The following is a 144179-nucleotide window of genomic DNA, read 5'->3' as shown; positions in this document are numbered from 1 at the left end:
GCTTATCTAACTTTCCTTGGGCCAGAGTTTCCATATATATTGTGCTAACACACATTATGAGTACTTTTGTCATCAAATTTTCAGTTTCCTAAAAAAAGTAGATTATAAACCATGCATGCATCTGGATCTAAATTATGCCATGTAATGTAAAATTGTCATTCTACAGTAAAATGAGAAGATTTTAGTGTTTTAGCTCAACTTTAATGTGTTTGATTGTTTACTCAAATATGAGTGAATTGTCCAACTATTCTATTTCTATCTATGCATGAATGAGTGGAGTATAGGACCTCCTCACTGTGTCGTAGATCAACAATAGATGTAATGAGTAGCTTGCCGCCTTGCCCTTTTAAAACTAGACCTGTTTCCAAAAGCTTTGGCTCTAACACTTGAATATGTCTAAAGCATGCTGTCCACTACTGAAGCTCTTTTTGTCAGTGGCTTGAACACTTGTGTACAAAAGTTTCTTGAAATAAGCCTAGCTCTCCTTGCACTAAGCTGTGGGAGACACAGAATGAGCTATATGGAATCTCACTGGGGTTGCCTAATTATGGTTCTTGAATTTTGCATAATTTATTTTTAGCCTTGTTTGATCATGTTTCAATTTTTTTATTTAGACCACGGCGCACTAAATAGTCACTTCATAAAAAGTGCTTGCGGAGTGTTGTAGGGTGTGGAGGGTAAGGGTCAGGTTCAAATCTCTAAAAGGAAACTTCACACATATATGTACTTAACTTAAATTGTGCTAAAGTAGAATTTTTATCTTGTATAAAAAAAAAAATCTTATTTAGCCCTATTTTTTGGTTCATGAATTTTGAATAATTTTATTCCTTAGACCTTTTTTTGATGTCCTTCTACAAGTTTTTCTAACAGGTATCAATGAAATTTCAGGGAGTGTTTGGTACATGATTTCAAATAACAATTTTTAGTTTTTAAACAACATTATACGTATTTTCAAACATTTTTTCACTCACACGTATTTCTTAAAAAACCTTTTAAACTTGAAAACTTGTTTAAACACACGTACCAAACAGACCCTCAATCTTTCATTTATTAAAATTAAAAAATTAAAAAAAAAAAAAAACTTCTCGTATAATAAAACCTTAAAGGGAAATGGAAGGATCACATTCCCATCAATAGAATATTGAAAAGTTAAAACAATTGATCCATACGCAAGCCCAAAAATTTTGGGCCAAGTGTTTAATCTGAAGGTCCAATCAGAAAAATTTAGGCTTGATTATGGTAATGCTGCATTATGGGCTTGGCCATTTTCAAGGCCAGGGAGACCATAAATAAGCCAGACGTGAAGAAATTGCTTATGGCCATTTGGGCTTTAGTTATAGAGAAAAAGTCTATTTCCCGTTTATAGCTATTTAATTGATATTATATATGATAATTTACATGATACTTTAATTGGAATAATTAGTACATGTTAAAGGCTTAATTAGCATTTAACAGTCTTGCCATTAGCATGCATAAATAGAACCATGAGATTAGACCATCGCGCACTCTTAGTGTGGTGGTCACTCCACAAGTATAAGTGTTTATGGAGTAAAAACTAGGGTTCAAATATCTAGGAGGAAACTTTATACATATATACACTTAGATTAGGTTAGAGTAGAAATTCTATCTTGTATTAAAAAAAAACCAAGCGATTAAAAATGAATGCAAGCTTTAAGGATAAAAACCCAAAATTTTAAACATAAGAAGCAAAATCAAATTGACCCCAAATTTAGTGAATGCAACTTGCAAAAGAGATATGCGGGTGATTTTTTTTTCTTTTCTTGTTTTTTTTTTAATTTAAAATGTACAAGGTATGTTTTTGATTTTAGGGAAATGTGCAAGGTATGTTGGTTGCCTAATTGTTTCTTTTTTCTTTTTTCCTTATTGAGAAGATGGTTGCCTAATTATGGCTCTTGAATTTTGCATAATTCTTTTTTTTTTTGGCCTTATTTGATCATGTTTCGTTTTTATTATTTAGCCCCATTTTGGTTCATGAGTTTTTATTAATTAATTTTATTCCTTAAACCTTTTTTTTATGTCCTTGTTTGCCTTAGATAGTAATTCTTAATTCTACAAGTTTCAACAAGTACCAATAAAATTGTCGTCTTTCATTTATTTATTTTAAAAAAAATTCTCGTATGATAATAAAAGTATAAAACTCAAAAGTGAGATGGGGGGGGGGGGGGGGGGTTTACATTTCCATTAATGGAATACTTAAAATAATTGATCCGTACGCAAGCCCAATAATTTTGGGCCAAGTGTTTAATCTAGAGGTCCAATCAGAAAAATTTAGGCTTGGAACGTAAACCTTGGTGGGTAAAATTTATCCCTGAGCGTCTTTTCATTTGCTAAAATTTAAGCTTGGTTCGGAATTGGAAGCACTCCACTCCATCAGCTGCATCATGGGCTTGGGCTGGGCATTTTCAAGGCCAGGGAGACCAAAAATAAACTAGTACACTTTGTGAGTTTGTGATTATGGTGGGAAAAATAAATGTGGGTATTTGGAAAGGTATGAATAAGAAATTTAGGTTTGAATTTCTTCTACAAAATAATAATAATAATAATAATAATAATATTTAAATACTTAAGTTATTTTAAAAATTTTATTATATATATATGGCTATTTAATTGATAAAATATATGTTAAATTACATGATACTTTAATGGATTCAGATCCTCTAGAGTTCCTAGGGTACTCTACCAGTAGAGTTCATTAAATCCTAACCACTCTTTAATGATTTAATGGTTTAGATTCTGCCATGTCAGTATTTCATTAATAATATTCTTAAAGTAATAAAATAATGTTGTAAACAAAACAATTAAGATGATTATTAATGAAATGCTGATATGGCAGAATCTAGACCATTAAATCATTAAAGAATGGTTAGGATTTAATGAACTCTACTTGGTAGAGTACCCTAGGAACTCTAGAGGATCTGAATCCTACTTTAATGGGATGAATTAGTACATGTTAAAGGCTTAATTAGCACTTAAAAGTCTTTCCATTAACGTGCAGGGATAGAAGGATAAGAATAAAAATGGATGCAAGTTTTAAGGATGAAAACCCAAAATTTTACACATAAAAAGAAAAATTAAATTGACCCTAAATTTAGTGGATGCAATTTGCAAAAGAGATATGTGCTGATTCTTTTTCTTTTCTTTTCTTTTTTAAATGTGCAAGGTATGTTGGGTGAAATATTATTCATGACAATGATAAGACAGTGTCTCAAAATAAATTTCTTTGAAAAATTTTGAGGTTCGAGTACCTTCTTAACATTTTCAATATGCAATTTGTTTTTAAATAAAAAAAAGTCATTATATTTGATGGAGATAATAACATAATTGCTCGTGCATTTTATGAAATAACCAATGTAAATAAGACATCTTAGCTATATTCCTCTATTTGATGGCAATGTGCAATTTAAAAATTTAGAATGAGGCAAGTATAACATATGTTGGGTATTTATCATTCACAGATGCGCTTTAGTAATAGGAAGTCTTCAAACCCTTCACATTGTGTGTGGTTGAGAGTTCAAGTATTGGCATGCTCCATTAATTGTATGAATGATCTCATGTCATTTACGAGTAAGACTTAATGTATCAATGATCTCATGTCATTTACGAGTAAGATTCAAGTACTTGAATCTTACTCGTAAATGACATGAGATCATTCATACAATTAATGGAGCATGCCAATACTTGAACTCACCTATGAGCTCTCTTTTTATAATTACTTGTATATATAGAGGGCATTTTAGTATTTTACTCATTGGAAAAGGCAAAAAAGAGAAAAAAAAAATTACGTGATTGGTCTAAGTAGATGATGTGGTGATAAGATTTGGTTGGGATGAGTAGGTTGGCTATAGCTGTATGAAATTTTGATGTTACTGATTATTGAAAGGTTGATTCTCAATATTGAAAGGTCATTGCAATGTACTAACATTGTTTGTATTGTTGTTCATATTTGTTTGTTTGTTTGTTTTTTTTTTTTTTGAGGAAAGTATTGTTGTTGATGTTTTTATTAAAAATATTACAATAAAAACACTACTTTAATAGCATTAAATAAAATAAATAATATTGAATAATATAATAATATGCATGTAGTATATAATTTTTTTTTAAAGCATTTTTTTTCTTAGAGAGAGTTTCAATTTACAGTATCTACTTCTGATAATAACTCTTTATCATCAGACCAAAACATTAATCGGTTTTTGGTGTAGGCGACGATTGAACTCCAGATCTTTTATTCAAGTATCAGAGATTTTACTAATTGAGCTAAATGAAACCCACTTAGAAAAACATATAGTATATAATTGATTGTTGGGTTTTTTTTTTTTATTTTATTTGAGGGGGATTGTTGAGTTAAATAAACTATTTTCTTCATACAATACTAATAATAATATAATTTATTTGAGGAAACTAATTATGGACCATTAGTATTTTTTTTTTTTCATTCTTTTATGATATTTTTAAGTAGGATTATTTTACTTTTCACTCCTTTATTCGCAAACCTCCAAACAAGAAAAAGATTAATGTTTTATTCATTTTCATTTTATATTTCATTCATTTCATTTTATGACTTCCCATATAGGCTATATGTAAGTGGAATGAATATGAAATGAATGTATTGTATATTATCTAAAATATTAGAGAGTTTATAAAAAAACGAATGCTAAATAATAAACTTTTCCATAATATATCTTACTTATCATGTATTAAAATAAAGATAAATCTATATTTCACAAATAGAATCAGTGTTCCTTCCAAATATCTACGAAAATGCGACCAATGCTAATAGTTTTTTTTTGGGGGGGGGGGAATTCAACAATTTCATTAAGAAACATAACAAGATATAAAGTTTTGACAAAGCCTCCACATTGCAGAAACTAGACACCATCACACAATTGGAACAACAAAGCCTATAGACTCAATGTATTCAACTAAGCCATAACAGCTTCACAAAGTCACACGCTTGGAACAACATAGCCTACAAACCCTGTCTAGATAACTCTATTTAGGATTCACTTATTTTACTCTGAAAACTTTTTGCTAAAAGTACTGTAAATAAAGGTAAAAGTTAGCTGAAATAGTACAGTGTGACCTATGAATAGTACCAAAAAGTGCAGTGAGACCTATAAATAGTATAAAAAATAAAATAAATAATACAATAAATTGGCAAAATTGAGCTAGCTAAATGGACACTCCATTTAGGATAAACTTATTTTGTTAAAACTGAAAACTTTTTTAAAGTACAGTAGATAAAGGTAAAAATGAACTAAAATAGTACAATGAGACCCATAAATAGTACCAAAAAGTACAGTAGGACCCATGAATAGTAGTTAAAATAAGCTGAATAATAAAATAAATTGACAAAAATAATTCATCTCAAATGCACACTTAGCCTCCGTTTTGATACTGATAAAAAATGAAAATTATTTCACTATTCAGTTTATTTTTGCCACTATTCATGGGTTTCACTGCATTTTTTGATACTATTTATGGGCCTCACTATACTATTTCAGCTAACTTTTACTTTTAATTACAGTATTTTCAGCAATAAGTTTTCAAGTTCAGCAAAATAAGCGGTATCCAAACAGATCCTTAGTCATATCAACTTTATAACACATCCAACATCTACCAGTTTAAAATGGAATGGAATGAACATTAGTTCAACTCAATTTTTTTAATATGTATATATATGTGTGTGTTGGGCATTTTACTCATTGAGAGAGAGAGAGAGAGAGAGAGAGAGAGAGAGAGAGAGCTAAATAGATGATCTGTGGTGATACGGTTTGGTTGAGTTGAGTAGATTGGCTATATTGTATCAATTTGATGTTACTGATTATTGAAAGGTCTTCAAAAACTTATCCCACACGTAATCCTTGTACTAACATTGTTTGTATTTTTGTTAATGTCCTTATCAAAATTATTACATTAAAAACCTGACTTTGATTGCAATAAATAAAATAAATATCATATGATAACATTAAAAAATATATAGTAATATCATCAAACGAAAACACTAATTCTTTCTATAAAAAAAACACTAATTAGTTTTTGGTATATGCGGGGATTGAATCTCAGATATTTTACTTAGTCATTAGAGACTTTAGGATTTAGATCATTTAGATTTCCTAGGGTACTCTACCAATAAATTTCCTTAAATCCTAATTATTCTTTTATGATTTAAGAGTCTAAATCATGTCATGTCAGTATTCCACTAATAATATTTTTAAAATAATATAATAATGTTGCAAATAAAACAATTAAGATTATTATTAGTGGAATGCTGACATGTCAAAATCTAGACCATTAAATCATTAAAGAATGGTTAAGATTTAAGAAAATCCATTTGGTAGAGTACTCTAGGAGTATGTTTGGATACCGCTTATTTTGCTAAAAACTGAAAATATTGTAGCAAAATAATTTTAAAATGTGTAAATAGTGTTGAGGGACCCATTTTTAATAAAACTTTTGGTAAAAAAGAGGTTTGTGGGTCCCGTGAACAGTGCACGGGACCCACTAGAAAAGACAGAAACACGCTTCTAAAAATAAAAACGAAAAAACACCAAAACATGAAACACACGTGAAACTCAGTATCCAAATGGATACTAAGAAATCCAGAGAATCTGAATCTGAGATGTTACCAGTTAGAATTGATTGTTGAGTTTTTTTTAAAAAACAAACTTATTCTTAAAATACTACCAATAATATATATATTCATTCCTTTTTAAGATATTTCTAAGTAGGATTATTTTACTTTTCATTCCTTTATTCTCAAACCCTTAAACAAGAAAAAGATGAATTTTTTTTTTATTCATTTCCATTTCCATTTCCATTTTAATATTGCATTCATTTATGGCTTCCCATATAGGCTATAGGTAAGTAGAACGAAAATGAATGTCTTATATTTTCTCTAAATTATTTGAGAGTTTATAAAAAAAATTAATGCAAAGTAAATAAATAAATAAATAATTTTTTCATAATATCATTTACTTTTCATTTCTTAAAATAAAGATAAATCTATATTTTGCTAAAAGAATATGTGTTCATCCCAAATCCTTACAAAAGATGCAATGAATTCTAAGGGTTTTTTTTCCCCCCTTAAAGGTAATTCAACAATTTTCATTAAGAAACGTAATCCAACAATTTCGTTCAAAAATGTAACAAGATATAAAGTTTTGACAAGGCCTCTACATTGTAGAAACTGGACACCATCACACAATTGGAACAACAAATTCTCTAAACTCAATCTATTCAACTAAGCCACTTCACCATCACAAAATCACACTTAGAACAACATAAATATAGTCTACAAATCCTATATAGACAGCTAAGTCATATCAATTTTACAACACATCCAACAGCTACCGGTTTGGAATGGAATGGAATGAACATTTCCTTTTAGATACCCCATTCTTTCTCACTAAACTTTTTTTTTTTTGGGAGAAGTTTCTCACTAAACTCTTAAGTATGAAAAAAAAAATGTAAAATACCCCTAAAAATTAATATTGTCATTTTTTTTTTCATTCTAGCTAAAATAGTCGAAATATCTTGTTCTAGTTACTAAACCAATACACTTAATAATCATATTCAATTTTTACTATGTTTTAGCCAGTTGTTGATGCTCATTTCGGAAAAAGCCCAATAATATGGGTAGGAAAAGAGTTAGTGGATTGAGAGAAAAACCTATCAAGCTCAAATGATAGGAATAATGGGTCACAGGCCCATAAAGTAAACAAATGGGCCTTGGGAAAAGCAAATGGGCCCAAAGGAGCCCAAAGGAAGAAGCAGTAAACTTATGGGCATTATGTGATGTAGAAAAGTGAGAAAGGGCTACAGCCAGCCTGAAGTAATGAAGTAAGGAAGTAAGGGGTTGATAGGAAGCCCATAAACCCCAAGGATGAAAGATATGGTGATTGGGCCAAGGAAGCCCAAAAGAGTTAGTAAAAGCCTATGAGAATGTAGAGTTAAAAATGGGCCAAGGATGCCTAAGGGAAGAAAATGGGTCGAGGATGCCCAAGGAGGGATAAATAGGCCAAAGAAGCCCACAAGCAATATAATGGGTCAAGAAAGCCCAAAGTGATATGAGTATAAACTCAATGATAATATTGGGACATTGTAACTAATTGAGGGAAGAGCATATATAGTAGGCCCAAAAGAGGCCCAGTAAGCATGGATCAAATAGCACAATAGCAAGAATAACAGAATGACATGATAGAAATACTTGCAAGCTAACAGAAGGAACAAATAGCGGACTAAAAGAGAGAAAAGCCCACAATCAAGTAAGGCCTAGCTCTTGGGGGAAGCAAGCTATAAAGAATAGAGGATCAAAAAACAATTCACGCTACAAAAGGTCAATAATGAGCGGCAAAATGCACAAGTAAGCCTTTAGTCCATGGCAAACGCATGAGCAGCAGATAAGCTTTAGACATACACGGAAGTGGAGCATGCACAAAGCCCATATACCACTAATTTGTACCCAGCCAATACAAGAGTGGAGGGTCATGGGTCAGAGGTAAAAAGAGCGTATGGTCCGGTGGTAGGGAGAATGGAAAGCCTATTCCTGGGTTCTCGCTCACACAGTGGTGGATAAGAATGCCACGGTGAACAAGAAAACAAAAGTAGTTAAAGGATAAAAGAAAAGGAAGGACACCCACATCCAGACAAAAGTAGTGGGGAGTGGTACAGCCAACACAGGTAAGTGGTGGTGGCTAGGCAGTTGACAAACTAGTGGGCGGTGAGGAAGAACACCCACATCCAGACAAAAGTAGTTAAAGGGTAAAATGGTAAAAACAGGTCACGGCAGGCAATATATAAAGGGCTCTCACCGTGCACAATATTATCATCGCAATAGTAGCAACCACTAGGGGAGAATTACAATACCACCATCACCATAACACTACACGAGTAAGCACTAAGAGAGAAAGAAAAGGAGTGGGAGAGAATCAAAGTAACAAAAAAAAAAAAAAAAAATCAAGAAGAGAGATAGAGAGTGTATAATGGCAGGTATGTACTAATAGACTAATCCCTTCTCTCCCTCTAAAACCTACCCTCTATCAAGGATAAATCATTCGTTTGGGCATTAGCTATTTAGGTCCGTTCCCTCAAAGTGGATAATTTCTACATCAGGATCCTCTTGCGAGGTTACCTATATTGAAGAAGTGGTTCTCTCTTTGGTCTTAGTCTCGTAACACGACTGAACACGGCAGACTAACCTTTTCCTTTTGATTTTATTATTTATCGTAATTATATCCTTTCTTGCCTTTGCAATTTCACTTATAACGTTTTTTTTTATTGCTATATCGTTCTTTTTTCTTAAGGATTCCTTATTTCATCTCTTATGTAACAGCTTCGCATGGGTATGTGACCAAAGTTTCAGCAAAATGGGCATAGTTTGTGCACAAGCCGGCCCAAGGTGGGTTGCAATTGGACTGGTCCCGATTTTCCTATCCAGAACACTTGGGCCTCAGTACAGCAGGAGGTAGTCCAGCCCAAAATCACAAAAGGCCCACCACACTGGTATAAAAAAAAAAATTATAGTTTAACCACCATTTTATCTTAATTCCCCCGTTTCTTTTTTCTTTCTTGTGTTTTTTTTCTTCTATTTGACTTGGAGACTTTTTTTTCATATTTATGTTGAGTAATGTTTATATCACAATATTCTATATTTTCTTCATTTGGAGTTTTGGGTTATGTAAAATATCTTATACTGTCTTATTGTGTACTTGGGATTTTATAAACTTCATTGTCATGTAATAATACTGTTAATGATGCTTATTGTTGGGATTCCAATTTTTTTAAGGGATTGAATTTAAATTATTGATATGATATGATATAAAATCATATATAATGGGATAAAATATTGAAAATGTATTTAAAAAAATATAGTGATAATTCAAAAATGGTTAAGCGGTAATAAATTGATAATGAAATATTTTGCTCTAGTAATAGACAAATTAAAATGGTAAAAATGTTTGTTAAAAATTTATTCTATTAGTCTTTATATCTGATGAGCCATCAACGCTATGGCATGTGATGGTAAGGTAATACCAAGTATGACATTTTAACAAATATGTTGTGCTCAATATAAGCCTAACATATTTTTTATGATTTGTTAGAATGCTAGCATCAGTGTATAAAATGTCAAACCAAACAAAAAACCTCCCACATCCGATCTTCTAAATGCTAAAAATTAACATATATGAAAGAGTACAAATTCATATTTGAAACTTAGCAGGCATAAAATGTTATATGTGCTTAACATATTTTGGTATTTTTTCTTGGTGTATAATTTTTTATTCTCATCAGTACTAACCAAAAAATAAAAGCCTCATTCATTATGTGGCCCACAAAAATCGTTTGCACCTGAACCTGACCAGTTCTAAAGCTAGATTCAGTCTCTGCCACTTAAATTATACACACTCTATAAATTAACCTCTCCTACTTGTCAAACCAAAGATAAGAAGAGCTTTTTTATTATTTGAAGATAATGGCTGACAACAACAACAAAAACCCAGCTCTGGACCTGGATACGGATACTCCGAACGACCCGGGTCACGAGTTTGCTCAATTCGGAGCCGGGTGTTTCTGGGGCGTGGAGCTTGCGTTTCAGCGAGTGGCTGGAGTGGTGAAGACTGAGGTTGGGTATTCTCAAGGTCACGTGCCGGATCCAAATTACAAGCTGGTGTGCACCGGAACCACGAACCACGTGGAGGTGGTGCGGGTCCAGTTTGACCCGAAAGTTTGCCCGTACACCAATCTCCTCTCTCTCTTTTGGTCTCGCCATGATCCGACAACCCCCAATCGCCAGGTACAACGTTATATCGTTCGATTCATTTCTCTTTATCTTTTTGTGGTGTTTTTTTGGACAGTTGACTTTGGTGGCCCCATTTTGGTTTTTAAGTGGGCTCCACATTTTCACTATTCTATTTTTTAGTATTGTTTTAAATCAAATGTTATTATGAATTAAATTTAAATGTGAAATTCTATCATATGTGAAAAAAAAAAATGAAAAAAAAAGTTGGTTTTAACTTTTAAACAAATTTTTAGAATTTTTTTTATGAGAAATTTTTTTTTAATGGTTCCAAAATTTTCAGAATTTATTTTTTCACTAACTGATTGTGATATTGTATAGTTGGTTGTGGGTGATGCTTACTAAAGGTGTTTTTTGGTTCATGAGAAAATAATATTGCTCTAATTATAAGATATTAAATTGACAAGTTTTAAAAAAATATTATATGAAAAAAAGGTGATAAAATATTAAAAATTGTGTCCTTTGTATTTATCTTCTTTTATTATTTCATTTATTAATTTGAGAGTATTTGAATGAGGAGGTTAAAAGATGTCCAATTTATTATTACTTTTAAGTCCAATATTGTGTTTGGAAGTCCTCAATTGAGTAAGTGGCGAGTTGTCCAGTGTCACAACAATTTCCACTACCACTCATGAGTCGCCATGTGGCAAAATTGTGGCAAAGTTGAAAAATTAGTTGTGGTACCAGATTTACTCCCTCCGATTTGGAGCAATAGATGTGACGATAGTGAATTTTTTGGACATTGTTGTATGTAGTTTGGTGCAACATTGCATAATGCTGGGTGAGATTATGAATGAGGATTATATTTATATACAAGGTAGGAAATTAGGACCAGAATTGAGAGAGCTCATAGTACTGAAACTTGGTGGCCAACTGGCCATTGGTTTTCTTGTAGGCTTTTTAGTTAATCATATGAAAGGTGGTCCTCTTAATCGTTCGGAGAAGTAATAAAAAAAATAAATAAATAAAAAAGAAGAAGAAGAAGAGAGAATTAAGGAGGTACTAGAGAGAGTGATTTTGGATATAATAGAATGGCGAAAAATAATACATATAGTCAACTATGACTAGTTTGCTTGAGGATCTATTCTTGATCCCAAAATTTGGGATTAAGGCATGGTTGGTGTTGTTATTATTGATTATTGTATAAGAAAGGTAATTCAAATGGCTTTTCAAAAAAAAAGAAAGGTCACTGTGCAACTTTGGTGCGGTGGTTGCTCTACAAATATAAGTGTTTGTGAGTTATGGGGGGTAAAGATCGGGATTCAAGTCTCCAGGAGGGAGTTTCACACATATATACATTTAGATTAGGCTAGAATAGAATTTCTATCTTGTATAAAAAAAATTATTAAAAAAAAAAAAGTAATTCAAATGGATATTGATAATAGTTGGATAAACGTAGTGGGAACACAGTTTTGGTGTGAAGAGTGAAATGTCAAAATAAAAAACATTTTTTTGTTAAATGCTTACAATCTGTAGCTTGCTCAACTAAATGGTTAAAGAATGCTTATTCATGGAAATATTATAATAGTCATATTTAACTAAGAGTGATGAACATGACAATGAGGAGGTTTGATTTGGTCTAAGTTGAATGTTCTAGATAGATGAGGGAGGTCAAAAGAACGTGTATTGAATTTCAAATTCTAGAGAAAAGACTAATTCCTAGCACAAAATAGAGCAATTGGATTTAATTTATGCAGTAGATTCAATCTTGTTGGATATATGATTCAGTCAACTGTCAAGTTGTGTTCCTTGAATTAAGAATCTTATTTTTAGTGTTTGATTGTTTCACTATGAGCTCACTTAGTCACCAACTTAATATTTAATTTAAACATAGTTGCAAAGATCTTGGGGTTGTAAACAATGAGATGTGGAATTACAAACCCAAAGGTTAAGAATCTTGATTCGATTTTTGAGGATTCACAGCCGACCCCCAAGTTTTGAGACTAAGGCTTGGTTGTTGCTGAGGGACCATGAGGCTTCGAGTAAACATGATAATGAAGGGTTTTCCTATACTCAGGCTTGTAATCAGGTTCCTGATAATTTTCCTACTACTCATTGGAGAAAGTAGAACAATTCAACTCTGCAAAACAGCCCTTTTGCTCTAATTATTGCAATTCTGAGGTTCTATTACCTTGCCAACCAACATGCCCTAGCTAGGCTCAGTTTTGGAGCCTTGCAACAGCCCATCCAACCAAAGTCATTTTGAGATTTCATTTCTCTTGCTTAAGATGGACCAAATGATAAAGGCTTAGACAGTTAGACATGGTTGTTTACCTGATATTTTAAGGACATTTTTTTTCTGGATGTAATTATAAAATATGTACTGAAGAAGTAACCAAGCATTTCAAGTTTTCAACATGAATCACATGTGTCAGGGTGGTGATGTGGGCTCACAATATCGGTCTGGAATATACTACTACAATGAGACCCAGGCTCGTTTAGCTCAGGAATCGAAGGAAGCTAAGCAGTTGGAATTGAAGGACAAGACGATTGTAACAGAAATTCTTCCCGCAAAGAAGTTTTACAGAGCTGAGGAGTATCATCAACAATATCTGGAGAAGGGAGGAGGCAGAGGCGCAAAACAGTCTGCTGAAAAGGGCTGCAATGATCCCATCAGATGCTATGGTTGACAAATAATGTTTGATGCTATGGTCGAAATCCTATGTTGGAGTTCTTGCTTCGAACATCTGGTTTGGTTTTTAAAATGCTGCTAGATATTGGTATTGTACTTACGCTTTTTATATATTGAACACATTATGTTATATTTTGAATGCATTATAGTTTACCAATAAAAAACAGATTCTAGTAATATTAGTATTTGTGTTTTCTTGGAGTGTTGTTATGTCAATTAATGATTACTCATTTAAGTATTGAATTTGATAATCAATTTATTTGTATGGATGTGCTGTATTGTTTGCCTATATTAATGATTCTAATTTTCCCCTCAGCTGGAGACTCCTGGCCTTGTTGCAAGTAGATATTTTTGGATTGCTAGAAAATATAATTTGAAAGATATACTTTTATTCACACGCCCAAACAGGTCTTAATTTTTGTATTAACATCTAATCTTTAAAACATTATTTGTTTCTGAAACCATGAAGCATGCAACTTCTAACACACTAGAAGAGAGGAAACCACAGCTGAAGGCGAGCAAAGTTGAAGTGAACGGTGAATATTGTTTAGAGTTCGTCTTTAGGATATGATGAAGGTCCTAGCGGGTTAGTTGAGGAGTTCTTGATGGGATATGAAGCCTCCATTGCTATACCACAGAGTCCCTCCTTATCAGAGATGTCACGCTCCATCCGAATGTAACCCTTCTCCCCCCATTTAGGTCCCCAAGAATTCTTCACTATCCAGTACTTGGTTCCATCTAGGGTTGTTCCATAGCCCACAATAGCAACTCCATGATCAAGCTCTGTGCCACATTTTCCATTAAACACCCCCTGTGTTCATGCACAACCAAATTAAGATAAAAACTCAGTAAATTCTCTAATAATTAGCAAGTTATTGCCTTGAGCTCAAGAAAGTATTTTATTTTGATCTTGCTTTTCCCTTTTACTATCTTGAAAACACATTTGGTGGCTGCAACATTAAGGTCCTAGCTACTTGCCACAAATTTTATGTCACATTAGATTATCATATGGTATTACCTCTGAGTAGAATTGGAAATCAGAACCCCCAGCATCTATGGCAACAGACACAGGTTGATTTGCGACTGCTTTAAGTAATGCGTCCTCATCATTAGCAGGCACATGTTCATGTCCATCTATTGAGACTGATGGAGAATTTACCTGTCAAAGAAATAGGCTTTATCTGCATGGTTCTCAATCCATAGTGAAGGACAGTATAAACTCATAAACAGAATTTAATTCAAGTTGAGCACAACTTTATATATACCTTGGCTGTATCACAAGTTCCATCTTTTGCATGGTAAGGGTAGTTATTTTCTGTTGATATGCCCCCCTTTCGCTTGATGAATTCGAAAGCATAATGCATTAGCCCTCCATTACAGCCATGATTGTGTTTAGTGTCACAGTCTACCAACTCTTGCTCAGACAAAGAAACTAGCTCATTGGTCTTGATTTGATTAATACCCTCAACTGCTACAATGGTTGAAAATGCCCAGCAACTACCTGTATAACCAACAACCAGTCAGATCAAAGTATTATGTCACTAGAAGCAAAGGTCACTATGTTATCCCATTTAAATGTTCTGTGCATGCATGCATCTACATGGAATTAATGAATTTGACAAGAATTGCACTTCAAGGTTGATGTGGATTATGGTGTGGCGTAATTGGCAAAAGAATGAACTTGAAAAGATTAAACAACGTAGTTTTGAATAGAAAAACTATATTTAAGTTGAGGTGATATCTAATGGTTGCCTTAGTAATGGGCATAGAAGGATTCATTTTAAACGCCATATAACATGAAGGAGAAAAATCTAAAATTTTATACTTAAAAAGGAATAAAATCAATATGACTCCAAGCTTAAATGGTGTAATTTAAGAAAAAATAATAAAATGAACAATTTGGGTAAGGCTCGTAACAAATGAACAAGATTTTCCTTACCACAATGGCGTTGATTCTTCACACTAGTCACAGCCCCTTTCAACCTCCAATCAACAGAAGCTGGAACACTGTCCTTCCTCTCATACATGAAGCTCCCACTTCCATGTGGCGTTCCTCGGAACATCCTGTGGTGCTTAATCTTTGAGCCAGCATAAATGCTCCTAAACTCATGGTTAGTCATGTCAGCAAAGCTGTTCAGTTTCAACTTGTACGGCTTATCCATCTTGTTGGTGTTATGAACATGCATTACATTTTCCTTGAACACATTGAAGCGCTTGTGCTTCTCATCAAGACTCCTGGAGATTGTGTGGTGGCTCCTCCACCTCTCATACAAATCCCATAAACTTTCCTCAGACGCCAAATCGTTCTCATGAAAATCAAAACCCTTAGTGACCCCAAGAAGCAAAGCAAGTAAGACAGCAACACAAAAGAACCTCATTTTCATTTGCTAGCTAGGATTCAACACAAGATGGGAAATGGAGACCTTGGAACTGCTTTATATAGAGTAATGAAATAAATTAAAGAAACAATGTATAATAAATGGAGAAGTTACAGGTTGCTTATGGGCATCAACAATTTCTAATAATGAAGAAGAAGAACAAAATGGGGTTTGAGTGTTATTGAGAAGATGATGACTGGGATTGGTTTATCTTATATAAGAAAGATCTTATATAAGTGAGCTATTTCACACATGCCTTTAGGAGAAGGAGGGAAGGTTTTTCTGGTAATTAGGGGTTAAATGGAAAAAGCTGTGTGCGCTTGTTAGCTTTACATGCCATACAAGTTATAATGTAAAGATGTGAGAGAGAGAGAGAGAGAGAGAGGATGAACCACGATTTATTACAAGTGCGAATTAAAGTCCATATAACTGCTTTGCTTTTTATCTTTAACTGAAATCCAATTGCTCTTAAATGGTTTTGATAGAATTATAGATCTTAAAAGTAACTGAATGAAAATGTGCAAGTGCAACTATGCAAGTAATCCTATTGTTAGACCATTCCTTTTGCAGTTTGATCTTTGAATTGATAATAAACATTTAAAAAAAAAAAAAAAAAAAAAGAAAGAAAAGGGGGGGGGGGGGGGAATTTTAGAACATGAATTACATTATATCACATGCTCCACATTATATCACATGCTCCTTTGCTTATGTGATGAGCTTAACTCTTTTTTTTTTTTTTTTTTCCAGATCATTACAATATACTGTAAACTTCGCAACTCGAACCCTTTCTCTATAGATCTACAAACGCATTTTATGCTAGTGATAAGCTTAACTAAAGTTGAAAAGTTAATCTACCCACCATATAGCATTAATGGAATACTTAATAAATAATTATTGCATTCCTAATATTGTTGTTAGTACTTCTTTTTGTTAAAAAAAAAAAAAACTTGTTCTTCCGATTAATGGGTTACTGCTTTGCTTGTTGTTACCCATTTGAGTGAGGCATTTGAGAGATGGCTAATAATTAAGTTGCATTGGTTTTATTTTGTATATATTTATCTACATATATCATTTGTCGCATTTCAGAAAGTTCGATTTTTGTTGCATAGTCAATTATTTCCTTGTCTAGATTGTCATGATTTTCTGGTAAGCCGAAATGAATGGCAAGAATCTAAAATTTTAGAAGGCCATAAAATAATCGTTTATGGAGTTTTCGATTAGCTAAAGCATTGCAGAATCTAAGGTTTTGCTTGCAGGACACAATAACGTGGTGTGTTGGGCATTGTTCACTTCTATAGTTAGAACACAAATGGGATAGATCTTATATTACCTATATGACATAGAGTACTTGTTTCTTGCAAGTGACAAAATGACCTTCAATTGGAGAGAATACGAGTAAGTAGCATATAATATCTTTGGGTGGGGTAAAAAAAAAAAAAACTTGTAATTGCTACATATTAAGAAAACAAGAATATGGGTGTTTTCACTGTTTTACACTGAACAGCATAGCCAACATGGTAGATATCAAGCTAAATACTCCAACATAAAAGGGAAAGGACGTCACTCCATGTGTTTTTCTGGTGATTTACAATAACGTGGGCCGGTGATGTGACTTATTTGCCTTCATGAAGCTTTGGCTAAAGCCAATCAGCTGGTTATTGAAATCCAAATACACTAATTGTATCGAACCTATAATAAATGTGCGTTTACATCTCGCCTATTTTGCTAAAAATTAAAAACTGAAAATAATAAAAAATTATTTTTTGGTTATTGTTTACTTTTAAAATTACTGTTCATAAGCCTAAATGCACTGTTCATGTCCTAAGAACAGTGCACCAAGCGCTGAAAAAAAAAAAAAAAAAAAGTAGCCAAAAACGCGTCTACGTGCAATCCAAACAAAGCTTAAGTGTGAGTTTAGATAGTGCGTTTTGCGCGTTTCAATGTGGCTTCATTTTTTTTAGTGGGTCCATGGACACTGTTCATGGACCCACAAGTATGAAAAATGCAAATCTAACTTTAAAACTGCGTTACACGATACTATTCATACATTTAAAAATTATTTTGCTACAGTATTTTCAATTTTTAGCAATAAGCGGTATTTAAACAGATCCTAAGTAGAGTATAGTCCAAATTAATAATCCATTCTGCAGTTTGAACTTTGAACAATGACATGGGGTATTTTTTTCATTTTAATAAATAATATCACTTACATAATTAGATCAGGTAATAAAATTCACTCCTCTCCCATACTGTGATACTCACAACACTAATTATTGTTTTTTTTTTTTTGTTGAGAGAATAACACTAATTATTGTTAGTGTTACTAGGCTAGTGATTCATAAGACCATTTAGATTTATATCTTATAGCTAATCTGGTGATTTGGAATAATTATTGTGTATTATTTGTATTGACTTTAGAGCGAAGTATCTCAACTATGGGGATTAGAAAGTGGAGGAGAAAATCAAGACAATGGTACTTTGGCATTAGATGAGAAGTATTTACCATTCTTTGTAATCTTTTGGCTTGTAATTGTTGATTAGTAAGTAGTTGTATTGTGTTCTCAGGAAAAAAATATATAAAAAGATATGAAGTTGCCTTTGTTAGAGAATTATAAAGGGGAATGGGTGAAAGGGTATGCCAGATCGCTCGGCACCACCAACAGTTTCATTGCAGAACTATGGACCTTAAGAGATGAGCTAACATTGGCTAAAGAGCTTGAGCTGAATAATCTAATTTTTGAGCTTGATGCTTTAAGTGTTGTAATGCTCATGATCAATAACACTACAAACTTGTTAATAGAACCTTTGTTAACTGATTGCAAGAACCTGTTGAAGACAATCCCCAACAGACGAATAACTCACACCTACCGTGAAGCTAACCAATGCGCTGATGCATTGGTCAGATTGGGGGCAAGCTCCCTGTCATCTTTTACTGTTTTTTTGAGTCCATCCCCTGTGGTGGAAAGTATTATGGCTTTTGATAAAGCTAATCTGTATTGTAATAGACTGGTCAATTCTTAGTTTTATGCATTAATCATGGTTTACCAAAAAAAGAAAAAGAAAAGATGAAATCAGTTAGTATGTGCAAAACTGTATTACTCTTTCGACTTTTTATAGCTGCTCACTACTAGAATTATTTGACACAATGTTGTAGGCTGATTAGGTTGTGAATAGAGGCATGAGGTGCCAAAAAGTATTAGATTATGTACTCAAATTATAGTTGAGTGGTTTTGTGCAAACATGTGATCTACTTTTTTTTCCCAAATGGTTTTTGCCCTTTTCAGCCATTTTTTGATCTGTTAAAGACCCAACAAACAAACCCAACTTTTTTGATTCTGAGTCTGACTGACTTTTGATAATGAGAAAATTATCTTTTTACTAAAGGTATTAAAAATTTAAAAGCCCTTTCACTAAGGATTATATGGGCAAAGCCTAACGTAGGCTTGTCACTAAGTAAGGTAATAAAAGTAATTGGATCTATGTTAGATTTATCAAGATGGAGCTTTATCATTGGCCGAAGACCCGTAGCCCATGGGTTAATGAGCCAAACCCCATTCTCCATGGTTTGGTAGCCAACAATATAAATATTGAAAAAAAAAAAAAAGGGATTATTTGGTCTATTTCTAAAAATATAGTAACTTTTAGAAAGGTACACAGCTTATACTGCTAAAGCACCTGAAAATTTGCACCACTAAAGATATCATGCCTCAAGGCTTCAGAGGTGCCTTGCCTCGCCCATGCGCCAATGTGAGCACCTGGCTCGCATTTTAATTTTTACAACGCTGGTTGCATTAGCACATGTATGTGATATAGCTTGATTTTGTGTGATTTTGAAATGATTCCAACTTATCTTCATATAAATCGTCATTTTTTGGGTGTAAATTAGGCCAAACAAAGAGTGGATGAGATACAAGGTCTAAAAATGTGGCTAGGATTTTGAGAAGCTGCAAGGAGGCTAGATGTAATCATAAGCAGCTGAAGGCTTGCTGTTAGCTTTATGAAGCTTGAAATTTTCTGTTTCATTCAACATTTTATTTGTTCTTCACTTTTAATTCATTACATTTTCAAGACTAGAGTCATAGACTCATAGAAACCAGAGAAAAAATAAATAAATAGAGAAGAAGAAGAAGAAGAAAGAATCGTTGTCTAGGAGAATTGAAATATGTATGGATAGAGAAAGCACTCACTGAGATTAACATGGTTTTAAAAATCGAAACGATCAAATAACGGAAATTAAGTCCGGTCCTCAATTTTGTCGGGCCCGTTTAAGATTAGTCTGATCTGATTTTTAAAATAATGGAGATTGGCGCTATCGTTCATTATGATATAACATCTTAAGTTTATTAATGAAACTCCAATCAGTTTTTCATAAAATAAAAATAAATAAATAAATAAAAAAGACCAAACCACTCATTCATCATCTCTTGTTGCTAACATTAACCATGGTATGGTTGTTACTCTAGCATTTTTTCCTTTTTTTTTTTTTTTTGAATACTAAGTATTTTAATACACAAACACGAGAAAATGAGAGAATGTCTTAAAGGAACTAACAATGGTGTATATCTTAAAGAAACTATTAGCATTTTTCCTATTTCTTTTATTGAGCGCGATATGTCTTATGTGTACTTTATACGGATTAGTGTTTATAAATGCAAGATATTTTTCATTAAAAAAAAAAGTTGTCAAGAAGGGTAAAATCAAGTTTTAAAAATTCCTTTCATGTAGATAGGGTAATATCCCTTCCCATGAAACCAATATTCTGGTAGGGTAAGACATATGATATTTAAAAATTAAATATATGTCAAGAAAATCTAACTAAAAATGAAAAAGGAATTGAAAGATTTAATTGAAGAAGATTATTTTTCCCGGGGAATACAGCCAAACATAGTGTTTATCTCACCATATAGTACACATAATAAGATAAATTAAAATACAAATATGATCATCTACTCTACTTATTGGATAAAGTTTAATTTGGTGTTAAATTATTAATTGTGTCAATTTATTCCACAACTTCGAAATCAAGTCAACTTTATCTCCCGATTAAATTTTAGGGTAATTAATTAGTATGGCAAGTGGAGCAAACATTGAAATGCTAATGGAAATTGTAAAATTTTCAAAATAAGTGAATTTCAAGTATTAATTCTATTTAAATTCAAATGGAAAGGAGAGAACTCAAAAGTTGATGAATTGAATTGACATAATTAATAGTTGAGGGACCAAATTGAACTGACTATGTTTTTGAAACTTGCATGAGTTTATTATTTTTGTTGTAATTTTTAAAAAGTTGATTTATCCTAAGTTTGCTATATTGATTCCCTATTATGGTTCATACGGTAAAGACCAGTAGATTTCATTTTTTTAATTTTATTTTATGAAAAGAAGATTTTATGTTGATATTGGCATAGTTTTTTTTTTTTTTTTTGGGCATTTAACTGATGTTAATAGAAGAATAATGTTTTTTTTTTTCCTTTCTGTGATAGATATGGTAATATTTTAACATCTAGCTATCATTTTATGAAAAATTCTTAGGTAGTCCCGAAGTATAGTGAAATAGTGCTCTCTCCTCTCATATTCATGGTGAACCCCACCATGAATTTAATGAGCGGACCCCACCATGAATGTAATGAGCGGACCCCACCATGAATGTTAGAGAAGAGAGCACTATTCTCTGTGCTCTGGGAGTACCTAAGAATTACTCTCACTTTATAATGATTTCTTTTATCATAGGTTAAGATATCAGTTGGTTTTTGGTGTAGGAATAGTTAAAACTTAAAACTCTAGAATTCATATTACATCATAATTTGTTTGTTGAGCCAATTGGAACCAAGAAGAATCATGTTAAATTTTTAAATCCAAATTTAATTGGGTTCTAGTTAACTTAACTGGTTAGATAAGAGATTTGGAGTTCAATCCTTACCTATACCAAAAACTGACTAATGTCTTAGTCTGATAATAAAATATCATTAGGAGCGGACGCAAACTCTCAAAAAATTTTAAATCCAAATTTTGATACCCGAGGTCCTGAGTAGCAAAATGGTAGTAATTTAAAAGTTAAATGGACCAAAAAGGTATCTGTGTCTAAGAAAACTTAATGGCTTTATTATCAAATGGCTAGTGGGCTGGGCTGGCAACCTCCTATACAGCAGACTAGACGTATTCGGTTTATTTAATTGGGCTGGGCCGACCATCTCTCGACGAAATTAAGATCGGTTGTTCTGTTCATGAATCATGCGAGTTCTAGTTCGACTCTGCAAAGGATTCAACTTTAAACCCCAACTCCGAATTTGAATAGGATTTGTCAAAAATGCCAAGTATAAAAATATAGGTTTGCTCAGCCAAAAGCCAAAAATTTCAAACTCAAAAATAACAATTCGTTAGCATTACCATTCAGTTTTTTTTTTTTCTCTCTCTCTGTGCGAAAACTAAGTAAAGTTTTAGATCTTTACCTTGCGTTGGCTATTTGGGTGAGAAGGCCAAAACAGTGAAACCCGGATTTTTGTCTGTATTTCTTCAAGTTCTGTCCTTTTGTTATTAGATTGCTCAATTTTTTTTTTTTTTTTTCAAATGTAGTCACTTTACTTATTTTTGTTTAATCAGTTCTGGTATAATTATCTGAGATTTACTCGCTGAAAATTACATAATAGAGTAGGAAGTTAAAGTCTTTGCTAATATATGTTAAAAACTTTGTCACGCTGATTTAGTAAAGATTTTAGTGTTCCATCTTTTGTAATGTTGGTCTCACATGCTAGGTTGTAATGTTAGTGCTTGGTTAGAACTTAGAAGACTTACCTTCATGTGTTTACTGCTGTTTTAGCAGATGGTGTACAATCTGTTTAGTTTATGAATTAAATTTCTAATCTTTTCTTCAAAAAAAATAAAAAAAATAAAGCTCCGTTTTGGTATAGTTTTCTAAGATTTATTATCTAAAAGTTACCTGAAAAAGTTATATAGTCTTTGCTAACATGTGTTTACATTGTCATGCTCAGTGTGACGAGACAAACAGTTTCTGCAGCATGGATCGGTTAAGTGAATTGCCAGATGAAATTATTATCTACATTCTGTCATTTTTGAAGTTGAAAGAAGCAGCAAGGACTAGTGTCCTCTCTAAAAGGTACCGGGGACATCTGTGGAAATTTGTGACCAGTAGCTTGGACTTTGATGATACATCGTTACAATATATCAGGAAGAAGAGCTTTTTTAAAACTTTACCTGGAATTGACAGGGATAGGTATGTCGGTTGGGTACATCTCGTATTGCGATTGCATTAAGCTCATACCATAGATGAGTTTAAAGTTTGTTTTCCTCTGGATGAGGAGTATAACAAATTGGATATTGACAATTGGATACTTTTTTCACTGAGAAAGAATGTGAAAAGGCTTTCATTGGATTTCAACCCTATAATTTTCAGAAGGTCGCTAGGGGATATTACACTCTTCCTACTCAGATTCCTCATGGTTATAGCCTTGATTCCCTAACAAACCTCTGTTTGAGTTATGTGGAAGTGACCGGAAAAGTTCTTAATTATATTTTATCTAATTGTCCATATATTGAAGCATTACATGTGGAATCCTCAGCATCTTTGGTGAATTTAAAGCTGTCTAGGCCTTTGCTCAAACTAAAGCATTTAGAGATATTACGTTGCATCTTTCTAAAAGAGATTGAGATTTCCACTGTAAATCTTGTTTCATTCAAATATTTAGGGCATGAGATAAGGTTGCGTCTTGGGGATGTTCCCAATCTTGTTGATGTGTATGTGGAAGGTCCGTATGCTAGCTAGCCATTTAGTGAAGAAATGTTGCCCTATTTCAAGTTATCTCTCTCGGCTGCAGACAATTGTACTAGACGTGTATATTGAGGTTAGTGATAAAAACACTTACAAACAAACACTCATGATTGTTAACTCCATTGTGCTTTTTTCTTCTTCTTTTTTCCCAAACATCAATGTTTATTTATATGAATGTGCTCATTTTTCTTGGTTTAATTTTTCAGAGTTTCCCCAAATTTCCAGAGTTAAGAAACCTCAGGCAATTAACATTGATTGTTTCTTCATATCGTGCCAACAGTCTCCTTTGTTGCACTTCCATGCTGAAGGCATCTCCCCTTTTGCATAAATTTACACTTGAGGTAAATATTGTTATTATTTTATTGTTTATAATTTTAGAGTTATGGAATTTATTGTTCATAGATTTTTATAAAGTTTATTTGGCCTTGAGCTTAGCACTTCGCTGTCTTTTTCTTCACATTTTGTAAAGCATATTTGCAAATGTTTTTGTAGTTGGACAAGCTTAGCTATTAGATGGTAAATAACTTCCAATTAAAAAAAAAAAGAGTATGATGGATCTTTAAAATATTAATCTAATAAAAATTTGTTTAGTGGTGTAACTTAGCCAAAGAGTCTAGTGGTAGCTTGATACAGATCTTATATGCGTTTGTGTGTGTGTGTTCTTCCACCCTTATTGTGTCTATTGTGATGCATCCCAGGTTGAAGTACGATTATTTAACTCTGTCTACCTGTTGGAGTAAGTCATGAATTTGGAGTGGAATTGTTGAGGCTCAGTTGATTATCGCTCCTTTCTTACTTATTAGCCCTTTAATTATTATATAATGGTAAGAATCTTTCTTTATCTTTATCTTTTATTTCTTTAAATATTTCTAACTTTGAATTTCCCCCCAAGTCAAACTGGTGCTTGTTGTAGACTAAATTTCTTTGTGATGTAAGATATATTTTTCATTATTTGAAAACAAGTTAAATGTTCTAATGTTTTCTGCAAAACTAATTGAGTACTCAATGAATTTGCTAGTTGTGGATCACATAATCTCTCTCCCTTGTATTTTTTGAGCATTCACTGCAAATAAAATCAGTCCATTCTTTATTGGATAGAATTCAGTATAAAAGATAAACATTATAACCCTATTTTACTTGTATAAAAATAATAATTAAAAAAAATCATGATAAACCTACTGCAAGTGCGGTTTTGTTTTCAGTTTTTTTGTTACTTTCGTTGGGTGGAATGCAATTTAGAAAAGCTAGTTTTATCGATATGAGTAGCTCTAGCACTTGGCTTTCCAGATTGAAGCTACAACTGGTCGGCTCTTTAGACATTGGTAGAATGGGTTTTAATGAGAAAGAAGCCCATTTCAAGCGTTACAGAACCTACAAGGCTACAACAGTCTCAGCACAGGAGACACCCTACTCTTTTTTTTTTTTTTTTTTTTTTTAAGTAGGAGACAACCTGCTTCTTTTAAACAAACAAGGAAAAATAATAAAATAGTGGACCTATAGCAAGTGCCAAGTCATTATTTCTCTGCTGCTTTTAGCTATTGGTGATAACATGGTTAATGATGTTGCTAAGTTTTTTTTTTAACATTCTATCTTTTAACTAGCATAACACTACTATTTCTTCCTTGTGACAGTTGATAGGGCTAGATAATGCCCTTGGCACAATAAAGGAGAAGAAGGCTAAATATCCACACCAATGCCTCAAGATGGTTGAATTGGTTGGTTTTGTTGGTGGTACACTTGACATGGAGCTTGCCCTAGATGTACTCAACAATGCTTTGTCATTGGAGACAATAATTATTGATACGCGAATTCCATTTGGGAAGCATATTAGTGATCCTGAAAAGAAATTAACTGCAATAGCTAGAGCCAGGCAACTAGAAACGACATTACCACCAGGGATTAAAATGGTGATAATGTAAATGTATTGCGAAATATAAACCTTTACACCAAGTGGAAAATGTGCCACTGTGCAAGTAAATCCTATTATTACACCATCCATGATAAGTAACTCCTTTGTCCGCCAACAAATAACGCTTCTCCACAGAGAAAAGCAGAACACTCCTCTTCTTAAGAAACCCCAAATTCTTCACCCACCCCTTCTTAGGCCTTATCTCCTATGAAGCATGGGTGCATTTTCGGATTCGGGTGCATGTGCGGGTGTGGGTGTGGGTGCGGGACTTAGTAATTTTTGAAAAAGTAGAGTTAGGGTGCGGGTGCGGCAATTAAAAAATTGTTAAAAACATTTTTATTTATATTTTTATATATTTTTACTATTAAAATATTTTTAAAAAACACATTAGACTTACAAAACAAAGAAAGAAGAAGGCAAGAAACACAAAACAAAAAAGAAAAATCATTAAAGGAAAATTATTTTTAGTCAACATAAAAAGTATGACTTATTTTAAGAGATTGTCTTCCACTAATTTAAAAAAAAAAAAAATTTATTTTACAGTAAGCTAAATAAAGGAAATTAGAAGATTGTTTTTCAACTAATTTAAGGTTTCTACCAAACATAAGAAAATGAGATAGTTTTATAGAAAATATTTTTTGAAAAATAACTTATTTTCTAGAAAACATTATCGTTGAAACAAATATAGTCTTAATAATGATGTATACTCCTTAATTCATTTCTTTTCTCAAATGAAATACTCGGGCATCTTTTCTAAATGTAATTACCACCTACATTTGCTGCTTTGGTAGTAGAATTGGTAAATCAGAATGGAAAGTAGTATTTTCCAATTTTACTGGTTCCCTTGCTTTTCAACAAGGATGGAATTCTTTTTCATTAGCGTACCAAACAAAGACTATGCTTTTTTTCTTTTTTCTTTTTTTCCTAGAAAATTAGAAGTTGCTCGAATTTCATATATTTTTATTTCAGTGTTCATACTTCATAGCCAACTTACTTTCCAAAATTAAATGCATGTTTGTGATTAAAAATAAATAAAAAATGCGGTTTCTTGAAGCACTCAATTGGAAAGTTGAATCAGATCCCTCAGTAATTCAGGTTATTTCCAAGCTTTGTCATGAAATCTTAATGTGATTTTGTTATGGAAAGTTTTTTTTTTTTTGGATGGAATGTGGAAAGTTTTTTGTTTACCTAATTTCACGAAATCTTTTATACTATAGAAAGCTAATTCAGTTGTGGTTATGGAAGAAGTTTAGGTTGGTGGTAATAGATAGATATCCATCCAATTAGGTGAGAGATCCAGGTTCATCATGTTCATCCACCAATTTTGTTCAATAGCTAACTTTTCTTGCTGTTGTGAAATTTTAAAATACTCACAAGTGTACGAACCGTACCGAAGTATAGTTTGACAAGAACGAGGTCGAACCTACAGGGACTTGAATGAACGTAATAAAAATCTTAACCAATTAATTAAATCTTAACCAAATTAATCCTAATCTAATTTAATAAAAATTGGATGTTTTGAAATTAAATAAACTAAGCAAATAATAAAATTAAGCAAATAGTTAAACTAAGCAAAAGATATAAAACAATAAAAAGATGTAAACAATCAAGGGAAATGAATTAAGGTTTTGGAATCCGCCTTGTAAGTCATATCAGCATATATTTATGATCATTAATTTTTCCCAACTCACTACATGATAATCTAGAAATCAATCTTGCTATCATGGAAAATATTCTCATTAAAATCCTTATTTTAAAAATCAAAAGCATGTTCTTCTTCGCTTCTTAAGTATAAAATCAAATCATCAATTGTATCCGTAGTCAAACAACTCACAAGATATATCCAATTCTAAAAATAAAATCATAAATTATATCCATTGACAGACAAATCACAAGCGATATCCAATTTTATAATCAAGAATTAATAAACCAAGCATTCAATTAATTAAGACAAATCTTAAATCATGAGAAAAACATGATTGAACTCATATCTAGAATCTCATCTTAGTCAATTGATATGAAGCAAGAACAATTTAAGTCATTAAAGAACAGCTATTGTGGGAAAAATCAAATCACATAAATATTACTGATAATCCTTAACAAGGTTTCATCCTCAACCCTAATTATAAATTTAGCTACTCATAGTAATTAAAATAAAACACAAGAATAAAATACTAAACATTAAACTAGACAAATAAAATAGAACTAACTGTCATGGAAGAAAACCAAAAAAGTAGCCGCACTCTCTATGTTCAGCCCTCAGCCCTAGCACTAGCCTCCTTGAATTTTGCCCTAAAGAGCCTTTAAATAGGTCAAAGAATCCTATTACAAGTTGAATTCCCGTTTGGGGAAAATCCTAGATTCTTAGGTTTTACTTAACCGACAATTTTGGACCATTTAACGTCAGAATTTGGACTTTTGGTAAATTACAAAATTGTAACCCTTTAAGTTAACTTTCCAGCCCAACTTGAATCATCTCGATTGGACATCTGAGCTGAAAGTTATGCCAAAAATACTAATTGATGTGCAGGCTGGAATCCCAATCCGAATTGGACTTGAATTTGATGCAAATTTCCTTTGATTCCCTGCTCCAATTGGACTGAAATTTAATTGGGTTGACCTTCTTTAACTTCATCATGGCCCTTGCAAAATTAAAGTTCATTAGCTTTCTTCTTTGCACAAATCCACTTATTTAATTTCATGCTTCTACAAAAGACAAATTCATGTTATAAAATCCAATTAAGCACAAAATTGATTATTTAGCATTATTTCAAAACCAAATATAAAATGCATGAATTACCTCAAAATAAGTATGATAATGCTTTTTAACAATGATATGAGTATGCAAAATTAAGCTATTATCAATGCACATCACCTGCTTATATGTTTGGAATACTAATTACCATTATTATAAGCTTTTTACCAGAGAGAGACTAGTGTGTGTGTGTGTGCTTGTTGAGAGACAGAGAAATTGCTATGACTTCCAATGTGTGACTCTGAGTCTGTGAGTTTTTTTTTTTTTTTTGGTTGCATTAATTTTTGTCCATTTTGTTGGTTTATTTTCAATATTTCTGTTGGATTTTGTTCATGCTTTGTGTTGGGTTTGTTCCAAAGCACCATGGACAAAGGTATGACCGTATGAGTATTGTGGGTGAGTCGAGTCCGAGCGGCCCTGTTTGCCTACTTGATCAAAACCCAACATAAAGCTGAGGCCCATCCGACGAATTGAACTTGGTACGCAAGGAGAGAGTTAGCCTTGAGTCTTATCCCAAGGGGCTCAACCCCGAGATCGGGACTGTGGTTGAGAGGAAGACAACTTGAGAGACTCTTAAGTGGTCGGTTAGATGTTGACCGATAACGAAGGTAGTCAAGGTGAAACACGGATCTAGCAAGATCGGTAGCCAAGGACAGATAGTGCCATCAGGGAATCACCTTCGAACACTATTCAGCGTCTAGAACAAGTTCCAAAGGAATCCTGTAAAATCGTGAGGATCCCTTGAGATTCCGATGAACTTAGGAATATATGTGAAGTGGAGAGATAATGATTATGACCCCACTAATAAGAGACTATAAGAAGAGAAAGAAGGTAGAGGAGAGGGCGATGGAAAATCTGGGGAGTAAGAGAGAGTAATAGAGAGGAGAAACACCAGGAAACACTTGGGAATTAAGAGGAACCAAGGGAAGTTTGAGGTCTAATCTGTAGGATTAAGTTTTAACCCATGTATAAATAAATTGTGACCCAAACAGTCTGGTCTAAACAGCTTTGGGCAACCACAAGTATGATATGACATGACAATTTTTAAAAAAAATAGGACATGGATATTATGAGACACGTTTATTAAATATATTTAAATAAGTTTTTTATCTTAATTGAAATACTATGGGACACTTTTACTAAGTTTTTGATCTTAATTAAATAAATTTTTAAAAAGAAAAAGAAAAAAAAGAGAAGGCGAAATAGGTAAATTGCAAAGTACACCCTAAAGTTTGAAGTTGCTTGAGTTTTATATTCTAAAATTTGAGTAAAATTTATTCCATTAGCAAAATGGCCCCCTTCATTTGTGGCCTTGCTTACATACATGGCCGTTAATGGCCGTTAAGTGACACGCCAGCATTTGATGTGTAATTTTTTTGCCACATCTACCAGCCCTAACACGACACTATTTCACATAAGGTTGAATTCCATAGGACCCAGCCCACTGAACGATGCCGTTTTGGCTGAAATCAAAACACAAAATATGCAACGATGTCGTTTCACCAGAACTCAAAAAACCCATTCCCATTTCCCAAATAACATCAATATCCAAACGGCTACGGCTCAACACCCAGCCCTCAACCCTCAGCTCCACCTCCACCAGATCAGGTCAAAGGCGACGACAACGGCGACGGTGAGTTTCTTTGGTCTCTCTCTCTCTCTCTCTTTATCTTTTACTTTCATTCCTTTAGTGAAAATGGGTTTCTCTTTATTGGTCTCTAATCCTTTTATGTTGTTCACATTTCAGTTTTTCTTTTTCTGGGTAAAAAATATTAGTCTTATGATTATGGCTTAGAGTTTTGTGTAATACCCTTTGACAATTTTGTTAGAATGGAGAGAATTGTTTGGTTGAGAAAAATAAAAATGGGTTTTGGAGTTTATTGAAAACTTAGGCCAAAATGGGCAATTAGCCACAGTTGCTGAAGAATATAGTTAGTAGGCATTGGTGCGAAAGTAAATATAATTCTAACATCTCGAGTGTAAGAGAGTCGATTTTGGGGGTCAAAATCGAGTCTCAAAGACTCGATTTCCAAGGGCTATCACGTCTGATATGGCATTTTATCCACGTGGTGACCACTTGGAAATCGAGTCTTAGAGACTCGATTTACAAACCACCCAAAAAAAAAAAATCCCAGAAATCTCTGGGTCGCGCCACCTAGGTCACGATCTGGGTCGCGACCCAGGCGCGCAACCCAGGTCGTGACCTGCGTGACCTGGGTTACGACCCCTACGAGACCTGGGTCGCGACCCAGGCGCGCAAGTCGCGACCTAGGTCGCAATATGGGTCGCTCGGCCTAGGTCGCGACCCCTGCGCGACCTGGGTCGCGACCCAGGCGCGCAGGTCGCAACCTGGGTCGCGATCTAGGTCACGACCTGGGTCGTGATTTGGGTCGCGACCTAGGTTGCGCGGCCTCCTGCGAGACCTGGGTTGCGCGGCCTGGGTCGCGACCCCTGCGCGACCTGGGTCGCGACCCAGGCGCAAGACCCAGGCGCGTGACCCAGGTGCGACCCAGGCGCGCAGGGGGCGGCGCTGCTGGTCGGCGGCGATAGGCCTGTGGTGGCTGACCTTGTGCCGGAAGACAGATGCAATGAGGAAATGAAACTCAGAAAAAAAAAAAGAGAAGGAAAATAAGAAAAAACAAGTGAAAGTTGTAAATTGAGTGTCAGATACTCGATTTTTAGGTAGAGTTCACGTGGAAAAAAATGCCACATCAAACTTGATCTGACCATGAAAATCAAGTCTTTAAGACTCGATTTATAGCCTAAAATCGACTCTCTTAGACTCGAGATGTTAGTAAAAAATATAGTTTAGAAACAGTACCTAGTAATTATAATGTTTAAAAATTAATGCTAATGGGCCATTTTGGCCGAAAACTTATACTTGTTTTCTAGGTAATGGCTTTTTGTTACTTTCAGAAAAAAGATATAGTACAAGCAAGCTCCAGTACTACTCTACTATTTTTACAAGCTTCTTCATAGTCTCATAGTTGATAGTTAATCTATTTGGTTCAAGTTACACATGGTCTAGATTTTATCAATGTTAAATCACTGAATAACTTTTTATTGGATACATTTTTTTTTTCAAGCGCTAAATTGTTATTAGTTTTTTTATTTTTGGTGGTAAACGTTGTTTCGCTGAATATGGTATAAATATAATAGTAGATGCCCCTAGATTAGGAAAACTACTGTTGTTCATAAGAATAGATCTCAGCACTTGTCTTTGCAGATGTAAGATGCAACTGTTTGTCTTAGTATGCTTATATTTTCCTTCTATTGTAATGATGTTCTAAAGTTCATTTTGAAATAAGCCGATTACAAGCCTTTGAACCTTTAAGTGGTCTCAATTGACACCGGAGATAATCTACTTCTTTTGACTAGCATAACGCCTTTACCTCTTCCCCGTGACAGTTGATAGGGCTTGAGGATGTACCTGCGGAAGGAAACAAAATGGTGTCGAGGGTTGAATATCCACACCAATGCCTCAAGGTGTTTGAATTGATTGGTTTTGTTGGTTGTGCAATTGACATGGAGCTTGCCATGTACATAATCAACAATGTTGTGTCGTTGGAGAAAATTATTATTGATACACGAAGTCCAGATGTGGAGGAAATGCTACTTGATTCTAGGGATCATGAGAAGAATTTAGCAGCTATTGCTTGTGCGAGGCAATTAGAAACAAGATTACCTCTAGGGGTGGAATTGGTAATATTGTCGTAGTTTTGTAAAATAACCTTTTTAGTGACTGAGTTCAGGTTCAACTTGGCAAGGTTATGCACATCAATGCATGTATAGGTGCAGATCACGCCATGCATTTTGGTTGGTGGTATATGTTATTTTGCACATCTGTGATGAGATTATAGATATGCAATGCAAATTGATATTGAAGAATTAGTAAAAAGCACAAATGCTAGGGAATGTTTCTCATATATCCAAGTTGAGATTATAGACTACAAATTTATGTAAATGTATATTTAAGATCCTACAACTAAGCCGTAAGTGTAGGTTCAGATTAAATGGCTGCAAGTACAAGTTGGTTGAAGCAAATGAAGTAGTTAATAAATGATGTCTTGAAGTCGAGTGCATGACCTATAAGTTATCAATAAGGCAAGAGACAAAAATTTTCAATATACTTGCAAGAATGCCATCATGCTTTGTGTCTATGAGGAAGGAAAATTCCATGAAACCAAAAAAATAAAGTGCAGCACTACTTCTACACATACGGTAAAACACTAGCTAGCTACAGAATTGTTTCACAATACAATGTGCAAGACCTGAATCATAAAGTTTAACACTAACCTCATAATAGCAAATCTTCAACCGCATAATGTGAACTACAGAACCAAAAATATCTCTACTTGCATTGATCAGTCAAGGCATCTCACTCTCATCCTAGCCCTCCCTGCAACAAAGATGAGCTTTATGACTCAAAGTAATGTGAGTTTTTAGTGCAAACTATTTGGACTAAAGTCTGAAGGACCCTCCTATCAACAAAAAAAAAAAAAGTCTGGAGGCACTCCTAGTTGCTGGGACGGAATGCTATCCTAGGACTAACATAATATTATATAAACTCATATCACAAAATGATATACACATACAACGGGTTGAGGGTGAAAATGACATGCTCATATTGAAAAAAAAAAGTCTTGGGATTTTTTGTTTTACTGGTTCAATAGCATAAGTGATCAAAATTAAACAGCCAAATCTTTTCAAGTAACAATTCACTAGGTTACCGATCTAATCAGCTAGGTAGGTTGATATATTGCTAAACATGATCGAAAAATTATTCTTCAAGGGAAAAAAAAAATTATTAATATAACTAGCTACTCCATGATACTGACACAATCTAATTCGATCAATATGTACTACAAATTTGGTTCGGTGATCTAAGTCCTAAATCCGGTCCAAGAAAATTGGGGTGAACTGATGGTGTCTGATCTGATCAATCCGGAATTGAATACATGGAGAAAGGAAGACATTATGGCTATATTTCATAGGGAAGAAGCTGAAGTAATATGCCAAATTCCATTGGGCCGAAAGAATGTCTCTGATACTGTATTTTGGCTGCATAATTCAAGGGGTGTATTCACTGTCAAGTCCGCTTATCATGTGACTAGGAGGCTCTTAACTGAAGGGAATCGGGCTGGGATATCTACGGGCTGTGTGGCAAAAAATGTATGGGCTGCAATATGGAAGCTTCGGCTTCCAAATAAAATCAAAATATTCGGATGGAGAGCTTGCCATGTTTCTAGGATGCACACATTTATGACCGCAAGTTACACCCTGTTCCCCACGTTCAACGGTGAGATGAACATCCAACGGTCCTCATCACCTCTTGAAAATTTGGGCGGGAAGAATCCAATTTCGAGGCCGCCTCCCGCACGTCATGATGTTTGGAAATCTGCGCCCTCATTCATTTCTTCAGAATTCAATCACATCAGAGCGTCAAACATCATCTTTTCTCTCTAGAAACCCGTGGAAACTCGCATAACTACAAACTCGTAAGTCTTTACTTTCTCTACTTTTTTCTCCTCGGATTCTGTCCTCGGCTTCCTTCTTAACCACATTCCTTTTTGAAGCTTGCCCTTTCCTTTCTCTTAGATGGGTAGATTTAAGTGTTTAGTTGATACCGCCGTTGGGATGAAGGCTTTATGGCCAAATACCATATTCCCAGTGACGTGGGTTTGAAATACTGCCCGACAGAAGCCGTAGGTGGTTCTAGGAAGACGAGAGAGGTCATTATCCCCATGATTGCCTTCATAGAAGGTGGGATGACCCTCCCTATGAGAAGCGTAACTAGGGAATACCTTTGCAACCACAGGTTGTGCCCAGACCAATGTGCACCCAATGTTTTTAGGGTCTTAGGAAGTGTCGACGCTCTAAATGAGCAGATGGGCCTGAACCTCACTTGGCATGATGTTGTCTTCATGTACGAATGCCACAAACTTAGGAACATAGGCTATTACATTAAATCCCGGTCTAGTGTAGTTAGGTTAATTTCCTGTCTGCCCAAGTCTAATAAAGGCATGAAGGACGATTACTTCATCGCCTCAGGCAACTGGCACGACGGCCCTCACTGCCCAGTCGTATGGGGAGACCCAGGTGTGGCTCTTTAGGAGTTAACTTCTCTACCCTGACCTTTAATCTAAAAATCTTTTGATATTTATTTCCTTTTACACATTGTCCATTTCGATTTCTCATATGCATTGCAAATCTGACCATACTTGGCTTCTTTGGTATTCTTTCTTGTAGATAAACAACTTGTGCGCCCCCGTCTGAGCCACTGCAACGTTGCTGATCTGAACCGCATACTGCTCAGAAGTGTTTGTGAGTGAAGACCTGCAACTTAGAACAGCTCACCTGATACTAGGGTATGACCTAATATCCTCGGATTTTCAAGAGATAGAGAACGCGATTATTGCGGGGGATAGGAGGCGTAAGAGAATAAACGTAGCAAGGCCGTACTTTCTTGCCGACCACGACATCCCCGATGACCTCAAAACCATCCTATACACGCGACCCATCGCGGCGATCCCTCTCTTGACGCACTCTTAAGCAACTGCTGTTCCGGAGGAGCAAGTATCCTCTTCGCACACGTTGGACGACGAGATAGACCAGTTTCAGCTCAAGGACGTCGAAAGACCCCAAGGAAATCAGTTTGTCGTGCTCTCTGACGAAGAAGAAGAGCCCGCCGAGGCCTCCGGAGTTGCAGGCTTAATAGTTGCCCATCCCGACGACGATTCCGAGGAGGAGGATATGGACGTGCTCCAAGGCCTTTTGACCAAGAGAGGCGAGAAAGTCGCCCAAAAAAGAGCAGGAGGGACCCAAGCTCCTCCGTCCTTGCCACCACCTCCACCTCCATCCGATCCTAAACCTCCGGTTGAGGAGCCCAAGAAGAAAAGAAAGGGGGAGGCCGAGGAGGCTGTTGGCGAAAAGCAGAAGAAGCCAAGACAGCAGCCTCAGCAAGCTCAGCAGTAGAAGCTGGACAAAGGCAAGGGACGTGCTCGTTCAGTTGAAAGTGGGGAAATTAGGGACATGGCCGAAGTGCGTCGAGCACCGGCTACCTGGTCTCCCGACTTGAGATTGGACGGAGCACCAATATCTTGTCAGTCCAGCATCAGGGCATTCCAACAAGGCCACACCCACCACCTGGCCAAAGCGTTGGAACGTTCCCTTCTGCTGCCCAAGGATATGGACGCCTTGGAAAAAATGAGACAGCCTCAGCTGTTTCTTTCTTTGAAAAGGGACTTAGCCCTGGTAAGTTTCACTTCTTACGAATATTTCATTTTTAATGATATCGGATTATTAGTAAGTGTTTTCCTGCGTCTAACTCTCTGATACTTTGCCACAGGCCATTCAAGAGGTCTTTACTGCCGAGAAATTTGTGGAGGATTCTCGAAAGAAGGCCGGAATGGAGCAGGAGATACGACTGGAGACTGAGAAGTCCTTGGGCCAAGCCCTCGCAGAAAACGAGAAACTCACCTCTCAGCTGGCCAACCTAAAAAGGGAGAGAGACGGCGCCGAGGCCAGCCTGAGAACGATGAGGACTCAAGTGGAGGGCCAGCACAAGCTTCTTCATCAAAAGGACGATGAACTCTCCAAAGCACAGAAAGAACGCTCTGACTTGGAGAAGGAGCTTGCGCATATGAAGAAGGAAGCTCGCACCTTCAAAGGTTTACTAGAGACCGAGAAGAAAGCTAGCTACGAAGAAGGGGTGACGGCGGCACAAGACCAGCTGACAGAGGCGTTCGCGGCCTTGTGCCGAGAATATTGTCAGCAGGTCTAAGGCGAAGCCCTAAACGTAGCAGGGTTTCCTTCAACTTCCGAGCTGAGGAAGCCCGAGAACGTTTGGCTTCCCCTTGACATACAGGAGATAGAAGAGGCTCCTGGTGTCCCACCTGCCCCTGAGACAGCTCCTTCTGCTCTCCCTCCTGTGATCCCAGAACCCATTCCGGATCCTATAGAACCTTCGGGTTCCAATAAAGAGAAGGAAGGGTGCGGAGGTGCCGAGAAAGACCCAAGCCAAAGTGTGGAGCCCACTGTCCCTCCAACAACTACAGTAGGCAAAGGGAAGCAAGTTCTGTCTTCCTTTGAGTTGGAGCTAAGAAACACTAAGGCAACCAGTACTTCTCAGCAAGACCCCCCTCCAAAAGTTTAGGGCCGAGCCTAGGACTTCTCTTTCTTTGTAATTAAAATTTAGCATGTAATGTATGTCAGAATAATTAATGAAAGACAGTTTCGTTTGATTTTCATTTGGCTTGTATTTATTTAATCTTTGTGTTTGCCATAAGAATTCCTCTCAAACTATATTTCATGAGTATATCAAGCACGAAGTAATAACGAACGCCTAACAGACTAACTTAACTATTTGCAAACATTTGAAAAGTAAAGCGTTCAAGAACCTACCAAAAACAAACATGGTTTAGATGATAAGTAGTGCCACATTTGCAAACCCATGTGATACTTAGAATTTGTAACTTAAACGCTAATAATAGTAAAGTGTGGGGTCAGACAATCCTACCTTACCAACGTTATGCTTAATACTTAAAAATGTATGACTTAAAATTCTATTTAAACATGATATGTGGTCCGAGGACAATACTTAACCAAATTTCTGTTTGATATTTTAAAACATATCAATTTCCACAAGGTATGTGGTCCGAGGAACATATATTACCAAGTTTCTGTTCGATATTTTAAGAACATATCAATTTCCACAAGGTATGTGGTCTGAGGACCATGCATTACCAAGTTTCTGTTCGATATTTTAAGAACATATCAATTTCCACAAGGTATGTGGTCCGAGGATCATGCATTACCAAGTTTCTGTTTAATACTTAGGAACATATCAATTTCCACAAGGTATGTGGTCTGAGGACCATGCATTACCAAGTTTATGTTTGATATTTTAGAACATATCAATTTCCACAAGGTATGTGATCCGAGGACCATGCATTACCAAGTTTCTATTTGATATTTTAGAACATATCAATTTTCACAAGGTATGTGGTCCGAGGACCATGCGTTACCAAGTTTCTGTTTGATATGTTAGAACATATCAATTTCCACAAGGTATGTGGTCCGAGGACCATGCGTTACCAAGTTTCTGTTTGATATTTCGAGAGTTGTAATTGATAAGTCCATATACATCTATAATTTTAACCACAAATGACAAAAGTGCCTTTTATTAATAATAATACCTTCGAAGGTTGTTTACATTCCACGGACGTTGTACAACTTTTTCATTTAGATCAGCTAGTCGATATGACCCTATGCCTGCTTTAGAAATAATTCGATATGGTCCTTCCCAGTTCGGTCCTAATTTACCCTAGGTTGGGTTTCTAGTAGTACCTACAACCTTTCTCAGAACCAGATCCCCAGGCGCGAGTGGCTTGAGCTTTACATGGGCATCATACCCTTGTTTAAGCTTCTGCTGATAATAAGCCATTTGGACCATAGCTGTCTCTCGCCGTTCCTCAACTAAATCTAGGCTATTCTCCAAGAGGCTGTTGTTATTTTCTGGGCTAAAAGTACTCGTCCTCAATGTGGGGAAGCCAGACTCTAAAGGTATCACTGCCTTGGCCCCATAAGTCATAGAGAATGGTGTTTCTCCTGTGGATCTGCGTGGCGTAGTTCGATACGTCCATAGAACGTGTGGTAGTTCTTCTACCCATCTGCCCTTCGCATCGTCCAGCCTTTTCTTGAGTCCACTAACTATAACCTTGTTAACGGCCTCGGCTTGCCCGTTTCCCTGAGGATAAGCTGGAGTGGAGTATCTATTTATGATGCCCATGTCACCACAATATTTCCTAAAAGCTCTGCTATCAAATTGAACGCCATTGTCCGAAATGAGTGTATGTGGTACTCCAAATCTAGTGATGATGTTTTTCCAAATGAACTTCTTGGAATCGACATCCCTAATATTTGCCAAGGGCTCAGCCTCTACCCATTTGGTGAAGTAGTCGGTCCCTACAAGCAGCCACTTTTTGTTTCCTACAGCCCTCGGGAATGGTCCTACTATGTCCAATCCCTATTGAACGAAAGGCCAAGGACTGGAGAGAGGGTTAAGGACTCCTCTAGGCTGATGGATGTTAGGAGCGAACCTCTGGCATTGGTCACACTTTCTTGCATAGTCCTGAGCTTCCCTTTGCATATTCGGCTACTAATATCCTTGAGTCAGCGCCCTATGAGCTAGGGACCTTCCCCCAGTATGGCTCCCACAAATTCTCTCGTGCAGTTCTTCCAAAAGCGCCTCCGTTGATTCAGGGTGCACGCATAATAAATATGGTCCAGAGAAGGATTGTTTGTACAATTTTCGATCCTCGGACAACTAGAAACGTGGTGCCTTTCGACGGATCTTGTCAGCTTCAGACTTGTCCTCTGGGAGAACGTCATTTTTCAGAAAAGATATCACGGGGTCGATCCAACTAGGTCCAGGCCTTATTAAGTGGATGCGGGCTGTACGAGCAGTGGTAAGAGCTGGCTCTAGCAAATCTTTGACAAGGATAATCCTAGGCAAACTTTGAGCCGAGGATGTCGCTAAGGTAGCCAGGGAGTCTGCATGCGTATTTCCACTTCTAGAAACGTGAGATAGGATAAAGGAATCGAAGCTAGATTGTAAACGTTTGACCTGGGTCAAGTATTCTTGCATTCTTGGGTCCCTAGCTTCCATGGTCTCCGTCACTTAGCCGACCACCAACTGAGAATCTGAGAGCATGTGAATTTCCTTTCTGCCCATCTTATGTACCATGTTTATGCCGACCAAGACTGCTTCGTACTCGGCCTCATTATTAGTAGCCGAGAACGCCAACCTCAGGGATTTTTCGAAGACAATTCCCTCGGGGGATACCAGGACGAGTCCAATGCCAGACTCTCTCTGGTTAGCTGCCCCATCAACAGATACGTTCCAAGTTAAAGGTCTTGCGTTCGTAATCATGCCAACTGATTTCTCATCCATGTGTGATTCCTTCAAAGTTTCTTCCAATAATGGTTCGGCAAACTCTGCCACCAAATCTGCAAGAACCTGGCCCTTGACCGAGGTACGTGGCATGAATTTGATGTCAAAGGCTCCCAAAATAGTCCCCCATTTAGCCACCCTTCCAGAGTAGTCGGCACTACGCAATACTGACTTGAGAGGCAGTTGGGTCAGAACTACAACGGTGTGGGACTGGAAATAATGAGGAAGCCTCCGCGTGGCATGAACTACGGCTAGAAGTGCTTTCTCCAAAAGTAGGTAACGCACCTCGGCGTCATTCAGCGTCTTGCTGACGTAGTAGACCGGTCTTTGCACCCCACCGTCGTCCCTTATGAAGACTAGGCTGACCGCATGGACGGCCACTGCCAAATACGCAAATAGGACCTCATCTACTTCAGGCCGAGACATAATGGGTGGCCGAGAAAGATATTCCTTAAGTTGTTGGAATGCCACAACGCACTCCTCGGACCATTGGATCCCCCTCCACTTATTCAACAGTTGGAAGAAAGGCCTGTATCGATCAGCTGACCGCGAGATGAACCTGCTGAGAGCAGCGATCATTCCGGTTGAACTTCCTTTGGATTCCGAGGTGGCTGTAAGGTTTGAATGGCTCTGACCTGTGCCGGATTCACCTCTATCCCTCTATGAGTGACCATATAACCCAAGAACTTCCTAGAACTCACACCAAAAGAACACTTCGAGGCATTAAGACGTAACCTGTACTTTCTAAGTACTTGAAAAGTGTCGTCCAAATTTTTCACGTGCACAGATATCGCCTTGCTCTTTACTACCATGTCATCCACATATATTTCAATGGTCTTTCCAAGCTGCAATTCAAACATTCTGGTCATCATCCTTTGGTAAGTAGCCCCAGCATTCTTCAACCCGAACGACATCACTTTATAGTGATAATTCCCTGTTGGAGTAATAAAGGCAGTTTTCTCCTGATCTTCTGCTGCTAGTGGAATTTGGTGATAACCCTAGAAGGCATCAAAAAAACTCATCCGAGGATGTCCGACGGTGGCGTCCATTAGCTGGTCGATGCATGGCATCGGGAACGAATCCTTTGGGCAGGCTTTGTTTAAATCTGTGAAGTTTACACATACTCGCCATTTTCCATTCTTCTTTTTGACCACAACCGTATGCACCAACCACTCCGGATAAAAAACTTCTTTAATAGCCCCAGCCTTCTTGAGCTTGAGCACCTCCTCCTTAACGGCTTCGGAATGCTCCTTGGAGGAACGCCGAAGGGGCTGCCTTCTAGGAGGAATAGCAGGATTGATGTTCAAATGATGACAAATGAAACTTGGGTCAACACCCGGAGCCTCATAGGGGTCTCAGGCAAAAACATCGATGTTGTTCTTTAGAAACTCCACCAATTCCATCTTCTCCTGGTGGGGTAAACATACCCCAACCTGGAAGAACCTTTCGGGATCATCCGATATCAAAAACTTCTCAAGATCTTTGCATATGGCTTCCTCTGCTGTCACCACATCGGGCGCATCTAGAGTCGTTAATTGCTATAAGTCTTTCACAGCCGAGGTCGAGGACTGCGCTTCGGTCTGATGCAGCACTGCGGCCGATATGCATTGCCTGGCCATCAATTAGCTGCCGAGAATCTCTTCAATGCACTTCCCCGAAGGGAACTTAACCTTGACATGCAAGGTGGAGGAAACAGCCCCCAGAGCGTGCAACCAGGGCCGGGCAAGGATGGCTGTGTATGGGGAATATGCATCGACCACGATAAAATCCACCTCAACCGTCTCGGAGCCAGATTGCACGGGCAACCGAATCTGTCCCTTTGGTATAACGGCCTTCCCTTCAAAACTTATTAACAGTGAGTCGTAAGGGGTGAGGTCCTCCAATTTCAACTTCAATCCCTTGAACAAATCAGGATACATGATATCTGCGCCGCTGCCTTGATCAATCATCACCCTTTTTACGTCATAATTCCCTATCCTCAGAGTGACCACTAGGGCGTCGTCATGGGGTTGGATGGTCCCAGCCTTATCCTCCTCAGAAAATCCCAAGACGGGCACATTCAACTTCAATCTCTTCGGCTTAGAGCCCCACTCCTCGGCTTGGGAGTGTGAAACTGCCATCACCTTGGTGGGACATGAGCCAGTCCTGCCAGGAGCAGCGAAGATAACGTTGATCGTTCCCAAAGGAGGCCGAGATGAATTATTCCTCTGATTATTCGAGCCAGACTGACTGCCCTGTTCGCTAGGTTGGTACAGGTGCTGCTTTAATTTTCCTTCACTGACGAGCTGCTCCAAGTGGTTCCAAAGGGTCCGACAGTTCTCGGTAGTATGACCCACGTCTTGATGGTACTGACAAAAGAGATTCTGATTCCTCTTGGCAGGATCCCCCGCCATCTTACTAGGCCATCTGAAGTAGGGTTCCTTAGGGACCTTCTCCAGTAGCTGGTGCACTGGTTCTCGGAATACAGTATTAACGGTCTGAGGTGCCGCCGAGCCAGACTGTCCGGAGTAATCTCTTCTCGGCTTGTTGTTGTGATATCTGTCCGACCTGAAATCCCTTCTCTCCTGCGGGATAACCTTCGCCTTACCTTTCTCCTGCTGTTGGTCTTCCTCGACCCTTTTGTATTCGTCAATACGGTCCATGAGGCAACGTACACTCCGTACGGTTTTCTTAGTCAAGGACTTCCTCAAGTCATGATCGGTTGGAAGACCTACTTTAAAAGTATTGATCGCCACCTCGTCAAAATCACTGTCTATCTCGTTAAACATCTCCCAATACCTGTCGAAGTATGCTTTCAACGTCTCGCCCTCCTTCATAGCCATAGATAACAGCGAGTCCAACGGTCGAGGAACTCTGCTGCATGTAATAAACCGTGACGCGAATGCTCTAGTCAGTTCCTCGAACGAACTTACAGACCCTGATTTTAGACCGTTGAACCACCTCATAGCAACAGCTCCCAAGCTAGAAGGGAAGACTTTGCACATCAGGGTCTCATTGTGAGAATGCACTGCCATTCTCTGGTTAAAGTGGCTCACATGCTCCACCGGGTCCGTCCGGCCGTTATAAATGGTAAAGGTGGGCTGGGTGAACCTTCTGGGGAGTCTTCCATTCTCAATCCTACGTGAAAATGGTGATTTGGAGAGTTGGTGCAATGCCCGGCTCATAGCATCGTTTCCCAAGCCCCTGGAGGGGAGCTTCTTATGCCTGTGACCTGGTGAGCCATTCTCTTCATAAGTGGATGTTTTGCTGCGGGGCGACCATGACCTTGAACTATAACTACTTTTCTGGGATCTCTCTGAAGAAAGACTAGATGAGGATGGCGAATACCTCCGTCTGATGCGGCGTAACTTCCTCTTAAGATGATTGATCTCCTTCTGCATGGCTTTGGCATCATTTTCATGGGTGGTACTGTTTCTTCCACCGTGAGTACAACTCGCCCTAGGATATTCGGTGTGAACGCTACCCTCTCGATCCCTCCGGCGCTCAAGACGCTCGAAAAGATCCTCAGGTTGCGATCTCTGAGATTCTGCATGGTGTGAGCCTAAGGCTGCCATGGTGTTCCAGTTCTTTCAGCACTAGATTTCCCATAAACGGCGCCAATTGTAAGTGCACAATTGCGCCTGGACCCAAAAACACACGTGGGCTCAGGCCCAATGAGCCTTAAACAATGAAATTTGTAGAGTGTGGGCTCGCAATCTAGTTTAGTGATATTCGAAACTTGACGAACAGACTAAAATATTACAGTATTTGCAAATAATAGACAAACGGGGCAAAATGAACCTCCTCGGACGTAAGCCGAGGACGACTTCCCTTTCTTAATATATTATTTCTCTTTCTTCTTTCAAAGGTTACAGTCTTTAATATTTTTCTCCCCCCTCCTTTCTTTACTCTCTTCCCTCCTTAAATACTTCTTCTTCTTCCCTTTTTATCCACGTGTAACGCAAATCACCCTATTAGACACCTGTCCCATCCACCACCCTCTGGAAGTCTTTAAATGATAGCAAGAAGGCTGACTTCTACTATTCAGGGGTCATTCCCCCATTAATGCAGCCAGGGAGGTAGGTGCAGGGTCTTTAATGTGGAGGTAGCAGCCTTTTTCTGAGATATTTCTCTCACACCGTTGCGTCCGGAGGGTACTTAAATCGCCCTCTTAACCAACGATTTTTCCAGAACTCTGCCTTGATCTTTTTGGCGAATCCCAGGATTATCGTGGGTCTGTCCGAGGAGATATTCGTCCTCGGACGAATCCTCGGACTCCCAACTCATGGGCCGACCTATAGTTCTAGGGGACTTTTAGTCTAAAACAAACTAGCGCCCATCAACAAAGCCCAAGGCCCAAATACTTACTTAGGTCCTTTTAGTCCCCACAAGAGCAACAACATGATTTCGTCGGGAAACCAGAATCAGATTCCACCTCCCTTGACCCTTTTGGAGATCTACTCAAAGTCCTCATGTTCCTTTCGAACTTGAACGGTTTCAATTCTTCCCCCTCACCACCGATTCAAGGGTTTGCTCAAAGGAAAGGTTCCTCCAAAGTATGGAGGGAAAAAGGCTCCAAGTGATTCTGTCACTTTTTCTCCTTCTCTCCATCTTTTTGTTGTGTTTGCATTATTTGTGTGTTTTACTTTCTTATTTTGAGACAGTCTAGTTTTTATGCATTACTTTATTTGACATGTTTTTGTTTTGTTCTTTTTCAATTTTGTTTTTATTTTGTTTTTCTTTCATAAAAATAATAAAAATTGAAAAATCAGAAAAAATACAAAAACAGTGTGTGTTTGTGTACATTGGTACTTGTGTACCTTGAATGGCCAATGAAACAAAGTTTTCTAAACTTTGTGTTTTTTGTAACTTAGATGAACATCTTTACGCACAACTAAGCAAGTGAGCTTTGTAGCTCGTGTTTGTGATGAGTAAGATTAAATGATCTCTTGTACTTAACACTCGTATCACTCTTTTTGACGGGAAGGACTAGAAAATCCTAAGAGAAAGGCATAAATAACCATCTCACCATTGTTGCCCGCCAAACATGAACTGACATCTGTATACTTCGACATAGTAAAAGTGCAATGTCAAAAAACTTAACATAATTGGGTATTTCTTTTCTCTCTCTTGTATGCTCATGCATGATATGCTTAATAAAAGAAAAATAAAAGAAAAAAGATCAAAATGTTTTATATATGATTGCAAACATGTATTCTAGGAGATGTGGGAGTTATAGGATGTACCTTGAAGGTGATAGTCCTCATTAAACAATTATGATTGTGTGTGAATTAAATTAATTTACTCAGATCTCAAATCGTCATAACATAAAGACACTTATGCAATTTTGCGATGTTTTTACACATAACACACAATATTCTTTGCTACTTTTGATACATGTGCAAGTACAATGTAATTTGGCCATCACAAGATTTACTTGTGTAATTGTATGCTCACTAAATTGTCTTAACTTGTTTTTTAAATATAAAATTGGTTAGACTTGTTTAGTGTGTGTGTGTGTGTGTGTGTTTTGGATCTAAATGCATGACATTTATCTTGGTTGAGAGATGATGTTGAGAGTTTAAAATTCTGTTTGGATATTTGGTTGAGTAGTATGCTTGATTGCATTCATATTTGTGTTTTTCTCTTCCTTGAAAAATTGTTTTTAAGCAATCTCTATAGCTTCTCGATAGCTCTCGACAGCTAGGCTATCTATCAAGACCCTTCATCTTTTCTTTATCGCAATCTCGATAGCTCTCGATAGCTAGCTCGATCAATCGAGAAACTTTCTATCTTCTCGATAGCTGCTCGATAGCTACCTCGATCCATCGAGCTTCCTTGTTGAGAAAACCTCTCATTAGATCCTCGATAACTGGTTCGACAGTTGAAAAATGTCTTTTTAAAGCTCGATAGCTCTCGATTGATCGAGCTTTATGAAGTTTCTATATAAAGAGGCATCGAGATTTTAGATCTCATTCCCTCGATCTCTCTCAATACTTTCAGCCTTTTCACCTCCCAAAACACTTCTCAAGCACTCCAAACTTCTTCCTCGCTTAATTTTCAATCTCAAGATCTTTGTTCCTCATCTGGTATGATATTTTCTTCATCTTTATCATGCATTTTCATGATCTTTGACCTAACTTTTGGGATTTTTGAGAAATTTTGGGATTTTTCAAAATTAATGAAGTTCTTGTGAAATTTTGGGATGGGTCTTGTTTAAATAGTTTTTAAATCATCATGCATTGCATCACATGTGCATTATAACAATGTTTCATGCATTTTAGATGTGTGTTTATTTTGTTGACCATGTTGTGTGCTGGTAGGTTTAGATTGGACTAAGCCCATGATGAATTTATTTTTGCATGTCACATGTTCATGCATTCTCATGCATACGTACCTTCAATTCTATATATTTTGATATATTTTTTGTTGGTACTTTTCTGTTTGTCACCTTCTCTTTCTATTCTTTTCTCTCCCTCTTACGTTAGTTGAGTTATGGCACCTAAACGTAAATCCATTCTGTCTCGGAACCCTCTTCGTTATGGGGCATCTTCATCTTCTTCTCCTTTTGACTCCACTCATTTTCATGTACGGTTCCGTGATGAGAAGGCCAAATCAGACTTCTTTGATAACTTTTCACGACGAGGCATTCATTCGGATTGCTAAGTCATTCTATCCGATTTTTCTGACACTAACCTACCTACTGTTATTCATAGTAGGGGTTGGGAGTCACTATGTGGCATCCCGGTCACGTGCCCTTCCGTGATCATACAGGAGTTCTACTCCAATATGTACGAATTTGATTATTCTATACCCTAATTTGTCACTCGCGTTCGAGGTATACGCATGGTAGTTACTCCGGGTATTATATCCGAGGTACTACATGTTCCTAGGGTAGCACATCCTGACTACCCTAGCTGTGAGCATCTGAGGACAATGTCCAAAGACGAACTCTTGTCTCTATTCTATGAGACACCTTCTTCTTAGGGTGACTGTCAGTACACCCGTTGCTCGGCCTTTGCTAAAGGTCCGAGGTTCAATAATATGGTGATGATCTTTGTTCTCCATCCTTTATCTCATTATAACACTATCACAGAGACTCGTGCTCGCCTTTTGCTTTCTCTCATTGAGGATCTTACTATAGATTTCCCTTTTCACTTCATACTCTTCCTCATAGATATCTATAGGGATACGATGACCCGTGATAAGCTCATCTTCCCTGCAGCTATCACGCGACTCCTTCGCCATTTTTCTGTCTCCTATCCTGAGTCTCCCCACTTCACATTCATGTGTGCCATTGATGCCGCTACCATTAAGCGAAGTTTTGCACAGCTTCGCTCGAGACGAACTCAGACCGAGACAAATGCTCCTCCAGCTTCTACCGCTCCATCCACCTCTCTTCCTTCGTCTTTAGTGGGTAGAGTGACACTTGAGGCTATCATGGCACAGCTTGTGCACATGGATGCTCGCCTTGACACATTTAGTGATGAGTTGTGTTAGGTTAATACACGTGTAGGTCGTATTGCATGACGACGGGCTGTCATGGGTGGTTTCACGGTTGCTTCTTCTCCATCTCCACCGGCGTCCGAGGATGAGAGTGACGATGGCTCCAGCAGTGATGATGCTGGCTCGCCTAGTGATGATGAGATGTCTACTTGATGCATTTACCCCTTTGTTACTCATGACAAAAAGGGGGAGCAGTTTTGGATATGAGAGTAGTCATACTCATAAGGGGAGGGTTAGTTTAGGAGATAGGGGGAGTGTTCATTTTTTTTTAGGGATCTAGTGAGGATTTTTATGTATATTTTTCTTTTCTTTCTATTTTAGATACATTATCTCTTGTACCTTAGGTCTTGTGACCATTTGACATACATTGTACTTATATTTGGTTTATATTTATCTTGATGTATGTTATTTCACCTATCTCTCCATGTGTTGTTTCTTCTCTCTTTATACACATGTTTCTTATTTATTGTATGCAATCTTTTATTTCTGTTTCACATAAAGATACTTTGATGAGTTTTGTTTAAGTGTTTCAGAAATACAGATTGTCAAAGTTTTCCTTGCCATGAACCCTATTCTTGCAAAGTTTTTCAAGAGTTTGTGTTAGGATAAATTTTATTGTATTCAACAAGTGAGTATGAGTTAAGTGATTTATGACTTCTCTCATATGTTCATTTGTTTGTTATGGTTTTGTCACGGATTGCCAAAGGGGGAGATTGTTAGGACATATGTGATTTGATGTTAGGAACATATGTCAACATTTTATGTATTGGCTAATCTTTTGACAAAATGCACTTTACTTGTAATTGGGTAGATCTAGGATGTGTTTAATACTTCAAGGAATAAGAGTTCAAGTCCAAGTATTAAAGTCATGCAAGTCTGTCCATGAATCAAGTAAGAAAGTGCTGGATTTTAAATCTCGACAGCTAGTATCTATTGAGGTTTAAAAGTCGCTGAAACCCGTGGCTCGACAGCTAGCTCGATAGATGACTATCTATCAAGGTTTATGAAACTCAGTTTTTTAGAGCTTTTTTTTTCATCCAATCTGTGAGTATTTGTTTGGGCTTTCTTTTCTCACAACCCTAAACATATATAAGGATTATTTTAAGGGCTGTCACAAGTTACACAGTTAAGACCATAGTTGTACAAGTGCATAATTCCACAAGTGTAACTGAAAACCTAGTTGCCCTAGTTCATTTTGAAAAAGCTGTCGTGTTTGTACACCGTAGGGTTTTGTGACCAAGCAACTTCATGATCTTCATCGTGTGATGAACTGAAGAATTTTGCAGCCAACATCCTTCTCAAGTTGGTGATAAATTCGCATACTGGGATCTGCGCATTTTTTGGTTAGTCACGTACTGGGAGCCGTGCAATACAAAGAGAGATTATCACTACAGAATAAGTCCAATTAGGTATTGGGGTAAGTGTTCAACTGTAGGTTGAGAAGATTACGATTCTCATCAACTCTTTTGCTTCATAATAGACATTATTAGCACTATTAGTTTGGTTTAATCTCCAAGTTACCTCCAACAAGTCTTGAGACATAAAATTTTGAAAACTAATGTATCTTGTAATGCTCTGTGCATATTCAAAGTTTTATTAGTGAAGAAATGTATCTTCAGTATAACAATTTGTTATTTTAACAACTAAATTTTCACAATTTTTTATTTTAACAAATTGTGAAATTTTGGAAAAAAAAAAGTTACATCTCTAGTAGAGAAAAGTATTTGACCCTAAAAGGCTTCTAAGCTATGTTTGAGAGATATCACAAATCAACATGCAGAACCCTTCGTGCATTTAAGTGCACCCGCATTAGATGTAAGTTTCGGAACAAGAGAAGATGTTTTTGCACTTATGTCGGAAGCGGAGGATGTGAAATATGTAGCATTTGAGGAAGAATTAGATCCAGAGGAGGATGTGAAAAATGCACCATTTAGAAATTCATCTCCTTCAGATTTCCAATTCCATTTCTTCCATTCACTTTTTGGTGCATTTTCATATTTGGTCACCTGCACAAGTTCACAATAGGATAAATTTTAGTAAAAATTATGAATGCAATAATCTTGGACCAACTTGATTCAAGAATATGATATATTGTAATTGGTAGTACATAATAAAAGTGAGAAACCCAAGTTAAAAATGATGCATTTACTTTTGCGAAAAAGTAAGCTATTGAATAATAAATAAGGGGATTTTACCTCTTTGCTTTTTTCATCATCTGGAGCAAGAAATCTATTCCCTTGGCTAAGGATGGTAGGGGCAGCACTCCCACCAATGGCATACATTTTCCACTTGGTGTAGTCATTGTTCACCACATGGACGTACCCGTGCCTAATCCTGCAAATTATTGTGAAAGAGTATATGTTAAAACATCACAATGTACCAACTAGATAACAAACAAACCAAACCAATTAAATTGATAGGTTAATTTACACCTTTTTTTTTTTCTTTTTTCCTTTTGGCACTTTACCTTGGAATTCTTTGAGTAAGCCCTTCTCCAAAGTGATTGAAGGCAATAGTGACTTTCATGCTCTTGTCTGCAGTGTAGTCATCACTGTGTCCCAATAACATAACCTTATCATGTTGTGTAAATAAACTGTTTGAAATGGTAATCAAGGATGAACCTTCAACTGCATCAATCAGACCGTCATAACAGTTTGAAAGTGTGACATGGTCCACCCAAATATGTTTACTACCAAAGATGTTTATAGCATCACCATCTGAAATACCCCTATGCCCAAAGTGACCTGGGGAACTTCTCACATTAGTATTCCCTGTTGGCTTACATTCATGTATGTTTATCCCATGAATTATAATGTTAGTTATTAACTGAACAGTAATGCATCCACCACCAGTTATGTGCACATCAGCTCCCCTACCATCAATGGTCTTATACGAGTTCATAATCAATTCCGCCTTCAATTTGATCACCATATCACGTTCAAATATAATCCACAATGGTTCATCTTGGATCACAGCATGTCTTAGAGTCCCGTTCTTGGGATTTACAACATCATTATCACTGGGATCTGTAACCACATAAATCTTACCACCTTTTCCACCAGCAGCATTCTTGCCAAACCCAACTGCACAATTAGCTAGCTTTTGCCGATTCTTATCCCATTTGGAGTCACACTTCCAACAATCATCAATTGGATTCCCAGTTGAGCAAGAGGAACCCTCCTTCAAATTTCTCCTGGTCAAAGAGGCATTGATGCTCCTGCCATATAAAAAATGACACAATGTAACACTATAGAATTTAAATTGTAAAAACTAAGGTAACTAACTTTTTTTTTTTCCTTTTTAAGGTAACATTGTAACATTTATATTTTATTTATTACCTTTGTACTTCTTTTACTACAAATTCCGGGTCTTTAACTGGTCTGGAGGCAATGAGGATTGGGAGTAGAGAGAAGAGAATGGTAATGAGAGAAAGCAAGCAAGAATTTGCCATTTCTTATTCTTTGCTAGAAAATTGTGAGTGAGAGAGAGAGTAGAGAAATTTTTTTTTTTGAAGAAATTAAAAGTTTTGTGCAAAGAAACTGAAAAGAGCCGTGTAGCTTATATAGAACTAAAGATAGTGTGAACGATAATGTAAAACCGTTTGAAACTAAAAGTAGAATTTTATCTAAATTTAAAGATTTTGAAAAATTAGTAATGTGACATATATTTAGGTTTTTTTAGTTAAACCTATTGTCTATATATATATTAAGTCCATGTCTTTACTAAATTGTGATGAAAATTGCTTTAAATTCCCCTCTCTCACATACTCAAGTAACTCAACTCAGGCTCATTCTCTCTCTTCTTTCAATTCCCTTCAAAATTCACAATTTCCAAAGCTAAAAAAACCTATCCACACTCACTCACGATAGGTGGCAAGTATTTACCTAAATTTAACTGGTCTTAGTTAATATATGGAAAATAAAAGTAAAATTTATTTTACCTTGAATATAAATGGAATTATGTTTAGAAGAAATTGGACCTATCTTTAAAGAATTTTATTGAGTGTGGTATAAGTGAGAAAAGGGTAGTATTTTTCCGAAGTTTGCTAGAAATTGGACCTATATTTTAAGAATTTGCTTTGGTTGGCTTTGGTGTGTGACCATAATATATAGAGAAATTTGGGCATGATTAGTGGGCAATGGTGATCTTTTTAGGTGGGATTTAGGAGATCATTGAAATTTTCTTCTCCTATTTTTCCCCTTAATACTAGCTATTCCTATACTAACTTTTCCTATACCGTTAAAAACCATAGAAGGACTTTAAAAAAAAGAGAGTGTGAAGTGTGGGTAGTGCACAAGAACATGCAAAAAAAAAAAAGGTAAAAATTATGATACTTTCTAGTTAGATTAGGTCAAGTTGATAGATTTTTTCAATCTAATACATTATGGTCAGGTTGAAAAAAAACCCAACCTATTAAAGGGGTCTAATCCAACTCGTGGGGATTGGGTTGAGCATTAGAACGATAGATTCACTAACATAAATGATAACATATTTATAATATCATTTGTATTGGTTTGATAAACAAATCAAACCTGATTATTGCACAAAATCAAGCCTGAGTTTTGCTTTAACGAGATCCTTGAAAGCACTCTCTCTATCAATCAAATTTTGTCATAGAAATCCAATCTACATGCTCAACTCTTTGATTTTCCTATCCTTCTCATATCTCCCCAATATTGCTTCCTGTCGGTCGAACCAAATCGGGAATGGTCCAATGCTGTAACCTGAAAAAATACATTCAATTCAAATTCACTAGATAAAGACAAACTAATTCAATTGCAATTCAAAATCAATAACACAAAAACAAAATTCAATCAAAAACTCACCCTTGGAGATTCTTTTATAAGCCTCATCTCGCATTGCCTCGAGTTGCGAAGCAAGTATAGTAGTGTAGAAGTATAGTTGTAAATGTTTTTTTGAGAAGCAAGTATAATTGTAAATGATTTTGCCTTTTGTATTTTTTTCCTCTACTACTTAGTATTTGACTTAGTGTTAGACGTTCAGTAGTATAGTCATGTAGTTGTAAATGCTTTTGCCTTTTGTATTTTTTTTTTCCTTTTAATTAACTTTTGTTTTTTAATAAATGGGGGCCTGTTCACTGATGATATGAACTTTTGGACTTTCTCTTTTACTTTAGTTTTGTTTTGTGCTAGTTAGACTTTTTTTTTTTAATGTTAAAACCGACATTTTATTGCATTTAAGAAATAGAGTTTACATCGTCGGTTCAATCTTGCTCGATAAAGCAAGGATGCTCTTTACTCCATACAAGATAGTTGCTAATGCCAAATGCATGTTTAGCTAGTAAATGTGCAGGTTTTTTGCCCTATCTTCTAACATGGGAGAACATGATCCGCCTAAAATCCTTGGCCATTTGCTGCATTCCCAATACCACTGCTTCCACTGATGATGGGGGTGTAGACTTCCCACTGAGATCGTTGAGAACCATCACAGAATCACCCTCTAGAACCAAGTCTTCAACGCTAATGTCTTTTGCAAGCAGCCCCTCAAAAGCTTTTACTTCCGCCTCAACATCCCCTACTGGTGCCATAATCTTCTTACACAGCGCTACTTTGACCCTTCCCTTATCATCTCTAATGAGTACACTGACCCCTACTACTTTCAGTGCTGAGAATACTGCACCATCGACGTTAACTTTGTACCAAGTTGCTTGAGGAGGGCGCCAAGGAATAGCTAGCTCAGCCACCTGTATTGACTCCCTAAAAACAGCTATTGCCTCATTGTATTCCATAAAATAGTTCAGGGCCCACTGCACCAGAGACTTCCCATTCTTCTTCTCCCCACCATGTCTCACCACATTACGATTATGCCACAACGCCCAAGCAATTATCACAACCTTTGCTGCTTGTTCATCGTCTACTGCCTCGACCATCATCATGTCCTGGAATGTACGGCATCTTTCTAGGTTCGAGCTTTTTGTCATTTTAGAGTGACCCCAAGCTTCCTGAGCTGTCAGACAGCTCCATAGAATGTGCCCTGTTGATTCCGACTCCAATTTACAACTGTCGCATGTATGTTCTTGTACAATTTGCCGTCTCTTCAAGTTCACTTTCGTTGGTAAGACTTCACGACAGGCTCGCAACCCGAAATGACGAATTTTGTGTGGAATCGGTAAGTGCCAAAGCTTCCTCCAAAATCGACAAATGTAGTTACTCTCCGAACCCTCACCCCGATTCTCCTATTGGGATGCTTTCACTGCCAACTTATAATAGCTGCTCATAGAGAATAAGCCATTCAATGTCTCGGTCCATACTAACCTGTCAGCTGGTAGGCGAGAGCTTAATGGAATGCTTTTTATTGTCTCTGCTTCATGGGATAAAAACAGAGCATCGACAATGGAGGACTTCTCACTTGCAGTGGATGCTTCAATTAGCTCGCTCACTCTGGTGTCGACTTGCAGAAATAACCTTGGAGAAACTGTCGTGTATGTGGAGGATGTTGGCAACCATTTATCGCCCCATACTTTGAAACTTTCTCCATTGCCGACCCTCCATCTAAGACCCTTTCTAACCAAATGTTGGCTGCCATGACACTACGCCAGGTAAAGGAAGGATTATTCCAAGTGAAGCATTCACAAAATCACTTTTTGGAAAATATTTGGCCTTAAGAACCCTATACACCAATGAATTTTGGCCCATTTGCAGCCCAAATCCCTATTTTGCCAAAAGAGCCAAATTAAAAAGTTTTAAATTTTTAAAACCCTTACCTCCACATGATTTTGGCTCGCACATTTTCTCCCAACTAAGCCAGGCAGTTTTCTTTTCATCTTTCATTTGTCCCCACTAGAAGTTTCTGACCATGCTTGTTAACTCCTCACAAAGAGAATCTAGTAGTTTGAAGCAGCTCATGGTGTATGTCGATATAGCTTGGGCCACTGCTTTAATCAGGATCTCCTTTTCGGCTTTGGACAACATTTTCTTCTTTCACCCTACTAACTTTTTGCCAAGCTTCTCCTTAATATCATTGAATGTATTCCTTTTATTACGCCCTACAAGTGAGGGCAGGCCAAGATATTTTTCATGTTGCTTGATCACTTGAGCAACAAATCTTCTTTTTATCTCCTCTTAGATCTCCTTGGATGTGTTTCTGTTGAAAAACAAGGATGTCTTCACCCTATTCAACTGCTGACTTGAGGCATTCTTATGTACTTCCAAGATTCACTGTAGTGTATCACATTCTTCTATGGATGCTTTGTAGAAAATTAGGCTGTCATCTGCAAAAGATAAGTGAGATAGCTTTGGACCATTGCGACATACAACTAGTCCCTTCATCTGACCATTGTCAACCACTACTCTGATTAGAGCTGATAAGCCTTTGGCACATAAAAGAAAGAGGTAAGGAGACAAATGGTCACCTTGACGGATCCCCCTTGATGGAATAATATTCCCTTTAGGAACCCCATTTATCTTTATGGCATAAGTTACAGAAGATACACACTGCATAATCAACCGTATCCACTTCTCTGCAAAACCCTATTTTTTAATGATTTTCTCCAGGCACTCCCATTTGACCCTATCCTACGCCTTACTCATATCAAGTTTAAGAGCCATTTCTCCCACTTTTCCACCTATTTTCTGACTAATATGGTGCATAGTCTCAAAAGCAATTAACACATTATCAATGATTAACCTACCATGCACAAATGCACTTTGGGTTTCACTAATAATAGACTTATTGTTTGTTCATTTACAGCTATACTTGCTTCGCAGCTTGAGGTAGTGCAAAATAAGGCTTATAAGAGAATATCTGAGGGGTGTTTTCGATTGAATTTTGTTTTTGTGTTATTGATTTTGAATTGAAATTGAATTAGTTTGTCTCTATCTAATGAATTCGAATTGATTGTATTTTTAGGTTAATACATCGGGCCATTCCTGTTTTGGTTTGACCGTTAGGAAGCAATATTTCTTGTAGGTCGATTAAATAATTATTATCTATAAATGATGGTTACGGCATCGAACCATTCCAGAGAGTGCTTTCATCATATTTCTTACGTTCTTTTCCCTTTGGTTGGGTCTTTTTTGTTGTTGGGTCCTTTGTCAAAAACGGGTATCAACACTTATTAAAGAAACAATGATTTTAACCAAGTTAAGTGATGTTAATGGTTTTTATTTATTTATAAAGTTTCTTATAAGTTGATTAAATAATTATTATCTATAAATATTTGTTTGACCAAACATTACAATACATCACACATTATAGATTTTTTTTTTTTTTTTTTCAGAGCAAAGAGGAAATTTCATTTCAAACCTACTATAGGGATAAAGGGCCCAAGAGTATATATTGGGCCATAGGCCTTGTCCGAGGACGCTTAGTAGTCCGAGAACAGATAGACGATAGGGAAGACGTAAGAGCTAGAGCGCCACGAACAAACTATGACTGCAAAGGTTTGGGAAGGTAATTCGAGGAAGAATGCCTCCTTAGCTAAGCAAAACAGAGGTCAGAAGGATTGGTCTGCCCTCGAGGGCAACACTTCGAAAGGTTCTACTGATTAGGATAAACATCAGGGAAACATAGGACAAAGAGAAGCTAAGAAATATTCGAGGGAAAGCTGCTACCATCGCATTGAATGCTCTGTAGCTAACCCTCTAGTCGTATTAATGTGGAGGTGATACTTGAACAGTGGCCAGCAGCCTTACAACTACTCCCAAAGACTTCAGGAATGTGCTGACGGGATAAGGATCAAAGCCAACAACTTGACCTACACATAGACTGTGGAGATGAAGCAGAAAGGGGTATATAATAGAGAAAGAAGCCCCTTATAGGGGGAGCTATTAGAGAATTAGGAGAAAAACACCGTAGTAACAAGAACTGGACTTGTAATCAAATTCAAAAGAAATATATATAAGAACAAGTCTCCTCGGACTGTGCCGAGGACGATTTTCTTTGGGCAAAACCAGTATATACTTGTTTTCTTATCATCTGGACCCACTATAATTGTTATCTAACTCATTAAAGCCTAGTTTTCTAGCCCACTCTCTACAAATTCATTGTATTGAGCTCTTTGGGCCTAGATCCTTTTATCTTTTGGGTTTAGGAACCAAATTGTGTCCTTACGGTTCATTTCGATTAGTTCATTTGGTCTCTAGTCTAAACTGAAATTTTTGAAAATGTAGGACTTCTCACGATTGTAGAATGCTTAATCTTTATTGTTAGATAGTGAAACACTGTCTTTCGCTTTTAACAGCCCACAACGGTCAGTAAAATAAATTGAGGTTTTTTTTTTTTTGGAAGCAAAATAAATTGAGGTTTAATTTTGTCTTTCTCTCTCTCTTATTATTATTATTATTATTTGAAAAATCATGAATAGGGTTTTAAATGAAATTTTCATAAAAGATAAAAATAAAAATACTACTTTTTTTTTTTGAAAGGGGAATATTCATTCAATTAAAGAGATGAAAAATCATGATACAATGCTTCCATTGTTGGTGGGGGAGAGTCCTCCATCTAGTACAAATCCTCATCTAATGTGTTTCTATCATATTGGGCCAAAGCATATGCTACTCTATTCCCACCCCTCCTAATACAACAAACACTTGACCATTGCAATCCCCTCAACAATGTCGAATATCATCCACAACATTGCCAAATAATGAAGTGTTTTCCACTAAGGAAGAGATGGCATGAATAACATTGATGTTGTCACCCCAGCATCTACAGAAAATTCTATGGCTCTTCGGCAAGCAAGTAACTCAGCTTCATCACTTGTGCGCACCTTCGGTCCACTAGCAGTCATAGCAGCCATAACCTCTCCCTTTTAATTTCGAATAATTGCACCATATCCTGACCTGCCTAAATCTGAAAAAGGGGGCTGCATCAAAGTTAAGTTTGTACTCTTCTGGTGGTGGTGGTGGTTACCATACATCTCCACATGATTGCTGCATGATCTGAACATTCAGTTGGGTTTGGGCAGATTTGAAGTCTTCAACATACTCCTTAGCTCTTTTATTCAAGCTATTCGGGCTCTTCATATTTCCTCCACGCAGCAAGCTGTTTCTCTGATTCCAAATCAGCCACGCTTGGGTCCAGAACAATTCCAACTCTTCTAAAGTCAGGCGCTCCAAAAAGTCTTGCATCAGGTGCATCATATCGGGCTGCCCATGCTTGCACTTCTGCAATTTTCGAACACTTCCAGCCCAAATGTCTTGAGCCGCTGCACAGTCCCACAGTGCATGAATAGTAGACTCTAATTCCCTTGTACAAATCAAGCATTTGTCATCATTGATTATCCTTCTTCTGGTCAGATTTGCTGCTGCGCCAAACGACATTTTCTAGGAATGAGACCACCCCCACACGCATGGTGATGTACGAAACGTGTGAAGGGAGTTCTGGTCGGATCAAAACCCTATTTTTCTCCTCGGATGAGGAAAAATAAAGTTTTGAGGGGCTATTGTGGGGACTAAAAGGACCTAAGTAAGTATTTAGGCATTGGGCTTTGTTGATGGGCGCTAGTTTGTTTTAGACTAAAAGTCCCCTAGAACTATAGGTCGGCCCATGAGTCGAGAGTCCGAGGATTCGTCCGAGGACGAATATCTCCTCGGACAGACCCACGATAACCCTGGGATTCGCCAAAAAGATCAAGGCAGAGTTCTGGAAAAACCGTTGGTTAAGAGGGGGATTTAAGCACCCTCTGGACGCAACGGTGTGAGAGAAATATCTCAGAAAAAGGTTGCTACCTCCACACTAAAGACCCTGCACCTACCTCCCTGGCCGCATTAATGGGGGAATGACCCTTGAATAGTAGAAGTCAGCCTTCTTGCTATCATTTAAAGACTTCCAGAGGGTGGTGGATGGGACAGGTGTCTAATAGGGTGATTTGCGTTACATGTGGATAAAGAGGGAAGAAGAAGAAGTATTTAAAGACTATAACCTTTGAAAGAGGGAAGAGAGTAAAGAAAGGAGGGGGGAGAAAAATATTAAAGACTATAACCTTTGAAAGAAGAAAGAGAAATAATATATTAAGAAAGGGAAGTCGTCCTCGGCTTACTTCCGAGGAGGTTCATTTTGCCCCGTTTGTCTATTATTTGCAAATACTGTAATATTTTAGCCTGTTCATCAAGTTTCAAATATCACTAAACTAGATTGCGAGCCCACACTCTACAAATTTCATTGTTTAAGGCTCATTGGGCCTGAGCCCACGTGTGTTTTTTGGTCTAGGCGCAATTGTGCACTTACAGCTTTGTTGAGTGGCTAACCACTTATAGCAATTAGGTCGAGTATGTCTAACTGCACAACAGTGATAACAAAGATGATGCTTCTGCTCTTTAGACTTTTAAGCATTACTCTTCTTAGAGCATTCACAGCAGTGGAGCTAAATAGCTATATTGCTATTTTAGCTCCACTCAAACCACAAAAACCCACCTGTAGCAGTGGAGGCAAAGCTAAAAAATTTTAGCTTTGCGCTACAGTGCTCATGTATCAATACATGAGCACTGTAGCTGAAAGTTATAAAAAAAAAATATTTTATTCGGGCCCCGATTAAAATAATTCAAAGCCTCTCTCTCTCTCTCTCTCTCTCTCTCTCTCTCTCTCTCTCTCTCTCACTCTCTCTGTCACTCTCATCTCTGTGTGCACTGAAGCTTTCAACTCTCAACTCTCAACTCTCATCTCTTCTCTTTCAACTCTCTCAACTCACTCAAGCTCACCGCTGCCGGCCCGTCACCGACCCACGCCGTCCGAAGCTCTCAACTCTCTCAAGCTCATCGTCGCCGAGACCCACGCCGTCCGAAGCTCTCAACTCTCTCAGGCTCACCGTCGCCGAGACCCACGCCGTCCGAAGCTCTCAACTCTCTCAAGCTCACCGTTGCCGAGACCCACGCCGTCCGAAGCTCTCAACTCTCTCAAGCTCACTGTCGCCGAGACCCACGCCGTCCGAAGCTCTCAACTCTCTCAAGCTCACCGTCGCCGAGACCCACCAGCTGAGACCCACTGTCACCGACCCACTAGCTGAGACCCACCGCCGATCAACCCTCTCAACCTCAGACCCACTCCGTCCCAAGCTCTCAAACCCACACCGTCACCGACCCTCCAAGCTGCCGATTAGCTCAGACCCACGCCGCCGATCCTTATGAGTTTGATCTGGGTTTTTGGTTGAGTTTGACCACCGATCCTTCTGAGCTCACCGCCGATCCTTCTGGGTTTTGCTCCATTTTTTTTCCTTTCTTTTATCACCGTGCCTCTCTCTGTCTCTCATTCACTTTCAGAAAGAAAAGTTCAGAGGATTGAAGAAATGAAGCAAACAAAGAGGAAAAAAAAAAAAAAACGTGTATTTGGATGAAACCAACAAATAAGATAAATAAGAAAAATAAAATAAAGAATAATAAGAAATTAAAATTAAGTAATGTTTTATAATATTTTTGTAATAAATTTTAAGCGGTAGATTATTACTATTTAATATTGGTGAGAAAAAAATAATTTTTTTGATGGTGGCGGTTGCAGTGGTGGTGGCAGTTGCAATGGCGGTGGTGGTAGTGACAGTGGTGATGACAGTGGCTGTGATTGTTGTTTATTGTAGAGAATATATTATTCTATTACGTGGCGGCGGTGGCGGTGGTGGCGGCGGTGACGGTGGGCGGCGGTAGCGATTGCGGTGGCGGTGGAAGAGTCGGTGGCGGTAGTGGTAGTGGTAGTGATAGCGGTTGCGGTTGGTTGTGATTGTTATTTATTGTAATGAATATATTATTTTATTGTAGTAGATATATTATTTTATTGTGAGGTTTATATTATTTTATTATGTTGAAAGTTAAAATAGATCCACTGCTGCAGCATGTTTTGTAAAATGTATAGGTAAAATAGATAAAGTAACTTTTTGTGAAGCTAAAAAGCTAAATTTTTAGCTCCACTGCTGTGGATGCTCTTAGCCCTAGGGTTTTTGGTTTCGTTCTTAGCAAGCTTAGGGGGTGCTCCTAAGATAGATTTACCCTTGTCTATGTTCTCACTGGCTATCACAGTTTTAGCATCATTATTCTTAAAATCAATATTGTTAGTAGGAGAGACAAAAACAGTAGTACTAGAAGAAGCAATATTGGGAGAAGAAAAATCATACCCTAAACTGGATCGATCGGAGGCAGATTTTTGCATGCTGAGCATTTTATCAAGCTTTGCACTTGAGGTCCTCTCCGACTAAGCTCTCATTTGGAACAGTTCCGCCTCAAGCTTCTTGGTCTTCTCGGCCAAGAAATTGTTCTCAAATCTCAGTGCTCCAATGGTCTGATTGGCTTCATCAAACTTTGTAGAGAGTTGTTCTTGTTCAAGCTCCACTTCACTGAGCTTCTTGGTGGCCAACCTATACAGCTTCTCATGTTTTTCCAAGACCTTGTATAGATTTGCATAGGCTGTGTGGATGTCATCTTGCTCATCCATCTTCTCAAATTTTGCTTAGTAGGATTGACACTAGCGGTGAAGGCATTTAGGATTTCGTCATCCTCATTTTGGAATCATCCTCAAGTTCGGTGTCACTCAAAGTTGCAACAAGTGCCCTACTTTTCCCAATAGACTTGAGATAGGTAGGGCACTCTTGTTTCATGTGACCGAAACCTTGACACCTAAAACACTTGGGTCCAGAGGGAACAGTGTACTGACCGCCATCTCTCACATTCTTCTTCCCTTTGTCTTGGCTCTTAGACTGATAAGAACTTGATTGTCTACATTCCTTGTCGAAACCCTTTGCATTGGCATTCTTCATGAACTTCTTGAATTGTCGGGTGATGTAGGACTTCATTTTAGAATCTTCATCATCAGAAGACTCATCCGTGTCACTACTCTTGGCCTTTAGTGCCATGCTCTTGCTTGACTTCCCGAGCCTAGACAAACCTAACTCATAGGTCTGCAGATTTCCAACAAGCTTTATCAAAGGAATCTTATTAATATCCTTTGATTCCTCAATGGCGGTGATCTTAGCATGAAATCTTTCGAGCAGAAATCTGAGCACCTTTCTCACAATCTTGGGTTCGGAAATGGTTTTCCCAAGATTGAAAACTGAGTTCACTATGTCCTTGAGCCTAGTTTAGAACTCATCAAATGACTCATCCTCCTCCATCTTGATTTCTTTGAAGCTAGTAGTAAGCCCTTGAAGTTTTGAATCCTTGAAAGCCTTGGTCCCATCAAATTAATGTGATACTTTAATTCTTACCAATCATTCGACATAATTTAGAAAAAATAATAAATAAAAAAATTATTTGTGCATAAAAAATGTGTGTGCTCTGTGCGCACGCACACAAATCAAGTAAGAAACCAATTTAAAATAGAAATAAAATAGTAATCTTGCTTATAGTATGTTATTTTTGGTTTTTCCCTTGATTTTTTGTTGATTAAGAAAAAGCAAATTCTAAAGGTTTTTGCCACTTTAAATACCAAAAATTCCTAGAAAACAATTTTTTAAAAATGTTCTATGTTAAAAAGTTTTCATTAATTTGGAGTAGAGGAACACGTTATAGAGTATAGACTAACTTACCATTTTTAAGCCCCTTTGAACTAATTAAATTGTTAAGAAGATAAATTTTATATATTTATAATTTATCATAGAAAGAAATTATTTTAAGAAGAATGGGCCCAACGGGGAGAGTCGGAGACGTTGGGCCCAAGGGCCAACTTGGGTCGATTACAGTAATTGGAAGAAGAAAAAAAGTGTTCAATGAAATTGATAGTGCGTGGAATTAGGCTAGGGATCATGGTTCTGTGAGTTCTGTATAATACATACAAAGAAATAACAAATCTAAAAGGTTAGACTAGAAGTAGACAATCTTATATCTTTTCTTTCCTTTCTTTTTTATTCTCTTTCATTTATTTATTCATATTTTTTTAACAGTTGTAAAATATGGGCGTAGATGAACTTCTATGAGAATCTCTCCCTGCTTTACAACTTTTCCTTTAAAAGATAGCAAATTGTATTTCACTTGCGCTTTTGCGCTTTGTTTGTTTTGATGGAAAACCTTATATAAAGATAATTTTTCGTATTTTTCAGTTGTTGATAGAATTAGAAAAAATTAGTTATTTTCTTTAGTTTTCAGTTTTTGATAGAATTAGAAAAAATTAATTAAAGGAAAACTATCTTTAGTCAACATAAAAAGTATAACTTATTTTAAGAGATTGTCTTCCACTAATTTTTTTTTTTTTTTAAAAACAACTTTATCTTATAGTAAGCTAAATAAGGAAAATTAAAATATTGTTTTTCAACTCATTTAAGGTTGCTACCAAACATAGAAAAATGAGATAGTTTTATAGAAAATATTTTTTGGAAAATAACTTATTTTCTAGAAAATATCATCGCTGAAACAAATATAGTCTTAATATTGATGTATACTCCTTAATCCATTTCTTTCCTCAAATGAAATACTTGGGCATCTTTTCTAAATGTATTTACCACCTACATTTGCTGCTTTGGTAACAAAATTGGTTAATCATAATGGAAAGTAGTATTTTCCAATTTTATTTGTTCCCATGCTTTTCGACAAGGATGGAGTTCTTTTTCATTATCGTACCAAACGAAGATTAAGCTTCCTTTTTTTTCTTTTTTCTTTTTCCAGAAAATTAGAAGTTGCTTGAATTTCATATATTTTTATTTCAGTGTTCATACTTCATAGCCAACTTACTTTCCAAAATTAAATACATGTTTGTGATTAAAAATAAATAAAAATTGCAGTTTCTTGAAGCACTCAATTGGAAACATGAATCAGATCCCTCAGTAGTTCAGGTTATTTCCAAGCTTTGGCATAAAATCTTAATGTGATTTTGTTATGGAAAGGTTTTTTTTTTTTTTGATGGAATGTGGAAAGTTTTTTGTTTACCTAATTTCACGAAATCTCTTTTACTATAGAAAGCTAATTCAGATGTGGTTATGGAAGAAGTTTAGGTTGGTGGTAATAGCTAGATATCCATCCAATCAGGTGAGAGATCCAAGTTCACCATGTTTCATCCACCAATTTTGTTCAATAGCTAACTTTTCCTGCTTATATGTTTGGAATACTAATTACCATTATCAGCTTTTTACCACAAAGAGATTGCTGTCACGTCCAATGTGTGAATCTGAGTCGGTGAGTTTTATTTTTTGGTTGCGTTAATTTTTGCCTATTTTGTTGGTTTATTTTCAATCTTTTTGTTGGGTTTGTTCGTGCTTTGTGTTGGGTTTGTTCCTAAAAACCACGGATTGGGTACGAGTATGATACAACGACATGACAATATGACAATTTTTTTTAAAATAGAACAGGAATACTATGAGACATATTTATTAAATATATATTTATTATTATTTCTATATATTTTAAGCATGTAAGTGTTCAACACAAAAATGAAGTATCAATGCTTCCTAGATTTCACCCTTTGAGTAATTTTATGGTTTCTTTATGCTTTTACTAAGTTTTTTATCTTAATTTAAATAAATTTTAAAACTTAAAAAAAAAAATGAAAAGGTAAAATCGGTAAATTGCAAAATACACTCTGAAATTTGAGAGTATTTGAATTTTATATTCTTAAATTCAAGAAAAATTTACATTTGAATTTTACCTCTATTAGCAAAATGAGCCCCTTTATTAGTGGCCTCGCTTACATGGCCGTCAAGTGACCGCTAGCATTTGGTTTGTAATTTTTTTTTTTTTTTTGCCACATTTGCTTGCCCAGTACAACACCGTTTTACGTAAGGTTGAAATTGAATATCCTGTAAATAAGTCTTGTGCCTCATAAAGTGGCATAACACTATGTAGAGGTCTCGCTTCACCAACCATAACTTACTACATAGACAAATTGTGATATTTGTTGTGCCACATTAGGTGACACTAGAAGCACTCTACCACAAGACCAAGCCTACTGAACGATGTTGTTTTGGCTGAAATCAAAACACAAAACAAAGATGCAATGATGTCGTTTCACCAGAACTCAAAAACCCATTCCCAAAAAACATCAATATGCAAACGGCTCCAGCTCAAAATCCAGCCCTCAGCTCCGCCGTTGACGGCTCCACCTCCACCAGATCAGGTCCAAGGCGACGAGAACGGCGACGGTGAGTTTCTTTGGTCTTTCTCTCTGAATGTTCTCTCTCTCTCTCTCTCTCTCTCTCTCTCTTTTGCTTTTTCTTAATTGCCATTGCTGGATTTGTTATGGCTTTTCATTCCTTTAGTGAAAATTAATGGGTTTCTCTTTATTGGTCTCTAATCCTTTTATGTTGTCCACATTTCAGTTTTTCTTTTTCTGGGTAAAAAATATCAGTCTTATGATTATCTGCTAGATGTTTGACAAAATGCCTCAGAGAGTTGAGTTTATTACAGGTTTTGCTATATAGTTGACTAATTGAGTTTATGTTAATGTCAGGTCCAACATGGTTTAAAGTTTTTATTTGTGTAGTACCCTTTGACAAATTTGTTAGAATGGAGAGAATTGTTAGCATTAGCATTCAGTTCTCTTCAGTGTCTCTGCCAATACTAAGTAAAGTTTGGATCTTTTATTTGTGTTGCGGACTTGTATGAGAACTGAGAAGACCATGGAAGCTGGATCTAAATCTCCACTACTGAAGGTGAGTCTCTCTCAAAAGCAACCCAATAGTTATAATTTCGATTTTTGGTAGTTTGTTGATGTTCAAGTTCTGTCCTTTTTGTTATTAGATTTCTCAGTTTTTTAAAATCTAGTCATTTAAAAAAAAAAATTGTTGTTTAAAAATTGCTCAATTCCGGTATAATTTTCTGAGATTTACTCCCTGAAAGTTACATAATAGAGTAGGAAGTTATAGTCTTTGCTAATATATGTTAAAAAATTTATTGTTCCATCTTTTGGAATGTTGGTCTCACATGCTAGGTTGTAATGTTAATGCTTGGTTTGGAGAATTACCTTCTTGTTTTAGCAGATGATGTATAATCTGTTTAACTTTATGAATCAAATTTCTAATATATATATATATATATTAGAAGCTCCTTTCTCTATGATTTTGTAAAATTTATTTACTAAAAGTTTCATAATAAAGTGAAAAAAGTTATATCTTTGCTAACATGTGTTTGTATTGTTATGGTTAGTGCGACGAGACAGACAGTTTTTGCAGCATGGATTGGTTAAGTGAATTGTCAGATGAAATTATTATCTCCATTCTGTCATTTTTTAAGTTGAAAGAAGCAGCAAGGACTAGTGTCCTCTCTAGAAGGTACCGGGGACATCTGTGGAAATTTGAGACCAGTAGCTTGGACTTTGATGATTCATCATTACAATATCTCAGGAAGAAGAGCTTTTTAAAAAATTTTACCTGGAATTGACAGGATAGGTATGACGATTGGGTAAATCATGTATTGCAATTGCATCAAGCTCATACCATAGATGGGTTTAAAGTTTGTTTTCCTCTGGATGAGGAGTATAACAAATTGAATATTGACAATTGGATACTTTTTTCACTGAGAAAGAAAGTGAAAAGGCTTTCATTGGATTTCAACCCTATTTTTCAGAAGGTGGCTAGGGGACATTACACTCTTCCTACTCAGTTTCCTCATGGTTATAGCCTTGATTCCCTCACAAACCTCGGTGTAAGTTATGTGGAAGTGACTGGAAAAGTTCTTAATTATATTTTATCTAATTGTCCATATATTGAAGCATGACATGTGAAATCCTCAGCATCTTTGGTGAATTTAAAGCCTTCTAGGCCTTTGCTCAAACAAAAGCATTTAGAGATATTACGTTGCATCTGTCTAAAAAAGATTGAGATTTCAGCTGTAAATCTTGTTTCGTTCAAATATTTTGGGCATAAGATAAGGTTGCGTCTTGGGGATGTTCTCAATCTTGTTGATGTGTCTGTGGAAGGTCTGTATGCTAGCTATTTAGTGAAGAAATGTTGCCCTATTTCAAGTTATCTCTCTCAGCTTCAGTCAATTGTAGTAAACATGTATGTTGAGGTTAGTGATAAAACACTCATAAACAAACACTCTCCATTGTGCTTTTTCCTTCTTCTTTTTTCCCAAACATCAATGTTTGTTTATATGAATGTGCTCATTTTTCTTGGTTTAATTTTTCAGAGGTTCCCCAAATTTCTAGAGTTAAGAAACCTCAAGCAATTAACATTGATTGTATCTTCATATTGTGCTAACAGTCTCCTTTGTTGCACTTCCATGCTGAAGGCATCTCCCTTTTTGCATAAATTTACACTCGAGGTAAATATTGTTATTATTTTATTGTTTATAACTTTAGAGTTATGGAATTTATTGTTCAGAGATTTTTGTAAGGATTATTTGCACTTGAGCTTAGCACAGTGCTGTCTTTTTCTTCACATTTTGTAAAGCATATTTGTTGAAATGTTTTTGTTGTTGGACAAGCTTAGCTAGTAGACGGTAAATAACTTCCAATTAAAAAAAAAAGAAAAGAGTATGATGGATCTTTAAAATATTAATCTAATAAAAATTTGTTTAGTGGTGTAACTTAACCAAAGAGTCTAGTGGTAGCTTGATATGGATCTAACATGCGTGTGTGTGTGTGTGTGTGTGTTCTTCCACCCTTATTGTGTGTATTGTGATGCATCTCCGATTGAAGTACGATTATTTAACTCTGTCTACCTGTTGGAGTAAGTCATGAATTTGGAGTGGAATTGTTGAGGCTCAGTTGATTATTGCTCCTTTCTTATTTATTAGCCCTTTAATTATTATATAATTGTAAGAATCTTTTTTTATCTTTATCTTTATCTTTTATTTCTTTAAATATTTCTAACTTCAAATTTCCCCCCAAGTCAAACTAGCACTTGTTGTAGACTAAGTTTCTTTGTAATGTAAGATATATTTTTATTTATTTGAAAACAAGTTAAATGTTCTAATGTTTTCTGCAAAACTAATTCTGTACACAATGAAGTTGCTAGTTGTGGATCACAGAATCTCTCTCCCTTGTATATTTTGAGCATTCACTTCAGATAAAATCAGTCCATTCTTTATTAGATAGAATTTAGTTTTTTTTTTTTTTTGATAGGTAAGGAAATTTTTTATTGAAAAAGGAATAGCATGAAAAATACACAAGGTTCACGATAGTGAACAAAGAGAAAAAAGAGGTAACAAGAAGCAAACAGACACTAAGCTATTCTAAGAGACAAAAGAAAATTCATAAGTGTAGAACAATCTGAGAGGCCCCAATACCGAGACCAATCAAAGAGGGTCCGTTGGCATAAATCTAACAATTGAGTCAATGATTTTCGAGTATCCTTAAAAGAACGCCGATTCCATTTAGTCCATATATTTCACATTAAATAGCTCGGAACTAGATTCTAAATATCAGAATTATGTTTCCCAAGCCAATGATACCAACAAAAAAAATAAGTCTGCAACGAAACCTGGCATGACCCAATCAATCCCAAACAGCCAAAGCATATACATCTGCAAAGAATGAGAAACTAGACAAGAAATCAGTAGGTGATCCACAGATTCCTCATTACAACAACGATTTGCCAAAGTGTAGCCACGGAGCATAAGATTTTCCAAAGTAAGGATTTGGCCATGAGCTGCTGTTCACATAAAGAATGCCACTCTTTTAGGAACTTTTACTTTCCAAATGCCTTCCAAGGGAAAGTAGAAAGAGTTACATTTCAAATCTTATGATAAAAAAATCAAACATCAAATTTCCCACTTCCATTAAGATGCCAGTAAAGTTTGTCACTACCTTCACCCCTAGGAATTTGAGTTTGAATGAAGTGAAGAAGGGAATAGATAGCCACCAACTCCCAATCATTAAATTCCCTATAAAATTTTAAACTCCATACTCTATCATTATCACCAACTAGAGGACTTAACACTTCAGAAATACAAGCTTCCTTATTGACTAAACACAAATAACTGAAGATAAAGAGATTTGAGAGAATTATCCCCAGTCCACTTATCATGTCAAAAAAGAATATGAGAACGATCCCCCACCACAAAAGACAAATGCTTAGAAAAACTTTCCCACCCTTTGCTAATACTTCGCCATAAACCACAACCATGAGCCCTTCTGCAAACTCTAGTGCTCCACCCTCCTTTCCCCTCCCCATATTTTATGGCTATGACCCTTTGCCACAGATGAGTAGTTTCATGGCCATACCTCCAAAGCCATTTCCTTAATAGAGCCTAATTAAATGACAACAAATTCCGAATTCCCAACCCACCCAATTTACGAGGTAAGCAAACCTTTTCCCAAGTCACCAAGGGGTATTTGAAGAACTCAACTGAAGAACCCCGCAAAGAATTTCTTTGAATACATTCCAATCTCATTGCCACAACTTTAGGAACAATAAAAAGGGAAAGATAATAAGTTGGAAGGCTTGACAAGGTACTTTTCAATAAAGTGAGTTTGCCACCCTTTGACAAATAAAGCCGCTTCCAGCCCAACAGCTTCTTCTCCATCCTCTCTAGAATCGGATTCCAGATAGAAGCTGTCTTATACGAGGTACCCAATAGCATTCCTAAATAATTCATAGGAAAACTGCCCACCCTGCGCTGAAGAGAATTAGCCAAATTTTGAATGTTGCTCACCTCTCCAATAGGAACAATTTCACTCTTCCCTACATTCACCTGCAAACCTGTAAAGGTTTGAAAACAAGTCAAAACCAGCCTAATGGATAGCAACTGCTACCTAGATGCATCGCAGAAAAGAATGGTGTCATCAGCAAATAAAGAGATGAGAGATACGAATACCAGTAGAATTAATAAGTCCCACATGAAAACCTTGAATGAGGTCACTTGCGTTAGTTTTCTTCAGAATCTGACTTAAAACCTCCATGATCTAAAGAAAAAGAAGGGGAGATAACAGATCATCTTTTCTAAGGCCTCTAGAGCTACCAAAGAAATCAACAACAGATCTATTAATCAAAGCTAAGAAGCGAACAGTAGTGACACAAGCCTTTAACCAACTTCTCCATCGACCCTCAAAGCCCATCCTCTCCAGGAAATAGAACATAGTGTCCCAACTTACACGATCATAGGTTTTTTTTTTTTTTTTTTTTCTAACTTACACACCACCCTCGGAGTCTGACACTTCAATCTACTATCTAGGCATTCATTAGTAATAAGCACTGAATTTAAAACCTGTCTACCACCCACGAAAGAATTTTGTGACTCCAAAATGAGTTTATCCACCACCATCCTCAATCTGTTAGCCAACACTTTAGATAGCAGCTTATACACACTACCCACTAAACTGATATGCCGAAAATCTTTGAAATTCAGTGCATTATTTTTCTTGGGAATCAAAGATAAAATAGAAGCATTCAAAGACCATTTAAACTCTGAGCTCCTATGGAAATGATCAAAGATGGCCATAACATCCCTTTTCCACTACACTAGCATTTTTTGAAAAAAGGCCATAGTGAAGCCGTCAGGACCTGGGGCCTTATCACCCTCCATCTCTTGAAGGACCTGTACCACTTACTCTTTAGAAAAACCCCTCTCAAGAGCAATCTGCTTATCCTCCTCAATACAAGAAAACTCCAAATTGTCCGTAGGACGCCAAGATTCTGACTCCATGTACAAACCCTGATAAAAATGAACCACCTTAGACCACACCTCTCCCTTATCCTCATAAAGGACACCACCCACCTCTATACCTCGAATATGATTAGTTCTTCTATGTGAGTTTGCTACCCGTTGAAAAAAGTGAGTATTATTGTCACCTCCTTCACAAACAAAATTTGGGACTTTTGTCTCCAAGAAATCTCTTCCAATGAGGCTAAATGTGCAATGGCACCTTTAATTTGAATACGATGAGTTTGTTCCTCCTATGAAAGACCCAACAAGTCCTCCTTAGCATCCAAACCCAGCAACTCAGATAAAAGACATTTCTTCCTAAAGGCCAAGTCCCCAAATTCCTCCTTGTTCCACTTTTTTAAATCATCTTTAAGCGCTTTTAATTTATGAGCCAGAATGAAGCTCGGAGAACCCAGAAGGCAATATCCATTCCACCATTGCTGAAGTCTCTCCACAAAACTCTTTTCTTTCAACCACTTATTCTCAAACTTAAAAGCACTTCGACCTTTATTTACACAACCAGCAAAGACTTCGAACAACAGAAGAGTTTAAAGAAGACAGCTTGGTTTCTTAAAAACAAACAATATCACACTTCCACTCCTTAAGAAGATTCTTGCATACCTCCCGCTTTTTAGGATTGTTTAATTCCCTGACATTCTAGGATAAAAGCTGTAAACTCATTTAAAAGTAGTGATCACCCCGTACCATTTGAAGAACATCTGTCCCTCCCTTTGGAAGATACCCAATCATAATTAATTGAAGAAATTAAACATTTAAGTTCCATGAGCCCTTTCTGCCTTGTGTTTACTATCCCTTTAGAATTTCCAACGTTGACCACATCGATGCAGTCTTATTCTAGAAGACAAAACAAAGCCAGACATTGATCTTCATGTTTTACAATGGGAAAACCCACAATTTTACAGAAACTTTTCATCAAGCTCACCACCCATTTCGAATTTTTCACCTCTGACGCAGAACCTTTCCCTCATCAACTTCCCGCGTCACCTCCAACTCCCTTTGTTCAAAAGGATCCCACCTAGATAGAGGTGAACACTCCAATAAGCCACTCTCTGCCTCCCCGTGAAAAGGGACCACTAGTGTTAGTTCCACTATGCTTCCACTGTAGCAGAAGAGCCTCAGAAGAGACAGAACCACCCTTAAACAAATCAAACCCATCCCTGTTGCTCGATGGCACACACTCATCTTGAGGATTGCACCATTGATCTCCATTCACACTCGAACCTTTCGTGAAAGCATCTTTCTCCCCAAAAACGAAACCCATCCTGTTACCCAACTTCAATAGAAGAGCAAACTGGTTCTGATCCTCAAATTGATTCCGATGATGATCGAAATCGTCTGGCCCAGGCCCTATCGGCACCACTGTCACCCCTGAGCCCAAATCACCTGACATCGGAATCGATTTAGCAGTACCCATACCCAGATCGACCTCCGCCTCGCCGATGAACCCAAATTTGCGACCCTCTGTCGCTCTTGCCACATCGCCGTGGTGTTCTTCCCCCACCCTGACAGGTGCGTCCACCGCGATGAGAGGAGCATGAAGCTCGTGAAAGGAAGAGTTTTCTGACACTACTATCTTCAGTGCCTCGGAATCGCCACTCGATCACAGTCCACTTCCTCTCGAACTCTCGCCCAGCACCCACGTACACGGAGAACCAGAGCTTAAAAGTTTCGGGTTAGGCTTGATAGGAATATTCTCTCCTATCGGGTTCACTGTCACTGTGGCCATGGGTTGGGCTTGAACAAGCCCACCTGTTTTCTTTAATTCCTCCAACCCACTACTTAAATCCTTGGGCCACCTAACAACCTTATTGCCCAAATATGTCACCACGCGTGGCCCACCCTCAGACTTACAAATTCTCAAAGCCAAATTTGCTGATGTCAATTTAAAATTAAATACCCGCGGTGGTCTCCCATTTATAACTGAAACATTTTACTATAAGATCTCCATGAATCACGTTATGTCCCAAAGTGGTTCCAATTTTTTTACAATTCCTTAACTTCCGTTGGTTACCATAGATAGGCAAATTATTCCCATTCCGGCCACCTCCGACTTTCTGACCAACTCCACCACTATTGTTTGAGGATGCTCTGGCCGGATATGGAGTTTTTGCACCAGATAAAAAATTCCTTAGTTCTTTTTGAGATCAACTAGCACGATTAGAAATTGCTGGTATCATGACACAACCTCTTCGAGCCCCTCCAAAATATACTGCTATGACCACAGAAAGACCAGCTTTATTTGATTTACCTCAAAACTCTATCAATTTCCCATTGTCCTTGAATGTTTTACAAGGAACATCTTGACTGAGCACCCAGTCTCGTATGTCGGAAAAACAAGTAAGGATCCACTCCATACCCTTACGTCCAAGCCAAATAGAGCTCCGAACATCCCGGTGTGTCTCATGGATGGCATATGAATGAGACCGCCCCCCATCAAAAGAGAAAGAAATTTTTCTTGCATCAATGTGAAAAGACCTCTTACTACCCCCATGTTCACTAGTTGTAGGAGGGATATTTTGTGAGGTTTTTATGGTGTGATTATTTGGTATGGCTAAAGGTGCAGGTACAAGGTTAGACAGTTTGGTCTGGTTAGGCTGCTGAGGAGGTGGGGATGGGGTAGGGATGGAGGAGGGGAATAAGGATATGGGTAAAACCCAAATTGGGGAGGAAAGCACAATGGAAGGGAAGGAGGGGTATGTAAAGGTGGTGGCAGTTCAGGAAAAGGGTGAGGGTGGGGTGGAGGAGGGGGGAGGGGAGGGGGAGGAGGCATTAGGGAAAAAAATAAAGGATCAGAAGGCTAAATATCCACCCAAATGCCTCGAGATGCTTGAATTAATTGGTTTTGTTGGTGGTACACTTGACATGGAGCTTGCCCTAGAACTCAACAATGCTGTGTAGTTGGAGACGATAATTATTGATACGCAAATTTCATTTGGAAAGCATATTAGTGATCTTGAGAAGAAATTAACTCCTATAGCTAGAGCCAGGCAACTAGAAACAACATTATCACTAGGGATTAAAATGGTGATAGTGTAACTGTATTGTGAAATATGAACATTTATGTATTCATGGATTAAGCTTAGCTTCAACTTTGCAAGAATAAAGTTATTCACCAATGAATGGAGTGATTGAACATATAGGTATATCTCATGCAGCTTAGGGTGAATGTAACTGTTAAGCTGTATTTTCTTTTCGTGTGATACACAAAATCTTTAATTATTTTCTTTTTACGTATTAAAAAAAAAATTAAAAGTGCAAAATATACTCTTAAAGTTTGGGTTGGATTTTATTCCCTTAAATTTGATCGGCAATAACTTAAACCTCAATTTCTAGAGAATTATTACTCCTAAATACTATCCAAGTGGAAAATGTGTCATTGTGCAAGTGATACCACTACAAAACACGCGGGTCTATAACCGTGTTTACAAAAAGCGTGGCTATAGCTAACCTAAAGCCGCGTTTTTACAAAATGTGGCTATAGACTTAACCTATAGCTGCGTTTTTAAATCGCGGCTATAGGTTAAGTCTACAACCACGTTTATAAGCGGTTTCAGCCACGTTCATAAATGTGGCTATAGGTCCAACCAAATATATATATTTTTTAAATGAGGATCTATAGCTGCGTTCAAAAAATGCGGCTATAGCTAACCTATAGCCGCATTTTTAACACGCGGCTATAGGTTAAGTCTATAGCTACGTTCATAAACGTGACTATAGGTTCAGCCAAATACATGCACATTAGTCACGTGAAGATGAATTCAAACTTAACATCCAGTATTGGATGTTGACACGTAAAACAATAAAAAATAAAAAATTATTTTATTCAAATAAATTAATAATAAAGGGAGATGTATTCAAACTTGAATTCAAACGTATTGTATGTTAGACACGTAAAACAATAAAAAAATATATAAAATTATTTTATTCGAATAAATTAATAATAAAGGGGCTGAAGTTGGGTAAAGCTGTCAAGCACATAAATAAAAAGGACAAAATAAGAGAAATTGAAAAGCCAAACTAAAACAAAACAAAAGCCAAGAAAGAGGTTCTGGGTAATTTTACGTAGAAGATGAAGAAGTGGGAGGAGAAGGAGATCAGTGAAATGGGACCCCAGCAACATGGCGGTGATTTTCTGGCAGCGACAACAGTATAGTGAGAGACTGTAAGTTAATGTGTTACTAAAAGAGGGGAGAGAGATATTGGATCTGAAAATTTTTCTTTCTTTTTGATCTGAAAATCATATTCTGGTCCGGTATGATTTTCATCCATTGGGTTGAAGCTATCAGAGTTTTCAAGGCCAATACGATGAGTTTTTTGTTTTCTTTTTCTTTTTCTTTAATTGTGAATATTTGACTTTTTTATTTTATAGAAATATAGAAATTTGATTGAATAACATGATCATAGACGTAATATATGAGATGTTGACTTTGTTTGACGTGGGATTAGCAAATTATCTTGTTTTTGAAGCATGTTCTAATACGGTTTTGGAGACTTTGGCTGGAAAAAAATTTTACTGAAAAATTGTTGGGAATTTTATTATTAATTATTTTGTTATTATTATTATTATTATATTTTTATGTGATTTTGATGTGTACGTTTGGACTTTTTCCTTTTGGTTTTATCTTCACATGACTTGAAGGGTTGTTCCTTAAGAAACTCTTAAACGGAAAAGAAACGTAAATTTGGGGAAAATTTTTAATTTTAATTTTTTTTTACTAAATATATATTATTCTTTTTTTTGAGAATGAAATATATATTATTCTGGATAGTCAATTGGATATTCATGCAATTACGTAATTTGATGGTTTAATGTTGAATCTACTAGCTGATATTAAATGATAAATAAAAAATTTTGAAAAATGAAAATTACTGTGATGTATTTAGAATATTCTAAATACATCACAGTAATTTGGGAATACTGTAGTTTTTTTTTCTTTTTTAAAAAAGACAAAATTAATGTATAGTTATTTCTAATATGTATTAGAAATAACTATACCTTAATTTTGTCTATTTTAAAAAAAAAAATACTATAGCCACGTTTTAAAAGCAGCTATAGATTGCCCCTATAGCCGCGGTTTTCAAACCGTGGCTAGAGTATTTCCTATAGCCACGTTTATAAAAACGTGGCCATTGGTCATGGCTATAGCCGCGTTTGAAAAAATGTGGTTATAGACCCCTCAAGCCTATAGTCACGCATTTTAGGCCATAGATAAAAACGTGGCCTAAAAAAAGGCGACTATAGACCAAATCGTTCTATAGCCACGTTTTTTTTACCTATAGCCACGTTTTAGAAACGCAACTATAGAACTTTTTTTTTGGATAGTGTAATAATAGGATCCTATTATTACACTATCCATTTTGCAGTTTGAAGTTTGAACCATGAACAATGACATGAGTTGCCAAACAAGGTATTCGCCTTAGTGAAGATAGTTACATAATATAATATGAATTCAACTTGTATTGCTTCTGGAAAAAAAAAAAAAAAAAAACTCATTATATTCTTTGGAATATTATTAGTTGAATGGTTCTATCATTTGTGCAAACATTTTTTCCCAAACAAACCCAATGAGATTCTCATTGCATATATGCATTATAATTCAAGATAGAAAGAGAAGAGACATTTAAATCCCATATCTACTAGGAATATCAATTGGTTATTCAAATCCAAATTTGAATACAGAAATGGCCAAAAATACTAGGCAATTTAATCCCATATTTACTAAGAACATAATTGGTCGTTCAAATCCAAGTAAACTTGGAATACAGGGAAACAAAAAACTAGGCATTATATAATATCCAAGTAAATTGCTATTGTACTAATCTCCAACTTCAGCATCCTTTACTTGAAACTTCAAATATCTATTTATTCTTTTATTCAACCTTTGCTCTTACTTCTTAATCTAGAGAGAGATAGACAAAAAAATTCAATTAAAATAAGCAGGCAATCTGATTACGCAACCACAACAATTTACCTAACTGTACCCACCATGTTCGAAATCAGTGGTGAAAGGGAGAACAATATCAACAACATGTTTCTTAATGAGAGTGAGTAAGGCATCAGAATTGCAGAAGATGTGCACAGCCTCAGTAAATGGACGAAAAACATGGATGATTTCCAAAGCAATGAAATCATCCATGTGTTGAATTGGCACTGTCCATTGTTGGTGGCTAATATTTGTCTATATGTTGATCTACTCTGCGATTCACTATGGAAAGTGCCAATTCAGCACATCGATGATTTCATTGCTTTGGAAATCATCCATTCTGTCCGTCCATTTACTGAGGTTGTGCACATCTTCTGCAATTCTGATGCCTTGCTCACTCTCATCAAGAAATGTTCTGTTAATATTGTTCTCCCTTTCACTGCCCAATCCAAACATGGTGGGCGCAGTCAGGTAAGTTTTTGTGGTTGTGTAATATGATTGCCTACTTATTTTAATTGAATTTTTTTGTTTATCTCTCTAGGTTAAGAAGTAAGAACAGAGGTTGAAGAAGATGATCAAGAGATATTTGAAGTTTCAAAGAAAGGATGCTGAAGTTGGAGATTAATACAGTAGCAATTTGCTTAGATATTATATAATGCCTAGTTTTTTGTGTCCTTGTATTCCAAGTTTACTTGGATTTGATACTAATTTTTGTGTCCTTGTATTCCAACTTATTCAGTCTAGAAAGCATCGGACTTTTTACCCTTTTATTCCAAAGCATTGCATTAACACTATTTAGCCATTTAATAGCCACTAGTGACAGTGGCCATGCCCCCATTTATTTTTAAAAAAAAGTTAATTAAAAGGCAAAAAAAAAATTCAAAAGACAAAAGCATTAACAACTACACGTCTACACTACTAAACGTCTAACACTAAATTAAATACTAAGTAGTAGAGGAAAAAAAAAATACAAAAGGCAAAATCATTTACAACTACATGTCTACACGACTAAATGCCAACACCAAGTTAAATACTAAGTAGTAGAGTTAAATACTAGGACTAAGTTACTAACGCTAAGTCTAATTAGCACAAAACAAAACTAAAGTAAAAGAAAAGGTCCAAAGGTTCATATCATTAGTGGCCATGCCACAATTTATTAAATAACAAAAGTTAATTAAATAAAAGAAAAATACAAAAGGCATAAGCATTTACAACTACACAACTATACTACTAAACATTTAACACTAAGTTAAATACTAAGTAGAGTAGTGGAAAAAAAAATATCATTTACAATTATACTTTATTCTCAAAAAAAAAAAAATTACAACAATACTTGCTTCTCAAAAAAGAAATTTACAACTATACTTCTACACTACTATATGTCTAAAACTAAGTTAAATACTTTGGAGGTAAATCTTGATGTAAATATTCAACAGCTTTTTCAAGAAGAAATTCCTAAACCATAAAGCATGAAAAAAATATATTACTACTCTTCATAGTTCTTCCATCCAACTGCTTCTCACTTCATCTCCTCCCCTAAAACTCCAACACCCTAAAAAGTACAAAAAATCAAAGATGTATCAGGCAAACAGATTATAGGTAGCATTTCTCTAAACCTCAATTACCCTAAATAGAAGTCTAAAACATTTGCCACAAACATAAAGCATTTACTAATAACAAAATGAAATAACAAGAAGAACAAGAAACTCACTCCATTGCGCCCATGAAATTGCGAATCAGTGGTAATAGGAAGCCGAATAATTCTGGCACACTCTTGAATTGAAGTCAATAGGTTTTCAGAATTGTAGAGGATCTGCACTCCCTCTATAAACGAAGACACAATGTGGATGATTTCCAGAACAACAAAATCATCCAATTGCTGGATTGGAATAGGGCACAGAGAATTTTAGAGAAAATGTACATAAACACAAATACTAGCAACTTGGTATGTAACATCTTCATCAACCAACAAATAACATTTTTTCACAGTAAAAAGCAGAGTCCTCCTTCTCTCAAGAAAACCCAGGTTCTTCATCCATCCCTTCTTCACCACGTGCTTGATCCTTTTCACCTTCTTGATCAACAATCTCTTAGAAACTTTAAGACCTAGACCCAAACTGAGTTTTGCTTTGACGAGCTCCTTGAAAGCACTCTCTCTATCAATCTTTTTTTTTTTTTTTTGTAGAAATCCAATCCACATGCTCAGCTCTTTGGTCTTCCTCTCCTTCTCATATCTCCCCAGTATTGCTTCTTGTTGATCGAACCAAATCGGGAATGGTCTGATGTCATAACCTAAACATACAATCAATTTGAATTCATTAGATAGAGACAAACTAATTCAACTCCAATTCAAAATCAATAATACAAAAACAAAATTCAATCGAAAACTCCCTCGGAGATTCTCTTATAGGCTTTGTCTCACACTTCCTCAAGTTGCTTCGGTGTAAGAATAAGTGTAGAGATCATGGTTGCATGGCTTTTTACCATCTCATAAAGAGGGTTGTCCTCAGAAATATCCATTAGAGAGAGAGATTAACAAGTTACGAGGATGAGACTATGAGAGTGGGTACAGTTTTTGCTTTAGGAAATGAGGGAATTGAGTGAAAATAGAGAGAGTATGAGTGTTACAGAGGCATATAAAAAAAAATTGAGAAACAGTTTTGGGAAGCGGGAATTGAAATAAAGCATAAGCGTTGGATTGATCCAAAGGACCCAAAGAGTGACATCTGTTAAGCGACGTCAGTAATCCTCATGAATTCCCAAAATTGTGTGTAAAAGAGCAACGGTGACCCATGTGAATTCCTAAATTGGGTTTTGGGGAATATGAGAGAGTTTTAGTGCCCGTTTGTTTCAACGTTTTGAGCTCAAAAAGTCACTTTTTAAAAAAGCCAGCTCTTTATGTGTGTTTGGTTAAGCACAAAACGCAACTTTTTGAAAAAAGTTGCATTTTGTATTTGTGAAAAAACGCGCAAGTCAATTATGGAGCTCTGGAGGTCCATAACCAAAAAGTTCATGCGCGTTCTGAAGCTATCCGTTGGGTTCTTCCAAAAATTACCAAATTACCCATGAAAAATCATCAGTTCTCACGCTAATGCTCAAGCCCTGACCTGAGAAATTTTTTTCTAGGAATAATTCTCAAAGATACCGAAAATTACCAAATCACTAACGCCTCTCAGCTAAGGAAAATAATAATAATAACAACTATCCAAATCCAAACACACAAAAATTTATAACAAATTCCCAAATCAGCTAAGGAAAAAAAAAAAAATCAATCCCTTGCAAATTAGGATTCCTCAAAATGCAAAATAAAAAAACATCAGAATATACCAAAATCTTTCAAATGGAGTTCTGTGGACGGATGATTTCTTGACAACGGATGAGTAATTGGCCATCCCACACAAGGGTTTCTTGCGGTAGCTCTGTGGACAAATAAGTTCTTGCAGAGAAAAAAAAAAAAAAAAAAAAAAAGAAAGAAAGAAGGAAGAGGAGAGCTCTGTGGAATGTCTTGAGTAAGGACGAAGTGGCTGGAGGAAATGGCTAGGAAGAAGAGAGGAAAGAAGGAAAAAAGGAAAAGTGTAATACGTGGGTGGAGGAGAAAAAAAGAGTGGGAAAAAAAAAAGAAAAAAAAAAAGGAAAAAAGATGTGGTGCAGTACATGTGTGGAGGAGAAAAAAAGAGAGAAAGAAAAATGAAAAGAAGAAGAAGAAGAAAATGCTATTACAATATTTTCACAATAAATTTTAATATAGGAGAGAAAAAAATAATTTTAATAGTACGTTCAAATTAAAATTAGTATCAATTTTTATCACAATATTTTCACAATAAATCTTAAGTGGTAAGTTATTATTAGCTAATATTGGTGAGAAAAAAATAATTTTTATAGAAAGAGAAAAAAATAATTTTAATAGTATGCTCAAATTAAAATTAGTATCAATTTTTTATCACAATATTTTCACAATAAATCTTAAGTGGTAAGTTATTATTAGCTAATATTGGTGAGAAAAAAAAATTTTTTTAGAAAGAGAAAAAAAGAATTGTAATAATACGTTCAAATTAAAATCAGTATCAATTATCACAATATTTTCACAATATTTTCACAATACTTTCACAATAAATCTTAAGTGGCAGGTTATTATTAGCTAATATTGGTGAGAAAAAATAATTTCACAATATTAATTTAAGTATGAAATAAACTTCCTTATATAGACATTGTCCTTTTTAGTAATTTACCCCTCAAACTGCCACTTTTATAAGTGCTAGCCAAACACTCAGCTTTTTCAAAAAACACTTTTTAACAGTTTTTACCAAACACTCAGCTTTTTGAAAAATTACTTTTTCATTATACACTTCTTAAAAACTCAACTTTTTCATTATGCACTTTTTCAAAAAGCCCAACCAAACTCACCCTAGAGGCAAGGTAGAGGATGCGAGCATGTGTGAGGTAGTGTTTTTGCACGAAATTCAATTAATACTACGTCATTTCATAAATTTTTATTATTATTACTCTATGTTTTTTTGGAATAATTAATAAAATAGTTTGAATTGATTTTGTGCAATGCTTAGGTTTGATTAGTGCATCAAACCAATACAAATAATATTATAAATATGTTATTGATTGTGTTAGTAATCTTATAAATCTATTGTTCTAATGCTCAAATGTCCAATCCAATCCACATGAGTTGGATTAGGCCCCTTTAATAGGTTGGGTTTTTTTCAACCCGGCCATAATATATTAGATTGAAAAAATCTTTCAACTTGACCTAATCTGAGTAGAAAGCATCGTAGTTTTTATCTTCTTCTTTTTTTTCTCCGTATTCTTGTGCATTATCCACGCTTCACGATCTCTTTTTTTTTTTTTTTAAATCCTTTTATGTTCTTTAATGGTATAGGAATAGTTAGTATAGGAATATGTTTCACCCTCTCTAGTATAGGAATAACTAGTATTAAGGGGAACTACTGGGGAAGAAAATTTCAAACATCTCTTTAGTCCCACCTACAAAATTACCATTGCCCACTAGTCATGCCCAAATGTCTCTATATATTATAGTCACGCACCAAAGCCAACCAAAGCAAATTCTTAAAGTATAGGTCCAATTCTCTAGTAAACTTTGGAAAATAGTACCATTTTCTCACTTAACCACATTCAATAATATTCTTTAAAGATTTGAGACACAGATTTGGTAGCTTTTCAGAAAGCTTCAACTTTGCAAGAATGAAGTTATTTGTCAATGAATGGAGTGATTGAATGTATAGGTGTATCTCATGCAGCTTAGAGTGAATGTAAAAGTTAAGCTGTATTTTCTTTTCGTGTGTTACAAAAAATCTTTAATTGTTTGCTTTTTTACTTATTAAAAAAAAAAGTGCTAACTATACTCTTAAAGCATATACGTTGTAAGCATGAGGTGCCAAACAAGGTATTTGTCTTAGTGAACATAGTTAGTTACATAATATAATATGAACTTAGATTGTATTCTTTGAAATATTATTAGTTGAGTGGTTCTATCATCTATGCAAACCTTTTTTTCCCAAATAAACCTAATAAGATTCTCATTACATATATGCGTTATAATTCAAGATAGAAAGTGAAGATACATTTAAATGCCATATTTACTAGGAACATCAATTGGTCATTCAAATCCAAACTTGAATACAAAAATGGCCAAAAATACTAGGCAATTCAATCCCATATTTACTAAGAACATAATTGGTCATTCAAATCCCAATAAACTTGGAATACAGGGACACAAAAACTAGGCATTATATACCATCTATCAAACCAAATTGGAAAATGTCCAATTCTGTAGCTTGAACACAACCAATAACAATATCAAAATTCAATTTATAGAACAATCTATTCAATTGAATTCAAAAATCAATATAGAACAAATTTAGTAACTAAATTCAAATCAAATTGGAATTAAGAACAACTAACTCAATTCACGAAACTCACTCACTCTCAGAGATCCTCTTATGGAACTCATCCCTAATTGTCTTAAGTTGCTTCCGCACCAAACCTGCAGCGGGAAGAGCTTTATAAATCAAGGTTGCACGACCTTTCACCATGTCATAAATTGTGTTGTCCTCAAAAATCGACATTGCAAAGAGATTGATGAGTTACGGGGATGAGAGTGGGTATGGTTTTTTTTATTTATTTATTTCTTTAACTTTGTGAAATTTGGGAAGCAAATGAAGAGAGAGATGAAGTGTGAGAGAGTCTGAGGGAGAGAGAGGAATATAAAAAGAATAGTAAATTGAAGAATCGTTGTAATAACTTGATACTAATTATTTTGCAATCTATTACAATGGAAATTTCAAAGTAATAACTTATTGCAACAAATATATTATTGTAATTACTAAATATTATTTATTTTACAATTAATTGCAATGACAAACATGAAACTGCAACGAAAATATTATTAGAACAATCTAGTATCAATTATTTTACAATCTATTGTAATGAAAAAGATGAAACAATTATCTATTAAAATGAAGATATTGTTGCAATAACTTACCTCAAATTATTTTTGTTAATTATTTGCAGTCTATTGCAATAAAATTAATGAAATTATAGTGTATTGCTACAGGATATTCAAAGTAGTAAATTTTTTATTTCAAGAAAAAATATAATATTATATCAAAATTGTCATTGATATTTAAAGTTTATTGTAGTAAAATTTTCTATAGCACAAATCTATTACCTCAAATTTTATTATAACACTTCGCAAAAATTATTGCAATAAATCTAATAATATTGCAATAATTATTTTCGTTATAATAAATATTTTTTGTTATAGTGACCTATATATGTATTTATATAATTATATAACTATTTTATTTTATCTAATAACTTTTATATTTATATATATATATATATAATTTAATAGTTACACGTTACAGGAATCATATTACTATTTATTGAAGCTAACACCTTTTTTATATAAACTCAATACTTACAAGTTACAATAGATATGGAGAATTTGAACCTTTAAAAAAATGAAAAAAAAATATTTTTCATAGTATATAAATCATCATGTGACATAATTTAGAAATAACTGATAAATCAAAAAATATATGTGCTTAAAAAGCACGTGCACACACACGAAAATAAAGTAAGAAACCAATTTAAAATATAAATGAAATAGCAATCTTGCTTATAGTATGTTATTTTTTGCTGATTAAGAAAAAAAATAAATTCCAAAGGTTTTTTACTGCTTTAAGGTTTAAATACCAAAAAATTCCTAAAATACAATTTTTTTTTTTATACAAGATAGTAGATATGATCCAACTTAATGAAATTTGAACACATATTTGGGGTTTGAAACATTTTATCCTCTATTCATTTCAACCAAATATATAGAATTGCTTAGAACAGTCTTCTAAGTATTGGAATTACAAAAGTCATCGTAGATTTGACTAGTAGACCCACAAAAAATTGATTTCCCTTTTTTTCTCCTATTACAAATTCATAGTAGAACTAAGTCAACTAACTAGAAAACCCACAGAAAATCAATTTCCCCTTTTTCTCTCCTATTACAAAGTCATAGTAGAACTAACTAGAAAACCCAAAACAAATCTATATCCCCTATACTTGCCTTTAGGAGAGTTGATCTAAAGACGAATCAGAGTAGCTCTTTCCTTGATTCTTCCCAGTAGATTATCAATCTTGCACAACACCACCCTCTAACAAAGGTAATATGGCATGAATGACCTCTAAGAAGGGAAGTCATCCATGTCACCAATAGGCACCACCGTCCCCGTCACGTTTAGCGACTGATAGAGTGAAATGGCAAACAAGCACATACCTGCGACCTGTCAATTAAGCCCCTCCTCGGCCAAGAAGTATTCCATCTCCATGTTGTATAGAGGAGCCCTCCTCTTCTCCATCCAACCTCTATTCTTTGCCCTACACTTCTTCATCACAACTATCACGTCTAGTTCATTTTTCACCACCAATTTCTTCGACACGTTCAATCCAGCAAGTAAATTCAGCTTCAATTCCGCCAATTTCTTCTTGGCTCTATTCTAGTCAATGAAGTTGTGTCACAGGAGCTTGATCCAAATCATGAGCTCTTCATACCCTCTATTGCAGTAATAAGTGGCCAACGTCACCTCCTATCAATCAAACCATATATGCAGTGTTTCGATCCCACACATTGAAAATAAACACAACATTCCAAAGAGACTAAATTAATAGCAATCCAAAGACAACTAATTATCATAGAAACTAAAATTATAGGAAAGAAAAAAAAAAGAAAAAAAAAATCACATTTGGAGATTTTGTGATAAAACTCATCCCAAATTCTCTTCAGCTGCTTCCTCACGGACTCTTGGTTTGGAAGGAGAAATCCAGATATATTGATAGCATAATTTTTCACCAATTTGTAAAGCTCGTTAGCCTCGAGAATCACCATGAGTGAATGTGGGTATGTTTTTTTTTAGCTTTGGAAATTATTAATTTCAGAGGGAATTGAATGAAGAGAGAGAATGAGCCTGAGTTGAGTTTGTAAGAGAAGGGAATTTAAAGCAATTTAAAATTTTTTGGGTGGCGACAAATTCTGAAAAAACTGTTGGATTATTTTGGGTTTGAAACATTATATCCTCTATTGGTTTCAACCAAATCAATTATAGAATTGCTTAGAACAACCCTCTAAGCATAGGAATTACAAAAATCATAGTAGATTTAACTATTAAACCAACAAAAAATCAATTTCCCTTTTCTCTCCTATTACAAAGTCATAATAGAACTAATTAGAAAACCCAAAGAAAATCAATTTCCCCTTTTCTCTCCTATTACAAAAGTCATAGTAGAACTGACTAGAATACTCACAACAAATCAATTTCCCTTGAACTTGTCCTTAGAAAAGTTGATCTAAAGACGAAGCATAGTAGCTCTTTCCTTGATTCTCCCTAGTAGATTATCAGACTTGCATAGAAGAACAACACTCTTTGTCAAAGGAAAGATGGCATGAATGACCTCCAAGGAGAGGAAGTCATCCATGTCACCAATAGGCACCATCGTCCCCGTCACATTTAGCGACTGATAGAGTGAAATGGAAAACAAGCACATACTTGCCCCCAGCTAATTAAGCCCCTCCTCTGCTAAGAAGTATTCCCTCTGTGAGCCCTCCTCTTTTCCATCCAACCTCTAATCTTTGCTTTGGACTTCTTCATCACAACTGTCGCGCCCAGTCCATTCTTCACCACATAAGTGGCCAATGTTACCTCTTGTTGATCGAACCATATAGGTTGGATTATTTACCTTGATACGTGTCCGTTGGATTATTTACTATACTACGATCCGTGTGACATTTTAGGAATAAAGATTTTTTTTTTTTTTTTTTTAGAATTTATCTGTGAATGTTTTGGGAATAGGGTTTTTTTTTTTTGGGATTGATCCACATATTCATGTATCAACCTATAGCTCTCTGCCACATGATCTCTAATATGCGTATCAACCTATAGCTCTCTGCTATATGGTCTCTACAACGCCAATGGAATTATTTTCTCACTAACTCGTTAACATTGAAACTCTCTAAAACGTGGCTCAAACTTTTGACTTTTTGGTAAATAGATTTTATTTATTTACATACGTAATTTTATTTTATTTATTATTTAAAACTTTTTATATAAAAACAAAGGTAATTTGAACCTGAGCTATACTAATAGCAAATCTATCATTGATTTAGATGAGTTATACTAATAGCAATTTGCAAAAGTATCTCTATTTTTGTAATTCTCAATATGATCAGATCATTTGTTATTGTCTTGAAAGAAATCTTGTCTCAAAACACTCTTCATTTCTCACTTAATTTGTAAAAATTTCAATCGAATGAGACATTTATGTTATATGAAAAGTTGCATAAAACTGTGTTTTAAACTTAGATTTGCATCAATAAGATTCTCCTAATTTTCTAGGTTTATATGTCTTTAAGGTTTTCAAAAATTAAAAAAATCTTTTTTTTTAATGGGTAAAAAGTCATTGTTAGGTTTTGAAATATCTTAACGTATTATTGTCAAGGTTTTCAAACTCGGACCGGACCAGGATGTCGGACCGTGAAAATTGAGAACCAAATTAAGCATAGAGAACCGGGCATATGTGACAATTCCGTGAACCCCTACGGTCCAACCCCTTAGCAATTTTTTTTTTAATAAAAACAACTTAACACAATTTTATTCTACTTAATTAAATTATCCATCTTTTACAAGGAATAAAATAAAATTATAATTAAAATCCTTCAAAGATATTCAACTTTACTTCAAAAATTAATCATAAATTTTAATGTTTTCATGGTTATTATTTTATTTTATTAACTTTCTTATTTAATTATTAAATATATGCTTGAAAATTATTAAATTTTCCCAACATATATAGATATATTAGTCAATTTTGCTAGTTTTATAAATTTAATATCTATATTTAGGCTTTAATTAGTTATTAAATTAATTATGACGTCATCACGGTTCGACCCTAGTTTGATCTCAAAAACCTTGAACCTCTCCCTTTTACGGTTCAATGAACGGTCTGGATCTGAAAACCTTGATTAACGTGCAAGTAATAACATGGGTTCCATCATAATTTAACATACTTGGCTTGTTAAATAATTTACCCAAAAATTTGAATTTTTGGGTAAATTATTGCAATAGAGTAGCTCTTCGTACTCTCTGGAATTCTTCCCACTTTTTTGATTGCTCAGCTCCCCATTAATCATTTCCCTTGCAAAAAGTTGATTTTTTTTTATGGTAGTAAATGGCATATTTTTCAACGGTGAAAAAAGAAGGTACATCTATTTTTTCCCTCTATTTCATTCCACATATTTTAATGTGGTTTCATGATTTCATCCCCTTGATTTCCTCATTTTTTGTGTTTTTATTATTCGGGATGGAACCATAAATTTAGTTTTGACTTTTAGAGGCAAAGCCGCCAAGGCATGAACCAAATAAATTTGGGATTCAAAAATGAAAAATGTGGTAATACCGAAAACTATATATACTATGAAAAATAAACTTCCTATCTATTTAATGTTAGCAATATATTAATTGTGTTAATAACTGATGGTACACTACTTCCTTCAGCTCACGCTTATAAGGCAGAAAGTGAGGGAAGGAAAACTGGGTACCACCTCATCAGTTGCTCCCCCCCTCCTCCCCACTTTCTCACTTATAAGCTTGTGCCATGGTGAGGAGTGTACCATCAATTATTAATAACTGATGGTACACTACTTCCTTCAGCTCACGCTTATAAGGCAGAAAGTGGGGGAAATTCTTTTCGATGTGGGACAGTATAAGTTTCCAGGGAGTACGTAATAAGTTTCCCTAGAGTACAAAAATTGCTCACACATTAATAAAAGACAATACAAAAATATTTGTTGATATTTGAATTCTTACAATCATTTGACACAGCTTAGAAGAAAATGATAAAAAAAAAAAATATTTATGCTTTTTTTAAGCGCATGTGCACACATAAATAAAGTAAGAAACCAATTTAAAATAGACATAAAATAGTAATCTTGGTTAAGTATGTTATTTTTTGTTCTGCCCTTAACTTTTTTGTTGATTAAGAAAAAAACAAATTCTAAAGGATTTTTCCCACTTTAAAAGTTTAAATACCAAAAAATGAAAAATTCTTAGAAATTTTTTGGGTAAATTGAAAATTACACTCCTAATATTTAAGGTGTTTAGATTTTATATCCTAAAGTTTCAGAATTTGAATTTTACTCCCTAAAGTATAGAGGTGTTTGAATTTTACACCCTAAATTTTATGGTCGTTTAGATTTTACTACGTAAAATTTGGGAGCACTTTAGAAGTATAATTTATAATTTACCCAAAATTTTTTTAAACGTTTTCTGTGTTAAAAAGTTTTCATTTGGAGTAGTCATACGTTATAGAATAACTTCCCATTTTAAAGCCCTCTTGAACTAATTAAATTTTTTTGAAGATAAATTATATATATATATATATATATATATATATATTATAGAATTAAATTATTTTAAGAAGAATGGCGGAGACGTTGGGCCAAGGGCCAACTTGGTGTCAATTACAATAATTTGTTTTTTTAAAGTGTCCTAAGAAATTAGAAGGGATTGGGTTAGGGATCATGGGTTCTGTGAGTATCCTGTTCGTGTGAGTTCTGTATAATATAACAATATAGACAAAGAAAAAATAATCGAAAAAGGTTATAGTTGACGACAACCTCTTCTCTTCTCTTTTCTTTCTTATTTTATTTCTTTTACTTTTTTATTTTTTTAACAGCACTTTCCAATTTTATTGATTCCCTTGCTTTTTCAACAAGGTTTAGTTCTATTTCATAATCGTGCCCTTGAAGTTGGAGAGTTGTGGCCTTTAATAATGTATACATGTGTTATATGTTTTTTTTTTTAAATTAAAAAAAGTTGACTAATTATTTACATTTTTAAAATAAAAATTGTGTTTAATTTTAAATGTATTCATGCGTTTGTGGTTTGTATGGGTTACATGTCAGTAATAGATTATAAAGAAAATTAATGCTATTAAATGATGCTAAGAAATTAGAATACAAATCTAAAATAAAAATATTTATTAATTTTCAAATGCACTATTACTATTTTGAGCATGAATGCTCTATTTGTTTTGTAGAATGATATTTAATTTCTCTTATTTTCATGTCCTGGTAGTGTTTTAGAATATATATATTTTTTAAATGACACAGTCGGGACATGCATGTAAAAGTATTCTAAGAGTGTCAAGTGTTTGACATGGAAATGAAGGGTCTGTGTTTCCTAGGGTTTTTCACTCTTCGAGTAATTTTATGGTTTTTATATGCTCTTACTAAGTTTATGATCCCAATTTAGATAAAATTAAAAATCAGAAAAAAAAAAAGAAAAAGAAAAAGAGAAATAGGTAAATTGCAAAATAAACCCCGAAATTCACAATTCCTTGAATTTTACAAAAAAAAAATTGAAATTTACACTTAGCCTCCGTTTGGATACCAATGAAAATGAAAATTATTTCATTATTCAGTTTATTTTTATTACTATTCATGACTCCTCTTCACTTTTTGGTACTATTCATGGATCTCACTGTACTATTTCAACTAACTTTTACCTTTATCCATAATACTTTCGGTAATAAATTTTTAATTTCAGCAAAATAAGCGGTATCCAAACCGACCCTTCATCAGGGACTCACAAGTGGCTTTAAAATGACATGCTAGTTTTTGACTCATAACCCTTTGCAACCAACCTAATACGACACCGTTTTACATAAGGTAGAATTCCAAAAGACAGGCCCACTGAACGACGCCGTTTTGGTCTGAAATCAATACACAAAAGTCTAAACAAAGATATGCAACGATGCCGTTTCACCAGAACCCAAAAGCCATTCCGAAATAACATCAATACCCAGACAGCTACAATCCAAATCAAAACCCAGCTTTCAGCTCCACCGTCGACGGCTCCACCTCCACCAGATCAGGTCCAAGGCGACGGCGACGGCGACTGTGAGTTTCTTTGGTCTCTCTCTTTTTTTATTTTTCATAATTGCCATGGCTGGATTTGTTATGATTTTTGTGTTTTCATTCATTTAATGAAAATGGGTTTTTCTTTTCTGGTCTCTAATCCTTTTATGTTGTCCAAATTTTGGGTTTTTCTTTTTCTGGGTAAAAAATATCAGTCTTTATCTGCTACATGTTTGACAAAATGCCTCAGAGAGTTGAGTTTGTTACATGTTTTGCTATATAGTTGACTAATTGAGTTTATGTTAAATGTCAGGTCCCACATGGTTTCAAATTTGTATTTGTCTAGTACCCTTTGATAATTTTGTTAGAATGGACAGAATTGTTTGGTTGTCATTTTGCAATAGAAAAAATAAAAATGGGTATTGGAGTTTTTAGGTAATGGTTTTTGTTAGTTTCAGAAACAGTCATGTATATGAAAATCTAATCTAAGCAATTCAAACTCATTTTTGAATTAAAAATATATATATAAAATAGAAGCAAGCTCCAGCAGTACTCTCTGCTATTTTTACAAGCTTCTTCATAGTCTCATAGTTGATAGTTAAACTCATTGTGTAATGTTTATCTCTTTGAGATATTTGTTTGAGATGCTAACATATTTTTATATTTTCATGGTCTGAAATCTTCAGTGTGATGAAAACGAACAATTTCGACATGGATTGGTTAAGTGAATTGCCAGATGATATTCTTGTCCCAATTCTGTCAGTGTTGACATTGAAAGAAGCAGGGAGGACAAGTGTTTTATCTAAAAGGTGGAGATATCTGTGGACATTTACGACTGGTAGCTTGGACTTTGATGGGGAGGGATTGGTTACAACGTCTTTAAAATTTAAAAAGCGTAGGTTTGTTAAAATGGTTAACCGCGTATTGAAATTGCATCAAGGTCATACTATAGATGAGTTTAGAGTTTGTTTTGATGTGAATGGAATGAAATACAAGTCTGAAATTGACAATTGGATAAGCTTTTCATTGAGAAAGAAAGTTAAAAGGCTTTTGTTGGAGTTCAAACCTATTATGTCAGACTTTCGTTATACTCTTACTATGAAATTTCTTCAAGAAAGCTCTTCAAATCTATTATGTGGGGATTTCCTAACAGACCTCTGTTTGAGCAATGTGGAAGTGACCGCAGAAGTTCTTGACTGTGTTTTATCTAATTGTCCATCTATCGAAGTGTTACGTGTGGAAGGCTCACAATCTCTGGTGGAGTTTAAGCCTTCTTTCCCTTTGCTCAAGTTAAAGCATTTAATGATATCATGCTGCAGCTTTCTTAGAATTGTCGAAATTTCTGCTATAAATCTTGTGTCATTCAAATATTGTGGGAGGGTAACAAGGATGCTTCTAGGGGATCTTCCTAATCTTGTTGAGATGTCTCTGTCATTGCAATATTCTGACATTCTAGTTGACAATCGTATCCTGCCTTCACATTATTTCCCTCAATTGGAGACAGTTATAAATAATCTTCTGGAGATATCTTTGTCATTTCAGTATTCTGACATGCTAGACAATATTATCCTGAATTCATGTTATTTCTCTCTACTAGAGACACTTGTTCTAGAATTACCTGCTATGGTAAGTGATAAAAACACTTTCATGTTTGCTAATCCCATTGTGTTTCCCCCCTAATCTTAAGGTTCTTTATGTGGTTCACATGTTCAGAAATTTATTCACCTCCCCAAATTTCCGAGTTAAGAAATCTCAAGCAATGGAAATTGTTTTTCTATGCAATTCAGGTTGACAGCCTCCATTTTTGCTCTTCCTTGCTGAATGCCTCCCCTGTATTGCACAAATTTATAATCAAGGTAAAGATGATTACTTCAGACGTTAATTTTAAAGTTGTGGGATTTATTGTTGAAACATTTTATAATGCACATTTTCACTTAGCCTTAGCATTAACATTGACTACAGTTTGTATTATGCATGTGCATTATATAACCACGTTTGCTTTGTTATCAACTGCCTATAATTCCCACGTGATTCTTTATTGTTGTGTCTAATATTCTGAAAAATGTACAACAAAAGTTATTCCTAAACTCTGTTTTCAAACTCCTTTTTTGTTCCCTTGTACAGCCCTCACCAGGCAGTTTTTATTGTGTTCAATCACTGAATAACTTTTTATTGGATGAATTTTTTTGGCTAATCCACCGTTAGATTCCTTGATTATATCCTCCATGTTTGCAAATATCAAAGTTATTAGAGTTCAATCACTATATTATACAAAAGAATGTTCAACTTTTATGTTTTATGTTCTTACAATTATACACATAGCATGTGTTTATGGATTAGATAATAAATCACATTTACTTAACATGAAATTTGGCTCGTGTAACATTACCAAAGAGTTAGTCTGTGGTCAATGTGTGATTTGGCTAACCCTATATATATGTGTGTGGGTGTTCCCCCCTTTTTGTGTTGTGATGTCTGTGAATTAAATTAGTCCATAGTGCACTTGCTAAGTGTGGATCATTCTCTCTATCTCAAGAATTATAATTTTTTGAGTGTTTGCTGCCAACAAAATGAGTCCATTCTTTAGTGGATAGAATTCAGTGTAAAGGATAAACATGATAAGCTTATTTCAAGTGCTAATTGTTATTAGTTTTTTTTTTTGGTTGAAAATGTTGTTTGGTTGAATATGGTATAATACTAGATGCCCCTAGATTAGAAAAAACTACTTTTGTTCATAAGAATAGATCTCAGCACTTGTCTTTCCAGATGTAAGATTAAACTGTTTGTCTTAGTATGCTTATATTTTCCTGCTATTGTAATGATATTCTAAATTTCATTTTGAAATAAGCCGATTACAAGCCTTTGAACCTAAAGCGGTCTCAATTGACATAGGAGATTATCTACTTCTTTTGACTAGCATAACACATTTACTTCTTCCTTGTGACAGTTGATAGGGCTTGAGGATGTACCTGCGGAAGGAAACAGAACGGTGACGAGGGCTGAATATCCACACCAATGCCTCAAGGTGTTTGAATTGATTGGTTTTGTTGGTTGTGCAATCGACATGGAGCTTGCCATGTACATAATCAACAATGTTGTGTCGTTGGAGAAGATTATTATTGATACACGAAGTCCGGAAGTGGAGGAAATGCTACCTGATTCTAGGGATCATGAGAAGAATTTAGCAGCTATTGCTTGTGCGAGGCAACTAGAAACAAGATTACCTCTAGGTGTGGAATTGGTAATATTGTCATAGTTTTCTAAAATAACCTCTTTAGTGACTAAGGGTATGTTTAGGATCCGTTTATTTTGCTGAAACTGAAACTTTTTGCTGAAAGTACTGTAAATAAAGGTAAAAGTTAGCTAAAATAGTACAGTGGAACTCATGAATAGTACCAAAAAATGTAGTAAGACCCATAAATAGTAGAAAAAATAAGCTGAATATTAAAATAAGGTGGTATTTTAATTTTTGTCAAACACACATTAAGTGAGCTTAGGGAAAAATGAGTTTATGTTCAACTTGGCAAGGTTAAGCACATCAATGTATTGGTAGTGCATGTCATTCTGTGCATTTTGGTTTTGGTGGTATGTGTTATTTTGCACATCTGTGAATGTGATGAGATTATAGATATGCAAAGCAAATTGATATTAAAGAATTAGTAAAAAAAAAAGCCAAATGCCAGGGAATGTTTCTCATATATCCAAGATGTGATTATAGACTAGAAATTTTTGTACATTTATTTAAGATCCTACAACAAAGCCTTAAGTGTAGGTTCAGATTAAATGGCAGTAAGTATAAGTTGGATGAAGCAAATGAAGTAGTTTATAAATGATGTCTTGAAGTCGAGCGTATGACTTATAAGTTATCAATAAGTCTAGAGGTACAACAGATTTCACAATACTTGAATGAATGCCAATATGCTTTCTGTTTATGAGGAAGGAAAATTCCATGAAACCAAAAAAAAAAAAAAGAAGGTGCAGCACAACTTCTACACATACACAGTAAAACACTAGCTAGCTACAGAATTGTTTCACAATACAATGTGCAAGAACTGAATCATAAAGTTTAACACCAACTTCATAATAGCAAATATTCAACCGCACAATGAGAACTAGAGAACCAAAAATATATTTACATGCATTGATTAGACAAGTCATCTTACTCTCATCCTAGTCAACTCTCTCTGATTAGCACTCCCTGCAACAAAAGATGAGCTTTAAGACTCAAAAAGTAATATGAGTTTTTTAGTGCAACCTATTTGGACCAAAGTCTAAAGGATCCACTCCTAGTTGCAGGGACGGAGTGAAAAACCTTCCTTTGGGGGGCCTATCTTAGGAGTTGGGTCATTGGGATACGCATACAATGTGTTGTGGGTGAAAACGAAATGCCTAGGTTGCCAAAAAACTCATTGGGATTTTTTGTTTTATTGGTTCAATTGCATAAGTGATCAAATTAAACAGCCAAAACTTTTCAAGTATCAATTCACTAGATTACCTATGCTTTTATTTTGAACCAGGATTTTACAAGCTCCTTTTCCCTAATAATAATAAATATTTTGAAAAATTTTGGTTTGAAATCCTAAAAAATAATGTTCATAATGGAAATTGGAAACAATATATTACCACAGTTCATCCAAGATTTTGACACTAAATCACTGTAGATCCATGCTTGTCAAGCTTAATTCAAAAGATGATATCCAACCAGAAGGAATATTCCACTCGCCAGAAATCCGTTGGCTCACTAATCCAAATAACTCCCTCCATGTGTATGTGGACCCCTCCTGGTCAATAATATACGGGTTGAACCAATATCCCAATGACCCAACTCCTAAACCAAACTATTAAGGTATAATCTAGATTTAATAACCATGTTATGTATGCTTTTCTTATTTCTCAATAAACACTAGAAAATATAAAAAATGATGTCCAAGCAGAATGGATATTCCACCCGTTAGAAGTCCATTGGCTCACTAATCCAATTAACTCCCTCCATGTGCATGTGGACCCCTCCTGACCAATAATATTTTGGTTGAACTAGTATCTCAATGACCCAACTCCTAAACTAAATTATTAAGGTATAATCTAAATTTAATAACCATATTTTGTATGCTTTTCTTATTTCTTAATAAACACTAGAAAATATAAAATAAAGGATGCTATATAATTGCAGCCAAATATTCGCTAAATAATAACTATATTTAGCAAAAATAAAAATCTATGCTAAATAAAATCTTATTACATATCTTAAAATTTTATAAACAAAATCATATCTCATATTCGAAAGTCATATTCTATGCATATTAAATGTCTTACTAGCTGCTTTAATTTCATGAATTACAATTTGAGTTGAGACTTGAAACTCTATCTTATCCTCAAGAAAGTAAAAAATAAAACTCTATCTTGATTGAAAAGTACAACATCAATCTCATTATACTCCTCATTCTTAAAATAATAATAATAATGTAATGGGCTTATGAGGATAATTTTGTTCAAAATTACGAAACTTGTGAGGGAAAATGACATGACCCCGGTTGCAAAAAACACTCTCCGGGTTTTAGTGTTTTACTAACTCAATTACATAAGTGGTCAAATTAAACAACATCGATTCAACTCATTCAAGTACTAGGTTGATTGATTCTGGAAAAAAAAGAAAAGAAAAAAGTACTAAGTTCATCCATTCAAATTTTACTAATTATGATTCATAAATATGACACCAAATTTTTATACATAAAATTCAATTAAATAATTAATTATTGAAAATGTGTATGAAGCTCATAATTTAATATTTATTATTGATAAACAAGATCAAAAAATATTATTCGTCAGAAAATAAAAAAATAAAAGAATAAAAAATTCATTTTATTGATATAAATCTCTTTCTACTCCATGATGCTGAGTGCTGACATGGGCTTGTCCCCTTATGTACACAATAATGATTAAGAACAGGGCTTCTCTCCCTTTCGCAAACCCTAATTCCATCAATTTCTCATACACAATCTAATTCGATCAATATGTAAGTATTAAAATTACTCAATTCTCACACGCTTTTTTTTTATTTATTTAATTTTTGTGTGTTGATATTCTGTTTGGTTGCTGAGAAAATTGAAGGAATACAAGAAAAAAACAAAAAGAGTTCACCAATTAAACCAGAGGATACGTTGATGATAGAGCTCTCTGTGTGTGATTTTTTTTTTGAATTTGATGATGATGGAGATGAATATTTTTTCCACAGGTCACAGGAGGTGATAGCGAGGGAAGCGATAAAGCACGCATTGAAGGCTCTGCGGAAGCGGCATTTGCTCGAAGAAGGTGCTCATGCTCCGGCTTTCATCGCGATTTCAGGGCCGATCGCCTCTCAGGTATTCCATCTCTTGCAAAATTGGTGATTTTTTGGGTTTTGGTTTTGTGAGCTTGTGAACTTTCAAATTGTTGAAAAATGCACTCCAAGTGTTTGTTGAATTGCTGATTAGGGAAAGATAGGATATTTCATTTGTGAAACGCAATGTTAAATGATCTTAGGTGATATAAACTGCTTAGCTCGTCAAGGGTGATTGCCCCTGGACTACCCGGCAGCTGGTCTGGCGAGTCCAAGGGACTCTAATAAATTGATCGAATTACTTTTATTTACAGTCCTAATGTTTTGGGTCGTTGCAACCTGCAATGTTACTTTGATGATGGTGCATAAGTTAGTAAGCATAGAAGTTGTTTTCCGATGAAGAAATAAGTTTGTGAATTGCTTGCCTCCATAGGCACTATGACCTGGACTAGATGTAGTTTATACCTGATAATAAGTGACCATTTTGGGATTGGGTGTGGTAACCCTTCATGGAGGAATTTGGTGCTGCTAGAAATGAATACTTGCTATTATTTTTCTGGGTTCTTGATTTCTATGCAACTTTACATTGCAACTTTATATTGTTTTCGTAATTTTGAATGTTGTGAGTGAGATCCTTGGTGCGTATTTGTTAAGGGTTCAGAATGGAAAGAGAAATCAGAAAATTTGGAGTTGGAACTTCAGCAATGTTACAAAGCTCAATCTCGATTGTCTGAGCAACTTGTGGTGGAGGTTGCTGAGTCCAGAGCTTTAAAAGCATTGCTTCAAGAGAAAGAAGAAGGAATCACTAATCTGCAGACAGAGTTGACCCAAACAAGGTTACCTTTTGCACATGTTTTAACCCACTAGACAGATAGTTTGAAATTTTCAGGCTTTTGTGGGAATGGATGACTCCAACTCAGGTATTTGCTGCAGGGACGAATGCTCTCAATTACAGGCAGACCTAGAAGAAAAAATTAAAGCTTTAGAATTGCTTGTGAGTGAGAACCATCAACTTAAAACAGAACTGGAAGAGATGACCAATAAAGCTAAGAATGCTGAGGCTGAAAATAAGATGTTAGTTGATCGCTGGATGCTGCAGAAGATGCAGGATGCAGAACGACTCAATGAGGTACTTCATATTTTTTGCATAATTTGAATCAAAGCATGTAATTGGGTATAAGAATATAGTGTCAAAAGTTTTTTTCCCAGTTTTTTTGGAATCCTCTAGTATTAAGAATAACACTCCAACAGAAGATTGATTGGGATTTAGAAGGATTGCCTGCGGGAAGTGTTTTTATTTATTTATTTATATATTTGTGTGTGTGAGTTATGCCACTACTTGTAGGAAACTCCATCAAACTGTTGTTAGTTGGAATGTTATATAATTTATTTATATGAATACCTTTGTGTTTACCAATCAAAAAATACTAATGTGTTTGCTTGTACATTTCTGTCATAGCTTGTGAGTGTCTAGGAATCACTAATACCCCCTACTAAAATGAGATTTGTTCAAGTTACATATAGGGGCCCTCTTTCTTATGGATGATTTAGAAAAACCTAACTGCAGGAAGAACAGCTCCTGCACAAACCAGAATATAGTGCTTTGGGGGAACTATGCAAAAACATGTATGTTGAATGTTTAGTGCATTCAATTTGTGGGTAAGATAATTGAAACCTTAATATAAGATGTATTAAATGTTGCCAAGAGCTTTGTAGCTCACTGAAAATTACTGTTCTCCTTTTTGAGGAGAATCAGGGTTCAACCCCTCCTCCACTTATTGTGACAATCAAATTATAAAAAATAAAAAATACCAAAAGTTATTTTATTGAGGTGTAAGATTGCCTGTCTCTTGTCATGTGTTAAAGATAATTGTGGATATTTCTCAAGCTTCACAATGAAGATGTAATTGCCTTTCTCTTGTCATGTTTTTTAGAGGAACATAATCATATCATTTTGTGGGTGCCAAATGATCTACAAGGCATAACCTTTTTCCCAGAAAAGAATATATATGAAAAGCCAATGAACTTTGGGTTAAATGGCACCTCCTTTCCTTGTAGGAGCAAGGTGGAGGGTGAAATTGCAGGTTCAAAACCCACCAAGTGTGTGTGTAACTTACCAATTAAAGACCAAAAGAATGATATATATACATGCAAGACTGCAAGAGGTTTAGTGGGAATTGGGAAATTTTATGTACTTCCTTTCAGTTTTGGACAAGGGGAGATTTTCTTTTCTTGTTACTTGTTTTCTGTGTATCACTAAGTTTTGGTTTACCTATTTCTTGGGCTCCTGTTATCTTCTTTGTGGGTTCAGTTGTATATATTTTGTTACACTTTACATGAGGCTTGCCCTTTAAAAACCACATATTATATATCATGGATGAACTCATTTTATAAATACCACATATTGGAGCAATTCTTTGTTAGCTTCTGATTTGACATATAATATATAGACACAGATTAATCAGGGGAAGGTTTTGATCTGTTTCCCTTGATTGTAAATGAGTCTCGGTTTATTTATTGCAATCCTGTTATACATAGTGTATATCTGAATAACCTTAGTTTTCTATGATCTACTAGGCAAATGCAATATATGAAGAAATGGTTGATCGGCTCAAGGCTAGTGGTTTAGAAAAACTTGCTCAACAACAAGTAGATGGTGTGGTCCGCCGAAATGAAGATGGTGCTGAATTTTTTATGGAGTCAACCATTCCCTCTATATGCAAGCACAGGATCAATGCCCATGAAGGTGGCTGTGCTTCCATATTGTTTGAGTACAATTCTGGCAAGTTGGTCAGTGGAGGGCAGGACAGGACGATCAAGATGTGGGATACAAACACAGGATCACTAAGCCATACTCTCTATGGTTGCCTTGGCTCTGTTCTTGATCTTACCATTACCCATGATAATAGATCTGTCATAGCAGCAAGCAGTTCGAACAACTTGTATGTATGGGATGTCAGCTCAGGTCGGGTCCGCCATACTCTCACTGGCCATGCTGATAAAGTTTGTGCTGTAGATGTAAGCAAAGTTTCGAGTCGTCATGTTTTGAGTGCAGCTTATGATCGAACCATAAAAGTTTGGGACTTGAATAAAGGTTACTGCATTAACACAATCATTTGTCACAGCAATTGCAATGCTCTTTGCTTCAGCATGGATGGACAAACCATTTGTTCTGGTCACGTTGATGGGAATCTTCGATTATGGGATATTCAGACAGGAAAGCTACTTAGTGAAGTTGCTGCACATTCACTTGCTATAACATCTATATCTCTCTCTCGGAACGGAAATGTAGTATTGACTAGTGGAAGGGACAACATGCATAATTTGTTTGATATGCGATCTCTGGAAGTGTGTGGCACGCTTAGAGCATCTGGAAATAGAGTGGCATCTAATTGGAGCCGGTCCTGTATCAGTCCAGATGACAACTATGTTGCTGCTGGATCCGCTGATGGTTCTATCTCCATTTGGTCTATATCTAAAGCTGATATAGTGAGCACTCTGAGGGAACACACTTCTCCGGTGCTGTGTTGTTCTTGGAGTGGGCTGGGGAAACCTTTAGCCTCGGCAGACAGGAATGGAATTATATGTACCTGGACATGATGGGTACAGTGTCAATATTTAATTAGTAACACGGAGTCTGGTCAGTTTCATGATGTTCAGATCTCTTATCTACATTTTCATATACTGTATATTAGTTAAAATTAGGTGTGGGATTGGTGTAGATATTGAATTTTAAAGAATTGTACATTGTGATTACCCCTCCCTACAAAAAAAAAGAAAAAAAGATTGGCTAATACATAATCACGGATTTAGAAACTTCCACCTCAAATTCTCGCTGTCTTGTACTCCTTATGTATCACTGGAAAGTTGAAACCATAGTGGGTAAGCATGGTTAGAGAAGATATTTAGATCATTCGGTAATTCCCAAGATATACTGCACAATATACATACTGACCTCCTTGCGGCAGGTGAGAATGATGATACCAAAACCCCACCAGGTCCTGGGCTCCCAGCTTAACTGCCATTTAGAGTGAGTTTGGAAGTTTGGAGGGAGAGGAGTAGAGAATATGACGGGAAAGAAGGAAGGAAGGAGGGGAGGAGAAATGATAAGACGCCATTCAAATTGATTGTTATATCCTTCTTTTATGCCATATAAAGGAATGGATATAAATTAACATCATAACTCATAAGGGTAAAATTGATAATTGATAATAAATTAATAAAAATGGGAACCCCTACTACTTTAAACTTCCCTAATTTGGAGGAACTAAGAATGAGGGGTGTGGATGATAATTTGAATGGAGAGTAACATAAGAAATTCAAGATTTCATTTTTCAAGCCTTTCTAAATCAATCAGGAGAGTTCAGAATATACAGTTTGCATTTTAGGGGAGATGAATGACTTATTCCAAAGTAGATGGGAGGTAAATGTAGTAATTGAAAATAGGCTAATGCAATTTTCACTATCTATATCTATATAATATATAAAAGTCAAAACATTGCATTTAATATTTCTATACTCCTGTTGAGCCACATCATCAATTACTTAACCATTTTTTTGGTTATTGCCTTTTGCCTTTAATTTATTTGATAATATTAAATATATTAACTGATTGACTTAACACTTTCATTTTGGACAGTTTTTTTTTAATAATATTTTGGATGGTTTTAAATTTACATATAATTTGCATTTATACATTTATCTACTTTAATTTACAAAGAGTTCTGCCACACTTTCCTTTTTCTTGGTTACTCTTACTTCAATTCATTTAGTCCAGTTCGGTCCGGTATATTTTGGTCTAAATTAGTCCATTTCGGTCCACTTAGGTCAATTTGGTCCACGCGGTACACTTTGGTCTAATTCTGTCTACTTTTGGTCCATTTTGGTGCACTTTCTTAAGAATGAGAAAAGATATGTTTAGGTTGAGAGTACCTATTCTAAATTGGAATTTATTAAAAAATATAGATGACAAAAAGTAATATTATTATTTTTAATTGTTTAGTTTAATGATTTTTGGAATTATCTTTTTCTATGTTCCTTTATCCCCTTAGCTAATATTACTAGTAGTTTAGTTTTTGAGTAAATTATACAATTTTAGTGTTTTGATATGATATAATTTGAATTTGAAGAGCAATTGAGGATTATTATTATTATTATTATTATTTATAAAGGGTTAAGAGATTTGAAAATTTATGACACAAAGTTAATAAATGAGGGAGATGATAAGTTTTGCTTTTAGTTTTTTTTTTAAGTTCTACTGATGTTAAGCACATAAAAAAAAAAGTTCTCTTTTGATAATAATACTGGTATTAACCAAGATACTAAACATGTTATTGAGGATATGTTTCAAACGGAGGGAGATAATAGAAAAGAGAGAACTTCACCTCTTCTCTCCTTGCCCTTGCCACCATATATTCCCCATCTAAATATTGGGTTTTGTTAGACTTCGATTAAGCTTCCCGAGCAATTTTTTATAAGTTTATTCATCTATATTATAAAATTCACAGAACTTAAACTTTGTGGTGACCTTAAATTCTATTTTTAGCAGTCAACAGACCAAAGCCAGTAATGATGTCCATAAGGTTTTTAGAGTTCAAATTCAAAATCCCGGTAGACTAGCTTTCTTCAAAGTCTTTTGCTACATTTGTTATGATATAACCCAGTGTCCCATTTTGGACATTCGTCTATAAATTTTATAGAATGAAAAGAAGTAATTCAATAACAATGAAGATGCTATCACTTTATAAACGTGATAATATAAATAAACCTCAAGCCTCACTTTCTTTCAATGATAAAAAATAAAGGGGTTAAGAGTTCTTCCATTGACAATCGAGGATAATGATCCCAACATTTCCCACTCTACAATCCATAACACAACTACTGAAAATTCAAAATACAAATCCTGAAACCATAAGTGAAACACAAAGTAATTTTCTCATCTTTCCTTTGTTGCTTTTTTTTGGTCCCCTTCCCCAAGAACAAATTCAGTGCACAAATTTTACAAAGAATAGATCTACCCAGTTCGAATCCTATCCAACCAGTCAACACTCTTTCGTGCTTTTTGTAGCTGTTGATCAATGCTTTTCCTAGATTTCTCATGGTATTCCACACTTCTCCTTGACCTTTCCATTTGGTCAAATGGATTTCCTAACTTATCTAACTTGTCAATGTTATGAAACTTGTAGTCATGAATTTTCAGTTTTTCAGGCCTATCTATGCTCTTCCTAGGTGTTTCTCTCCAGTCAGAACTCTTCCTAGGAGCCTCAAAAAAATCAGTACTCCGTCTGGACTGCTCCAATCGGTCGGTGCTGCTCCTTGAACCATTCCTACGTGAAGGTGACTTTTCGACTGACAATATGAACTTCTTTAGATGCCTAATATATTCTGGATAAAGTTCCAAATCACAGTGGTTTCCTCCTTTGAGCCACAAAGGTTCATACTTCTCCTGACACATTTGCCAAAGCTGCTTGCCATGAGAACAGTCAACAACTTCATCGGCAGTTCCCTGAATGACAAGGGTAATATACCAAATCAGATAATTTAATACTTAATTCAGAGATTGTGCTAAGTACAACTAGAAATAACTAGAGAGAACATGCATGTGTAATGCAAGATTGACTCATCCCATGACGTGGACCAAGACAAACATTGTCAAGAACAGCAGCTGCAACCCCATAGCAGTGCCACAAAAACAAAAACAAGAAAAACTTAACTTTATTTTTTAACTTCTGATCAGCGATACTCTTCCAGAGTTATATTTGTATTTTATGTGCCAAAATGGACCAAGACCTCAACTTTATGGTGGTGTTTTCGTTCCATACATAGCATATAAGAAAATATTGTTTAAACCTCAAATTACCTTGAGGAACCTAAATAATAGAATTGGAAACGTTTTTTAATAGAAGGTGTGCACGTAAGTAACATTTAAAACCATAAGTGTCTTATGAGCAACTTATTTCACCTGTTTGTTACAATGCTGAACAACTCAGATCTAAAACAGTACTTGGATCCCAACAAGTTGGTGTTTGCCACAAATGACAAAATATTTTTTTTAGCACCATTTAAAACTATATTCTCTATTAGGCCAATGATCTCTAGCTCAAATTGCACCTCCCCCCCCCCCCCCCCCACGCTCTCTCTCTCTTTCTAAAAAGGGGATGGAGAGTGAGGTCGTGGGTTCAAAATTCAAAGGCTGTGCACATGTAATTTGCCAATAAAAAAAACCTCATATCTTCTATGAAATCACAAACCACCATGTCTTCTTCCATTGCTAATTTTTCTAGCCTTCCTCTTTCCTTAGATGCCTCCTACAACAACAACAAACAAAGCCTTAGTCCCAAATTTTTGGGGTTGGCTATGGATACTCGAAAAATTAGTTAGGGTTGGTAATGTGTATTCTTTTCCTCCATTACACTCTATCTATATTCATAGTCTCTATTACTCCCTTAATTGACATGTCCTTAGATGCCTCCTACTTAATATAAATTTAACCTCTTTGCTAGTATACATTTAACCTCTTTGCTAGCATACGCTTAAAGTCTTTGTTGACAAATTATCTCCTTGTCATAATTGTCACTACCTCAACCTCTTTTCTAGGATACGCCAGCCTGTTTCTTAAATGCCAGGCATTCAACAACTCTAAAACTTCTAATTAGTCTTTTACTATTGGATAAGGCAGAATGCAGATATTAGATATTAGAAACTACACAGCATCCCATACCATAAAATTTTCACTCCTCTTGAATTGAAGCTAGTTGATGTCGTGAGCAACAATATAAACCAAATTTTAAAAAAATGATAGGAACGTATTTTATGAATAATGGTAACTAGGTTCATAACTGCCTAGGTTTATGCTCCACACTTTATTCACCTCAACAAAGCCCTATTTTAATTACTGGAGGTTAACTGCACATTCTATACTAATCTTTCTGCAACAGATTCCTGCTCAATCCTTACTGTAGACGTAAACCTTTATCTCTTAGCTCCTGTCCTTTAGGTGATTACATAAATAACAGTTTCAGCCACTGCTCTTACATGCTTGTGATACATGAGCGTCTGGTGATCAACCACCATCTCGGCTTCTTACAGAAGCACATATTCTATCCTTTCTTCTTTTGCCACTCATTCTTCAACATTCCCATTTTCAGAAAATTACCTGAATCTCCAAATTTTCTATCATACTTATTTTGACATTATTTTCTGCAACAATTTGATTCTAAAGTTTTTATAAGACTAAATGGTATCATTTTATTTCTAGTATAAGCCCAACTGCCCCCAAGAATGACTGCATGGGTTGTTACAATTGCATGACACTGCATTAATGTAGTCAACTAAAGAAACAATAAATAGAAGCAGCATGTAACCAAAATTAGATAACGGTAACACTCCTATATTACACTATTGACAAACAAGATATTAAATTCTAGACACTTACGTGAATTACCAGTACAGGACACTTTACCAAAGGAATTTTGTCAATGTTCTGCACAAAAACAAAGTAAATTAATATTCAGACACAGAACAAACACAATATTTTTGGATTTAACAATCTTTGACAGTGTTATAGATCAATAAACAAGAATTCGACCTTATAGATGTCAAACCAGTATGTGCGCTTCACAGGATACATGACCCTTAACCCTGATAGAATTGGGCTATGCAGAACAACAGCTCTTAGTTTAGGTAAACGGGCAGCAAGATCCAAAGTAGGGCCACTTCCAACAGATTGGCCATACAGAATTATGTCTTCCTGCTTAGTACCATAGTTTTCTTCAAGACACTTGTATGCCGCCTCAATGTCTGCATAAGTATTTTGCTCACTTGGCTGCAGAAAGGTTCACATATGAGATTCAGAGTGCTTTTGTGCAGCATTTTTGAATAGTAGAACTATAAAAGGAAATTCATATTGCCTTCTCTTTTTTTTTCATACTGTGGTTACCTTTCCTGATGACTGCCCATAGCCAGAGTAGTCATACCTGCATAAATTTAAATAAGGTGATTGAGAGTATATTCAATATATGAGGTTCAAGTCGAAAGTCAGCTGCCTCTTATCTAGATAACTCTACAATAAGAGAGCCATCATATAAAATAATGGGCACTGTAACCTACGACTTGATGGTGTCAAGGAATATCTTGTGGTGTTCAGTCTTAGAACATGCATATGACAAGTATAAATAATCTTCAATAAAGAATAATCGTGATTCTTATTGAAACAAGGAAACATTTTTCTACAGTATAGGCAAGTGAAGCTCCTTTTAGGCTTGTTTTTGCTACTTTGCTTCCATATGTAAAAAATTTTCTTTGCCACATAACCAAAAGAGATTCTTTTCTTCTGCTTCCAACAAAAATCCTTTTTTTTTGTGGGGGGGGGGGGGGTGAGTGGGGGAGGGTGCAAGTAAAAGAATCCTATTCAAAAGGGGAAAAAATAAGTAAAGTCATTCTAAATTACTAAAGCATAATTAGTGCACAAATGCACACGAGTAAGTATAGAGAAGCTAAATTTTTGTGCAATCAATGTCACAGATAAAATAAGCAGCACGGTTGGTGAAATATCACACATTCTGATCCCACATGGTACTTAAGATTAATTACTAAAACAAAAATAAATTAATTAATTAAATTTGAAGGAGCAAAACTTGATTTCGTAATTCATCATTAAAATAAATTAATGTACTGGTCCTAACCATTCATAGATGCATTCACCAACATTTATTTAAATCCATCTATAAAACTTTTTTCTTTTCTCATTACACCTGGCCAAAAAGTCAGCCACAAATAGAAATTAATGTACTAGGTTCGACCATGCATAGGTGCTTTCACCAACTTCTTTAAATTCATATAACACTTAATTTTTGTCCCACTAAAACCCTGGACCAAAAGTAGACCAGAAAATAATGGGCACTGTAACCTACGACTTGATGGTGTCAAGGAATATCTTGTGGTGTTCAGTCTTAGAACATGCATATGACAAGTATAAATAATCTTCAATAAAGAATAATCGTGATTCTTATTGAAACAAGGAAACATTTTTCTAAAGTATAGGCAAGTGAAGCTCCATTTAGGCTTGTTTTTGCTACTTTGCTTCCATATGTAAAAAATTTTCTTTGCCACATAACCAAAAGAGATTCTTTTCTTCTGCTTCCAACAAAAATCCTTTTGTTTGGGGGGGGGGGGGGTGTGAGTGGGGGAGGGTGCAAGTAAAAGAATCCTATTCAAAAGGGGAAAAAATAAGTAAAGTCATTCTAAATTACTAAAGCATAATTAGTGCACAAATGCACACGAGTAAGTATAGAGAAGCTAAATTTTTGTGCAATCAATGTCACAGATAAAATAAGCAGCACGGTTGGTGAAATATCACACATTCTGATCCCACATGGTACTTAAGATTAATTACTAAAACAAAAATAAATTAATTAATTAAGTTTGAAGGAGCTAAACTTGATTTCGTAATTCATCATTAAAATAAATTAATGTACTGGTCCTAACCATTCATAGATGCATTCACCAACATTTATTTAAATCCATCTATAAAACTTTTTTCTTTTCTCATTACACCTGGCCAAAAAGTCAGCCACAAATAGAAATTAATGTACTAGGTTCGACCATGCATAGGTGCATTCACCAACTTCTTTAAATTCATATAACACTTAATTTTTGTCCCACTAAAACCCTGGACCAAAAGTAGACCAGAAAAACAAATTAATGTACTAGTCTCAACCATGCAGATGCATTCACCAGCCAATTTGGTTCACTGTTGTGGAATCAGTTGATTAAGTTCAACAGGGTAATAGAAATTCACATGATTCTCCATATCCACTACCAATATCTATTCAATAACATTAGATGTGTAAGAATTCAAATCTATACAGATAACAAATGAACAATATCTATATGTGTGTGCATTCTTTTTTCCCATTTGATGCAAAATTCAGACCTAAGAACCACCCCACCCCAGCCACCCTACATCCCAATCCACTTGAATTCATTATTTCATCTAATCTATCACCAAGTTTTCAATCCTGGTGCACCTCAAACTCAATACTAAAAACAGCTATCACCCTCTTTCATTTAGTAAACAACTCTGCTTAATCAAAATTCACTCATAAAATTACATTATTCAACAAGTGTTCTACACCAGCAAAAAGTTGGAGCTTTGTGCAGTGAGTATTTATAACCCCAATAAGGCACTATCTCCCATCACTTTTACCCAAAGAAACTTCAAAATCCCACATAAACAAAAAAAAGGGTATCTAAAACTCATCTTAGTTTCACCAATTCACACACAAAAACATGACCAAATTTCACATGTATGAACAAAATCTTTCAAAAAGGACAAAAGGGTAGAGAGAGATGAGGTACCCTAAGAGATTGACACGCAAGTGGACGCTGAGTTCGACGAAAAGCTCGTACATTTGGCCAATATCAGCTGCATTTCCATGAGAGTAAAGGAGGGTAGAGGTGGCCATGGGGTACCGAATATAAACGGCAACGATCTCAGTGCCACGACGCGTTGGAAGCCTCAGAACCTCGATGTTTTCACGGATAGAAAAAGAGTCCAAGACCAAAAGACCAGTGGCATTATCTGTAATTAGCTTGTAGGAAGGTGGGTTTGGAGGAAAGAAAGCAAATTTTGCAGCCATTGATGAAGTCATCCCACCCATTATTCTCTCTATCTATCAATCAATCTCTTTGTGTCACTGTCTGAGTAAGTACTGTAAACTGTGTTTTTTTGGGTTATAAGATGAGAGAATAAGAGAGAGAGAGAGTTCTCAGAAGGAAATTGACATTCCTTGGAATTTTGTTAAGTTTTCTTGTGCTTGGTGTTTGCACAGTGAAAAGAGACAAGAAGAGTCACTGAGATGTGTGTGTAAGAGAGATTTGTGGGGAAAGTGTGTGGAAGTGTTTTCTCTCTCTCCTATTCATAGTTTTTTTTTTTTTTTTTGAGAAACAATCATAAATGTACCCACTTTGGTCTGAGGTAGTTGTCCATTACACTATGAACATGCTCCACGTGTTATATCCCTGTCTTTTCTTTCTTTTTCTTTTTTTCTTTATATTTTTTTTCTTTCCCTCCTTAATTTGTTGAACTAAAGATGAATAATGAATATCACTTGCTAATATAAATTTTTACTATATATGAGTTATAAAGTTGTTTTAGATTCTTACCTAGATGGACCACTTATGATATTTTATCATCTCCATTTATAACTTATCACCCTAATGTTTGAGAAAAATAATTATGACTATAGACTTATTGGAAAAAAAAGAAAAAAAGAAACCCACCTCCAATCTAGTTCAAAAGTGGTATGTAAGGATGCTAACAAGAAAGGGTGGGATTAGGTGATGGGTCTATTTCATCCTTTTTTTAGAATTGAAGCTGGACAAATTGAGGTTGTCATTTTTAGGGGAAATTTTTATATGTGGGCTATACATGGTTTACTTTTTATAATTGAAGCAGGACAAATTGGAATGATGACATTTTAATAAGAAATTTCCATATGTTTGTGATATGAAACACCTCTCTCGCTGAATTTTAGTGCTAAGCACACAATTTTTTCAAAACATTTTTCATAGTCAGGGAAGGGTTGATTGTGAGTGGTGGTAAAAAGTTGTGGGTTTAGCACCACTTTCAATCAATCACTTCCATAATTTTGAAAAATGTAAAAAAGTTGCGTGGATAGTAATATTGTTCTGCTATGTCTAATAAATTAAATTTTTTAGGAAAAAAAATGAGATGACTCTAGTATAGATGAGATAAAGATGAAAAAGAAAAGAGAGATTCCCAAGGTAAGTGTCAAGAGAAAGATGAGTGTGTTTAGATATGTTAACAGAATATGTAACAAAAAATTAAATTAGAATTATGTATAAAAAATTAAACAATATATATACACACACTCGAAGCAAAAAATAGTCGAAACCTATTGCCATTCCATTCTTCTTCAAGATTAGGAAAATCCATACAGAATGGAGCAGGATAGGAAAAATATGAAATAGTGTTAGTTTTTTTTTTTTTTCCCTGTGTCTTTAATGTATTTTAGTTATGAGCTAACTCGAGTAGATCTCTTGTATTCATTTCATGCCCCACTATCTAACAAAAATACAAAAATACAAATAAATGGAAGAATCCTCCTTTAAAGACGGTAAGACGAAATATATGGATGAATTCCTTTTGGGGCCTTTTCTTATAAAGCCAGGTAATATTTTTCGAAAACTAACAATTTAAAATTCCTTAGAATTATTTTATGGAATTGAATAGATGAGCAGTTTACCTCCAAAATCAGTTTAGAGAAATCTTACTACATGGCAGTTGAAGAGATTATCAATTTGTAATTTTTAGTTTTTAGTCACATGCATGATTTTTTTCCCCCCAGAAAAGATAACAAATCATATGACCTTTTTAATAAGTTTTATAAACTTGTTTAAATAATACACATTAATAATCTTATAAGTTGTCTGGTAGTGAATTGGAGAAAAATTCCTACAAAATAATTTGAAAGAAAAATTTGTCAATTGAAAAGAGTGATCTTAAAGGAGAGAGAGAGAGAGACAGAAAGAGTTTTTTTTTTTTTTTTTTTTGGGTGAAGAATCAAGTCGAACTGACTTTTATTGAAAAAACTAAAGCAGATCACGAATTACGAAAGGAAGGACATCAAGTGGAACCTCTTCAACCCACACCTGAAAATCTCCTACACAGTTTGCCTTTTTTGCTAAAACATGAGCAACAATATTGCCCTTGCGTTTAATATGAGTGACTTTAACTCTTCTAAAGTCTGACATTAAACACTTTGCAATCTTGAATTACCTCACCATACTTAGCTAGAACTTCTTCTTGGCTTAGCAGCTGATTAATAATGGTTTGAGCATCACCCTCAAAAATGGCTAAATGATATCCAATCTCTGCTGCGAATAGAAACTTTAATTGTTCTTTGAAAGTTATTTCGAATGAAAAATTTAATGTGTAGTTGAAAGTTATTTTTAAAAATAATAATACAATTAATTAAAAAATATAGGAAAAAATGCTCATACACCCTCTTAAACTTTGAACTAGTGGCTAAGACGTTTCCTAAATTTTTTTATTGGTCAATTTACTTCTTAAACTATACATATTTGTCAAATCAGTACTCCCGTTAGTTTCACGTTAAAACACTAACGAAATAAAAGCATGAAAATATGGGTATGTATTTTGTTAACTACCTTAATTAAATAGACTGACATATGGAGCCACGAAAATAATCAATACTATATATGGCTATACGCTAGTGTCTTCAAAAGCTAAGGATTTTAGGCAGTAAAGAAATCCTGTAGGAATATGGTTCTCCTAAGTCTAAGAAAACAATTTTTTTTAACATTCGATAGGAATTGCTTTTATAGCTAGATAGTGAAATAGAGGGAAGAGTTTCAAATCACATAAATAAAAAAAGCATAAATGATGTTCCTAGTGTAAGTGATGAGTGCATATAAAAAAAAGTAATATTACTTCAATTTTTATTTATCATTTTAATAATTGTGAAAACTTTACTATTTTTTTAATAAAAATTTTAACATTAGTCTTCCTTGTTTATATGATACTTTCAGTCACTTGGTTTTTACAGGTTGTCCCACTTTGTTATTTGTGTGTTTTTATAACTTTAAATCACGCTTCCAATTATAAATCACAGTGTGTGTAAAATACACTTTGTAAAACAAGTTTTTTTTTTTTGGTTTCCAAATTGAAGCACTTTTGGCAGTGCCTTTTGGACTCCTAGCCGTGTATTAATTTTTGTTGCTTAAACATTAAAATTAAATCTCTTCGAAGAAGAGGTAGCAATACGGTCTACCAGATATTTGAAGATGATGTATCATAAACAACCAGATCTGTGAGTGTCACATCTTATCAAAAAATGAAGAAGATCTGAGTGATACAGACATTAATGGCTATCAGTGCTTAGTCAGTGATTAAAATAGGCCAACGACCAGAGCATTAACAAGTTGATGAACTAGATTAAACATGAGGTTGAGAAAGATACATCACATGCACACTTGATTGTGCAATGCCAAATGTGTATAATGAATATCAATGATACATAAATGGGAATGCTTGAATAGATGAATATCATGTCAACTGTACTGGCACACGGAGAACAGATCTAATTGACTTTTCACCTATATGTTTTAAAGTTCCATGCAAAGACTCTTCAACTCCTGCAGACACAGTTAGAAAAACAACTGTTACACACTATACACTTATTTTTTAAAATTGAAATGATTTTGAAATTCTAAGGAATTTGGCTAGTAGTTCGTAATTTCTTATAATATTTATGAGATATTGAGTTTGAAATTTCTTATTAGTATCTTGGGAGGCCACTTCCATGAGATTCCTTTTTATAATAACCTGGTGTGTGTGTGTGAGACAGAGAGACTGTATATATCTGAGAGAATAGTCAGATGCTCAAAAAGATAAAATATACTAGTTGATTGTGAGGGCGTTTGGATTCCACTGAAGCTGCGTCTGCATTTTCAGTTTTTTTTTTTTTTTTTTTCCTCCAGCCGCAAGTGTTGACCCAATCTTCTGTGAACAGTGCATTCGTGCACTGTTCACGGACCCACAAATTTCACTTTTCAGCCCCTTTTTCATTAAAAATGGGTCCCGCGGTACTATTCACATATTTTAAAATTATTTTGCTACAGTGTTTTCAGTTTTCAGTTTTCAGCAATAAGTTCTATCCAAACGGACCCTGTGTATTTGAAACTTTGGATACAAGAAGCAAGGAGAGAAGGAAAAGAGGATGAGGAAGAAGAGATGAGGAAAATGAAATCCTTTGTTCAGTTGAAATAAAAAAGTAAGGAAGGGAGGAATCTACCTTTCATTTGGACCCTATCATTTTTTTCCCCTGCCGAATTGGGAGGAAATGGACAGGAGTATTTTGATGAAAAAATTTGAGGTAAAAGAAAATTTTTCTTTGAAAAATGAAATATAATTTTTTTTTTAAATCTAAAAACTACAAAACCAAACACCTACTTTTATACGTTATCATTTACAATTGATTGCTTTCCTCGTGAATAATTGGGTAAACCAGTCTATTTAAGTGTTGTGGGATCACTACAATTTTTCCTTCCTCTCTAACTTTCTTTCACAAATCATATATACATAAAAAATAAAAATAAAAAAAAAACCTCATGAAAATTTTCTATTCATGTTCCTTTCTTCTCCTTTCCCTTCTCTCCCCTCCATTTTACCTAACATAATATAGATGAGATATAAAGACACTAATTCTGTGTTTTCTCTTCTTCCCATAAATAGGGAAATCCATTTCCCTCTGATCAATTTGGAGGCAAATTAAAAAAAAAAAACACAAACCATGTTGATATTTTCATCATGAGCCCAACGAGATTTATAACTGAGAAAACAAAAAGTTAAGATCCTTTAATAAAAATTCTCCAATTTTCACATTAAGAAGAACCTAGATTCAATCTCGTATTCCCTTATTTGTTTATTAAAAAAATCCCTTAGAAATTATATAAAAAAAAGTTACCAAATACATCCTTAAACATTTTTGCATGGTAAATAACATAAAAATAGCATGTCAATTGTCGAGAGTTTGTAACTTAAAAAATACTAGTCGCTAACCCATGCTATGCACGGGAACTTATCTATTTGTGAGGTAGATTAAAATAATTTTATAAAATCTTAAATTGATTAAGAACTACACCATTACATAATTTGCTCATATATGATTTCAATTTGTGTTTCAATTTAATGAAGAAGCCATGACTTAAAAAAAAAAATTTCAGACTCAAAAATTCAGATGTTAAAACTTCTGAAAGACCAAAAAATATTAAACAAATCAAATAATTCACTACTTAGAAATTATTGAAACAAAACAAAATATATATAACTAAAAAAATAAAAAAAATATAAAAAAAAGATTGGGTTACATTCAAAAAAATAATCCATGGGTATAAGTTTGCACTCTATCATAAAATATCACGTTAGTGAAGTAGAAAGATAATAATAATAATAATAATAATAATAATAATAATAATAATAATAATAATAATAATAATAATAATAATAATAATAACTTGATAATAAATGAAAATAAGTAATTTTTTGTTCAATATAATAGTTTAGAAAAAATCTTTTTCTTTCATATCATTGGTTCCACATAACACATTTCTTCCATATTATTATCTATATATAATATATAAATGGAATTTTTGACTTTTTTAGATACTTATGTTAGAATTAGGATTTAAAAAATTATTATAATTTCTTTAATAATTAGACTTCACGTTAGAATTTTTTTTTTTAAAAGGACTCACTTTAGGTTTTAAAAAAAAAAAAAAAGATTCATGTAAAAAAATAAACTTTAGGATTAGGAAAAAAGAAGAGGCTCACTCTCTCACTATTTGGTTTAAAAATTAAAACTTTTTTATAAATTAAAATGATGATGTCAAGTTAGAATTTTTTTTTTTAAATGACTTACTTTAGGTTTCAAAAAAAGAAAAAAGAAAGATTCACTTTTAAAAAAAAATCTTTAAGATTAAGGAAAAAAGATAGACTCCTATTAGGACTCTCTCACTATTTAGTTTAAAATTTAATTTTTTTTTATAAATTAAAATGATGATGTGAAAAATTGTGAGAGTTTCAGAGGTTTCGGTTATATATATATATTTATATATTTATATATAGATGATAATAATATCAACGTTTGAGTTTGAGTTTAAGTTTGATTTATTAGAGAGATAAAGTTTTATTTCTTGATAAGTTTGGATTAAACAAAAATATTTTTGTTTAAAAAAAATGATGAGTTTGAGTTTAAGTTGGATTTGTTAAAGAGATATAGAGTTTCACTCCTTATTAAGTTTAGACTAAATAAAAATAATTTTATTTAAATAAAATGATATGAAATAATTTTATTTAAATATTGTGCATAGAAAATTGTGAGAGTTTCATAGACTTCGATTTTATACAGAGAGAGATAGAGAGAATTCAAATCTCCTATCCCCTAATTATGAATTCTTAAAAGGAAAAAAAACACACACCCACAAAAATTAAGATGCTTCACTACGTACCAAGGTCCCTATTTGAATGACTGTCTCTAACTTTCTGCGCATCTAGTTGCTTCTTGTGTACTGGAGGTGAAGTATTTTCAATAAAGAATTTACTAAATTAAAGAAAACAAGAAAGAACACAACTTTAGTATATAAATTGTGTGTTTAAAAAAAAATGTATACTTTTTCTTTATAGTATTTCATCCGTTACCTATATTTGGTTCAAAGAAAAATTCTCATTTATAGTTTTTTGGATAAATTACATATTTGGTCCCTATCCTATACACCATATTTCAATTTAATCCATAACTTTTTAATTGTGTTAATTTGGTCCCTAATTTTTCTTTACCGTGTCAATTTAATCCTTACAGTTATCTTTTGGATGAAAATTAATGACATGTCTAATGGCCAAAATAAAAAATTAGCTTCTGTTGTTGTGATAATAAACTAAAATTTTATTTTGGCTATATGGTATGTAAACAATTTTCATATAATATATAATGGCAAAGACTAAATTGACACGACATTAAAAGGTTAAGAACCAAATTGACACAATTGAAAGGTTAAGGACCAAATTAAAATATGGTGTAAAGATTAGATACTAAATAGGTAGTTTACCCTAGTTTTTTTTACTTTTTTTTAGATGAAATTTTTATTTATATTTGGTTGTATTCAAAGGTATACTACTTTCTCTTCATAGAATTTCACCCATTACTATTTATAGCATTAATAGTACTTGTACTTTTTTTGTTGAGAAACAAATAGTACTTTTACTTTATTATATACGTTTCGAATTTGTTATAAAAAAAATGTATATTTTCAAAACGATATTGACAAAATAAATAATTTAGTTGATTTAATAGTTTCTTTATGGGGTAAAGATTAAAGAAGGGGATTTAAAAAGAGAGAGAGAGAGAGAGAGTTAATTATCAATATCAATAAATAATTAAAGGATTTTTTTATCTTTTTATATATTTTTTTCCTATAAGGACACATATCAAATTCAAGTTTCTGGGAAAATTATTTAAACTCTATAATCTAAGGGATGTAACAAATTGACGCTATAATTTCAAAAGTAATAAATTGAACTCTAAAGTATAAAAAGTGACAAATTAAACCCTAAACTAATAACAAACCTCAAATAAAATGTCATTTCACTTATATGGACTAAGGTTTAATAGTTTATTGCTTTTCGAAAACTCATTGCTTGAATTGTTTATTTTGAAACTATAAAGTTAAATTTGTTACTTTTTACAAAATCGTGGTATAATCTATTACTTTTAAACAGGGCGGCTCAACAATTTTGGGGATCTTAAGCGAATATTTTAAGTGGATCATTTTTTAAACTTTAAAGTCTAAACCTGCATAAATAAAAATTAATTTATTACTATAATACAAATGATAAAAATTAATTAAATTAGTATTACTATAATACAAATGAGTTGATATAATATACATCAAAGTATTCATTGGTGTGATAATTTATAATAATTGATAAAGTAAGAATTTGTATTAAAAAGATAAAGATGTGATAACTTATTAATTAGTGTAGGGCCATGTGAGGGCCAGCTGTGAAGTCAGTAGAGTAAACTATAGGCTTAGCTTAAGGCCTTGTGATGTGTTGTGGCTCGTAGACAGGACTGCACAGTGCACATAGTACTGTGGAGTCTTGTCCTATTAAGTTGTGTGCACTATTATTGTGCACTGTTTTGCATTTTAAGATGCGATGTGGCATTTTAATGCATTTTATTGACCAATAAAAGTACTTAATTTTTTTTAATTAAAATATATAGATAAATAAATTATATATATAATTTTTTTTTTATACAAGTGGAGGTCTTTTTTTATTTGGGGGCCTTAGACAATTGCATTAATTGCATCTATTGTTCAGCCGACCCTACTTTTAAAACTATAGGATTTAACTTGTTATTTTTTGAAGCTCAAGATTTATTTATTTTTTTAATTATAGAATTTAATTTGTACTCTCTTAACCTATAGGGTTAAAACGAAAATTTCCCAAAGTTTTATGTAAGAAAGATTAAAATGACCTTTTGTTGCTATTACGTACTTCGAATATTACTAACTTTTTATATTGTGGAAAGAGTACAACCTTCTTTTAAAAAAAAGACTACAACTACAACATTAAAATTATTAAAGATTACAAGAGCTCAAGCAAAAAAAAAAAAAAGATTTATGAGTACCTGACTACCTACCTAAGTATTGAGTATTTAATTCTTTATTTGATGCTATGGTATTTCTACGAGTGCATTTCAAAATCCACAATTAGTATTTCTTTTTTTTCATGTTTTAATCTGGTTTTTTTCAATGAAGATTTGACTTGGAACACACAAAAAAACCTCTAAAATGCGGCAGTGATGTTATGGATACTATAAATTTTACTAAATAGATCTTACAAACGGATGTCACTAATAACAATAAAATTAAACACCCATTTATTATTTTATTGAAGTGACGCATCAATTGCATTCATTATGTTATGGTTTGTAATTTTTTTAAAGTAAAATTTATAATATTTTCATATTACAGCATGCATATTTAAGACATGCATATATAGGTTGAGCGGTGAGACTATATATTGTGAGCCCATTCCCATGCCTTCCAGGACCACGACACCTTATTAATTAATATTAACCAGTCGTTAACCCGTGCACGGGAACCTATCTATTTATGAGATAGACTAAAATAATTTTATAAAATCTTAAATTGATTAAAAAAACTATACCATTGCATGATTTGCTCTTGTATGACTTCAATTTGCGTTACAATATGATAAAGAAGCTTGAACGTGCAATGACTTACAAAAAAAAAAAAAACCACGTTTAGGATAATATTAATATAGGATTTATTCAAGTTTTTTTTTTTTTTTTATCAATGTTTGAGTTTGAGTTTAAGTTTAGACTTGTTAGAAAAATAGAGTTTCACTCCTTGTTAAGTTTGGACTAAACAAAAATAATTTTATTTTAAAAAAATGATTAAAAAATGATGAGTTTGAGTTTAAGTTGGACTTGTTAGAGAAATCGAATTTCACTCCTTGTTAAGTTTGGACTAAACAAAAATAATTTTATTTAAATAAAATGATAATTTTATTTAAATATTGTGCTGACGTGGAAAATTGTGGGAGCTGTAGAGGTTTTGGTTATATATATATAATGCTAGGTAAGTTTACGATGGTCACCCCCATGCACGAAGCTCCTCTAGAAATTAGAAAATACAAAAAAAAAAAACAAAAAACAAAAAAGAAGTTAATATAAATTTTATTACAAAACACTTACAATACGCTAATAAATGTGATTAGTGTCACTTTAAGATAATAAGTGAGTGTTCGATTTTTTTTTTTCTTCTTATTAGTGACATCAGTTTCAGTAAAATCTATAGTATCCTTAACATCACTTTGACTAATTCAATGAGTCTTGCCATTGAAGATACAATGCAGGAACCTATTCAGTTTTCACCTTCTAGGCTTAGTAGTATCTCTCATTTTTCTCACAAATTCTAAGGCTTAAAAGTAGGAACCTTTTGTTCATATTTTCTTGTCTTCCTTTCTGCTTCTTAAAGCTTCTGCTCTGGCTTCCTAATGCACCTATTTAGTACAATTTAATGATCAAGCAGTGTTGATAATTAAGTAGAACATGGTAGCTAGCTTTTTGAATAGGCAGCCGATGAACGGGTTTTGAGTAATGGCATATGAGTATTGGAAAGAAACACAGTAATGGGTGACAGATCAGAATTTAAAAAGCGGCTGTACCAATTCATTAATTTGAAAGAGTGACGAACTTTTCTACCATTCAGATAAGATTCAAAATATTAATTTGTAAAGATATTAACACAAATCTATACAAGTCAATAAATTTGTAGTTCAACTGGCGATTCTTGATGTTTCTAACGAAAACTTCCCATACGTTCAAACCCTCCTGCCATGTTGTTGTAATTATCGAATTATTAAAACAAAATCTATACAAGGGTGTTCAGTCTCAAAGGAAGCCAGTATGAATCATATAATTATAATTTCTTGAGATTGATGAATTAAGGAAAATGCAATGAACCCCCCTTGCCTGCCTGAAGAATAGAACAAATTATAAGAGTGAGAAACCGACATGGATTGTATCATGGAATTCAAACAAACAAAACACTGGCACATCCACTTCAATTGTATCGAAGTCCAGCTTTTGCACCTAGTACAGCTGAGTGAATTAGCTTGCAAGCTTTAGTACTAAAAGCATAACAATATTCAAGGTTAGGCTAAAGGGCATGCTTATGTGTTATGATCTTCTGGCTAAGTATGTGTTTGGATTAATTAGTTTTTTTGGTTAGTTTATAAGTTTATTTGCTTATGGATAGCTTTTATATGAAGTCTCTTTTTTCTTTTCTTTTTTAATCAACTTTCAACAAATAAGTAAGTTATAAGTTGCTCAACAATTAAAAAGCTAATCCAAATACACTTTAATAAATGAAATTAGATTTACCGACAAATATTAGAATATAAATCTTCAACACCTAATTGCTCAAAAAGTGGCTATAAAAATTGATCCCTCCGTTTTTAAGATATATGGTCCTTATGGCTAATAAGTGGTCACTCAGTCAACTAACTAATAGATGCATGTCTTTTCATTGGCGGCTCCAGGAATGTTTCTCAAGGTGTTCCTGGTGGGTTTGCTCTGTTACAAATTTTTTTTTCTTCAGATTGTTTATTACAATTTTTTCTTTTTTAGATTTTAGTTCAATATTTTTTAGCCTTTTCTTTTTGCTTGAAAGCAATGTTATGAATACCGTTTTGGACACTGTTTCGGTTTGTTTAGTGGAACAAAATATTTTGGTACCGATCTATTTCGTCGTACCGTTTCAAGGTGTTTTGGGATTTCTAAAAAAAATTAAAATTAAAATATATTTATATTTTCTTATACAACATAAAATTACTGATCCGAATAAGTAAACCTCAAATAAAACAAATCATTTAGTTTTTCTTTTTTGACACTCAAATCATTTAGTTATTACATAACAATTATTGTTTTAGAATATTAAAACATAAATATGTAATTAAATAATAAAAAACAACAACCAAAAATAGTACGATACGAATGTATATATGTATATCATATTGGGAAGAGACAAGACTCAATAAATAAGTTTGAAATCAAACTCTTTTGTCAGTTTTTTGAGTTTTGTTATTTCCAAAACTTTGTCACGTGGGTGGGGTCAGCAAGCTAAAGTTTAAAAGGCAAACTAAAGAAAAAACTTGACAAAACAAAAACTAGAGTAAAAAAAGAAAGAAAAGGCAAACTAGCATAGCGTCTAATACGAAGCAAAGAAGAAGAAGAAGAAGAAGGGGTGACCTTTGCATTGGCTGGATTTGTTTTTTAGGCATTTGACGCAGGTAATGACACACTGTACTAACGAGTTTGTCAATTTAGGGATTTTTCTTTTTTTTCTTCTAAAAACTAGTACTGGCCGAAATGTAACAAATAATCCACCAAAATTTAATTTTGAGAAATGATATGTCCACAACATTGTCACAACATTTTTACAACAAATCATAAGTGGTAAGTTATTACTGATTGTTATTGTTGTCGCAAAAAAGTAATCTTAGTGTTAGGTTCAAATTTGAACTAATAACAACTAACCACCTGTGATTTATTGTGAAAATGTTGTAAAAATATTGTGAACGTAGTATCTCTCTTTAATTTTATTGGCATAAAAAAATGTTGAGGGTGTTCCTAATTTTTTTTAAGGGTAGATAAATAAATAAATAAATTTAATTATTATATTTTTTTTTCAGGTCAGGGTGGTCCTGGGACCACCCTGACCTATATGTGGTGCCGCCACTGTGTCTTTTCACCTACTTCTCTAGCTTTTCAAAGAGTGGAAAATTCAAACCCAACTTTTTTTTTCTTTTTCACTTCCCAAATTGTTTTAGATTAAATTATTTGAGCTGCCCTCATGAGAAATAAAGGGAAAAATAAGTGGTATTTCATGTAGATAAGATGTTCAACAGAAATAACACAAACAAATGGACTATATTAACGAAAATTGATTTGAACACATCAGCCATGAGATTGGAAATTTTACTTATATAATTTAATCGTGATATCAAACGATATTAATTAGATACAAATGTCTCAAGAAATATTTTTATAATTTAGGGTAACAAAATCCTAAGATCTCCATAAATTTTGAAGAATCTGAAGTCTTAAGTACAAATCGTCCTAAACACTTCTAAAAACATTTAACCGATTACCTTTATATCAGACTACCTATGATTCTATACACAGAAAAACAGTTTTTCAAGACACAGGAAGAAACATGAAATGTTAAGTGATAAATTTCCAAACTATCCCAAGTTTAATTAAACACTCACTCGCATATATACATTTAAACTTCATTTTAACAACTAGTTATTGGAAAAACTTCTCTCTCTTAGGCTCTCGGTAGTCTTTGACTGTAGAAGCTACGAACTCACTTTCCCTTTGTGAGACTTAACCTCTCCAATCTCTGTTATTAGATTGTGGTAGAAGGTTTGTTTTTTTTTCTCTCCCTTTCCTTTTCCTATATCTTACATAGCTCTTTATTACTACTGTTTTATTCTTGTTACTATGGATGCATCTATGGAAGAACTCTGGAAACATTTCAAATTGTCAGAAGTGGAAAAAGGCATTACAACTATGGAAGCTTTTAAGGTAACTATTTCTAAACAGCAGGCACAATTTAGCATCTTGTTCAAGTTGCAAACTACTAAAGATTTCAACAAGGAAGCTTTTAAAGCCACTTGTGAATCTTTGGCGTTCTTCTCAAGGTGTAACTATTAAAGAGGTCGGACAGAATCTCTTTCTTGCTATTTTTGGTTCAGAGCATTTGATAGATGTATTAGATAGAAGTCCCAGGTCCTTTGATAAAAGATTGATCATGATGAAGCGATTTCATTGTGATTCCAGTCCAGCCAACGTCACCTTCCGTCATTCCCCCTTTTGGATTCGTATTTTTAATATTCCTATAAAAAGTATGAATAAGCGTGTAGGAGCCCGAATTGGTAATGAGATGGGCGAGCTTCTCATGGTGGATGCACCCAAGAGTGGTCTTGCCTGGGGACCTTTTCTTCGAATTAGAGTAAATGTTGATATTACCAAGCCACTTATGCATGGTAAAATGATCCAAATTGAAGATCTTGAGTCTAGTTGGGTTGTCTTTAAATATGAAAGGCTTCCTATTTTTTGCTATAGATGTGGAATTCTTGGCCATCAAGACAGAGAGTGTCCTCAATTGAAGATGGGTTGTTTTTCCTCTGATGATGATGTTTTTCAATTTGGTTCATGGCTCCGTTCTTTGGCTCTGAAGGGTCGTAGAAAAAAAGATTCAGGGAACTCTCAATCACACTCACGGGATGAAGATGAGGATGATATTCAATCAGTGGTAGAAGATTTTGATGATTCGCTACATCATCGCCGAATTCAGACTGAGCTTTCCACGGCGGCCGTGATGATTAATCCAAGGCAATCTGTGCCGTTTGGCACTTTGACAGGAGAAGACACAACTATTCTAGCGCCAGAAAAGAAGTTGGTTCCTATTTCCAAAAGTGTTTCGAATTTTCAAATAGATAAGGTAGTCAAGATTAAGGAGATTGCATCCAATTCAAATTCTGATGATGTTATCCTTGTTCAAAACCATGATAAGCCTAATTTTTTTCTTCCATCTGATATAGCGGCTTCCCATTTGGATACAAATTTAAATTGTGATGTAAGACTATTATCCCTCGTGAATTGGAACATTGTGATAATGCCCAAAGTCATAATATAGACTTCTTTGAGTCCTCATCAAACACTAAGGCCTTGTTTGGATTTCCCCGAACTAAGTTAACAAATCCCAGTTTTGTTAACTCATAACGCAAAATCAGTAGGGCCCACGGATAGCATGCTTGTTTGGATGAAATTCCAAACCATTAACTCAGTGATGATATCACACAATTTTGAGTGATGGGTGAGCAATTTTGAAAATACGGTGAGGCTGTTTTCAAGTTAAGAGTTTTGAGTTATCAGTGGCAGTTTTGTAAATTTTCAGCACACACAAGTCCCACAGCAGTGTCTTGTCCCATCACTGCAGGCTTTTGTGAGCAACGGATCTTTTTACCTCATTACTTTCCCAACCACCCAGACCACTTTTCTTCATCACTTTCCCTTTTCCCTTCTCCCAAACCCACAGCACAAGCACAACTAAAAATCATCACTGTTAATCCATCCGAAAATATAAGCTCTAGTTCCACCGATCAACACAAGGCCCAGCTCCAACGAAGCTCCATTCACCAATTCAATTTTTCGGTGAGACCCAAATGCTTCCCCTCCATCTTTTTACATGCCCGAAGCTGCTGGGTTCTGCCTTTTTTTTTTTTCTTTTTTTTTTCCATGTTCCTCCATTTCCATGTTCCTCCGTTTTTTGCTTTGTGTTTACTGAGACGTTGGTTGTGAATGCTTGTTTATGCCTCTTTTTTAACTCTCTACTCAAGTATAGCTACTCATGTTTATGCCTCTTTTTTTTTGTTTTTATTTTTTTATTTTAGAAATTTTTCTGTCTTGTTCCTTTGTTAGAACCATGGTGTTATGAACAATGTCTCAGTATTTATAACCATGTATTGTGAATGCTTTGCCCTACTTTTGGCTTGGGAAAAAAAAAAAGAAAAAAAAACTTAGTCTTTACTTCCAATGTGGCTCACCCTATTCTTGATGAAAGATATCAAGTTAAGAAAGGTGGTTGGAGTTAAGGTGTTTTCTTTGAGGTTAATAACCTGAATGAAAAGTTTGGTAATGGGGCTCTGTATAACTTTCTTTACAATTAGCAAGAAAAAACCGTGTACAAATTACAATCCGAAAAACCTTTAATTAACTACCCTTGTTAGAGTACTCCACTTGTATGCCTCTGTTTCTATTTTTTTTTTCTTTGCTTAATCCGTGGTGTGGGTTCCCCTACTTATTTGCTTAATGATTATACTATTTTTCGACATGGTTTATGTGATATTCTTATAATGGAAGACGAATGTACCTTTTTCAAAAAAATATATATTAGAATCAAAGATGGATGTGCCTTAGTCGCTCTATCTTGTTTTTTATTATGATTGTCATTTTAGTTACTACTTAGTTTAAGTGATAAGATCTAGCTAGTGATAGTCTGTCTCTTCAATAGATCAATAGAGTATGTAACAATGTACACTGTATCCATAAACAATATGGTGGTCTTTTAAGGGAGGATAAAGTTGCACTATTGTACCTTAAGATAAGACCCCTAAACACTATTGTCTGACTTTGATTGAATATATGGAAATGTTTATTGTTATATGTTATTGTTACATGATCAGAGGTTGTTGTTAGATGGCTGGGGATTTGAGGAGGTGGGATGATGACTGTGTCGATGAATTATGTGACATTGTCTTTGGTCAATTCCTGTTGGGTGATTTTGCGGCAGGGCTTCCCTGTGAGCCATTGTGGGATGTGATCACAAACACTCTCAATGCTGGGACTGGGAAGGATTTCCACAAAAGGCAGGTTGTGTGTCAATTCACTGTACTTCGAAGGGATTATTGTAGGGCCAACGAAGTTCGTTATGGGTAAAGGTGTGGGTGGCCAGTGGTGGCTCTAGATGAAGGGGTTGGTCTGTCTCAGTAAGAGGCTATTGAATAGCTAAAGCATTGTAGTGCATAGCTAACCATTTTGTTTCTGCTAACTTATTTTGTTCCCACTACGATTTGTAGATTACTATGGTGTTGTTAGTGTACACTTTCACATGCACTATCCTATGGCTATGGCTATTAGTGACTACTTTTGTAGTAAAACAATGATTTGGTCTTTTGTCTTTTTGTATGTTACATGGTCACAATGTACATGTTTAGCTATGAATTGGGATATATGTCAGTATGGTGTTATCTTTATTTACATGTACTGCTTGTTTATGTATAGTTACTTGTGCACTTTCTCATTACGCAACATACTTGGTCGCGGTAACACATTAATATTCATTGTTCATTTATTTACCTGTCAATACAAAGTGTGTTCAATGACAAAGTGGAGAATGGTGTTTTTAAGGGCCTTATGTGGGAAACAACGACACAAGAACTTAATAAAAGGACTGGTAAAAATCTCACCGCTAAGAGAGTTTTCCAAAAGCATAATAGGCTTCGGGGTAAACAATGCAAGTGGAGTCAATTGCTGAATCGTACGGGGTTAGGGTGGGATGAGGCCACCCAAACTGTTACATGCACTGACGAGGTTTGGGCGCATGTGGTGGCAGTATGTTACTTAATGCATTTCAAGTTTCATGTTAGTATGGTATACCTTTGCATTGTTGTGATTACTTTTCTGCCTAACAATTATTCTTATGCTTGTGTTGATGTAGGCTGATCGGAACGCAAATAACTGCGAAAGAAGGGATGCCCCGACTAAGATAAGCTAAAGTAGTTGTTTGCTCCCAGTATTGCAAATGGGCATCTTCAGATTTCATCAAACACACCTGCACTGAACAGTGATGAAGAGCATGCACTGGAGGAGGAGCTTGTTGCTGATGCTACTCCTATCCATCTTGATGATGACTACTACACCCCCAACTTGGATAGTATTCCTCGGACTACGAAGGAGACTGATGTTGTTGACTAAACCTAAGTTGCAGGTAAGCGTCCCATGCAAAAAGCAAGTGCCAAGGGTAAGAAAGTGGCGAAGAAAGTCAATAAAGTAAGTGGGATGATTGTGGCCCTAAAGGAGTACACCGCAATGACGAGGGAGAGGTTTAGTGGTAAGAGGGGCAAGTCAAATGGCACTTCAGAGCAATTTGCCCAATCAGCAACTGGAGGTGATCCATGTTCTCTAGGGAAAGCTATTGACAGGCTTGATTTGTATAAGGATCTAGGAAACAAGGCATATTTGAAGATCTCAAAGGCTCTCCATGTGAAGGAGAATAGGGTGATGTTCATGGGCATGCTGGAGCATAGAAGGCGAGCATGGATGGACGATATTGTTAACCCAGAGGATTGAGACATGGATCATATTTTATTATGTTATGGTAATTGTAGTATTGTAGTATTATGTTATGGTTAGTGTAGTACTTGTACCTTATGTCACAAAAACTGTTGTACTGTTGGTTTTTGTTTTCTCTACTATGGATGTTTGTCAGGTTGCCTTTTTTATTTCTAGACTTGATGGGATGCTATGTTGAACAATTTTAAGTTATTATTAGGAATATTTATGATAATTTCCCATATTTTCCTTGGTTTATTGTTGAGTGCTTGTTATTCGCATTAGTTTGCTGTATACATCACATAGGTTAATAGTATGTTGTTGTGGTGTGTAAGTGACAATGGCATCAAAGAGTGAATGGTTAGATGAATTCCTGGCTTATGATTTAGACGAATCATACTTCAACAACGTTAATTATGATGATGCTAGTCATGTTACTAATGATGATGACTGGTGGGGTTTAGAGTGCAATAGCGAAGATGAAGCAAAGTTTGACTTTGTGAATCCTTTGGTAGGTGAGATGTTCACCTATATGCAGCGACATTATGATAAACAGCCCATGTGTGATTGTATCCTCACGGGGCAAGGATACATGGATGAACTTGATAGTAATCCTAAGAAGTGCTTTGAGATGTTTTGCAGGACACGCTTGTATCCGTTACATTTAGTGGATAAGTTGCTTGGTCATGGATACTTGATAGAAGGGCAAGGTGATATGGATGCCACGTAGGTGGTCGCCATGTTATTATACATACTTGGCCACAATGTCCGAATGAGGTGTATTGCAAACAGGTTCCAGCACTCAATTGAGACGATGTCTCGCCACTTCTGCAGGGTGTTGTGGGCTTTTCACTCGTATGCAAAACATCTGATTCAGCCAGATCCAGATGTAGTTGGCCTCCTTAAACATCTTCAGGTGAACAAGTACTGGCTATGGTTCGAGGTAATATACATCACTTAATTATATTGTAGACATATTCTTTTTAACTAGGTGCATACATCATAGTCATGTGCAAAAATGTGTTGGGGCAATGGATGGTAACCATGTGAGTGTTCAACCTCCTAAACATGTGACTCAAGCTTACAGGAGCTGGAAGGCTACCGTAATCACAAAATATTTTTTGTGTGAGTAACATGGAAATGTAGTTTATTTATGTTCATACAGGGTGGGAAGGTAGTGCTAATGACTCACGGGTGTTAGAGGAATCAATTAGTGACCCGAAGCATGGATTCCCAAGGTCATCAACAGGTACTGCAATTAATCTCAAAGGCTACCAATTTTTACATGTTTTTGTTATGGTTATTGTAGCCAATACTGAATAGCTTCATTCACATGTAGGGTCATACTACCTAGTGGACTCAGGCTTGCCTATTGGCACAAGTTTCCTACCACCTCACAAGTTAACTAGGGACCATGCCTAGAAATTCCATTCTAGTAATAGGAATCCAACAACCAAGAAAGAGTTATACAACTATCGAAACTCTTCCTTGTGGATGGTTATTGAACGATCGTTTGAGGTGCTAAAGGCTCGATTTCCCATCCTCAATTTAATGCCAAATTTCAAGCGCAATAAGCAACGCTATGTGATTACTGCATGTTGTTGTCTACACAATTTTATATGTATTCATAACCGGAGTGATGAATTGTTTAACACATGGGACAATGTAAAGTATGAAGGAAATCATGTTCTTCCACCCAGTAGTGCAACAATGAAGCTTCCACCAGCATCGCAAACCAGAGGCATGTAGTGAAGATGTCGGATACATCAAAGAGACGTATGGCCCACTTTAGGGATGACATCACCGATGCTATGTGGGCTGATTATGTCGCCCGTCAACATTGATTCACCCTCGGAATTGTATTGTAAATGCTTACATTTTGATATTTATAAACTTGGTAGCATAGGCCAGGCAATTAGCATTTACTAGGTGCATGTTCAGCAGATGTTATGTATTTTTTTATAACAGTATATTTTGGAACAAAAAATGTATGATGCGTATAAGTTCGGTTGTTAGTATTTGTACCATTGTATTATGCACTATTATACCATGTCAATGGTATTTGAAGTTTCTGTCAAGTCCACATTTTGCCTACTTTTTACATTGGTGATGATGGGTGATTTTGTAATGGTATAGCGTGATTTTATAAACTATGTGCAGTGAACTGCAGTTTGTTAGATAACTTAGTTGTATTCGAGGCGACTACCCTCCTAGAAATAAAGGGAGAGAAGGATATTTGGGATTAAATACTGATTGCCTCATATTATTTATATCGATGCTTAAATACACTGAACTGAAATTCAAATTAAATGAAATAACTCCTAATCCTATTAGCTAGAGTTCTACCACTAGGTAGACTCTATCCCAACAACAACTTAATTCAAATACAATCAAATTATCCTAACAACACAACTGAATTATAAATAATAGGAATAGCAAAAAATAATAATGTTGCCATTACAAAACAACAATGTTATATATAAGGTTACAATAGGTCTGTCATTCAACACATACGTTGTCAAGCCCAACACCTACACTACAAGGCACTTCCAACACCTATAATACATTTCCATGTCCAACCACATAATAGAATTTCATTATGCAAACCACTAAGCCAGATTCAAAATCATGGCAAAAACATTTGTCGTAATCCAACGTCCCTAGACACAAGTGAAAATATAAACCATACCACAAATGCCAACCATGAGATAAGTAGAGCATTCTTATATTTATGTGCTCGAGCATTGGCCACACATTGTGCAACACTTGCTTTTTTAGCACTACACTTTGCTACTCTTTCCCTGTGGAGTGCTTCTGCTACCATTGCACGAGCTTCCGTCTCATTGTTTTTTGCTATAGCTGCCTCGGCCTCAAGCCTAGTAAATTTCGCGATGAAATCGGTGATGTTTCAGCACCATGCCTACATGGCATGCCATCCAACCACTTAAAGGACTTACAATGTTCATCGTTGCCCTGCATATCAAACAAAGCTGGTAAGTACATGAGTTGAGGAGCATAGCAACTTTAACCATAAAGGGATAATGACAGTAAGCGCAGTTGATACTTACAGGTTTCCAATGTCTACAGCCATAAAACCTTCTACCGAAAGTATGCAGCTGCAAAGATGCCCACAACACACACTGATCCATGACACACACATGCCCCCTATAGTTGGAGTTATAGCTACTTGCACTTGCCTCCGACATTATTTGAAACCTCCACCCCTACATATATATTCATTGTCAATCAGTTACTTTGCTTTGTGTTTACGCTCTACGTTGGCTGTGAATGCTTGTTTACTCTTGAATGTCCTATGATAACTACTAAAAACCAAAGTAATTGGCACCCACATTCTTAAAGAATCACTTTCCCATGTAAATTGCACGAAAAAAGCTACCACAAACTAGGAAGCAAAAAACATAAACAGTTCACAAAAATTTAGACCATCCTCCCCTCCCCACCAAAAAAAAAAAAAAATCATATTAGCAGCTTTAAAGGAACATAAGACCTAGTTAGGGCTATTATACAATTGGGTTTTAACAACTTAAGTTTTCCACACAAAAAAATTGGGAACTTTTAAGGGGTCTCAACACGAGTGTTGGTATTTTACTTTATATACAACAAAGTAAAGCAGGTGACATAATGGAAGCCACTATTACTTAAAGTTGTGAGAACAAGCTGCCAAACGAGCATGAGAGTGAGTTATAGGTTTTGTTGAGTTAGAGTTGTGAGATATTGAGATATGAGTTTGGGTGAGGAGATTTGAATTATGAGTGTTGGGATATGAGTGAGTGACAAACCAAACAAGGTCTAAGTCTACTCACCACAGCTGTCCTGTTTCTGAGATAGAGGTAAGTAATTTCGAAAATTCAATTGAGAAACTTTCAAGATTTATGAGGATATTGAGATGGAATTCTCTTTTGAGGTACCTACCGAGAGTCTAGAACTGAAGACATCATCCTTACGTAGTTGGAAGCGGGTTATCAGGAATAAGGCCAAATTGAATTCTAACGACTCCCTCATATCCACACCATTACCTTCTAAACGGTCTGCTGGAGCCTCTATTTCTATCAAGGATCTTGATTTGAATCATAAACAGAAAAAATAGATGATTGAGAAAGGCAGCATCCATTTGGTTGTTCCCATCACTGGGGTTGGTACTCAACCCCAATCTAATCTATGAAAATTCTCAACCTTAACTACCATGGGCTTGGGATCCCAAAGGTAGTTTACAACTTTTGTTGTTTATCAATTGAAGAAAATCCCCAAGTTTTGTTTCTATGTAAAAACTAGATTTGTTCAAAATAATTGACAACCATTGTGATGCTTCCCAAGACAACATGGCTTCAACCTCTGATCCGACTAAATCATGTATACATCTGCTGCGAGATTGTTCCTTTGCATAAGTTGTTTGGCTTCATGTTCCTTATTGGAATTCTTTCAGGCCGGTCATGCATGTTTAGGTTTTTCTAGAAGTAAAATGAATTGATCTTCGAAGTCTATGGTCTCGAACTGCTACTTACACTATGGAGTTCATAAAGGTCAATGTGATCAAGATTAGATTGTATTCTTTGGAAGTGGTTGGTTAGATCTTGAAGAATATTAAGCTGATTTGTGAAAAAAATTTTAGTATATATTTTTTATATTTTATTTTTAGTTTCTTTTAAGATGTAATTGTGTTGCTCTAGCTCTTACTAGTGTTGCAACTTGCAAAAGAGAATGAGAAGGCCATTGTTTTGACCCTCTTTTCTCTTTCCCCATTGTACACCTTGGTGTTGAATGAATAAAATCTTCTATCATTTCCTCTTTTAAAAAAAACTTCATTTTAACAAGTAAAGCCCATTATATGAGATTTTTAACTTTTTAATATGAGATAGATTTTTTTTTTTTTAGATAATTACAGTATGTTGTTAATTTTTGTAATTTGAACATTTCTCTAAGGGTTCGTTTGGTTGGGAAAATACAAAAGTGGGAGGATGGAAAATGGAGAAAGGATGGAAAAGTGGGAGGATAGAAAAGATTTTAGTTTCTCTTATTTGTATTTGTTTGGAATGGTGAAAAAGTGGAGGGATGAAAAACTTTTTTGTTTGGTTGAAAATAAAGTTTTTTTTTTTTTTTGAGAAACACACACACGCACGCACACATATATATAGGAAAAGGGAGATGAGATAAGGAAATACACTCACATGCCAACACCGAAACTGCATGTGGCAGTTAGTGTCGCGGAGCAAGTAATAAACACCTTCTCAATATCACACCTTACCAATGTGGGACGACTCAACAACACTGAGTATCTTTTTTTTAGAAACACACACACATTATACTTTAAAAAAATTGTGTATAGATGGACACTTCATTAAAGTAAAAAATAAAATAAAATAGTATAAGAAATTAACTCATAACTGTTTCTAAAATTTAAAAAAAAAAAAAAAAAAAAAAAAGAAGGCAACACATTGGACGTGAAGTCCATCATGAAAGGTATTTTTGGAAGCCTCCCAGTTTTATCCCTATTTTGGGGAGAAAAATTTTTGGTGGGCTGGGAGAAAACACTCGGGCCTTATCATTTATTTTCCTTCCTCTCCACCCAACCAAACACACTCAAAAAAAAAAAAAATTTCTTTTTCATTTTCTCTTCAAAGTTTCTCATCCACTTTATTACACGTCCAAACAAACACACCTAAATCTTCAAAAATTTTGTATATGGTTCATTTGGTACATGTGTTTAAACACATATTTTGAGTTTTTAAATAACATTACACGTATTTTTTTTCATCCACACATATTCAAAAAATATAAACAACATTACTAGAACAATATTATCAAACACTCCAAATATGCCAATTAAACTACTAAGATGGTGTTTGGATAAAGATTATATTTGTTGCGTTTTCACGTTTTTCTTTTTTTTTTTTGGTTTCTGCTGCAGCCGCGGGGGACATATGCGCAGTGCGTGCATTGTGCGTGCACTGTGCGCGCACTGTTCATATACTTTTTCATCAATTTTTTATTAAAAATAAATTCTGCATCACTATTCACACATTTAAAAATTATTTTACTACAATATTTTTAATTTTTATTTTTTAACTTTCAACAATAAGTTCTATTCAAATCCACCTTAAAAACAAGGATTCAATAATCTTGATACATAATTCGCATTCCAATTTCTTATCTTTTAAAATGAGTAATTGAGCTTATATTCAATTAATAAGTACGTACGGTCCATTAATTCTCATCAATCAAATATCAAATCATATTGGGTACCAGTAGTGTACCACTTACAATCAGCATTATCTTCTCTACCTACTATAAAAAGCCTATAAATGAATGAAAAATGAATTGCTGGGAGGGATATTTATATATCCATTTCTTTTGTATCTTAATTTTCAAAACTCTCAGGAGACCCCACTCGCCCAAGTACTATCTTTTAATTGACAAACCTCGACAAGACACCAAGTACTATCTTTATTCCACGCACACGTACTAGAATAACTATAGATAATGGATCTATTGCTCTTGGAAACAGCTTTCACTGTGGTTAGAGCCTATAGTAGCACTGTAGCAAATTTGATTCCCTTCCATTTCTTTGTTCTTCTCTGCTCTTCCTCTCTTCTTTGGTTAGCAGAACGTGAGCTATGCTACTTCACTAATTTTATAGCATTCAACATCCTCACAGACCTGTTGAAATGTGCCCCCAACAATCTTTCCTCACGATGACATTTTTGCAGCTTAAACTCATGATTTTGGCTCTGATTAATATCAGTTGTTAGACTATAAATTATGTTATTTCACCTTAAAAAACCTAATCAGTAATGAAGAAGATACACGCAAGTTTTTTTTTATGACATTCAACATTATGTCTTACAAATTTGTTTTTATAAAGATCGTAAGTAGACGAATTGCGGTCCCCTAACAGTCGAAATATCATATGTTTGCCTACATGTTCTCTTGCTTAAACACACTAGAGGTTATAATATCAAATCTTTGCCTTAATGCGTTTCTTTATCTTATTTGCTCAAACTTACTTTTGTTTTAAAAATGAGACAAAAAAAAGTAACTTTAAGCAAATAAACTTAATTAGAAAAATTAATTGATTGATTTTTAAGTCAGTTGATTTACTTAAATTTATTTATTTTTTGTCTTACCTCTAAACAAATAAACTAAAACTTAACCAATAAGTATGATCCCAGAATTAAGTTGTTGCACTTGGGCCACATTCCAACACTAGTGATTTTCTCATCGTAGTGATACTAGCCACTAATTCTTCATCCTTCTATTGTCATTCTTGCTCTTGAAGAGCATCTTGACGAGGGAGTAATCGATCTTTGCAACAAATCTTGGTTTTGTTGTGTTGCACACCCTACATCAAGTCTTTCACCAACCACGTACTCCAGTGTATAGGCTACTTTGTTCGATGATATTTTATCGAGCATCCATTAAATGAGTCTAAACCATACAACTTTTATGACAGAAAAAAAGACGATCAGTCGTTTTCCACAAATGGGGCTAACAAAATAAATCAATTGGTTGCACTTGACACTTGCAAAAAGGATGATAAATAGGACACTAGTTGTGCCAGCCAGCCATATCGAACCTCCAATACTTAAAAGTCCGTAAATTTCTTTTTTAGAGAGATGGTAGATTATTTATAAATGATTTGAATGCAAACCTATGTTCTTTGTTTTCCCTCATTTTATAAAGAATTTTTATGGCATGTTACAGAGTGCCTTTTTCCTGAGTCTTTTTTGGTTAATATATATGGAATAATGATTATAGCTTCTACTGTGATTCTAGGAAACCTAATTAATACATAGGTTGATTATTTTTTAGGTAGATTGAGTAGGGGTTATCTCAATTATTCCTGGTCATTTCGAGCTAAACTGTTTGGATTAACTAGCGTTCAAGTTGAGTAGATGACATGGAGATAGAATCTAACTCAGCTTAGTGGATGAGAAGGACGTAATGTTAGCTGCATTCATATCAATCTAGTTGGAAACAACAATGCTCAAAATGAAGGACCTAATGTTAGCTGCATTCATATCAATCTAGTTGGAAATAACAATGCTCAAAATGGAAAATGGTAAAGTTATATGAACAAATAACTAATAAACAAATAACTTATTTACTTTTATATGATTGGTGGTATATAAAGTTGTAATATTTATATAGTAAAATTTGTAATATACATAACATTATTTTTTTAAATGTGTTTCATTGTGTTATGAAAATTCAACAAAGTACAAATTAAAATGTTCAATACTGTTTTCTACTTGTACTCATTTGTATTTGGCAAATGGTAATTTTAGTTATATTTTACAAATTATCCACTTATTTAACACGATCATGATTAGATCATAATTCATGGCTAGGAGTCTTATAGTTTAGTGATATAGATTGACTCTTTTTTATTAGAAAAATGACTCAAAGCCTCAAAGTTCAAATCTTTTTTTCTTATTATTGTAATTATCAATTTATTTAAAATCAAAACATCATGATTCACAAAGATAGAGCGGGCCACTATACACAATCTCAACAAATTCTCAACTTAAGAAAGCTTACTTGTAAAGTACAGTCATGTTGTTTATAACTGATAGATTATAATTTTTTTTTCCTGTGATTTTCTTCTCAAATTGATGATTTTGGTCAAGCAAATAATTCTACTAAACATAATCTGTTTTTACCGTGATGAGAATAGAGGGCTTATCCAAAAAGCCATAAATAATGATAAGCATAGAGGAATTGTGTCCTTTAATTTTTTTTTTCTATAAAATAATTTTGTCCATTATTACGTTTACCTGTCGCAAGGATGCATATCAGGCCTTTGGAGGTTCGGCCCTTTCGGAATTGGGATGATTTTGGGTCTAGCATTTGGGCTAACTTTTGTATGAGTTATGAGCTATTATCTTTTTGCTAGCATTAGCCCAACTTAGCTTGTTTTATAACTTGGTTTATTTGACCTCGCTATATAGTGGCCAACAGGTGAAATTAATCTATCAATGGGTACTTGAGATTGAGAGTAACATTACATTTTCAAAACAGCATAATGTGCTTAAGCCAATCATGTGTGTAAGTCCTATAATTGTGTATTTGTTGACCTAAAAGAGGCCTTAACTCTTATGTTCCCCACTCAGCACTTAATGTTCTTCAAATCAAATCATACAGATGCGATTCTATATCAATTATCACTAAGTTTAAGTGGTAGGTCACATGTATTTTAATCATTACGCAAATCAAAATCTAAAAGCCACAAACACATGCCATTGGGTACATTCCATTAGCTAAAAAATAGCAAACTTTAGAACAAACCTTCCCATTTTATGTAAAGGAAGTGTAACCCATAGTCCATAGAGTGACACATTTCATCGCATAAGGCCCTAATCAACACAAAACATGAAGTGAGTCCATTACCCCACATGTGCTCGCAAGCTGTCAAAATTTTATTTGCCCAAGACATTGGTCTTCTTTTTAATTTTTATATATATAAAAATATATATATACTACAGATTCTTTGGCTTAAGTAGTACTACATCTTTGGCCTTGTTTACATATTTCATCACTGAAATCTCTCTCTCTCTCTCTCTCTCACAGCAATCAATATTCCAGCCAAATGCATACCAATCAAACACTACCACCACAAACCTCATTGGCTCTTCAAACATTCCATTGCAAACAAATACCAACCCTACTTTCCGACGAAACCTTCATCAAACACCAATGTATTAACACTCTCAAAACCCTAAACTCCCACATCATCACCTGCCTCGCAGTCCACAACAACCTCCTCTATGCTGCTTCCACCAACATTATCAATGTCTTCGATTTATCCAACCACAATCACATCGATTCATTCAACGAAAATCCCACTTCTGGGTCAGTCAAATCCATTGCATTCAACAACACCAACATCTTCACAGCTCACCAAGACTCCAAGATTCGTGTATGGCAAATAAGACTCACACACCACCACCTAGTTTCCACGCTTCCCACTCTCAAAGACCGTTTGTATCGTTCCCTTTTGCCAAAGAACTACGTCCACGTTAGAAGGCACAAGAAGAAGCTTTGGATTGAACATTGTGACACAGTTTCAGGCCTAGTTGTGAACAAAGGTTCAATGTACTCGGTTTCTTGGGACAAAAGCTTTAAAATATGGAACACTTCTGACTATTATTGTTTAGAGTCAGTGAACAAAGCTCATGAAGATGCAGTGAATGCTATTGCAGTATCTGATAATGGAGTTGTTTACACTGCTTCAGCTGATGGGTGCATTAGGGTATGGGAGAGAAATGACAGTGTGAAAAGACACACTTTGGTGAGTACCTTAGAGAAGCACAAGTCCACCATTAATGCTTTAGCTTTGAATGGTGATGGGTCGGTTTTGTTTTCGGGTGGTTCTGACCGTTTGATCATGGTGTGGGAGAAGAAGATGATTATCAAGAATGGTCTGAAGAACAACATGGGTTTTGTGGAGGCATTGTGGGGTCACACAGGGGCTGTACTGTGCTTAATCAACGTGCAGGATTGCTTGTTTGCTAGTGGGTCATCTGATCGGACGGTAAGGATTTGGCAACGTAAAGAACATGGGTATCAATGTTTGGTTGTGATGGAAGGACATGGAAAACCGGTTAAGTCGTTGGTGGCAGTTTCTGCTGAGGTTTCTAATGGTGTTGTTTCAGTTTGTAGTGGAAGTCTAGATGGGGAGATTAAGATTTGGGACATCTCGGGTTCTAGGATCAACATATGTCCTCAAATTTGATTCAATGAAAATCTCATTTAGAAATTAAAAAAAAATCATGTTCTATTTTTGGGTAAGATCTGATGTATTACGATATAAACATTATAAAATGATGTGTTGACTTTAATGAAAAATTATTAGTTTACAATGTACTATTTATATTAGATTTTCGTTTATATGTAAAATGATACATTTTGCATGAATGTGTAAAATGTTATATACGTTTACAATGTAAATTTGATATGAACAGTGCAATCTAAACCAGTAATTCTTCAACTTTTAAATAAAAAATATAAAAAATAAAAAAATTATTTATTATGTTATTGAAGTGGTACTAATGATAAGATTCAAAGTCAAATTAGATTATAATATTTTTAGTACACTTAGCATTTTTCAAAATTTGTATGGTATATATATAAAACAAATTTGAACTTACCAAGAACCCAAAAACAAATTTGAACTATTAGTGAAATGAAATCACATGATTTTGCATGTTTTATTTTGTAACATATTGAAAACTTAGGCTAGATCATTTTTGGGTTATAATATATGGTGGGAAACATTAAATCATTACTTCCAAGTCAATTATGCTTCGTCCATGTCTTTGTCTTCATGACTTTTGCTTGGGTGACAATCATAGCACAAAAAAAAAACGAGAATTTTTTTTTTAAAGGCTTAAAAGCTGCAAATAACATCACAAATAACTTCTTCTTCTTCTTCTTCTTCCTTTCTGTTTTTGTTACTTTTTCAAGCAAATAAATATGCCATCTATATACTTTCATAGTGGTGGCTGCACGTTTTATAGCATTTAGATTTTAGGTACATATTGCTTCATCGATCTCACATTGTGATATTCTTTTCTTCGAGAAGATCAATGTCTTAAAAGTGCTATGTAGCAGCTACCTGTTTTAATAAGCGGAAACTACACAGAGGAAGCTTCATTGGCATATTATGAAAGCCCCTCCTAATAATTGAGACTTGAGAGGGTGTTGTTTGTTAAATTTAGTTGTTTGAGCATTAATTTAAATCATGTAAATGGCGTATTCAGTGACATCCAAATAATTGGCTATAGGTGAACATAAAGAAATTCATGTGATCCCAGCTTAAAATTCCATACATTTTGAATCTGAAAACACACACACACACAGCCAAAAAAAAAAGAAAGGTAAAATACTCAAGGGATCAGTTCAGAACAAGCCAATATGATTCTGCATTCCATAAAATGGGAGCAAGTGGGTTACAGGGTAGCAATGTAATTGATTTAGGTTTACAATTAAAAACCTGAAAATTAAAGGAGTTTTGTCCCATTTAACAACATTGGTGAATGGTGGTTAATTATTGCCTCTTTGCGTAAGTGCCTTTTCCTGAATTTGTTTCAACGAAAATCTCAATTAGAAATTAAAAAATCATGTTCTATTTTTTGGGTAAGATTAGTGGAGTGGTTTATAAGGATACCATATAAACATTATAATATGATATGCTAACTTTTAAATACTGAAATATGATTGCCAATGTGCTAATTTGTAGCTGAATTGACACCTCTCCATGTATAAAGTGCATGGAAGTTTAGGAGAGAAAGAGTTCGAACTGCGGAGTTAGCAGCATGTTGTAATTATTTCTCAAAAATAAAAAAACTTTTAAATACAAATTAAAAATAGAAAGAAAATTATTTATTATGTTATTGATATGTTACTAATAAGATTTATTGTAGTATAAACTTGGCATTTTTCAAGATTTGTATGTTATATAAATAATGGCGGTTCTAGGAATTTTTCTAAAGGTGTTCCTTAAGAAGCATAAATCATATAATTTAATAAAAAAAAAAATTCATATATTGACAACAACAATAAACAATAAAAAAAAAATATGCAAATACATAAAGTTTACAATTGTTTTCTACAAGTTTTCATATTTTGAAATCATTGCATGATAGTCTCATTATCAATGCTGCAAATTACATCTCTTTCAATGTACACAACCAACCAATCATTTATCCACTGAATATAGAACAAATTATAGAGCAAAATTTAATTTTATTGGTATAAAAAAAACTGAAGGTGTTCCCAAATAAAAAAATTTAAATTATTTTATATATATATATATATATATATATATATATATATATAAATTCATGTCAGGGTGGTCCAGGCCGGGGTGGCACCGCCCCTGTATATAAAACAAGTTTGAACTATTAGTGGGTGAAAAACATGATTGTGCACGTTTTATTACATATTGACAGTTTAGGACACTTCCGAGTTTTAAAATATGGGAAACATGAAATCATTACGTCAAGTTGATTTTGCTTGGTCCATGCCTTTAATGGTCTTCATGACCTTTGCTTGGGTGACAATTATAGCACAGGAAAAAAGAATGAGAAACAAATAATTATTTTTTTCAAAAAAAAGAAGCTTAAAGCTGCAAATAGCATTCCAAACTTCTTCTTTCGTTTTATTTAGTTACTTTTGGAAGCAATAAAATAAAACATTTATATATACTTTCATAGTGATGGCCGCACTTTTAGTTTTAGCATATATTTTGGACCTACTTCATCGTCTCTCACATGGTGACATGCTTTTCTTCGAGACGATCAATGTCTCAAAAGTGCTATCCACATGTTGTAATATGCGGAAACTACACAGAGGAAGCTTCATTGCCTTAATATGAAAGTCCCTCCTGATAATTGAGAGGCCAATGTTAAGGTTTTGTTTGTTAGTTTAGTTGTTTGAGAGCTTGAGTATTAATTTAAATAATGTACATGACGCAATCAGTGACATCCAGATTGTCTATATGTGAACATATATAATGAAATTCATGTGACCCAAGCTTAAAACTCCATGCATTTGGAATCTGAAATTGAAAAAAAAAAAACACACACACACACACACAAAACAGTAAAATACTCAAAAGGGCGTTCAGAACAAGCAAATATGAATTTGCATTCCGGCAAAGTGGGACAAAGTGGGTTACAGTGCAGCAATGCAACTGATTTAGGTTTATTACATTTAAAAACCTGAAATTAAAGGAGTTTAGTCCCATTTAACAACATTGGTGGTTGCCTCTTAATTAGCGTAAGTGCTTACGTATATAGTTTAAATTGAAATTAACCAGCAACATATTTTTCATATATGAAAAAATATAGTATTAGGTTGTCAAAATCAGGATCGTACGTATGATTGTTGAAGGTAGGTGGGATTGTGAATCGTAAGATCGGATCGTGAATCGTAAGATCCTACATATTTTCAGATTTAAAGCAAAAAACACATTAATAATGATTTTGTATGTTGAATAATCACGTAAATTATAAATTCATCCAAAAAAAAAACTAAGATTTGCATCATATATATATGATGTAATTTGCATATCATATATCACTAAGTCTATACTAACGAAACAAATATATTTAAGTTTTGACTCAATGTATCTAAAAAGTTTAATGAATGTTTAATTAGCAACCAAATATCAAAATATTTATCAAAACACATGGAAAATATTTTCCAAGTTCTAAGTTCCAAGTTTGAAATCCAAAATAAGTTAGCAAATGAAAACTAGCTAACTACAATATGAAATCCAAAAGCAAGATGAATATTAAGGTGAAGTGAACATTTAATTATTTTCATTCTAAGGTTCTTAGACATTATATATTTGTATACTAGAGCTGCAAAAGACATCAAGATATAATTTTACACTTAACTATTCAAGTTATACTACTCAGCATCAATTAAAGAGCATGCTCAAAAAAATCAATTAATCAATATACAAATACAACTGTACAAGCATAATTGATAAAATTATATATAAAAAAATATTTTAGTAATATTAAAACACAAATTAGTATATTGATCAAACAAACTTAACAACATTATAGCTTAAAAGGCAACAAAGTCAGCATCAAATTCTTCATTTAGAAATGAAGAAGCATTCTTTCATTTTGATTACAAGTGAACTAGAAATTAAAAAACATTTGCTTAGATTAACATAATTTTATAAAAATAAAATAAAAAGGCATACCATCACAACATAAAAAAATAAAAACCCTTAAAGTTTCATCAAAACGAAAAATTTATTCCATAAAAAAAAAACTGAAAATTTATGTTTTTGGTAGGATCGGTAGGATCTCATACGATCCTACACGATCCTATGTACAATCCTACCATTTTTACGATCCTAGTGTGATCCTAAACATTTTGGTGAAGTGGAATCGTAAAATCATGTGATCCTACGATCAAAATCGCGATTTTGACAACTATGAATAATACAAATTAATATACAACTTTTTTGCTACAACTCTGATATATGCAGAATGTAAGTGATGAAAGAAAAATGATAGATCTATGTGTAAGTGATAGATATTACTCACAGTCTGTCATGATAGAGTTGTAAAAAAAGTTGTGGATCCTTTAAAATTCATGTTTTGAATGGAAAAGCACACTAGAGCTTGACCATGTTTATAAGGGCCTACTATAATTCATTTGATTAGGTGATCCCACTTAAGAATGATTATTGACTAATGCTATTGTCACTGTCCTGTAGGTTTAATGACAATCACTTTAAAATTAATTAGCAATCAGAGTCGGTGGTACCAATTACTAATTTATGTGAGATTTTAATTATGCATGCACACTATATATGTGCAGGGGCAAACCAGAGTCGGTGGTTTATGATAAAATCATAAAACTAACGAACGTTCATGTTCATCTTTCAATATAATAGACCTATCCATAGCAATTATAATAATCATCTTTCCATGGAATCAGTCATTTTCAAAACCAACTATTGGACTATTGCTTTATTTGAGTACATTTCTTTATGTGAAATGCTGCAAACAAATTGTGATTTAAATGTTTGTTGAAGATTTGTGTTTTCCCTAAATATTCCTCTACGGTTAGCAAAGATACTACTCTCATTATCATAAATAATAGATTCATAAGCATGTGATTCTAACAACCAATAATATAATGTTTCGTCATTTTATAATGTATAATCACATAATACTATTTCTCTCACATGAATCATGAATCTTACAATGAATATAATTTATAAGACCCACTATTATATAACAGGAAAAAAGAGTTATACTTTTAGACTTCTAAATAATTACTCTAACCTAACTATTCATATATATTTTCATTTATGTATGACTTTATAACTGAAAACATGTATGAATAGGTTGAACTTTACAAGTAAAAAAAAGGGGGAGGGGGGTTTGAACTTAAATTATTTATTTATGTTTTAGAATGGCTGAGAACATGAATATAGGTTGAACTTGAAGTTTTACAAAATATTCCTTCTTACCTTCATCTCCATGCACTAAAATCCCTTTGTATCGTTATCTACAACAATTTGTCTTCTCATTTTTGTCTTCATGGTGTCTGGCTAACTAAGTGCTAGTCCATATTAGTTGTCCTTTAAGCCATCCGAAGTCAGAAACAGTAAGCCTGTGTCTATGGCTCCATATAGTCCATAGTATGAGAGGTTTTCCTAATAAAACATCTTAAATTACAAGTTTATAGTTCAAGTTCCCAAGGTACCATAGAGGTTTAGTAATTAGTCACTTGTCAACAGAGAGTTGCATTGCTATATAAATATGATGAAAAACAACACTTAATATAAATTATAAGCCTTCCTCAATTTATCATATGCCAAACTGAATTTTTCTTCTATAAAATAAACCAGACAACAGATGATATATATATATATATATATATATATATATATGAGAGTTTTGGATTGGGGGACAAGGATAACATGTATTTCGCATATGTATTCCTCCAATGTCATACCGTGATAACCACAATTAACAAAAGAAACCAAGGTTCCAACTTTCAACACCCAATAAAATGTCACTCACTGCACGTGTGGATTGACTAAGATTTTTTTTTTTTTTTTTAAAGTATTGACTAAGATTCTCATGTAAACCTTTTGATTTTTACTCTGTTATTTTTTAGTGTTTTTTTAAGACTTTGGAATTAAAATTTGATGAAAAGTAATATTAAGGACATACCATTTTTCATAATTAATATCATGTTCTGTTATAATTGGAGTAATATCATTTTCACATAAGTTAATCATTAACATCATTTATATTATGAGTTAATCACAATGGATCATGTTAGCAGTTGTGGAGATTAGAGAATGTTGTGTACTTAATCTTAGATGAAATTGGAGAATGATGTGGTTTTCCAAATCCGAGGCCAAGTACTCCATATTGCCCGAAGAGTAAAGACAGGCTTATAAACAAATCTGGTTAAAAGGCACATCTCTTTGATGCCAATTTTCAATATTTGCTTAGGGAGGAGGATTGTCACTATACAATGGAGTTGGAGAAACTGCCGAATGATTATGAAAATAGTTGGGTTGGCTAAGACCAAGTTTTGATGAAATCACAACAGAGACCACTCAGCAATCAGCATGTAAATGTGGATGTCCACTTCGATATCTAGACTCTAGACCCACGGAAGATTCTGTACATAAAAGTTGAGGTCCAAGTCCAACCGATTTTGTCATTGTGCTTAGGCCACATTTGAGATGTCCAAGCTGTTCATCTAAGCTAAAGGTTAGCATGCACATACTTTATGCAGTGGGTGCTTTTGAATATTCACTTTCATAATGGAGATATGTTGTTTTCAAAGCAACTAAAATCCAATAATATGGTGACTTGTCACCAAATTATAGTTGAAAACTATAGATAATGTCATTGCATAAGAGGGCCCTGTGGTTCCTGCTAATTACTTCAGAGGCTAAGATTTATGCTGTTGATTTTCCCCCACCCTTTTTTCTTACTAACCCCAAAAGAGGGTTTTGAGGTTTTCATAAAAGATGAAAAATGAATTCAGAAAATAAAGTGAACAAATAATATATCGGTTAGCCCCAAACCCAGCACGAAGATGGAATAAAAGTATAAAATGGTGGGTTGATTCTGGGTTGAGGGTACTGCTTCTTAAAAAGGCTAGGCTTGGGCAAATGCCAACCCAAACCCATTAACAATTGTTCATTTTTTGACTGAATTAACAATTGTTCATAATTATTATGATAATTATTATATAATATACCATTAATGAGTTTTATTTTTATTTTTATTTTTATTATATATGTAAAATTTAATCATAGGTTTTTTATTCAATAACAAAATACTTTACTAGTTGAACTAACTGCAATTTATATTATTCACAAGTTATCTAGTTCTCTTTGCATTGCTTTCTTTTCCTTACTTTTTTTTGTTAGAGAACATTCGAACCAAAGAAGTTTTCCTAGGACCCTTTTCATACTAGAACTAAGTTAGAGCCAACAGGTAGCTGGAGCTTTTACAAAGAACATAGAAAACTTCAGTGGTACAAAAAACTCTGATGGAAGAAAAAAAGTCTAATTTCAAGTTCTCCCATGCCAATATGGGCAATCTCCTACACCAAAAATCTCAGGATTTTCTTGTCATGACATCTAATTATAATCACAGTAGACCCGGACGACCAAGCTTCCAAATGCAGTAACAGATAAAGGTGAGTAGGCAGTACAAAAAGAACTTATTGCACATTTCTAAATGTAATCCGGACTAGACTGAACCAGTCTGTCATGAATGCATCATATAAATCGTAGAAACTAAAATATGGACAAGAGGTGACCTCAAAGGACCCAGCCACTAACTGTGGCCTTCCATATTTCTGCTACAAACATAAATTTCATACTTGATTTCACTCAACTTGCTCAGATGTGCTAGTGAACGCTGTATTTGTGCAAGTTATATATAAGTGAAAAGAAGAGAGTGTATTTGTGATTTTGGAAACAAAAGATAGCATGGCTACAAACATAACTCATTTAGCCTAAAACAAGTCATTTCTTGATAAGAGACCAAGAGCTAAGGCTGAGAAGTGAAAGACAAGCTCATCATATGGAAGTTTTAGACAAAAAGAAAGCAAGGAGCTGCTCTCTCTAAAATACTGGGGGATAGCTGATGAAGGTTACAGAGCTCTCTTGTGAAAAACACCACTTGCACAAAATTCATTCTATTTCCACTGTGTTACTGAAAAATATGTCCTCTAGCAATCCACAGTTCGGCAAAACTATGCACCACTACAAACAGAAACAATAGAATGTAACAATACTCTGTGACACAATCTTATAAAAGGAGAACATTCTATGACAGGTAACAGATATTGAAACAAGAAGATCTAGTGTAAGAATCTGGCTCAATACACAATTGCCAAGGCAAACTAGATATTGATCTATGTCCCTCACTATGAGGTTTAAAACAACAAGTATACACAATCAAAAATAAAAACATACATCTTTGAGGCAAAGAAATAGCATAGGAAGTCACATAATTTTTTTTTTTTTTTTTTATAGGTAATGAGAATCTTTATTGAAAGAAATTAAAAGTATCTACAAGCTGCTCCCCAAGTATACAAGTGGTGTACTATAAAAAGCCAGACAAATTGGCAAAAAGTGCACTGATCTGAAAAATCCACTAGGGAAGAAAATGAAAGACCGTTCATCACAGTCATCCAATCATACAAGAAAGCAAAAAAGACCATTTCAACTACAAGATTAAATGCTCCTCCCCCTCCAAAGTACAATGATTCCACTCTCTTCAAATAGTCCACATAAGACACAGAAGAATGCCCCCCCCCCCCCCCCCCGCCTCCCCCAAAAAAAAAAAAAAACCTAACAAACAATACAAAGTCCAAGAGATATCCCTAGTGAAAGCTATCATACTTACACAACCAACCCAAATTTTTTTATGAGCCGCAGGAATATTACAGGGTAATTCGGAAACTAGGCTCCCCTCTAAGGTGGCAATTCATAGACCAAACATTACATGAATAATACCTATTCAGGTGCATGTCACCAGAATTGTCAATTGACCATCACCATTTTAAACTGAAAATTTGGTAAATTCATAGACTAACATATCTTCCCTCACTACCCCAATCCACTTCCATCCAAATGTCCCCTCATCCTTAAAACACCTCCAGACAGTACACATCTCATCCACTTTTTTCTCATTGTGCCCCGGATTAGTACAACATCTACCATATCACAAATGCATCTATAATGTTTTGTTTTACAATTTTCCTTTTTTACCAATTGTCCTCACAACATCCTTAGTTAACACTTAGAAATATACATTAGATCAACAAGTTGTTTATCAAATACCCAACAACTTCTTTAGCATAGCTTGTAATACTAATAAAAAACATTAAGTATGATAAAATCTGCATAAAGAGGAAGTTCCAATTCGGTTTGCTTGTTCTAGGTTTGAGAAAAGAAAATAATGATCTTTCCAACAAAGGGTTTGCACTGCATTCAGTTGTTTTTTCTTAGTCATTTGTGAAACTATCCTATTTTACTGAAGCAAATATTGAATTATTGATTACGCATAAACTGCATATTTTAATTGTAACTCTGAAAAATATGCTATTCTAATGACATCCCATTGTTCCGATATATAGTGATGCATACTACAAGCAGTACTTCATTAGGCCGTTCAAGCCGGTTTAATTGTGGTAGATAGATGGCCAACCATTAGCAGGTCATACTCTGTGAACATAACATATT

General features: G+C 34.8%; 8 protein-coding genes, 1 long non-coding RNA gene and 2 pseudogenes across 11 annotated transcripts; 7 read left to right on the top strand and 4 right to left on the bottom strand.

Annotated features, from left to right (window-relative positions):
* Positions 1-10413: 10413 nt before the first annotated feature.
* On the top strand, positions 10414-13717 carry LOC142631176 (peptide methionine sulfoxide reductase-like). The gene is made up of 2 exons (XM_075805273.1): positions 10414-10813; positions 13192-13717. The coding sequence occupies exons 1-2, from the start codon at positions 10493-10495 to the stop codon at positions 13444-13446; spliced, it is 576 nt and encodes a 191-aa protein (XP_075661388.1). The 5' UTR covers positions 10414-10492; the 3' UTR covers positions 13447-13717.
* A 100-nt stretch (positions 13718-13817) lies between these two features.
* Positions 13818-15865, bottom strand: LOC142631175 (vignain). Its single transcript, XM_075805272.1, has 4 exons — positions 15388-15865; positions 14714-14949; positions 14467-14607; positions 13818-14259 (listed from the first exon to the last, which is right to left on the bottom strand). The coding sequence occupies exons 1-4, from the start codon at positions 15830-15832 to the stop codon at positions 13996-13998; spliced, it is 1086 nt and encodes a 361-aa protein (XP_075661387.1). The 5' UTR covers positions 15833-15865; the 3' UTR covers positions 13818-13995.
* A 2547-nt stretch (positions 15866-18412) lies between these two features.
* On the top strand, positions 18413-25531 carry LOC142633004 (FBD-associated F-box protein At4g10400-like; annotated as a pseudogene).
* A 22953-nt stretch (positions 25532-48484) lies between these two features.
* LOC142631925 (putative pectate lyase 5) lies at positions 48485-50166 on the bottom strand. The gene is made up of 4 exons (XM_075806283.1): positions 50054-50166; positions 49183-49932; positions 48911-49049; positions 48485-48721 (listed from the first exon to the last, which is right to left on the bottom strand). Exons 1-4 carry the CDS (start codon positions 50164-50166, stop codon positions 48485-48487), a joined length of 1239 nt encoding a protein of 412 aa, XP_075662398.1.
* A 13326-nt stretch (positions 50167-63492) lies between these two features.
* Positions 63493-66400, top strand: LOC142630853 (F-box protein At1g80960-like; annotated as a pseudogene).
* Positions 66401-67774: 1374 nt separating this feature from the next.
* On the bottom strand, positions 67775-70119 carry LOC142633003 (uncharacterized). Its single transcript, XM_075807298.1, has 6 exons — positions 70113-70119; positions 69432-69674; positions 69075-69318; positions 68732-68795; positions 68342-68429; positions 67775-68226 (listed from the first exon to the last, which is right to left on the bottom strand). Exons 1-6 carry the CDS (start codon positions 70117-70119, stop codon positions 67775-67777), a joined length of 1098 nt encoding a protein of 365 aa, XP_075663413.1.
* Positions 70120-88447: 18328 nt separating this feature from the next.
* On the top strand, positions 88448-91939 carry LOC142630757 (F-box/LRR-repeat protein At3g58900-like). The gene is made up of 4 exons (XM_075804798.1): positions 88448-88591; positions 89236-90175; positions 90337-90405; positions 91497-91939. The coding sequence occupies exons 2-4, from the start codon at positions 89240-89242 to the stop codon at positions 91803-91805; spliced, it is 1314 nt and encodes a 437-aa protein (XP_075660913.1). The 5' UTR covers positions 88448-88591; positions 89236-89239; the 3' UTR covers positions 91806-91939.
* A 2499-nt stretch (positions 91940-94438) lies between these two features.
* LOC142632187 (autophagy-related protein 16) lies at positions 94439-98681 on the top strand. Its single transcript, XM_075806601.1, has 5 exons — positions 94439-94562; positions 94782-94908; positions 95520-95701; positions 95799-95994; positions 97443-98681. Coding segments are annotated over exons 1-5 (1530 nt in total). The 5' UTR covers positions 94439-94560; the 3' UTR covers positions 98466-98681.
* A 1924-nt stretch (positions 98682-100605) lies between these two features.
* On the bottom strand, positions 100606-106759 carry LOC142630596 (uncharacterized). 3 transcript variants are annotated; one of them, XM_075804612.1, is made up of 6 exons: positions 106224-106747; positions 103804-103840; positions 103453-103689; positions 103300-103347; positions 102116-102172; positions 100606-101370 (listed from the first exon to the last, which is right to left on the bottom strand). In XM_075804612.1, exons 1-6 carry the CDS (start codon positions 106523-106525, stop codon positions 100879-100881), a joined length of 1173 nt encoding a protein of 390 aa, XP_075660727.1. In that variant the 5' UTR covers positions 106526-106747; the 3' UTR covers positions 100606-100878. The 3 variants fall into 3 exon arrangements, with proteins under 3 accessions (XP_075660727.1, XP_075660728.1, XP_075660730.1); XM_075804613.1 differs by lacking the exon at positions 102116-102172 and having other exon boundaries at positions 106224-106759; XM_075804615.1 differs by lacking the exon at positions 102116-102172 and having other exon boundaries at positions 100606-101354; positions 103294-103347.
* Positions 106760-121110: 14351 nt separating this feature from the next.
* On the top strand, positions 121111-124064 carry LOC142630376 (uncharacterized). Its single transcript, XR_012843295.1, has 3 exons — positions 121111-121222; positions 122978-123181; positions 123288-124064. It is a non-coding gene; the product is annotated as an uncharacterized LOC142630376 (long non-coding RNA).
* Positions 124065-133448: 9384 nt separating this feature from the next.
* On the top strand, positions 133449-134651 carry LOC142630905 (protein JINGUBANG-like). The gene has a single exon (XM_075804964.1). The coding sequence runs from the start codon at positions 133506-133508 to the stop codon at positions 134649-134651; it is 1146 nt and encodes a 381-aa protein (XP_075661079.1). The 5' UTR covers positions 133449-133505.
* The last annotated feature ends 9528 nt before the right edge of the window (positions 134652-144179 follow it).

This window comes from Castanea sativa, chromosome 4 (genome assembly GCF_040712315.1).
Source record: "Castanea sativa cultivar Marrone di Chiusa Pesio chromosome 4, ASM4071231v1".
Lineage (NCBI taxonomy): Eukaryota > Viridiplantae > Streptophyta > Magnoliopsida > Fagales > Fagaceae > Castanea > Castanea sativa.
Note: the sequence above shows the minus strand (reverse complement) of the source record. Positions and strands in the feature narration are given on the sequence as shown.

What these genes read in the sequence shown, in the direction of transcription:
- LOC142631925 (XM_075806283.1), bottom strand. Translation starts at nt 50,166, where the DNA reads ATGGCAAATTCTTGCTTGCTTTCTCTCATTACCATTCTCTTCTCTCTA. An exon ending in GTAGTAAAAGAAGTACAAAG is followed by an intron (nt 49,933 to 50,053) that starts GTAATAAATAAA and finishes TTTATATGGCAG; the next exon opens with GAGCATCAATGCCTCTTTGA. An exon ending in CTTACTCAAAGAATTCCAAG is followed by an intron (nt 49,050 to 49,182) that starts GTAAAGTGCCAA and finishes AATAATTTGCAG; the next exon opens with GATTAGGCACGGGTACGTCC.
- LOC142630905 (XM_075804964.1), top strand. Translation starts at nt 133,506, where the DNA reads ATGCATACCAATCAAACACTACCACCACAAACCTCATTGGCTCTTCAA.
- LOC142631176 (XM_075805273.1), top strand. Translation starts at nt 10,493, where the DNA reads ATGGCTGACAACAACAACAAAAACCCAGCTCTGGACCTGGATACGGAT. An exon ending in CGACAACCCCCAATCGCCAG is followed by an intron (nt 10,814 to 13,191) that starts GTACAACGTTAT and finishes CACATGTGTCAG; the next exon opens with GGTGGTGATGTGGGCTCACA.
- LOC142630757 (XM_075804798.1), top strand. Translation starts at nt 89,240, where the DNA reads ATGAAAACGAACAATTTCGACATGGATTGGTTAAGTGAATTGCCAGAT. An exon ending in TTCTAGAATTACCTGCTATG is followed by an intron (nt 90,176 to 90,336) that starts GTAAGTGATAAA and finishes TATGCAATTCAG; the next exon opens with GTTGACAGCCTCCATTTTTG. An exon ending in TGCACAAATTTATAATCAAG is followed by an intron (nt 90,406 to 91,496) that starts GTAAAGATGATT and finishes TCCTTGTGACAG; the next exon opens with TTGATAGGGCTTGAGGATGT.
- LOC142633003 (XM_075807298.1), bottom strand. An exon ending in TGCTAAGGAGGACTTGTTGG is followed by an intron (nt 69,319 to 69,431) that starts GTCTTTCATAGG and finishes TTGTTTGTGAAG; the next exon opens with GAGGTGACAATAATACTCAC. An exon ending in CTTTCGTGGGTGGTAGACAG is followed by an intron (nt 68,430 to 68,731) that starts GTTTTAAATTCA and finishes CTTTTTCTTTAG; the next exon opens with ATCATGGAGGTTTTAAGTCA.
- LOC142630596 (XM_075804612.1), bottom strand. Translation starts at nt 106,525, where the DNA reads ATGGGTGGGATGACTTCATCAATGGCTGCAAAATTTGCTTTCTTTCCT. An exon ending in ACTGGTTTGACATCTATAAG is followed by an intron (nt 103,348 to 103,452) that starts GTCGAATTCTTG and finishes GTTTTTGTGCAG; the next exon opens with AACATTGACAAAATTCCTTT. An exon ending in GTCCTGTACTGGTAATTCAC is followed by an intron (nt 102,173 to 103,299) that starts GTAAGTGTCTAG and finishes TTGTTGTTGTAG; the next exon opens with GAGGCATCTAAGGAAAGAGG.
- LOC142631175 (XM_075805272.1), bottom strand. Translation starts at nt 15,832, where the DNA reads ATGAAAATGAGGTTCTTTTGTGTTGCTGTCTTACTTGCTTTGCTTCTT. An exon ending in GAAGAATCAACGCCATTGTG is followed by an intron (nt 14,950 to 15,387) that starts GTAAGGAAAATC and finishes TTGGTTATACAG; the next exon opens with GTAGTTGCTGGGCATTTTCA. An exon ending in GAACTTGTGATACAGCCAAG is followed by an intron (nt 14,608 to 14,713) that starts GTATATATAAAG and finishes TTTCTTTGACAG; the next exon opens with GTAAATTCTCCATCAGTCTC.
- LOC142632187 (XM_075806601.1), top strand. An exon ending in CAGGGCCGATCGCCTCTCAG is followed by an intron (nt 94,909 to 95,519) that starts GTATTCCATCTC and finishes GTATTTGTTAAG; the next exon opens with GGTTCAGAATGGAAAGAGAA. An exon ending in ACAGAGTTGACCCAAACAAG is followed by an intron (nt 95,702 to 95,798) that starts GTTACCTTTTGC and finishes TATTTGCTGCAG; the next exon opens with GGACGAATGCTCTCAATTAC.